At 57.7% G+C, this 139822-nt stretch overlaps 2 protein-coding genes across 7 annotated transcripts in view; both read left to right on the plus strand.

Moving 5' to 3' along the window:
* Positions 1-56816: 56816 nt before the first annotated feature.
* On the plus strand, positions 56817-118493 carry DLGAP2 (DLG associated protein 2). Its single transcript, XM_074353498.1, has 11 exons — positions 56817-57886; positions 63841-64037; positions 77686-77833; positions 81998-82214; positions 90977-91326; positions 92297-92338; positions 98033-98118; positions 99627-100042; positions 107876-107967; positions 114010-114162; positions 116460-118493. Exons 1-11 carry the CDS (start codon positions 56885-56887, stop codon positions 116676-116678), a joined length of 2922 nt encoding a protein of 973 aa, XP_074209599.1. The 5' UTR covers positions 56817-56884; the 3' UTR covers positions 116679-118493.
* Positions 118494-135345: 16852 nt separating this feature from the next.
* The window catches only part of CLN8 (CLN8 transmembrane ER and ERGIC protein), a 13026-nt gene continuing 8549 nt past the window's right edge, over positions 135346-139822 (plus strand). For 3 of the 6 annotated variants that reach the window (XM_074353404.1, XM_074353402.1, XM_074353406.1), the window contains exon 1: positions 138874-139093. The gene's annotated coding sequence lies outside the window, so the exon portion shown is untranslated. The other 3 variants (XM_010963960.3, XM_045523319.2, XM_074353405.1) reach the window with 2 other exon arrangements.

A 139822-nucleotide genomic window follows, 5' to 3' on the forward strand; every position in this document is an offset into this window, starting at 1 on the left:
TCCCAGGAGCTGGTGTCATAACTGAGGGTGTCGGTGACGTGGAGTCCTGGCGTCCTGCAGGGCTTCTGCCACCGAGATTCTGGAGAACTGCCCGGTGCACCGAGATGATCAGGATGCAGCTTCGTGACTTTGAAACGCTCCAGCGCTGATGACTGTCCGGCGTGACTGGGTTATAAGCGTCCATGTGAAAATGCAGGCTTTTCTGATGAAACCAAGCCGGGGGATGGTGGTGAACTTCTGCATCTCTAGCGCCTGAAGACCACTCTCCCGTTACTTCCTCTGTGCTGATTACAAGCCCCGAGTGCCGTTTCCACGCTAAGGTTTTAAAGGCGCGGAGAGTGTGGTGCCGACAGCCACGGTGCACGACGCCGATTCCCACAACCCGCTGGGCGCCCGGGACCACGATGTGGAGAAGATGCGCGTTATCTGTGTCCTTCGGTCCTCAGCTAATTCCCTGAAAGGCGAGTCCACTTGTGACAAAGGGGGCCCGTGGTCCTGGTTCCAGAGCTCAGCCTCCCTCCTGAGCACCCCCACCCCTCCCTGTGGTCTCGGGCGGGCACTGTCTCACCTTGGTGGTCATCGTCCTGAGCACAGATTTGTCAGGACAGACTGAGAACCAGAGGAGACGGACTCAGGAAGGATCGATTTCTGAAATTCCCCAGGCGCAAGTTCAGGAAAGGAGATGAGTATGATTACGGTGCTCAAAACCTTCCCCGTCCATGAGCCGATCGCTGCAGACCCTTGGCTGGTAACTAAGAAAGCTGTCTCGTCTGTAAGCCAAACGGCGTTCCCTCCGGGGGCTTGGGCCCTGACACCGAGCGGACAAGGGGACACAGCCCTCCACGTGGCCCTCCAGCTCCCCTCCGGGCCCGTCATTCGGGGGCTGTCGGGGTCTCGCCTGCATCAGGACCGACAGAATCCTTGGACTGGGAGGAGACTGGCAGTGAGAGAGCCCGTAGTGTCCAGGGACCTGCTGTGTTCCCACTGCCCTCGTGGTGAAGGAGGTCACGACGAATATTGGTGAACTTTTATCCCTTTAAATGCGTCCTTTAGGCTCGCCCTTTTTATTTTATGCCCCCTTCCCCTATTTCTGCAAAAATAACTTATTTTACTGTCCTACAGTTTAATAGGGTGCCTGAAGGAGGTCTCCCCCAGGAGCTGACTTGCAGACTCTTCCATTTCACAAGTTGGTCGGGTTCAGATCGGCTCTCTTCCTGGACTGAAGTGTGGCCGAGTCACCACTGTGAACCCCAGGTCGCTCGTCAGTGGGAAGCAGTCGCCGCACTCGCAGCGTCGTGTTGCCCCGATCATCCGTGGGGGCGCCAGACCCTGCTCCTGGGAGAGTGAGCCCGCAGCAGCTGGGCTCCAGGCCCCGTGGTCTCACTCAGGGTCTCCCCAAGTTGCCATCATCCCTCATCCCGAGCCTCTCTGCACACGCTCCATTGCCGGTTCCTTTTTGCTTCCTGTCCTGAGCAGCCTCCTCCTGGAAGGAACAGTCAGTGCTGGCGGAGATGCAAAAGTAGTTATTTTAAGGTGTTCTAGCCGTTACTCTGCTGTACTTCTGCGGTGCTGTGAATCACCTCGACTCGGCAGCTGATTTAGTGTTTCTCTGGCCTTTAGTGACCGAGTTCCAGGATATCAAGCTTTGGCCACATGTGACGCGGGCGTCACCGCAGAGACACCGACGTCCACCGGGGCCCGTGTCCCTTAATGAAAAGCACCTTAGGCTGATTGTTCTGTTTAATCATTAATGTCAACTGTTCAGTCTGAGGATCAGTGCTTGTGTCTGTTTGAATTTATCATGAACTTTAACAGTGTACAGTGAGCAGCCAAGTTACATACTGTTAGACCTGGAAGAAAACAGGCTCACGTAGCATCAAGACACCAAAAAATGTATGTGGTTTGAAAGGAGGGGATTCTGGTGTTAACAGAGATTTTCCACTTCAAACACCAGAAAAGCACAAACAGGCGCCGACCTTGGGGCCGGGGAGCAGGGCTGAGCCCCAGCTGCGATTTCTGAGTCTCTAACTTCAGCCAAGTGGCTCTCACGTCTGGGAGCCTCGGTACCTCTACGGAGGCGGAGCTCAGCCAGTGGGCCCTTGGGAGGACTAGACAGGGTGCCGGGACGCGGTGCCCTGGCCCGGCCTCCCTCCCCTCCTCCCCGACCCACCCCTCCTCCACGTCCCCTCCACCCAGAACCACCTGTCACACCTCAGGCAGCACCTCCTCCCCGCGTCTCACAAGCCCAGAGCTGTTCTACCTTCACTTAAGTACCTTCCGAAATTATTTTCATGAATTTTCCAGAGCTCAGATTTATAGAGAGTGAAGCATCAAGTCCCTGCATCTGAAGAGAGTTTTCTGGTAACGGGCTCTGCCCTTGCCACCCGTTAGCTGTGCCCCTCGACTGTGCCCGCGCACCTGGGGTGTGGTGTGCACGGCCCCACCGTCTCACCCAACTTTCCGCCTCGTGCTCCCACACCCTGAAAGCAAAGTGGGGATCCGGGGGGACGGGAGAAGCAGAGCCGCGGTGGATGGCCGGGCTTCCAGGGCGGGGTCTGAGCAGACGCGCCCAGCAGACACCCGCCTCCCCTCCGTCTGCTTCTCTGACCCTCTCTCTGCCGCGCGCCCCAGCCGAGGACTGGTGGTGACAGCTGGACCTCCCCGTGGGAGTGAGGTTTTAAAAACCTTCCAGGCGGTGATACTGCCTTTCACGTTGTGTGGTTATTCCACTAAGACACAGATGTGTCCGGCCCTCTTGTGAGCCATTTTGTGGGGGGGAGGACGGGGCTCCAATGGTGCCGAGAGATCCCCCAAGGTCACTGGGAGAGAGGCCATGGGAGGCCGTGGTCTCCGCCGCTGGTTCCTTCTGTGAAGATGTCCAGATGGACAGACGCCAAGGCCGTGCAGCAGAGCGCCCACCAGGAGCTCAGCGTGAGAGGGGCGGCAGACGCGGCGGCCTCCCGTGTGCTGTGTGGAAGGGGCGCTCCCCGCGGTTGCGTCCCGCCGAGAACATCCCGCCAGAGCCCTCCTTCTGCCCGTCGTGTTTCTTCAGGTGTTTGTTCCAAAGTGTGAACATAAATTCGTTCTCTGCTTTAAACCTTTTAGCGCAAAGGCTTCCCTAGTTTGTAAGGATGTGCTTCTGCTCCAAGCAATAGGTTTACTTGGTTAGAAAGCCGCCCGTCCTGGTGCTGCAGGCCCGGGGCCCCCTCACCCCCAGAACAAAACCAGGGGCGCAGGGAGACCAGGCCGCCCACCCCGTCACCTGCAGACGCTACTCCCACGGGGACTTGCCAGGTCGTCTCTACGAAGCCACGGAGCCCACGTACCATCACAGCCTCGTGCTGATAAAGAAAACTGAGGTCCAGGACATGCTTCTCTCTGACTCATGTCAGTTTCCCCTCCTGCTCTGAAGGTCTGGGGCATGAAGGTGGTCCTCGCCAGGTCAGTGTCGTGGACAAATACAGATGGGAACAGCGAAATGAGACACTGGGAGGCAAGAGGGAAGTGAGTGGGGGGTGGTGCTGGGACGGGGGACAGCCGTGACCTCAGTGTCCCCCCAACTCGCCCAGTGTGGGGCAGCCCCTGCCGGCCCCTGGGCAGGGTCCGTGCAGAGAAGCCATGGAGGTCTCTGAACAGACCGCGGAGGGTCCTGGCATGACTTCAGAGAAGTCGAGCTGCGTCTGCGTTTGTGGGGCTGAGTTACGGCCTCCTCTTCGCTGACAGGGTTCGAGGCTCACGGCACAGAAGCTGAGGAGCCCGGGGCCTTCGGCTCTCGGGAGGTATTTTATTTTCAGGACACAGCTGCCACGCACAGTCGTCTGTCGCAAGGAGGAGAACGAAAGGCCTGACACGGCATGTGTGGGGGGCGGAGCTGTGGCTTCAGTCAAGCCCTGAACGCAGGGCGGGGAAGTCCACACGCTCCAGGACCCGAGGCTTCGTTAGCGGGAACGCCCGAGTCCTGCTCCTCCGGCAAATCCCGTGTCTGCACTGCCGCCCCAGGCACTGCATTATTCTTGAGGTTCCCTCTCACAGCGCTGGGTCTCGGCTGCCAGGAAAGGCCGTGTGCAGTGATCCCCACTCCTGAGCAGTGAAGGGTAGGTGCTCATGTGTTGTGGCCGGGTCGGCATTAAGTCGTGTGCTCCAGAAAACCAGGGACCTCACTGTCAGGGGTCTGAAACCTGAAAACCTACGCTTCAGAATATATTCTCAGGCCTTTCAGAAGAATCTAGCAAATGGGTGTGACCCTGGCGTGTTTTGGAAAAGTAATTATTTTTCCGGTCACTTAGCCTGGTTCACAGCCAGAACCCCAGATCCAGTGAGTTAAGTCTGCTTTTACAGTGTTTTAGGTGAATGAACATGAAAAATTCTATTTCTGTCAACATTTTCAAAGTCACCCCTCCCCCCACGACCGTGTCAGCAGCCCCGGTCTCCTCCCTGCCAGGGATTTCTTCCCGTTCTGACTCACCCTCTGTAACATTTCTGAGCTACAACTGCATGCGTGGCACCGTCCTGCGGAAGGTGTTTGACACCCGTGGTGTGTCCTGAATGTGCAAGAGGTTGTGCGTCAGGCCTCGCTAGGTGCCTCGGTCTCTAAACCGAGAAGCCACGCTGTCCCGGCCCAGTCTGTTATTCCAGCGGCGTTCCTTCCGGCCAAAACCACCTTTATTCCACCCAAATCAAGCCTCTTGCTGCTTCCAGAACATCCCATACTCGCCCACTCTGGTTCTGTACGAATTTTGTTAGTGGTGCCCTCCCCTCGTCCTCCTCGACTAAAACCCCGTAGTCGTCCAGGCGTGGACCTGTCGGCACCGCCATCTGCTCCACCCTGTTGGCTCTGTCCACCACCCGGCTCCCTCGGCTCTGGCGGGAATGCTCCTGCCTGGGACCCCAGCAGCTGGAGTGGCTGCTTTGAGGCCTCCCTGCAGGGGAGCTTCCCAAGGAGAGGGCCCTGGCGAGGAGGCGCTTCCAGCTCAGTCTGACTTGCTCGAGAACACTTCCTCCTGCTCTAAAGGCCTGGAGCCGAGGGCTGACGGCCGGGCACACGCAGCCCTGCAGGGACCCAGGACGGGAGGCCGGCTGGCTGGTCGGGGGAGTTGGCCTCTCCCGTTCCGCAGCCCCACATGTGCCTGGTGTGGTGTCCCTTCCACGGGAGGCCACCACCTGAATACCAGCGTGCCCAGGCGGCAGGCTGGCTCTGCTCCTGTATCCGGATGAGGCCTGGTGGGAGAGGATCAGGACCAGTGCCTCCAGGTCCCATGAAGGAGGAACCGTGATGTGGTAAGTGTGGGCTGAGGCAACAGGACCTCGGGCTGTAGACCCAGCGCAGCCCGGACGGCCACAGGTTCAGCGCGGACGAGCGCGAAGGCCAGCTCAGCCCCTGTGCTCCCCTCCCAACGCACGGACTTGGCTCTCACGTCGGCAGCTGTTCCGTGCGGCCCTGTCCTGTTCCAGGAGCTGTGGCTGCTGCCGTGACGGCCGGGGTCGCCCGCAGTGAGCGCCCCGTGAAGATCAGGGTACAGGAGCTGCTGAGGACGTGTCAGTGGAAGGAAGGCTGCACTGACCTATGGATAACGTGCCCTGGAAACCACTCAGTGGTGCGAGGTGTGGCCCTGTGTGAGATGTCCCGACAACGACAAATTACTAAGAAATAGTTCCTGAGGGCGGCCGCCTGTGGCCACGGATGGCGGGGGGTGCTGAGGAAACGCCCCGAGGCATGTGTGTCACTGATGAGAACCCGCCTTCAGTGCAGGACGGCTGGTGTTCAGGAGACAGACCCCTCTAAGTCCATCCACGTGCAGAGGGGCCTCGCTGCCCACTCCCCCAGCATCCTTTGCTCCAAGACAGAAAAGGATGGTTTGGTTTCGTTAAAAAAAAAAAAAAAAGAAGACTTAAACGACACTCATCTCCTCAGCCAAGATAACTGGGCCACCAGTTCTGGACTGAAGAGTGTATGTCTGTCTGTCTATTTATTCTGAAATACATTGGACACACAACGTGCAGATTCATGGTGCATGGCATGTCCTTTCGGTGCGTTTGTGCGCTGCGGTGTGACTGCCAGCGTGGGGATAATTAGCGCCTGTCAGGCTGCACAGCCCCCCCTCGTTGTGGTGGCTGAAACCGTTAGGTCCTGCTCACTCCACGAGTTTGAGGTCATGACCCGACGCTGTGTCTGCGGCCGTGTCCCGAGCGTCAGAGCTCCAGGGCTCACTGCCCGCCGCACCGGATGCACTGTGGGTGCTTCTTGGCCTTCTGCGTAATCCCGGGTGCGCACCAGTGAGTGGGCTTGTGCTGCGGAAGGAGGGCCAGTAGAAGGTGGAGAGAGTGTGTGTGAAAACATAATTCACTTTTAATGAGGCGGGCGGTGGGACCGTGTGATCAGATAAACCCCCCTGAGATGCAATTTGCCTTTGGGATAATTTTATGACTCATTAATCGGTTTCAGTGCACAGTTAAAGATGAGATTGTCTGCAAAAGATTTCAATCCCTCTTCTTCCCCAATGAGCTGCGATTCCTTTGGTTAGATTTTAATTTGGACTTTAAATAAGCATTAGAAATTGTCCTTGCTACAAATAATAAGAAAATAACACAGTTTAAATATTTAAAGGCTTCATGACATTTACACAGAGGAACTGAGGCGTGTCTGTCGAACGTGTGTGTGTTTTCTGCAACACGGGGACGTCGTCTGTGCTGACGTGTTTTGCGGGTGGGGGACGCTTTCAACTAGCGGGAGGCCTCCTGGCCCAAGGAGCCCGGGGTTACGTTCGGAGCACGTGGCTCCTCCTGCCCTGCGGCCGCGGTGCCCTCGGCAAACCCGGAGCAGCTCCGGGCCCAGGGGCTCGGCTTTACGGTGAGGGTCAGACCGCGAGCTCAGTGAGCGGTCGCTGCTGTAAGAGTGAGGGAGGTCTGCGCCCGCCTCCCAGGCTTGGCTGAAGACAGACCGCAGCTGACCGTCTGAAGCGAGCCCTGTCTCGGGAGCCCACTCGGTTTGTTTCCTCTCAGAAGCAGCTTTAAGTGGTAGCGTCCGAGGAAAAAGAAACTTAGTGGTTATTAAATGGCTGTTTGTCTTTAGAAACAAAAGACAACGTTCGACCAAGAACGGAACAGCAGCTTCTTCAACACCAGGCACAAGGAACCAGGACAGGAGGGTGACGAGGGCTCGTTGCCGTCCTGTCCCCGGGCCCCTGCGCCGGGGCGTCAGGACCGCTGTCTGTCTCTGTGCCCACCCCCACCCCGCAGGGAAAGGGCACTGGAAGTGCGTGCACACCAGAACAAGTGACCCTGTAACCGGAGGGCACAGGTGACGAGGCGAGTGCGGCCCCGCTGGACACGTCAGGTCTCGGCGCTCGGGACTTAGGTGCAGGGCGCTAAACGGAGTCGCCTTTGGACATCTTCAGGCCGTTGATAAAAACTGCATCTCCTGTCAGTCTGACGCCTGCTTAGAACCATTGTGTTCAGGCCCCGTTCAAATTCTCAGGACGTTTCCCAAGGCTGGAAATCACTACATTTAACTTTTTAGCCGTGAGCAGAGCATTTATTTGTCCACTCTGACGTGTGTCAGCACCGCCGGCTGGGCCGGTCCTGCCCTGAGCAGAAGCAGCTGGAGTCAGGAGGCGCCGGATAAGAGGAAAGGAAGCGGAAGGAGGGCCCTGGGAGGACGGAGCCCTCGCCCACGCAGGCTGTCCCTCTGGGGCGGAGCACCTCAGGCTGGTCCTCCTCGGCCTGCTTCTCCCCAGAAGGTCCCCCTTCCTTCTTTGCTCTGGTGTTTTCGTCCATAGAGCGGAGAGACCAGCCATCAGCGGATCCCTTTCACGGGCTGTTCCGGTGCTTGAATCAGCTGAGGGCAGTGAAGGCCCCGCTCTGACCGGCCACCGCCCGTGTCACCCCGGCTCCGACGGGGGCTCTGATCACCTGGCGTGGCTTCCACCACACACTCGTGACGGGAGCAGGTGTCTCTCCCCCGCTTCTTCCTTCCTTCTTATTCCACTGGCGTAGACTGTTTGTAAAGGCCAGTTGCCAAGATCAAGATTGTACGCTTAAAAATTCTTCATTGATTTGCTTTGCTTTCCCTACAAAAGCAGCTGCCAGATTTAATCTGAGCAACTGCTCTTACATCCCAGAACTGCTGCAAGACGGAGGCTGGAACATGAAGTTAATTTGAAGGCCTGGGCGTGAAGAGATTAGTCCAGTCAGGGAAAGCACACTTGTGTCTGCACGTTTATTTTTAATTGTCCCGAAAGGATTCGCGTGGCGTCGCCTTCTGAAATTGTTGCCGGGGAGGGGGGAGTGAAGGAATAAAGAATGCTGGGTATGGAATTTATGAAACTTTATCTTTTTATTTTTGTTTCTAGAAAGTCATTTTTTATTAATAGTAAAACACGCTGGCGCTTTTCACATGGAAAGCCCTCACACGAAGCTGCTCTGCGTGTCTGCTGCGTTCCGCGTGCTGTGGAGTTTGGAAGAAGAAGTCCAGGGCAGCAGGGGGCATCCTGGGCCTGTTAGCCTGGAGAACGCGTCTGACTGCCCTTGCGGTGTGTTTGGGTCATGCTGGATTCAGAGGGAGCCGACCACTGCCCCCCGGAGGGTGACCCCTCAGCCCCCTCCCTTCTTGATTCCGGCAAGGTTTAGTCCGGACTCCAGAAGCACACTCTGGGGCTGCCCCGGCTGGACCACGTGTTCCGATGATGCTCTGAGGTGCAGCGAGCTCACGTCTCCTCCGGGAAGTCTGCGGGGCTTGCTTTCCCTCAGCTCCCAAAGGAGTTTGTCTGGAAAATCAGTCGTGTAAGACGCTTCGTGCAATTTGGGCGACAGAACCCACCTCTCAGTTCTGTGCCAGCCGGCTTTCTCCGCGGGTGAAGCACAGTTGGTCACAGAAGCCCATGACCCACAGCGAGGGATAAACCACAGGTGAACGGTCCCGCCAGCCTTCTCCGTGCACAGACGGCCGCGGCCTCGCCTTCAACAGCGTGGTTTGGAAACAAACCTTTGCAAGAGGATTTGCTGAGCTCGTAAGAGGGCTGTGGTCCTTGGAGGGGATGGTGTTTGATGTGCCTCCCAGGACGGACTTCGCGTCTGGGGCTCACTCGTGGCCAGTATGACAGAGCCAGGCAGTGGAACCACAGACCTACTGAAGCGGGAAACTTTTCTGTGCCCAGAAACACACATCCAGCAAACCAGCAGCCTCCCCCGAGGTGCGGGAACCGTGCAGGAAGTGGATGAGAAATTGGATGGGCCGTCTGGCTTCTGAGCGGGGGTTGGGGACCCCAGGAGCACTGCGGGCAAAAAGCAGGTTGTATCTGCAGGAAGGAGAGGTCGTCTAACCCTGCAGACGCCTGCTGATCTGTCACAACCCTTTCTCCACGACGCACGTGGGATCTGGTACAACGCGTGTGCCCTGCAGTCCCTGGGGGGGACTCAAAGCCCTCAAAGAGCAGAGGGCGATGCCCGTCAGAACCACAGGCCGAGGTCGTTGTGTAAGTGTTATTAGAAAAAGGGAAAAGGGTATCACCAAGCCCGCCCGCCGCCCCCAAACAAGCGTGTCTGCAGACAGTCCGCGGAGCAGCCCCGACCAGGAGAGCCCCCCACCCCGCGCTCGGGGAGGGAGGGGCTGCAGCCACGGTGTCTCCACCGTCAGGGGATTAATCGCAGGTGTCGGCAGCCCCGCTCTGTTGGGGAGGTGTCCTCTCGCTCAGCATGGAGCATTCCGGGAGGGACCCTGGGGAAATCACACTTAGCGTCCCTGGCAATTATCAGAGTCCTCGAGACGGGTCGCTGAGCTGCCAGGACGGGTGACGGGAGAAGCCGGCCTGGAAGGCGGGGGGGGGGACACATCCCCCAGGCTCCGTGTTCAGGCTGCCGGAGCGTCCTCGTCCCTAGGGGGGTGGGCCCACTTTCCTGGCATCGACTGCAGGGCTGTGAAAATCCTGCTTGGTGAACTAAAGTGATGCTGCATCGACGTGAGCTGGGGAGCCCCCGTGCGCCGGCGTCCTGGGCGGGGGGGCGCTGCGTGGCGACGGGTGGTCTGTGAGCTGGGAACGGAGCCGTGATGTCATGTGTCTGGATGCACAGACATAGAGAGTTTCTCTTTTTCTTTCTCAAACTTTATTTTGCCAACATTTTAACAGCCACGTCAACCCCTCTTCCTGTTGAGAATGTCTCGGCCGTTTCCGAGATGGAGACCCAGTGCCTTCAAACCTGTCCTCTTAATTAGAGGACGGACATCATTCGAGGTCAGGACATTGCAGTCGAAGCCCGGATTTTCCACCTTAGCTGTGTGACTTCGTCCCGTTGCTCACGTTGGGGACCGTGCGCCTGCCGCGCCCCGGGGGGAAGGGAGCCTCTCTCCTGAGAATCTGTGTCTCAGCCGAGGTGATAAGGATGCGGGTGCCTCACGAGCCCTAGAGCTGGCATGAGCACTGGTTTCTTCTGACTCGGACGCAGGCGTGAGAACACGGTTTCCACGAGGCACCCGTCAGTCGCCCAGTTTCTGCGGGACCTGAGGTGGACCTGAGTTAGCAGGGGCCCTGGGTGCCGGCGGCCCTTTCGGGGTGCTTCCCGCCACCTGCAGGCGCTCCGTCGGAGCTCACGGAACCCGACTTCGGGTGGGGTAGGCGGCGCTGGGTCCTTCCACTGGTCCCTGACTGAGGGGACAGGTTATTCCACCTCCACCAACTTTTTTGGTAAATATGCACCCAGCTTACACAGTAAAAGTAAATATTTTTGCTAAAAGTGGAGAAAATGGAATACTTTGTGCAGAGGATTCACTATATCATGGGCTGTTTTCCACCTTAAAATACTTGTTTTGTCCCCAGAGGCCACTCTGGTCGTCCCCCCGGAACTCTGCAGAGACACAGCTGCTGCCTGTGTGTTTGTATTTCCGACGCTGTGGCCTCTCTCCCTCTTTCCCTGCCGGGGGTTGGGCAGGGGGAGCTGTGTGCTTGAAAACGAGCGGGTCTGGGGGTCAGGCAGGCCTCATGTGCATCACAGCCCAGCGCCGTGGTGGCCACATGGGAGCCCTTCCTGGCCTTCCCTGACCTGCAGTTAGAACCAGGCACAGCCGGCGCCCTGGGTCGTCCCACCAGCACCAGCTGCCCAGCTTAGCTCTGGAGACACTTCCCTGTTGCCAAGGGGATGTTTCCAGAGGATGAAACTGTCGATCTCAGGCACCCACACCAAGACGCAAATCGCCGTGGTTTGGGAGGAAAACCCGCCGCCCGTCTCTAAGTGGGGGCCCACCACTCGCTTTCGACCAAGCAGTTTTTCTTTTTAAAAATAATTAATTGGGTCGAAAATGTTTTAGTGAAACTAACAACAGCAAGGGAAATGAGAAACATTCTGCACGGGGAGCAGAAACGGCAACACGCTCAGATCTGTCCCGAGGGCGGCGTTTGACCTCTCCCGACACGAGCGTCTTCAGGAGTCACTTCGCAGTGCAGACCGTGGAGCCACGGCGGCTCACAGAAGAGACAGCAGCGCCTTCGCTGAACAGCCGTTGCCCGTTGCTATGGGAACTGTAGCTCACAGCCGTCTCCCGCGTGGATCTCGCTGGGATTCAGACGGGTCTAATATCAACATCCTGCCATTAATCGATGTTCTATGTCGGAAGTTGCGTCACTCTCACAACTGTCAAGCACAAACGTGAAAATAGGAGCATCTGTTAAAATGTGGTTGTTGGTTGTACGGAGACCCCAGCCTCGGTCTGGGTTTGGATGGGTGCGGAGGGGAGAAATGGGGGCTGTCTGTGCCAGAAGCGCGCGGCTTCGTCTTCAGCAGCGATTCACTGGGCAGAGCGGGTTAGGAGCTGAGACTTAAAGGACGCATGCCACACAGGCCGTGTGTGGTCAGGGTTTAGTTTGGTGAGGCCCGCCGGGCACCTCGCCCGGTACCAGTCCCAGGGAGCCGTGCCAGGGCTGTGGCCCGCTGTGCGTGTGTGGAGATGGCAGGGAGGGGCAGACAGTGGGCGTCACGGGCTCCCGGACGGACACCGACACCTTCCCACCGTCGGGGTGACGGTGCACCATGGGAGACCCCAGCCGCTGCCTTCCCTGCCCTGGGTTTAAGCCCTTTGGCACCCAGGCAGGTGGGTACAGTGTCTCCTTCACTGACTTCAGGGACCTGGGCTTAGAGAGGCTCAGCCACTTTTTCAACGTCACACAGTCGTTCCGCTGCAGAGCTGGGATTCAGGGTGGGGCTCCTCCACTCCAGGACCTTCGTGTTTGCAGGTACCTCGTGCTGCTCTCTTTCCTAGACAAATACTGTGGCCATTGCAGCAGCAGACTGGTGTGAGCCCAGGAGGAGAGCGTGGAAATAGAACAGCGACAGAGGCGGCGTTGCCCGCATCCCCAGCTCCGTGTGTCCCCTGGGCTCCGCCGAACGTGTGCTGGGCCAGTCGGCCAGGGGAGGGCTCCGGGAGGGCGGGTGTTAAGGGGAAGCTGGAGGGACTTCTGAGGCTGTGGCCGGTCTCCTGTGTCCACTGCTGGCCGTGAGCCTGAATCCGGCTTTTTTAAGGTGGCAGAATATTTTGGTATCGAGTGTCTGCTGTGTGCAAGGAATGCTTTAGAGAGCTTAACTCATTCAACGCCCGTGACGCCTCGTGACCCTGGTCTCAGTTCAGACGGGGAATCGGAGGTTTGTCAGGTCTGGGGCCCCGTGACCAACAGGGCAGGGCGGAGACCCGCCACCTGGCCCCACCCTCTGCCTCAGCCTCTCCCATCTCATCCTCGCAGGAAGGGAGGTGTTGGATCTTACCTTTCTTAATTTAAAGAAGAAAAAAGAAGTTTGTTAGAGTGAGAGGGAAAAGGATCCTAATACAGCTTCCACCCAACGTGTGAGTCACAGGCCTGGTCCCAGCTGCGCTATGAGCTAGTTGGGTGGCTGGTTTTCGTTCAGTCTTCATGGTGACCTGCCGTGAAGTTCTGTGCTGCAGGGTCTGTTGGATCTAACTTTGAAAAGGACTCACACGAGGGACTGTCTTCTGCGCTGAATGTTGTGTCAAAGCTGCCTTTTCCCAGGAGCGTCATGGGTGCCCTCCTCGCCCGAGGGTGGGCGGACTGGGAGCTCCTCACCCACGGGGAGGAAAGGAGAGGAGGTGGAGGAGGCCTGTTGCTGGGAAACGCGACACAGGTGCATTTGCCATGAGAATCACTGAAGGTGGGAGGGGACGTCGGCAGGAATTCGGAGAGACTGTGGGCCATTCTGATGGGAACGTGGCTGGTTCAGTGCAAGCTTGGCCAGCGACGCTGGTTCTGCTCCGAAGGCAGGTCCTGGGTGGAGCTCCGAGATCTTGACGTCAGTTCATTGGGTCCCACAGTCACCCCATTCCTCAGTTGCCCCCTCCAGCGGTCACCCCGTCCTGCAGTCACCCCATCTGGCAGTCACCCCATCCCATTGTCACCCCGTCCTGTTGTCACCCTGTCCCGTTGTTGCCCCATCCTGCTGTTGTTGCCCCCTCCAGCAGTCACCCTGTCCCGTGGTCGCCCTGTCCCGTGGTCGCCCCATCCGGCGGCAGGAGGAGGCTGATGTCGGCCAGTGAACCAGCTTCTCTAGACGAGGGACCTGGTGCCTCTCCATCCACAGTGACCTCAGCTCCTTCTACGTGTTTGTAGCTCAGGAACTCACTGGCGTGTGCAGTACTGTTTTGTAACACAGATTTTGATGACCTTTCATTTACTCGCACATTTTAAACTGCTGCTTTGATGCCCAGGTCGGAGGAGTAACTCCTGAAGTAGCTTTTGTAGAAAGAACCCAGCATAAAAGAACCGAGCCTCCGCGATGACCGGCCCCACGCTCGGATTTCCGGCCAAACGGCCGGTGCTCAGGCAGAAAAGTGAGCTATTCCGCGGTCACAGTTCCAGGACGTAAGAGCCACTGAAAGGAAGGCCGTTAGGAATGTAGGCCGAGGATAGGCGTCCGCGAGCCGGAAGCAGCGCAGCTCCGAGGGGCGGCGTGTGCGCGGGGCTTGTGCCCGGACGGTCGGCGCGCGGCGTGCACGTCGGGCTGATCTCTTCATTAAGCGCTTTCTGAGGTTTCAGAGATTCCGGAGACTGACTGACGGGCGTGCTGCTTGTCCTTGTGTCACGCGGCTGCATAAAACCACGCCTCCCGCGTCTGTGCTTGCCGAGCAACACGGCGTCTCTCGATAGGCGCCCCTGCTCTCGCCGAAGCTCGTTTCCCACGCTCAAGCGCAAAGTGAAGGAGGGCCTTGCTAGTTCGACCAGTTCCTCTGGGGACGGTGCGCGTGCCCAGCGGGGACTTTCTTCAACTCTGGAGACGCAGAGTGACCTTGGCTTTTCCTCAGCCAGACGACGAGAAGCCTCATCGACCCACCGCTCCCGCGTCGGGGGGCCCGGCCGCCGCGGCTGCGCCCACCGCTCGCGCAGACTACCCCGCCGCGTCTGCTACGTCCGTCGTGCACTGTGATCGAGCCCTTCCCCGTGCTGGGCGCCGTGAAAGCGAGCCCGTGCGTCAGTGGCAGTTAATCTTCCAGCTGCGACTTCAGTTACCTTCACTGATGGCCACGTAGCACGCGGTGCATTTCTGTTTGCTGGACCAACACTGATTGTATTATCACTTTGCCGCTACGCACAGTGGTGGGTCAACACTGGGTAGCTCGATAGATACTTAAACAATACCTTAGACTTTTCTCATGGTGCAAACTTAATTCATAATCATTCTAGAAAATTCAGATGACAGGGATGAACGTGGACAGATAGAGAGCTCCCCCCAGAGACGATCCTGGCTCACGCCTGGGCGTTACGCCCCCGCCCCCTGCCTCCCACGCGTGGACTTAATTATGGTGTCAAATACTATTCTTTATTTCTACTACTTGCACTTAATGTTTTAGCAATATCTTTTCCTGTCACCAAGTCCTTTTCTGCAACACAGACGTGGCGTGACTAAAATGTTCAGGGTCACGTTACTTACAAGTGGAGCAGATTGAAGAATAAAAACCTATCTTGATTTTTTTAAACTGCAATCTTAAGTCCATCACAAAACAGAGAGCTGCGCCTTGAGGGTCATACCTGACCCACTTCTGACAGTCCTGTGGCTCTTCCAACGCTCCTGACCTTCCCGCCCCCGCGGGACTAGTGCTGGAGGGGAGCGCCAGCCCTCTGCCCGCCCTCCGCCCTCCGCCCTCCACCCCGGGGCTCGGCTCTGCCTCGTTGCCAGCAGCGCCACGGCGTCCTTTCCCAGGCCTGGAGAAGCGGGGGTCACGCTCTGGAGTGACTGCAGACGGTACCGGTGCAGCCTCAGGTCGCTTCCCAGACTGCAGCTGCCGGAGATCCGAGTCTGAACTATTTCCACACTTAAGGTCTTCCCTGCCCTGCTGTGTTTGCCCCCGTTCCTCTGGCTCCTTTTCTGCGGTGGGATTCGGTTTTCCCTCTTGGATTAGAAAGACAGACCCCCACAGAACATTCTGAGCGCCCGCCACAGTGTCTCAGTCTCCCACCTTTCAGGGTTAAGATCCTGTAATTTAACTAGTTTATTGGCTGCAGCGTCTTCTCTCCTCACCCCCAGCTGGCCTTTGGGGTCTTTTCACAATCACACCGCCAGCAGCCGGGACTCAGACACCAGGCGTGTGCGCAGCCCACAGGAGCACGACTCAATGAACTCAAATGCGTTCAGAGCAGGCGTCTTGAAGTCTTTGATGTTTCTTTGCCATTCTTTTTAAACCTGCTTTTCACACGGAGACTCAACTGCCTCCTTCAGCACTGCTGTTCCCTCCACGACCTTGACAACCTGGTGCACGGCGTTGACAACCCATGTGGCTGAGAAGCACTGCAGCCACGTCAGCAAACACAGGAGGCTGCCGCCGTCAAGCCACCAGCGGCCCCTGACGCCCCTGACGGCGAGGAGGGGCCCCGGGATTCAGGGAGGCAGGCGGCCTGGCCTCTGCAGCCCCCAGCGGTGCCCCCGAGGGGATGCAGGATGGGAGTGCACAGGACGCCGGCCCCAGGCGGCCCAGGTGCACGTCACAGGCGTGATCTCAGCAAGCCCAGGTTTTGCACCTTCCCACACAGAGAGAAGCACTGAATTCTCTAACTTGGAGTATCTGGTTTTCTGTCATTAACAGTCGTCTCTTGATGCTCCGACTACCTGGTCTTTGTGGCAGAAACTCCTATATATCCTGGCTCCTCCCCTGCCTCTTCTGAGCAGCATCTTAGAGCAACCGGAGGGGCTGTCATCCCGGCTTGAGTCCTCAGAAAGTCCCCCGAATGAAATGTAAACCCCAGCTTTGAGGGTGTGCACTTGGGTCCAGCTGACGCCCTGATGAAGCGCTGGAACGACAGTGAGGAAGTGGCAATCTTGACCCTGACACTCTTGTTTTAGAGTCAGTTTTAACTGTCTTTTACTTTTTAATTGAGACAGAGCTGATTCACAGTGTTGTGTTGACTCCTGGTGTGCAGCACAATGGCTCAGCTCTGCGTGCACATACACGTTCCTTCTCATTAGTTCCAGGCCGTTGCCGGTATTGGGTGCAGGTCCCCTGCTCTGCAGTAGGACCTGCTGGTTATCTGTTTTATGTACAGTAGTTAGTGACTGCAAATCCACAACGCCCACCTTACCCTCCCCACCCCGGTAACCACGGGTTTGTTCTCTGCGTCTGTCAGTCTGTCCCTGTTCTGTAAGGAAGTTCATTGGTGTCATGTTTTTAGGTCCCGCGTGTGATGTCATGTGGTGTTTCTCTTTCTCTTTCTGGCTGACGTCACTCTGTACGATGACCCCTGCTGACCCTGACCCGACCTTTTGTGCACTTTCCAAGCGCCGCTTGAGGGTCAGCTGACATCGGGCATCACGGTGGGTCTGGGTGTTCAGAGCTCCGTAGAACAGGGTCCGTGCCCTGAGGAAGCTGAGGCAGACACCCAGGTCGGCCCAGCCAGCCCCTAAGGCTTGGCACAGACAAGGAGCCACGTGCCCCGGGGATCGGGCTCTGCCTGCATCCGGGCATGACCCTCACCGCTGCCCCGTCCCTCTCCAGACCACCCTGGGTGGGAAGCTGCTCCGCGGTCACCCTGACCTGCAGCACGGAACTCAGCCGGGCTGGGACCAGCATCGCCTGGGGAGTCTCACACCTGCCGGAGCACAGCCCCCCGCCAGCGATGCCCACGCGCTTGTCTGAGCCGGGTCAGGCCCAGAGTGTCCCCAGCCCCGGGCTGATGCTGCTGTGGCCCCAGGGCGGAGAGCCAAGCGTGACCGGTGCTCAGGCAGCCATCAGCTTGGCCGGAGCAGGTCCAAGAAGTCTGCACAGTGTGGACCTGACGCTGGCTTCCGGGGGGGCTCAAGACGGGCAGGGCTGGTGTGGAGCCAGTGTCGGGAGGGGAGCCCGGGGAGGCGGCCGAGCAAGGGCCCCTGTGCCTGGGCCTGGGCCTGGTGCGTCCCCACGGCCACAGCAGCGTGTCTCCCACCGTCTGAGGCTCTTGCCAACTTACGGGATCTGGATCCCAGGCCCTGGGCTGCCCTGAGAGTCTGTAGTCTCACCAGCTCCCAGGACCGCAGGCTGCTGGCCCCGGAGCCACACTTAGAAATGGGGCGAGGGGACCCAGATGTCATCAGAACCAGGCTCCCGCCTCGCCGTGAGGGCTGGACCTTAGGGAGGGAGCGCTGAGCCTGGTCTCATAGGAAGAAGGCCGTCTCCCAGAAAGGAGCACCTCTCAGCACAGCTGACGGTGTGCAGAGGCCCCGAGCCAGGCCCGCTGGGTGGTGGCTGTCCCTTTGGTCCCTCTGTGTTAAGTGAGGCCACCTGCCCCCCCTGCCCCATCCATCCTTCTCACAGCCCTGTCTTCCGTTCCAAACTCCCCTTCCTCCTGAGAGATCTCTCCCACTGTAATTACTGGGCACTGCAGCTCTGAATACTGGGTGGGCCAAGTGTTCCGGGAGGACAGAAATGCTCCAGAACGGAGCTGCGTGAGGATGCCAGCTGTCCCTGCAGCTGGACGGCAGAGAAAAGTCTCTCCTCATCTGATGTCTGTGCCTCCTTTTGCTCCAAAGCCTGAGAGGCAGGAAGATGCTCTTTGGGCAAATGCTTAGAAAAGGGAGAGAGAACTAGTGAAGCACAGAAAACAGTTCCTTGTTTTTGGTTTTCAGAGAAGCACCGTAATGAGCAGTCCTTTAGGAAGTGCCAGCGAAGTGCGTTCTCGCAGCTCCGAAGCTAAAGCTCTGCTGCAGGTTTACACAATTGCCTTCTCTGTTTGAAAACGCGTCGTACCGTCAGACCGCACGGGAACGTCCCGTCGTCAGCCCCTGCACCGTCGCCGTCGGCTGAGACTCAGCCCGCGGCTTTCCCTGCGGGCCTCGCCGCGTCTGGCGCTTTTGCAAAGTCTAGTGTAAGGGACGGAATTACACTTTCCGCGTGATTTTTCTGTCTTTACTTTCATGCTGAACCCGAAGCTGGAGTAACTGCTGGCCAGGCTTCCACTGTGGCCGAAGGGTGGAGCAGAGCCAAGCTGCCCCGGGCAGCGTGGACGGTGACAGTGAAAATACTGCAGCGGTATTTTCCAGGACCAGGCGGCTGTCATCTCCCTGCTGGGACCACCCCGAGGGCTCCTGGGCCTTGAACTCCGGGGTTCCACCCACTCCTCACGCACCCCGACCTCAGTTTCTTATTTGTCAAACGGGTTAGGGCTGCCCGCCTCGTAGGGCTGGGGAGGGGGAGGGGCTCGGGCAGCGTGCAGTGTGCTGGGCCGTCCTGGAAAGTGCGATGGTCCCTCCCAGCTGTCGTGGCTCAGAGGCCTTTGGACACTCCTGTCCTGTTGTGCACTGGCAGTAAGACGACATGCCAGCCCTCGAAGTCCCTAACCTGCAGCCTCGCCCATCAGCCAGACTGCCAGCCACACACCTCCCTGAGCCCTGTGGTTTCCTGGCTCGTCACAGTGTCTGCTCTTCCTCTGACACCCTTCCCCACCGTCCTCGCTGCGGGTTCTTCCTGGCCCCGCCTGCCTGCCCTTCAGGCCTGTCCCCATGTCCCCTCCCCCTGTCCCCTGGGCACACCCCATCCTGGTCATGCCATGGCCAGTGTGCTCCCCGCCCACTGTTTTCTTGCAGGAGCCGGACAGACGAGCTTGGGGGGTGGGGTGTGAGTGCAGGGGCCTCCTGCACCAGGTACCAGGTCCGCGGTTCCGTGTCCATCACAGTGAAAACTAACAGGAACCAGGAGTGGTAGCTGTGGTGTCCAGAAGTGGAGACACAGAGCTTCCAGGAGAAGCAGGGGGAGGCAGGGAGCCCAAGGCCAAGGAAGGCAGGCTCCTTGGGGCTGGACCACTGGGTGGCTGTCCACATGGCCCTCGGGAACTGGGGGTGTCAGCCCGCTGGGGGAGGGGCTGGGGGACCAGAGCGGAGGGTGCCGGCGGGGAGCAGCACTTGTAGAAGGAGGCTGCGCTTGGCCGGAGGCGCTGCTGAGCCGAGGGTGGACGGAGAAGCCTGCCTCATCTTGGGGTGCCTCCTCGCCACAGAGGGTCCTGGAAAAGGCACGTGTCCTCCACGCAGCACCCACCAGACAAAGGAGTTTGTCAGAAACGGGACACAGAGTGGACCCTGAGTGTGCAGGAGGCTCCTCAGCCCCAGCAAGGAGGGAGAGGAGGACAGGTGCTGTGTCCGTCAGGCGCAGGCACAGGGAAGGGCCACACTCACGCAGGTGCGGCATCAGACAGGCGCCGGGGTGGAGGCCGGTCACAGGGCTGAGGCCGGGACCAGGGAGAGCATCTCAGAAGACAATTTCCCGGGCCCTGCTCCACGCGGCCGATCAGACTCCATGAAGACGGGGCCTGGCCGGTTTGGAGAAGCAGGACTTGGGTAACGGGGGGACGTTATCCATGGATGTGCAAACTGTGGAGATTCAAAGTCCGCCAGGCATTGTGCTGGGGTCCAGGCCACAGAGGCAGTGAGGCACAAGGAAGCCGCAGTTCAGATGAGAGACAAGTTGCGAGCACGTACGTGGAGCGTGGGAAGTGGGTCAGGTGCACAGAAGGACATGCGCGGGAGGCAAGGTCTTCTCGGAGGAGGTGAGCCCCGAGCTGAGTCCCCGAGGTGGGTTTGGGCTCCAGTGTTTGCAGTGAGGACCGTCAGGGATTGGAGGGGAGCCCTGCTGAGCTCAGACTCATGGCAGGTGTAGACGGGGTTGTGGGGAGGCTCCCGGAGGGCTGGCCAAGTGTGAGGAAGCCCTCTTCCCCCGTCGTGTGACCTACGAGTACGAGAGGCCCACTCTCTGGGGTGATTTCCCGGATACGTCCGAGAGCAGCTCAGAACGTAATGCGACCTGCTGTTCTGAGTAGGTTATTGTCAGGGTCAACCCAGTTCCTCCACAACACGAGCGACAGAGTGGCGTGTACACCAGGGTGTGCGAGGGAGGGCCTTGAGAGTCATTACGTATTCAAAACCGAAGGCCCTGAAATTAAGTGGATTATTCTGGAGTGCAGTCATTTGCAAACTGAACCTGGTGACATCTTACAAAACCTCCCCTGGGGTCCCTTGAAAGAGGCAGCGTGCTCAGTCTCGCCGGTGGCACTTGTGACCCAGTGTGACACTGCATCCGGGCCTGAGAGGGAACAGAGATGCTCTCTCAGAGCCGGGGATTTTGGAACCGCTGCCTCCCCGTGTAATCAGAGCGTTCGTCAGGGTCGGGGCGGGGCGCCGCAGTGGAGATGAGCTGGCATCAGCAGTTCTCATTAGGATGCGGTATTGCATTTTGACAAAATGTGTTTGGAATAATAACCAGTTCCAAGGCATTTCAACATATTCCCAAAATGTGAAGCACCAGGCTGGAGTTATAAAAAAAAAGGTTTTAAAGCCCTCTCATTAGACGGTTCACTTTGATTTCCGTCTCCATAGAAACTGGATGTTCAGACGCATTAAGATATTTTTGTCTTTGGAGTTTTGTACGCCTTGCAGCTTGGGCATGTGCGCAGACAAAAAGCCAGATGCAGTGCGCAGTGTGTGAGGCGCACGTCGGGCGACGGGGTTCACCCAGAAGACAGGACGGTGCTGTGCTGTCGGGAGGCTGACTCCGGCGCGGACTCTGGGGAGTGACAGAGCCACAGGGCCTTCCGGACACTGGCCGGGGAGGGGCCGGGGCTTCTCAGCAACCAGCTGTCCACACTGGGTGCGACACGTGTGTCAGCAGTGAGGCTCTCTGGGGACGTCACCTCCCGTGTCGCCAACAGCGCTGCTAGTCAGAGAAGGCGTCCCCTCCCGGCCTGCAGTGAGGCTCCTGCTTCCCCTGTAAAGTTTTGATTTTTTTTTTTTTTTTTTGGACTCTACTGAAACCTCCCGTCCTTAAGTGCATTTGAAGGCAAGGCATTTGTTGGTGCAAAGGGAAACAGAGCCCCAGCCTGCTTTCTGGTGGGTGGTAGCGATTTGCTGAGCTGAGTGTGTATTTCGAGGAAAACAGATTTTTCTTACATAAAATGCCTACAGGTTCTCGAGCTCCTCGGCAGGGGCAGGAGACAAGGGAGCAGGTGCAGGCAGGCAACGCACTGCTGTTACCTCGCTTCCCCTCTAACCCACGTGTGTTCCCGTTGGGGCGGGAACTCCAGGTGGGAGCCATGGAGAAGGCAGGGCCGAGCCACCAGGAAGGAGCCCAGGGGAGCAGGCGGAAGTCGACTCCCGCCTGGTTTCTTGTCCACGCGGGTGTCCCAGCCAACCTGTGGCGGCGAAGACAGGAGCTGGCGGGTCTCAGTCCAGGTGTGGCCGTGCCCCGTGTGTGGGCGGAGGTCCAGTCGAGGACCGGCTCGTGGCCAGTCTCCTACAGGACATCCCACTGAAGAAGACCCAAGTCACTATGTGGACTCTCACCCCAACAGTAACCCGTTCCTCTGCCCGGCCTGGCAGCTTCGTGGGTTAAGCTCCCGCGGCCGCTTGGCACTTCATTCGGAATCGACCTCCCGGACGGTTTCCTAAGTGGCAGATTCTGCTTGTTTTGCAAACAGGAAGCAGCGTGCGCGAGGCCCTCCGCTCAGCGGAGGACCCGTCTCCTAATCGCAGCGGCTTCGCCGGCCAGAGAGACGCTCGCTCCGCAGCACCTCCCTTCTTCCGGCTGCCAGCGCTGCGTTTGCTCATCCTGCTCGTCTAAGGAGAACTGCAATCCCGTCAGTCTCACTAAGTGAGTAACACAGAGCGGGCATCACAGCAGAGGGTTCTCAAGGCAGTCACACAGCTGTCCACGCTGGCTTCGGTGTCTGCTCTGCTGCTTGCAAACAAGGGGCTCTTGGGACCATTACAGTGTAGTCTTGGAAGTGGCCGATTTCATGGTGAAAACGGTTTCAGAAAAGCACACCAAGAAGGATCACCTTTGAGCAGCAAACTAAGCTTTTTAATTAAAAAAAAAATAGGGCTGCCAAAGAAACGAAACTGCGTTTATTAAAAAATGAAACGAGACAGACTGTTGGTGAGCTGTCTAGCGCTCGTGCTTGATGATCGCCGAGCAGCGGATGTCTCTGTGGTCGGCCCTCGGCGGGCTTTCGCCGTGAGCCCGCGCCTGCAGCCGGGCCCGGGAGCCCAGGAGGTGCCCGGGTCCGTGCTCAGGCCTGAGGGCCTCCCTGAGCGCCCCGGGCCTGCGGCCCTGGGCTTTGTCCTCTTTGGGCCTCGGGTAACTTCCTAGAAGACCCTTACCTCCGTGGAGTTGCAGGACTTCTCAGGGCTCCCTGCATCCAAGCAGACCACACCCCTTAGAGCCGGCCTCTGTGTGCGCTCTTTTTCACCCCATTTTATTCATCCTGCTTCTTTATGTTTTAAAAGGTCTAAATCCAAAGGGTGGCCCTGGCTGTGAAGCACAAAAACGGTCATCGGTGGTCACCATAAAAACAGCTGCAGAGAGGAAACCAGGCTGTGAGCCCTGCGTTGTCCTGTTGTAAGCGACGCCCCGAGCTCTCACTCAGGCTGCGCACGCCCTAGGACGAGAAAAAGCGTAATGAGAAATGCATTCCATCCTGTTAGTCTGTACCCTGTCTCCTAGAAACATAGGTTTATAGCCTTAATTAGTAGCTTAAAGATCCATTTCGAATACTAATAGGACAAGCTGATGGCACCAAATCAAGGCTTCAGCTCTGATGACAGATGGTTCCTTGCAAACATGGTTTCAACCAGCTTTATTTCCAGAGAAGCCGAGATCCGCTATTTACTAAAAATGGCATCTTTCTTGCTGGTGTTTTTCCTTCGTTCTGGGTTACCTGCCACGCTGCTCTGTCCTTCTGATGCAAAGTGTAGCGTTCTTGGTGAAGAGCCGCAGCCCAGCCCCCCTCAGCACCCCCGCCCCTTCGTCCTGAGACACGTCCTCTCCCTCCGAGGCCGTCCTCGCGAGAGCGGAGCAGAGCTGCTGTCTGCAGGCACGGGCTGCACGCTGCCGCCTTCCTCACACGTCCCGTGTTCGAGGGAACGCACATTTCCATGGCTCACAGTGACGCAGACAGGTGCTAAAAGCAGCCACTCCTGTTTTGTGCCTGTTCTCTGGTCTTCAGCAGACCTATGTGTTCTTCCTGCCGTGTGTTTGGAAATAGCCAACATTTTAAAGTTTTTAGTAATTTAGTCATTCCGTTAGGTTAGTGCTCTGAGTCACTGCGCATTTCCCCACGGGGAGGACAAACCCTTGCTGCGTTTTCTGACTCCAGCCGGAAGTTACTCTCATGTGTATTATCCTCTCCTTTTAGTGCATCGAACAGGAACGGTGACATATTTCATTGATTTTGACCTTTCAAAATGGCATATCCCGTGGTCCACCCGAACGTGTTTAGATGCCGGTGTTGGCTGGCATTGTGCATAATGGCTGGGCTTCAGGAGTTCATGAAACCCTAAAATTTTCTGCAGAATGGTGTGGAGATGTCTGTTACTTTGTGTCAGTCTGAGCAACCTCCGACTCTCCCACGGGTGTCTCCCTGGACCGTCTGGGGTTTGCAGGGGCTAGACATGCAGGTGGTCCTCCCTCAGCCCCGGGACACTGTGACGGCAGGCTTAGCAGGACTTGGGGGGCTTGTCCGGCACCTGGAGGGGCGAAGAGGAATGGGCAAGGGGAGCCGGGAAGGGGATTTCAGGCAGAGGAGGGCCAGGCGTTCAGGGAGCGCTCTGCGGTGCTGGCACACCCCTGGGCACCCTGGCCAGCTCTTGTGCCTGCTTCCCTGACTGACGCCCATCCTGGGCTGGAGGAACATGTCCACGCGAGGGGTCGCCGCACTCTGCTGAGCCTCTGCCGTCTCCAGTGCTGTGGGGTTGGGAACTCACACGCCTCCTCCCCGGGAGCCAGTCTGGAGCCAGCTGCGTCCCGAGAGGGCGTGTTGGCCACTCACTGCTGGGAAACGCTGACCGGACTGGGGTCCATTTTGCCCCCAAATTAGCCGCCATACCAAGCAGGTATTATCTGTAGAATTGAGTGAGTGAGTGAACATGGGAAATACGACCAGGCTGAGCCCAGGGACGGTCTGTTGGCTCCATCTGGACTTGCTCTTCCGGCTTTAAGTCCTGCACTTTCGTCAGGAGGAGCAGACGGTGCAGGGAAGGCTTAGCAGCCCTGCTGGCATTAAATGGAATGAAGTTAGGAAACACTCCTGTCCTGGTTTTGATAGAACGACTCCAGTAGTGACTGGACAACGGGAAAACCTTCTAACACGTTATCTGAAACAGTCCTTAAATTCTGGGTGCCCGTCCCCAGCCATTTAAGAATCGGGTCTGTCCACCTTAAACTATTTTACATTAAGACCACTCACCCGAACACACCGTCATTGCTACCCTGTATCCAGCAGGTTGGCGCTGAACTCGTGTCTTGTAATTAATTGTTTTGGTTAGCTGTGGAGAAACAAATGTTAATGGAGTTTTTGTTTTAATTTTTAAAAATTATTTAAACAAATATTTATCCAGACACTTGCTAGGATAAATACATCTTCTTCATCCTATTTCACATTGTCCTCACAGCCCCTGAGGATTAAGATGATAAGAAAATAAGCTCCTGTGAAGTGAAGTGACCCCCCCAGCCCCGGGCTTGGGGGACAGGGGTTCAGGGCTTCCCGATTCTGCCGCCTCACAGCTGCAGACACAGTGGGTCAAACTGCCGTGACTGATGGTTGTTCCGTTCAGAGATTTCATGGTATGTTTTTAGTTTGTAGGAATGGTGACCTTGAGTCGTCTCTATACATAGATATCGTTACCGAGGCCAAACTCCTCCTGCTTACCGCACGACAGGCCAGTAGACTGGGAGACGAGGTGCTCGGGCAGGAATGACGACTTCATTGGGAAAGCCGGCAGACCGAGAAGATGGGGGACCAGTGTCCCCAAGCAGAATTCAGGCCCCTCTTATACTAGAAAGGGGAGTGGGTGCTTGGTGGTGGCAAACTTCTTGGTGTCGGAATCCTTTGTTCTTGCCGCTTGTCCGCTGTCCGCGTGGGTCAGGTCCTGGCGTCCCTGTAAACCTCCAACAAGACAAGTGTGATTCTCCGTCCTGCAACGTCTTCTCTCTCTGAATGGGAGAGTGTTCTGCCCTTACAGGTCAGAGCCCTGAGAGTGGGCTCTCCTGTGTGTTTCAGGCTCTAGGCGACATTCTGTTACAAAAGGTGCAGAACCAGCAGGACTCAGCCCAGGAGACGGAGCACAGGGTTGGAGCCACAGGAAAAGATCGAACATGGAGTCAGGTGTGTCCTTCCCATTACAGACAGATGCGTGTAGGTAACTCCTTTACGCTGGATTAGGGCAGTATTTCCTGAACTTCGTAGAGATGAAACCACGTGGCCTTTGTGGTGCAGTCCTTTGGAGAACCTGCAGTGGAGCTGAGTACAGAATGATTATTATTTTTTAAGTTGGAATATCCTCTGGATGAAGACTGCAGGACCCACGTGGAAGGAAGCTAGTCATCTGTCCCCTTGTATCGCCTGTGCGTTTTCTTCTTCGGTGTAATTTCCACACAGAAGTCTGGGTTTATAGGGATACAGAAAACACTGTCTAGAACAGCAAGCTAAATTTTAAAAGAACTGAAATTGGGAAACCTAGGCCGGGTTTCCTGGTCCCATAACCAAGCCGTCGCTGCGCGTGGTGAAATGACAGATTGCGGCAACGGAGGAGGAAGAAAGAGGCGCCGGATTCACGCTGACGAGGACGCGGTTCCCGGAGTTCCCGCGGCTGGCGGCTGCAGCGGGCGGATGTGAACTGGTTTAATTCCTCCCGCGCGGAGCTCGGCCTCGGCTCGGGCTGCACCTCCCGGTTGCTTGGCAACAGGTGCTGTGGGCGGGCGGGCGGGCGCGGGGCTGAGCGTCCGGGCGGGGCGCCCGGCCAGCGGCCACTCCGGGAGGCACGACGCCCGGCCCCGCCCGCGGGCACAGCCGCGCGAGGTTGGAGGGTCCGTGGCATTTTCAGTGGGTTGGTTCCAGGAGCAAATGCGACTTTCCAGCAAATGACTGAAACAGACGATGCCCATCTCATTCCGTGAGGAATTTTAAGCAACAATGAAAATCGGTCCGGGCGTGGACTCAGGCAGCGGCCCCCACGAGTTGGTGTCTTCTTGGCGGTAGCGGAGCGCCGAGCGCGAGGCCGTATGTTCTGTAAAGCGCGCGCACCCGCCGAGTGCGCTGGAGACGCTTGAACAAGCTGCGCGCACAGCCCTCCCGCGTCGGCTGCGCTGTCTGTGGCCCCAGGAATCCCCCCGGGGCCACTGTGTTGGTTCCCTGTCCACTCGTAGCGTAGGGACAGTCTCACCTGAGGCTTTGACTTCGTTTCCAGCCAGTGACCCCGGTGGTGTGGGCGTCACACTGAAGGAATCTCAGCCCCTAGTAGCTCCAGTCCCATGAGACGTGACATGGGGAGACCCCAGCCTCGCCCAAGTCCTGCTCGCCAGTGCCTTCCTGGACGGATCTGTGTCCTGTGGCTGCCACAACAGATGAGAACTGGGGGCTTCAACGACAGTGTATCCTCTCACGCCTGGAAGCCACAAGCCCAGCGTCAAGGTGTCGGCAGGGCCGAGCTCCCTCCGAAGGCTCCAAGGAAGGGACCCTCCCTTCCTCTTCCAGCGCCGGGTGTTTGCTCGTGATCCCTGGCAGCCTCAGCTGTGGACGCATTGCTCCAGTCGCTGCCTCTGGGGTCACGTGGTCGTCTTCCTGCGTCTCTGCCAGAAGCTCTCTCTCCTTAAAACACCAGTCATTAGATTCAGGGCCCCCCTCCACCCAGCGTGGCCTCACCTGAACTGGATCCCACCTGTGAAGACCAGGGTCACATGTGCAGGTGCGGGGGCGGGCATGGGGGACACGGTTGTCCTCACGGCAGTTGACATCAGTCTAAGTAAGAAGCACACCCTGCAAACGTCCTGCACGTCAGGCTCCGGGGTGTGAAGACCTGGCAGAGCCCCAGCCCTGGAGCTTCGGGGGAAGACCCGTTGGGTCTAGACCCACGTCCCTCAGTCCAGCTCCTGCACAGAAAAGAGCAGTGGCCGTGGCCGGCTACCCAGCGACAGCCAGCTGCCCCCCAGCTCCAGGGAACGGTCTGCAGCACTGGACTCTGAGACGCTTGATGCGCAGAGAGAACCCTGTCCGAGAAAGAAGGCTGTTTTGTGTTGATTCCTCCAGGAAGACTGCAGGGGCCGCCACCTCCTCCAGGAAGTCCTCCAGCACCGGGCACCACACGCAGCCGACTGTCGCCATTGTGCCTCCCTAGTTCTACTCAGGGGATGATCTTCACCAAGGACGAGGGAAAGTGGCTCAGAGAGAAAGGCCTGCTGCTGAGGCCTTACCCATCCTTCCGTTGTCAAGGCTCACCTTCCTCAGGACATCTCCGACGTCATTTTACTGGAAGTTCTCCAGCAACGCGGCATTGCTCTGCTCTAACCCCAAGATTATTTTCTGTGTCAGAGACGCCTCCTCTGTATTTACCCAGGAATTCGTTATTGTACTGTGTGGTTTGTTGCCGTGAATAAAATTATCCTCCAACATCGGGCCTCGCCGAAGTGTTTCCACGGCATATGGGGAATTAACTGACAGAGATCCGTCTGTGACCCTCCCCCGCCAGCTGGCCCACGTCTCCTCCCCCAGGAGTTGCGTGCGCAGGAACCCTGTAAAACTCAGTCATGGAGGGTCACTCGCGGGCACGAGCTCTGCCGGTGGTGGCTGCTTCCCGCTGCCTGCGGGTCTGTCGGCCGTGAGTGTCTCCTGGTCCCCCCGTGAAGGACTCGGATGCGCCCTCGAGTCCCCGTTTTTCAGCCATTCTGCACCCACCAGACCTCGTTGTCCACCCTCGCAGGAGTGGAATTCATTCTGAGTGGTTGGCGCTGTGACAGAAGAGCTGGTAAATAATTTTATTTCCACCTCTGCAGAAACACAATACTTGGTCGAGCATTCGCTTCTCCATACCCTCGTACAATAGCTTAGATCCGACCAAACCAGTGGGCTGGTGGCAAACAGAAGCACGCTTTGCCCTTCATTCTATCTTCTGTTAAATATTTGCTGCTTGACTAAGTCCTCAAGCAGTGGAGTGGTTTACCAGAATGAAAGTGACAGTGAGCGGCCATCCAGCGCCGTCCTGCCATTCTGTGAGCTTTAGTCCCGAGCTGGTGTCCTGTAATGAAGGGTGTGCCAACCAGCTTTCCCATCCCTGTGATCCCACTGCCCGGTGACTGCTGGCCCCGGACCATCCCCAGGGGGCTCCCCGTCCGGTCACTCTGGCACCACCTCTGACTCCGCGTCCTTTCTCAGCCCCCTCTTCCCCCAGCACTGAATGCACCTCTGTGTGTCTCACCTGTGGGCCCAAACGTAAGTTTAAAGCCCGTGCGTGTGGGCAGACCCAGCTCTCCAAGCCTCGGCTTCGTCCCCTGCCTCCTAGCTGGGGAGGCAGGTGAGCAAGCTCTGCGTGTGGGTGACCTGGCCCCTGCCCGCTGTCTATAAATGATGATGGTTTTAACGACTTCCTTGTCCAGCAGGGCATCACCAATTCATGCATGAACCCTTCACTGAATAAACACAATGTTAGCCCATATTTGCACCAAGTCCGAGTAACCTGGTCGTGTCTGTGAGTTGAGGCAAAATTCTGTCCCCTGTGTGAAGCGACGTGCAGATTTTGTCTGTGATGCCAGCAGCTGGCCCTCATCCCGCCCGGCCCCAACCAGCCCTGCACATCTCGGAGTCACCAGGCCGCTGGTCCCTCTGGCACTGGGTGCCTGTGAGTGCAGTCGGGTCTGCGCACCTGCACGCCTCCTGCACCCTCGTTTGGGTTTGAGTCAGTGGCAGCTTCCTGGTGGAGGAAACGCTTCTCATCTGCTGAGAAATTGAGACAGGAAGACGGCTCCCGCATCTGGTTTTGGAGGAGCCGCACGGGGGCCTCGCTGGGCATTTCAGGGGGAGGCGTGGAGTGGGGACTGACTGCCCTCTGCTCAGAGTCCAGAGCGCTCCCCAGCGTCTGACGGCAGGGCCCAGGCAGCATCCTGCTGGCGTCCGGAGGTCGAGGAAACATTTCCCAAATTGCATTATTTCTCACCAACTACTTGATGATATTTCAAGATCTTTGTGATTCTCGATCTTTTACTAAAATGGAAAGGTTCGATTTTCCGATGTCCCTTTGCTTTCCCTTTGGGACATCTCAGGGGCGCCTTCTGTTCGTCGCAGACGAAACTGTTCTGCCGTTACTCTCCCCAAGGTTGACCTTGCAGTGGACGGGGCGGTGATGTTCCTTCAGCGCCAGGAAAGGCGGGGCCCGCGAGCAACCTTCGAGGGGTGGCACCTCCGGCAGGACTGGAAGAGACCGTGCCGCAGCGCCCCCTGTGGGGTGGGGTTCAGGGCACCTGGGGGCCCCCTCTGACCTCAGGACGGAGGGTGCCCTTGAAAGCGTGGGCGACTTGGTGAGCCTCTCGGCCTGAGGTGCTCGCGCTCAGAGCCGGTGAGTTCCTGAAGAGGCGTTGAGGAGCTTTTCTAACATCCTCCTGAAGTCTTACTACACATACATCCATGGGTGATAACGTAACCCTGTGACGTTCCTACACCGCATCTGAAGCCACGTTAAGAAGTAGATCTGCTCCTGTGATGCTGATCTCCTGCCTCCTCCCTCCGGGCTCCTGGGTATCCCTGGACCCACTCTCCCGGGCGGGGCCTCTTCGTTTCTCGGCTCAGCACAGCGTGCGTGTTCTCAGCTGAGTCAAGCGAACTTCCACTGAGACCAGCTCGGCTGTTTCGATCCAGGCTTCCCCGTGGTGCCTCCCTCAGACAAGTGTCAGAGTCACTGAAATCAGAGCGACACTCTAAAGACGCCGGGCTTCCCTCGGTGCCTCGCCTTGGGTCAGGCTGCGCGTGACCCCGTGCCCCTGTCCGATTTCTTACCCGCTTTTGCTGAGTCACACTACGCCTCGCCGTCTGCGAGCGTCACCGACTTCTGGAGTCTAAGTGCACGTGAGGGCAGGCTTAGTCTGAGGTGAGCCGGGCAGAGTGGAGCACCGACCGTCTACAGCACTTCCCCTTTAACCCCTGCCTGCCCCGGGGGGACAGCCCCCTGTTCCGGGAGGGGCCAGGTCGTCCCCCGGGAGAGCCGCAGGGCCGCGGCGCTGGGGGCGCACTGCGGGCCCTGGGGCTCCCCGTGCTCAGGATGGGAAGGGCGCCCGGCTGCGCCTCGGACCCCGCCCTCCCTGCCTCACTCAGGGCTCTGGCTAAGGGCTGGAAGGGACGGACCATCACGTGGAATCAGAGACGCGTAGTAGGAGTCTCTCTCCCCGAACCGTGTTTGTGGTCAGTGCTGGGAGGAGGGCGGGAATGAGCACAGCTGGCCGCCACCCCCGGCCCTGCTGCATCCACGCACACTGCCCCCCCCCCAGGCCTGTGACTCCCCTGCTGCTCCCTCTCACCGTCCCCCGTGGCCGGCTCGCGTGGACTCGCTCCGCCGGGGCTCCACTCCGGGGAGTCACACTCCTTTACTGAAACGCGGCTGAGCCCGGGGCCACGTCTGTCAACCATCGCTGAGCATCTCTCTGATCCAGAGTCGAATTTCTCAGCAGCCACCTGTCGGGGCCAATGACAAGCGGCACTCTCCCACCTGTGGGGAGGAACGTGGACCCAAAATAGCTTACTTACTTCCCCGACGTTTATTTTCTCAGGTTTAAACATGCGGATTATTAGGGGCTCACAGACTCGGAGCGACCAGGAAGTAGATCATGTGGCCCAGAGTCACGTGAAAAGTGGGAAACTAAAAATGAGGCCGATGGCCTTCAACCCACAGCGGGAGAGCAGGCCTGGTTCAGGCAGCAGCCGCCCACAGGAAGAGAGCCCCTGCTCCCTCTCTGGTGGACCGAGCGGGGGTGGGAGGCGTGGGGTCCACTTCTGTTTATGTTTGGTCCGTCTCCTCTGCCGCTGTGCTTCATCCTTCTCACTCTTCACACACGAGGGGACAGCGGGACCTTTGGAGATCACCCACCTTCCTTGTCCCTGACTGTCATCTTTCACTGCGATCACCGAGTCTTTTAAACCGCCGAGGCCGTCTGAAGTTGACCCGAGTTGACGGCGGTGGGGCCATCCCCATCTGACAGCTGGGGGGCCGTGGGCTGAGGGTCCTGCCCGCTTTCCGACTGGATACGCGCAGGTTAGTGTGCAAATCTGGCCAAGTAGGCAGCTGTGGCCGTTGACATCCAGCGCGAAGTTTTCAAGAAACAATTTTTGTTGACAGTATCTGAGCTGTCACGTGTGTGACCTTAAGTGCTGGTAATGGAAGAGCTCCTGCTCAGCCTCAGCTCCTGTTTGTTTCCTCGCATTTCTCTCACAAAAGAGCCTGTTTGCTGTCTTTGTTATTTCTTCTTCTTCCTGAGACGTCAGGTGACATCCTGCGGCCCGTTGCAGGCTGCAGGCTGCCCTCCCTGTGTGCTGAGAATGTGTCCCTAGAGGACACGAGAGCCCAGGGAGTCGTTATGAAACCCTCTGGGCTCAGGCAAAGCGGGCTGTGTGGAGACATCACCTGTTTTCTCAGAAAGTCCGTCTCAGGTTCCCGTGAGGCTTTCGTAAGACTCCCCACAACGTCAAGGCCGCAGCTTTGACTCCTGGCTCTCCTGGGGGAGCCCGTGGGTTTCCTGAATTCCGGGTGAGGCTTGTCCTGATGGCATTAACCTCTCCACTGACGCCGTCTCCTCGGGGTCAGAGCTGCGCACGGCTGTGCTTGGTAACCCAGGAGGCCTTCCTGACGGAGGGGCTACTGTTCCGTCTCACTCCTTAATGCAGACGAGTCATCAGCCAGGCGCCAAGGAAGGTGGGGATGGACTAAGGAAGGTTGTGAGACTGAGGGAGAAGTCGAAGGTCGGACAGCGTCAGCCAAGTATGATTCACAGAACAGAAACTCGCAAAAGTATTATGAACATTCCCTAAACCACACTAAAACAATCAGCAGCCTCGTCAGACCCCAGAACACATGAGGCAGCACCACAGCTCCGAGGTGGCTGGCCCGGTGGTCCTCCCAGTGATGGGGGCAAGCGGCCTGAAACGATGTCCCCTCTCCGATCACGGAAGGCACTTCCTGAACTGCACTCGGCCACCGAAGGACGCAGACAGGACTTGTAAGTACGCACAGAAGAAGGAGTCGAGCAGCGTGACCGTTTGCAGCTGCTCAGGGCAGAAGTGGCCTCGGTGTCTTTGCACGAGGAGGCTCTGCCCTGAGCGGTTCTTGCGCCTGCTGTCTGGGTGCTGAATCATCTCTCTTACAGTTGTAGATGGGAGTCTGGAAATCCGGCCCATCGCTGAAGGGGTGGGGACAGAGTTTGCTCAGCCGAGAATCTGATTAATTTGGTTTAGAAGCAGAGAAGGGAACATGCCGTCCACTCCCCTTGGGATTGATTCTGGGGGCAGTAAACCGCATCCTTCTGTTTCCTGCTGGTGAGTCATCGATTTCTGTCTCCCTCGTCCCTCCTGTTACGCAGAGGGATTGTCAGCCCTGAGTTGGAGAAAGTAGCCGGTTAAGCCGGAGTCTTTTCCTTGGGCCTCATGCGAAGCCCCCGAGGTCCAAGCTGGCTCCTAGTCTCACGTTGCCTCTGCTGCATCTTGTTTGCAGCAAAGTAATGTGAATGGCCAAGGGAGTTTGCCATGGAAACGCACGTCTGGATGGAAGACCGGGTAGGACTCGGTGTGCAGGGTTTACCGGGAGGCACCTCAGTTGCGCGTCTAACTGGGTTGTGCTGTGTGACTTCTTTTTTTCAGTAAAAGCCCCAGTCCACGTTCTAAATGTTTTCCATATGTTAGTGTATCTAGTCCTTACAAGACCCTGCAGGACAGGACGATGATTCTCTCCAGGTCCCAGAAAGAAGGATGGTTTCCAAGGACAGCCTGCAGTTGGGCAGCCCATCTGCACGCCTGGTCATCACCACAGTGAGCCTCCCCTCTCCGCCTCCTGACTGTTGATGATTCAAGGCCGCGAGGGTTTCCGAGTCTCCAGGGTGAGGTTTGGTTTTTACGGCTCTTCGAGGCCCACACACGACATCCATGAATTTGTCTCCGCATTTTCCTGGAAGACGGGGGAGTGGGAGATGGGACTGGTCCAGGACGGCCTGTCTTTCTTCATGATGTTCAGGGTCACGGCGTCACCAGGCAGCGCTCCATGCATGGGATGGGCCTGCACACACACACACACACACACACACACACACACACACACACACACACACTTTTTGCTTTAAAATAGCTTAAACCAAGAAAGAAAGAAAGAGTTACTTGAAGCAAACATGCTGGACAGCTGACCTGTTGACTGGCCCGCTGGATCATTTATAAGTAATTTGCCAAAGCGGAGAGTTGGTGTTGACAAAATCAAATCAGAAAACCACAGAAATGAAAGACAATGGATCAGCGTGTCTGGAAGGTCTCTGGGTGTGGGTTTCACATGCTTCTGCGTGGTTGCCAAGTGAGGCCACGTGACCACGAGACCACTGACCAGGCCACGAGCCCACACCGGCCTGAGCTGAGGAGGAAATGCACTTTTCCCTCCCATGGCAAAGCTTTTAACAGAAGAGTCTCAGGAGGAAGAGTCAGGGTTAGGTGAGTTAGCTGGATTTCATTCTCTGAGGCACTAAATTCTCAGAAAATGGATTTTAAGAACCTCTGACTCCTTGGCCAGGCCAGAAATTAAACTCATCTCGGGCGCCTCCTCTGACCCCAGCTTCTGTCCTCCTGGACAGACCAGCCGCGGTCACCTGGCCACGTCTCTGGGTGACTCTGGGGGATCTCAGAAGCTTTTCATGAGGAAGTGATCGAATCCAGCTTTATGAATCATCACTGCAGGGTCTGCCCCACCCGCGGGGCTCCATGGATTTCCGGATAAACTGTCAACGAGCTTATCACAGCTCGGACTGTTGTCACTTTGGAAGTGCTGGTTTTCCGCAGCCAGACCCTGGTTCGCGGGTGAAAAGACGAGGAGGTCCAGAATTCAACAGAATTCAGAAAAGAAGCTTGAAGGGTGATTCTGTTAAGAGGCCAAAATGAGTTCCGTAGATCCTTGTTGGCCAGAAACACTTGAAAAGAAAGAAAACTCTAAACCTGGTGGCTCAGACCTGCAGTGGGAGTCTCTGTCCCCAAGAGCCCGAGGACCCCGAGTGTCCTTCCTGGGGCATCGACTCTTTGTCGTTGGTGGAACTCCGCTCTGGGAACTCAGAGAGGGTCAGACGGGCTTGGAACCATCGGGGTCCCTGCTCACTCCACCGGGGAAGCTCGCAGACCCAGGGCTAAGCAGCAGGACTTTCTGTTCAAAGTGGCCGAAGCATGTGATGTAAACATGCATATCGCCAGCTCAGAACCTCCTACGGAAGCTCCGTGAAAATCAAAGCCTCCCTGACCTCCCGTAAGCATTTGAGGGGCGGGGGTGGTGATGGGTCATCGCGTGTGCCGAGATTTCCCAGGCCCACACTCGGAGTCACCAGGCCATCAAGATTCTGGCAACAGAAAGGTGATTGCCCCTTTAACGGCTCATCGAGTTTCCCTCCCTGACCGCCCCGCCGTTTTCCTCGCCAGCGTCTGCCCTGTTGGAGCTTTGTTTGCCGCCGTGGCTACAGTGTCAATAAGGAGGCGTTGTCTTAAATTTTGATGAGAATGAATAACTCGAGGGTGAAAATGACCCGTTATGTCAGGCGTTTCCACGGTGTCTTTCACGGAGCCGCAGAGAACCGGGTGGGCACTCGATACGCCCTGACAGGAGGCTGCAGGAATGAGCCAGGAAATGGGGATGGTTTTAATGCAGCCACCCTGTCATTTTTCTGTTTAAAAAAGATGGTTTCTGTCTTCCTTTCCTCTTGTCTTGCCAGGTAATTATGACACACTTTTGAGTGTAATTTAGAGTGGGTTGACTGGCCAGACCTGCTCTGCACTGTAAACACGGTTGATGAGTTGCAGGCTTTTGTCTAGCTTTCCCACCCAGAGCACAGGCAGGACTTGGCCATCACTCAGATGCCGTGCGTTCTGCGGGCTCGTGGGAAGCCATTTAGAATGGAACGGCCGCGGCACTCCGTGCGGGACCGGGAAGTGGAACAGGCTTGTTTCCAGCAGGACGTTCAGGCCGTGAACGTTTCTGCAGTAGAGACGACTGATGAGGTTGGGAGGAGGCCGCGCCCCTGGGTCAGTGCGTGGGAAGATGGTTCCGTGGGGCCGGTGCCTCCTGGTCCTCCTGGGGACGCCCGAGCCCAGCTGCCCAAGGGTGGGTGTGGCCTCCGGCCCAGACGGAGGACAAGGTCAGGTGGGCCACAGGAGATCAGTAAGCAGACGGCACCCGTCTTCAAGATCGCGGCTGTTTTGTGTTCTTCCGGACTCCCTCCCGCTGTGGGCCCTCGTTGCCAGGCCCCCTGCTCAGGCCAGGCCTCCTCCTGTGGCTCGGCCTCACGCTGGAAGGGAGGTGACAGAGGAGTGGCATCTTCCAAGAGCCGTTTGGGTTTTTGTGGAGAAGTCGGCATCCAGGGAGGAAACCGAGGATGAGGATGTGTTGGTGCCAGATGCTTCGCTGAGGGGCGTCCTGTGGGCTTTCCTCACCTCGTCTGTGAAATGACCCTGGGACTTCCTGCTGTCGGCCTCATTTGGGGGCTGTGGGGGGCCCGTCAGGCTTAAGTTACTTGCCCCAAGCATACAGCTAGGAGTGCTTCCGCCTGGATCTGAGCAGGCCAGCCCTCAAGGGAGGGCAGAGGAGCCGTGGTCCGCGTGCTCCCGGAAGGGTGTCTGCAGAAGGTAGGGAGCTGAGGCAGGTGGAGCCAGGAAGTGTGCGCGGGACCAGGTGGGGACGCTCAGTTCAGAGCTGGGGAAGTCTGGTTCCTGTGATTCAAAAAGACGCGGCGCTGTGACATGGGTGGAGTCCATCGTGTCCCAGCAGTTCTGAGAGTGGTCACCTGGAGAGGGGAAGGTCCTCAGGGGGTGAGGTGTCTGCTCACCGTCTCCCAGGCCAGCCGGGTGCTGTCCTCAGGAACAGGGGCCCCTACGCCCCTCAGCCCCTGGCCCCAGCGCTGCTCATCGGTCCCCGCCATCCAGCACTGTGGCTCTTCCAACTCAAAAGAGTGAAGGGCTTCCTGCCAAATGGGATAAAGCTGCCAGGGTTTTCGTGACAGAAAACACAAATTGCTGAAGGCAAGATCACTGCCAGCAAGCCAAGTGGCTGAGAGTCATGCATTTGTGTCACAAACAGGGCATTAAAATGCACACGTTCCTGCAGCTGCTGGTCTCCTGAAGCACTACCAGGTGCGACAGTCAGCGTCCCCTGTCCCCGAAGGTCACCAGGTGGCCCGGGAGACCAGCTGTTTTGGGGCGGCCAAGCTGCTGCAGCCTGGCCTGGCCGCTGCTGGCTGGGGTTCAGGGCAAGGACTACATGATTCGTTAAACCAGAATCGGCCTGCGATCCGAGCGCTTTAAAATGAATTGCAGTCCAGGAGCCGCCGTGAATCCTTGTGCTTGTTTGGTTTCCTGGGGGCAAACCTGACGTGGGAGGTGTCTGAAAGAAGCAGGGTGATGCCAGGGTGTGGTCTGTCCACGCACAGTGGTCACCCCATCATCGTTTCTGACAAGTGCGATTCGCTTTTGCTAATATATGGGGCGGGGGGCGGGGTAGTGAGCGATGGCCAGGCCTGGGGCAGGCAGCGAGTTCAGCTTCGTGGCCACGGGGCACCGACGGTGGGTCTGGAACGAGACGCAGGCTCTGAGACAGTCCAGCACAAGCCAAATCCCGCTTCCTTCTGTTAGAAAACAGGAGCGGACGTGACACTTTGGCCATGAAATGTTTTAAGACAGAGGTTTGTGTCGTGAATTGTGTACAGTAACTGGATTTTTTCAAGTCTGGGTAAAAACTGAACATAACACATTTTCACTCCAGAGTTAAGCGTACCTTTAGACTGCCTGTCCTACAGCGTCGCTGTGCCAGCGTCCCACAGAGCCACACGGAGGGCGCCGGTCCTGCAAACGCCTGTGACCGGACTCCCCTCCAGGCCCCACGGTTGCTGCTTCCTGTCACTTTCCTGCTGGACTGTGGCCCTTCGAGGGCCTGGATCCCTCAGGGTCCCAGGCCGGCCCCAGCGCCCCGTCGGCAGGTGTGGGTTGGACGTGCGAGGGGGGTGGGGTTTCGGGGCTGAGTGTGGACGGCTGTGTGACTGCATCCTTGACGCACAGCCAGCAGGCTGGCCAGCGGGACCTGTCCCCGGGTCCTCCCCCTCAAGTCCCTTCCCAGGAAGCACTAGGTTTGGTGACATAGCAAAGGTGAACATCGCACCTTCTGAAAGATGCTTTTCATAGGGAATCTCAGTCGTTGTAGGCGAGTCCGTGACGAGGCAGGTTCCAGCGCAGGATGTCCTGCAGGGCTCTCGGCTCGGCCGCCCAGAGGGGCTGCTGGGTGGCTCAGACCCTCCACGCTGTGCTCCGCGGTGCCCACAGGAAGCCTGTCCCCTGGGTGCGGAGAGTCCCCAGACGTGGCCACAGGGGGACAGGCTCCGACGCTGACGGGGAGAGGCTGACAGCCTCTGTTTGCACTTGAGTGGGAGTGAATTTAGCGCATTTATTTTCTGAGCCCAGATTTCCGTGCAGGAAAAGGAGTTTTAAAGAGGAACTGGGATCGTGGACAGTGAAAGTGGCATTTCCTCCCCATTTTCCCAAAGACGGATCCTAGCCCTCGCGGCCACCTAAGCCCAGGTCAGTTGCACCGTTTCAGCAAACGGAAGAGCAGTGAAAGCCGCATGCAGAACAGGGACGGAGCCGCTCCCGCCCCCGGCCGTCTAGTCCTGACAGGGAAGCAAACGCCGATCCTGGCCCTGCTGGACCGAGTATTTCTGCCGTCTCTTTGGTGCTTATAAAGCGCACGCTGGCTGGTTGAAGCCAACCTGGGAAGCGCAGAAAGAGGAAAATCAAACGTGGCCGTAATTCCTCCAGTGGAGTCAGTCACCGTTGGCATCTGGGTAACCTGCCCCCAGTCTTTTTTTCCAGAGCGAACGAGGACTGTAACGTAGCCAGAGTCTGCGTGTTGCTCTCTCACTCAGCATCACGTTGGGGATTTCTATAATGGTTAAAAACTCTCTAACATTCTGTGTTGTGATTGTTCCGTAATTTATTTAACCATTCTGCTTTAATTGGATATTTGAAAACCAACGCTTGCCAATTTTTAAAAGGGAAAGAAAAACGGGACGTCACTCCTTACCCTCAAGTCATTTGCACAAAATCCAGGAAAAGGCACAGAATAATTGGAGCTCCCACCCCTCCTGCCTCGTCAGCCCCCTCCCCCGGGTGGGAGGCGTCCCTCTGCAGGGCGCAGGAGGGAGGCGCCACCAGAAACTCCCCGAGTGCAGAAAATGAAGACAAGATGGCAAACAAAGGATTTTCGGGTTTTTACAAGTGAACGTTGAAGCTTTTTATTATATCGGTATGCCTGAAGATCTCCCCTCAGAAAGCAGCTGGCATCACAAAGAAAGTGGGACAGAGTTCTTCCCGGTGGAGAATCCCACTCCTCGTCCTGGGACGAGGTCGCAGCCCCCGGGGGCCGCGTGGGGTGCCCTGCAGGGGGCGCTGGCGGGCCGCGCGGGCTCCGTGGGCGCTGGAGGGTCAGGTCTCCTGCTCTTAGTCGGGGGAGGGGAGGGTGGGATGGGGCCTTTAACACACTGTTCTTGTTCATTCCGTGAAGTCGGCCGTTCTCAGCCCAGCGCGCAGGAGTCGCCTCCGGAGTGAGGTGAACTGACCCTGGGCCGCCCACAAACTCAGGGAGTGAGGCGGGAGCCCCCACGTCCTTCTCAAAGGATGCCCCCAGGGTACTGAGGCAGATTTAGCAAATCAAGGCACAGAATGCCGTGTGTAAGTTTGGATGTTAGATGCACAGCTGGGGGCAGACTGCAGGACTGCTCTCTGTTTATCTGAAATTCGGATCTGACTGGCGTCCAGGACCTCACGTGGCCGCCCCACCCAGGCACGTCTGACGCACCAGCAGCAAACCCCGCCGGAGACAAAGGGTGCGTCTGGTTTCTTCATCGTTCCAGCCCATCTCTCATCTCCGAGACGATCACATAGCAGAGGGACCAGGCAGCAGTAACTTCTGCTGCAAAGGCCAGCTCTTCCTAAGCTGCATAAAATGCCTTTGTTCCATCTTTAAAATTACATTTGAAACATGGTGGACGTGTCTTCCGGCAAACTTCGGTGTAAAACCTCATTAAATACCGATGGTCCTGCAAAACATTTGACCCTACATTCATTTGGAATTTAGATTTCAGACACGTTATATAGAAAGTAATTAATGTCACTTTGGAAGTGAATCGTGTTCAGGTTGAACAGCAGACAGATACAGTTTCATCTTGAAGCTTTCAGATATTTAAATGAGAACGCCTGCCTTTTACTTCCACATTTTTAGATTTTTTTACCCCGAGTCTAGAGAAATGCAGAGTTAAGTGCGTGTTGCTCTTTGTTATAAGTGGGTGTCTGTGGAAGATGATTTTGTGGTTTGCTCGAATGCAGGGTGGTGGCTGACTTCACTTGGTAAGGTCCTCAAAGCTGGCAGACCAGGGATGGGGGCGCCTCCCCTGCTTCAGGTGAGCAGGGGAGGATGCCGACACCCGAGGTCGGGGCTTCTGCTGCCACCTGCTCGGGGAGCCTGCGTCCCCAGCCTGCGTCCCCACCCTGCGTCCCCACTCTGCGTCCAGGGGGCTACCTCCCATGACTCCTCTCAGCCTGACTTAGGTGACATTCAACAGAGTGGAAATTCTGCAGACTTCAGGGCAGCGTCTGCTGAGACTTGATCCTGGGTCCAAAATAAAATTATGAGCATTTTTACAAGTTTCAAAGAAAAGCCATTAGTAACAGTTCCGGCCGTGCCTGGCTGCCGGCTGGAGGCGCAGCTGTGCCTGGAACGGAGGAGGAGGGAACCCTGCAGCTAATCAGTGTCTTTGTCCTCGTGGAGCAGAGATGAATCCTTAATTTAAGCAGCTTCAGATCCTGTCATTAGGGGAACGGCTGAAATATATCGCTTTTTGCCGAAGTAAACTTTTAAAGAGCAAGAAAAAGCTAGAAACTGGGCAAACTGTCAGGTCGTCAAACTTTGTGGATTGCTCCTTCCGCGAACTGAATTCACAGATTATCTCCAGGGTGCGTCCAGAAATGTCACGCCTGGAGCCAGGACGCCACGCACCCTGGAGATGCCCGTGGTCACTGCCCTGCGGTCACCCTGCCCGAGGTCATCACAGGTCACTCTGTGAGCTCTGTGTCCTGCGTCCCTTGTGCCCACAGGGAGCGTCCTGTCTGCAGGCACACGGTCCGGAAGCATTTCCACAAGCAGAGGTTCTAACTTGACCCCACCCCCATCTCGTCCTTTAGATAGACGGCTGAAAGGAGAGCTCCCCGGGGAGACTGACACAGGACGTTCTCCCCAGACGAGAGGAGACGCCAGGCCTGAGGCACGTGCTGGGATGTGGCAGGCTCGGCCCTGAGGGAGGGCTGGCAGGTGTCTCCTGGGAAGGACGTGCAATGTGAGCGCAGAGTTCAGTTGTCCGGGGGACGGACCGAGGACGCAGCCCGGCAGACGCCCCCTCAGCGGCTCTGAGGGGCTGCTTGGAGCAGGCGGCGGGGAGGGCCACGTGTACGACGAGGTTTTGGCAAAGGGAGCGTGCAGCCAAGCACGCGTCATCACCAGGAGGGAGCGTCTCAGTTAATGGTTTTAGTGCTTTTGTAAGTATGGGAAGATACAAGAGTTTGGGTTCAAACACTTTTCTCCTGAAAGTGTCTGACCACCCGAAGGCCTGCTCTGCGGCTTCCCCAGAGCGCAGAGCACCCCGTTCCTGGCCTCCGCCCTGAGCTCCTTCCGGGGGGGTTGCAGGTCCGCAGCTGCAGCGGCTCGTGACTCCACCTTTGAAGAGCCGATGGCAAGCGACATTCTTCAGTTGGAGGATGGGTCAGAGGTGGGAGGGAGCGCCAAGTGAGCAGGTAGACCAGGCGGCTCAGATGATGCAGGGCCAGGAAGAGGCCCCGAGGGTGGAGCCTGGGGTGGGGGCGGGAGAGCCAGGCTGACCCCTGGGGAAAAGGGACAGAGGGGAAGTGGCCATCAGAGGCACTGTCCCCCGGCAGGACCCAGCGGCCCGGCTGCTCGGGGTGGCACTGATGGAGGGTCTTGGGGACCCAGATCCAATAGCAGAAGCCTCGCTTTCTGCCCCGTCAGCCCCAGCGTGAGCGCCGCTCCTCTCCTGTGGTCCCCGGGCGGCCGCATGTCCTGGGGGCCCGGGTCTGCGGGGAAGCCTCGAGGGCTGCGGGACGGCGGGGGAGCGGACGCCGCAGCACGTCCCCGCCTTGATGCCAGCTCTCCCGGATCAGCCAGTAGCGTCCTGTGTCACGTTTGGAGCTCTGTGTGCGTTTCATTTGAAGACTGGGACCGCACAACTAAACAGCACCGTCGGAAATCACGGTGTGGTGGGGGCGGTGGGCGAGTCGCCCACCCGCCCTGGCCCGTGGCCGCTGGTCAGGGAGGGCTGCCGGCAGGGAGCAGGGGTGGGGGGCAGGAGGGGGTGGTTCGGTGCGTGAAGGGAAGCGCCGTCCGGAGCCGCCCGCGGGTGGAGGCACGGCTTCCGCTTTCCCTCTCGCGGGCTGTGAGGTGATGGGGCGCTGTGTGCCTGCACGCCAGGAAGTCCGGTGTTTCCCCGTAGCCGTCCCCTTCCCTGTGTCAACTTTGCTTTCCCTTCTGGCCCGACCATCACTGTCTTGTTGTTGCTTCCAAGTGGGCGCGGCTCAGAGGCAGCTCCTCCTCAAAAGGTGCAGTTTGTGCTTGTGCGGCAGAGGGTGTGAACCCCAGGGCTGCGCGCGTGTTTCCCCAGCGTCTCCTCCGAGCCTTGCGGTGGGCGTCCACAGGTCAGCGCTTGACAGAGCAAGCATTGTTCAGTGCCGGTGCCGCCAGACAACTGAGAGCCCGGGGCGTCCGTCAGGGCAGGCTCGGCCCCGGGAGTCTGCCGCCGTGGGACAGGCTCGGCCCCGGGAATCTGCCGCCGTGGGACAGGCTCGGCCCCGGAATCTGCCCCCGTGGGGCAGGCTCGGCCCCGGAATCTGCCGCCGTGGGACAGGCTCGGCCCCGGGAATCTGCCGCCGTGGGACAGGCTCGGCCCCGGGAATCTGCCGCCGTGGGACAGGCTCGGCCCCGGGAATCTGCCGCCGTGGGACAGGCTCGGCCTTGGGAATCTGCCCCCGTGGGGCAGGCTCGGCCCCGGGAGTCTGCCCCCGTGGGGCTTGGGGAAGCCACTGCCTCCCAAGACCTTGATTTCTGCTTCCACCAGGCTGGGGGCTGAGTCCTCGTAACTGCGGAGGGTCGGGCGTGAAGTGAGGTCAGCTGTGCACACAAAGCACCCTGGACGGTGCGGATGGGGCTCGGCCACCACGGCCCGACCTCGGGCTGCCTGACAAGCAGGAAGCTGGATTCTTCCTGGCAGGTGGGCCCGCCTGGAGCTCAGCTGCCCCCGATGACTTCTCTCATGAACTCTGCCTCTATATTTGGGGGATTTTAATTCATTCCATTGTCAGTCCAAGGAAACCCTGTTGAGGAAGTTCAGTGCAGTGTTTCCTCTAAATCAGACCCTTTGGTCGCAGTGGAAGCATCTCACAAACTCTGGGGGAAAAGGGAGCCAGCAGGTGTGCTGTGACTGGGAGTCCCCCAGTGACACAGTGGCCTCTCTGGTCCTCACCCCTGACTGAGTCCCCTGGTGACACAGTGGCCTCTCTGGCCCTCAGTGTGCTCACTGCACAATGTTGGTGCCACAGCCACCTGCACGTGTGTGTGGGGACTGACCCGACTGACCGTGAGGAACCCCAGTGCTGGCCCTGTCCCCCAGGATGTGAGTGGTGCGCACACCCGTGACCGGTGGAGGCAGAACCGCCATCCCCGAGTGATGGCCGTGCCTGTGTTCTGTTCCCCATTCTCACCAGTTCGCTCAGGTAGCTTCACAAGCTCCCAGGTGCGGCGTGCAGGGCGGCCGTCTGTCTGGGGTGTGCAGGTGATTTCAGGGACGTGCCCCCCGTTCCCTTGGTGGCGGATCAGCTCCCTCTCGGCTCCACCAGCTGCCTTTGACCCTCTGCATGCGGATTTTCCGGCTGCAGCCACATTTGGGAGGAGCAGGGGGCCCACGCAGAGTGAGAGGCAGACCCTCTTTACACACGATTCACCCAGAGGTGGTTACCGTATGGCTGGGTCAAGACAGTTTTGACATATAAAAAAATTAACCATGAAGTGAATTCATCTGGAGAGGACTGTAACCCCTGTGTGCAGTCAGGGGTCCCATGGGGGTCGTGGCAGCGAAAGGCTGTCTCCCTGGTGAAGACCAGGGCTCACTAGGTGCGTGCAGAGGGGTCAGTGGGTGGTTTCCAGACGTCTTCAGTCAGTGGCAGGTGTCAGTTTGGGGAAGAAACTGCGGCGGGAACTTGAATGTGGTGTCAGATGCAGGCGCTCTTGGTCCTACGGCGTGGCTTGTCACACGTGTCCGCCGCACACTGGCTGCCCCAGCCCTCCGGCTGTGCTGGGTCCGTGGGGATGGAGGCCAGTGAGGACGGGGCTCACAGTGCCCAGGTCCACGCGCGGCACTGAACTGCCACCTCGCGCCCCAGCCAGGCTGCTCCCGGCACCCTGCTCGCCTGTCAGCGCTGGCGGGCAGCCACTCCTCTCCTTAGTCCGAGCTGAGGCAGAGAGACCAGGAGAGTGAGTGCCCTGAGTCTGGGGGCTGGCGGTGGGGCCGCCTGCGCTGAGCGGCGTTGCTCTGAGAGCTGTCAGAGCAGGATGCGCTCGTGCGCCCCGCCCGCCTCCTCCCCGGGCCCACGGCTCAGACACTGAGGGCGTCGGGCCTGCCTGTGCGCGCTCTGTGCCGTGGCAGGAATAGGGCAGAAACAGAAACTCTGAGCTGAAGAGACAAAGCTGTCGGATGCGGGAGGATCGCAGCCACTAATGACACTGACATGCGCTTCGAATGGCACCCGATCAGGGAAAACCAGACACGGAAGCGTGGGGGTCGCTGACCCTCGACCCGTGCTCAGGGTGCTCGGCTGACAGGTTCTGCCAGACTGAAGCCCCTCCCGGGCCCACTTCACCCCGACCTGATGAAGGGCAGAGCCGAGGTGGGACGGCAGGGATCACGTCCTCCCTTCAAGTTCAGGGCCAACCCTCGCACGGCCGCGCATCTCCGTCGGAGTGTTGTTCTCCGTGTCCTGAGGCCCTGCCTCTCGTGAAGGGCAGGGTGCTCGCTCTGGGCTCTGTCCGTCCGTCCGTCCGTCCACCTGTCCGCGTCTTCCTGTGCTGGGTGTCTGTGTCAGCTGCGCACCGTCCTTGTGGTCCAACACTGTGACGTCAGCTCACCGTCACGTTCCCGCCGCCAGCCTCGTCCTTTCTCCCGTGTCTGCGTGTTTGAGGAGAGCGAGTGGGAGCTGACATCCCAGAGGCCTTGGGCGTCTCCTGGTTCTGTTCCAGGCCACCTCGTGCGGACTGGCTTCAAGCGAACAACACGGGCCACGTGAACGCCGTCTCCGTGGCAACCGTGTTTAATTAGCACCGAGTGTCACATTGCATTATGTTCTTCTCAGTGTGGCCGTCTGGCCGGCCAGCTTTGTGGTGGACAGCTCGTGAGCACGAAAGCACGACTTCAAACGTGCAGAGGGGGCTCTTAATCACCGGCACGGGGGCACAGCTGAATTAGGCGGAATGGTTCAAATCAGCTCATCCGTGAACTATCCCAGTCCAGACAGACACTTACGGCGTACAGATGTGTGACATGTGTTTTTAAAGCAGTAACTGGGAGATCCCAAAAGATGAAATTCTACCACAAATTTGCCTGAGAAGTGAGCGTGCCTCCCCAGGCCCTTTCACTGCCAAACCGTCCACCTCCCTTTCTTAACATCCTGTAAACTTACCGAGGGTGGACAAGGCCTATTTGCTGAGTTGAAGATGTTGCAAATGTAAGCAGGCCGGCCACACTGCCCTGAAGCAAATCCTTCTGCAGACTGTAACATGGCTAACTGTATTCACTGTTGCCAGAAGGATGTGATTACTGGAGTGTTTGCCCAAAGCCTGTCTGAGAATGTTGGAAGCCGTATAAGGGCACGGGAGTCTGCATGTGCTGCTATATGTAGGATTATGTTCACAGGATGCGTGCCCAGACGATGCCACACGTATCTGAAACTGACCTGAAACTTGCCGTCTCCGCATGGAGACCCGCTGTCTGCACCTCCCACTTTCCACTCAGCGTGGGGCAGACACTCCCTGGGCATCCAGTGGGTCTAAACGGCCCAGCAGTGCCCCTGGGACCCCGAGCAGCCTGCAGAGAAAGGTGCCCGGTTTGCCGAGCCCAGCCCAGGACGGAAGGCTTCTAGATGTCTCTGTGTCCAGCTCCAGCTGGACTTACAGCGCAGGCCTCTGTCTCTTTGGCGTCCTTGCCCCATCTGGGAAGGGAGGGCCGGTGCGAGGTGACCCCCAGACCTAAGAAAGCGGTATCAGGGTTTGCAGGCATCACAGAGCGAGCAACTGAAAATCAATGCCAGTGACCTAGAATGTTCTCCCGGCAGAAGGAGAAGGGCCCAGACAAAAGCGACCTAAGATGAGCTCGTGCTAAGATTAGAGCAGCCACTGCAGACTTCAGATGTTGCTGCCTGAGTCCTCAGAGAGCGTAAGACGTTCCAGACACGAGAGGAAGTCCCGGGGCAGCGCTGGGCCCACGCGGGGTTCAGCTGGACAGCAGGAGTGGGGCCAAGTGTGCAGAGTCCTGTTTGAACGCAGACCACGTCTAATAAATCTGAAGCAAACTGAGGAGCCGCCGAGACCGGCGTACACGCGCTGCCTGGGTGGGGCAGAGGTGCCCTGCAGCCGCAGGAATGTTCTCAGACAAGGTGCTTCCTGAGGTTTCTGCCCAGAACGCCAGCTCCCAGCAGGGGCGTTCAGGCCACAGGGAAAGCACCTCGCACGTCTGCATGACTGTGGTGGGGAGTGTGGGGGGTGCACTGTGAGACTGAGCCACACCAAAAACACAGTGAAGAGTGACGTTTTTCTCTCTTTGCAGAGGAAGAGGGCGGGGACCTGGCCCAGTCGGGCATCAGCTTTCCGGGGCCGGCAGAGGAGGACCTAGGTAGGGTGCACGCCTCCGCCCTGCGCATGTCCAGGTTAGACGTAACCGGACGCTCCCGGCTGGAGTGACCACCTGCCCGTCTGTATCGGTGACCCTTCCCACAAAAATGTTTTAAGCATATGTTTGACTTCAGAGTGTCCTCATAAGAACTAAAGAAGATGTGGTGAATTAAAAAAAAATAGTTGTTTGTCAACATTATGGGAGCTCTAGGTGGGAGCACAATTGTTCCAGATCATCATGGATTAATTATTTAGGACGTTATTAACATAATTATCATTCTTAATTATTAAGGCTGGTGTTAACATGATGGAGACGTGTCTACGAATGTGAAATGACGCCTCTCCTTTTCTCCTTTGTGACAAAAACTCTAAATCTAAGGAAAGGAAAAGCGTTTTAATTTGCATTTCTTTCACGTCCCTCCATTGCTTGACATGACACAGCCGACTTCTCTGGGCAGGCCCAGCTCTCAGTGGTTTGGCAGCTGAGGACAATTACGCGCTTTCTTCCAGGGGAGCTCGAATCGCTGTCACAGTCGATTTTCCCCAGTGCGAGGTGAAGTCACGTGGAAATTGTATTGTTCTGCTGCCACAGACACCGTGAGGCTGGTGCCGTGTTTGGCCATCATGGTTTGACACGGAGTCATGCTTACGTGGAACAGGGCAAACGCTTCTGTTAGAAACGGAAAGCGTTGGGTAAATCCAACGTCAAACGGCGAAGTGACATCAACAGGAATCTGTCACTGAGAAAATTCTCCCTCCGGGGGGCTGTGGGCCCTTGGCCAGCCCGAGGGATGTGCTGCTCCCTCGTCAGCTTGCTGCTGGCCGTGTGACCATAAGTTTGATTTCTATTTCCTTTTGAATTTTTCTTAATTTACAGATCTTCAGCCAGTGAATCTGGGGCTCATCTGATTGGCTTAAAGAATAATTCTGAAAGTCACAGGAGTCCATTTGCGTAAAGCAGTGATTTCTTTTAAAGGAAATGAGAACCAAAAAAGTTTGCTTTTCAATTTAAAAATTACGAAGCCAGGTATCGTCCTGAGAATGGCAGTGTATCACCCACTATGACTGAGTCAGAAACTGATTTCCCACCTGCCAGTCTAAACAAGCCTCTCTCTACTTGGAAACAGGCAAAGGAAATCATCTTCATGCCTGTTTAGAAGGAGTGAAGCCGCACTTGAAGGAGCATGTGCTACTTTTGTTTCACTCTGCGAAGCGCCCAGAGGAACGGCCAGCTCACGTGGCTTGGTCTCTGCGCACGGCGTGCTCGCTCACAGACTCTCAGCGTCACGTTGGGTCTGTGGTGACAGCTCTCTTCTGGGGCAGCTCCAGGGCAAGGGGGGCCTGCTCCCTGCAGCCGCGCTTCTCTAGGGGCAGGGGTTTGAGGCTGACTCAGGAGGCTGCTGTCCGCCCGGGGAGGTGACTTTCCGGCACCTGGCCCGGCACAGCCCGAGAGCACGGAGGGCCCTGCTTTTAATTCTTGGGGTGTAAACCTAGAGGAATTGCTGGGTCCCGTGATAATTCTATTTTTAATTTTTTTGAGAGGTCACCATACTGTTTGGGGATGGAAAGTACTTAGTGGCTGTTTTTACAGTCTGTCCGCGGGGTGATGGTTGGTGACAAGAATGAAACAGGTTTTAAGGGACTTGGAAGGAAACTGACAGGAAGACCTGGTGGCCGCTGGCTGCGAAGGGGCTCTCGAAACGTTGGCTGGTTGTCCCCCTCGTGTGGCAGTCAGTGTGGGTGGTGGGGGAAGGGGACACATGTGGGCCATCGGGGCTGCAGGACCCAGCGGGGAGCCAGGGGGCCGCCTGGCGGGACTGTGTGCAGAGGTGGCCCTGCCAGGGGAGGGCGCCCCGGGTCCTGTGACCTGATCAGACTTTGAAACACTGGGGCTCAACCCTGGTTCTCGCTGGCCACTGTCACCCGGGGGCATTTAAAGTCCTGACCCCCGGTCCCCAGCCCGGACATTCTGTTTGTGTGAAGCAAGACTTGGCCTGACTGCCTGTACAGGTTCCCCGCGGGGTCTGACGTGTAGCAGGTCAAGGACGCTGATGTAAAGTGTGTGAGAGGGTAGTTCGTAGACAGGTTTGAGAAAAGGATGGAGGGAGGAAGGGGCAGTGGGAGGGAGGGGACAAGGTCTGATTTGTGTTCCCAACGTTATTGCAATAACCAATTTGGAGCAAACGCCATAATTTGAGACATTTTATTTTACAAACTAGGTTTTCCCGTTTCCTCATCTCTAAATCGAGGGGGTTGAACTGGACGGATTTTCTGAGGCTCTGTCAGGTCTCCGGTTTATGGCTCTCTGGCTCTGCTGTGCCGCATTGAAATTAAAGCCACTGCACGATGATGATAGTGCTGTTGCAGTGAAATGAGCATTATCATTTCCAGAAAACGTAGGGACATTTTACAGCATAAAACAAGGAACATTTGCCCCCTGGTCCCATTCAAAATACCAATCTTTTTTTTTTTTTCAACTGGCCTCAGCCTCTAAAAACTCCAAGGAAAGGTAAGTGACATTTACTGAAAACCCTAAAATCTTCCTCAGTGACGGACCAAGTAGTAACATCGTCTTTTAGAAATAAGCGCGTCACAGCCCACGACCCGCTCCCGGCTAGGGCACACGCACCTCTGACGCCCCCCGGTGTCAGGTACGGAGAGCGATTTTCTGATGAGGAAAGTGGCTGTGGACTGAGGAAGGTGAAGGTTTCTATAAAATGAACCTAAGTTCTGACAAAAGTGGGTTCACGCAGCACATTGAAGATGAGCACAGCGGAAGAGGAAACCCACCTTCTCCAGAAGATGCGTTTTGAGGGACGACCTGCAGACACATTGAAGTGGGATTGCCCTGCCGGGGACTTCTGTGGCGTTGGCTCGCTCTGAGAGACGTGGCTTCTGACGGCGGCTACTCTGCTCCCCCGCCGACGTCACGGTTAAGTCAGCCGTAAGGACTTTGCGATTTATAAGCCTTTATGAGGACTTCTGCATTGAACCAAACTGCAATGGCAAGTCAGCTGCAAACTGACATGAAAAAGAGGCAGATTAAATGATCCATCAAAGAATATTAGGCAGATAGCAATGGAGACACAACACTGAGAAAACGGACACACTGTGCAGCTTTACAAACACCTGAATGTAGAATGATAACCTCCTGACGCTTAGAGCTCCTCGGGACGGGCACGTGTGCTGTGAGACATCTTTCTGTGAAGGGCACTCCGCGGCTTTGGGTTAAGGTCTGCACACCGCTCAGCTGCATGAGTGTCTCACGGTGATGGCGACACATCACTAATTTTAAAAGAACTCCCCTTTTAGGCGTTTGTTTTTGTGTCATTTTATAAACACCCCAGGCGCACGTGGGGAGGTGTAGCTCTGCAACTTGATGGGTGTCCCTGCTCATTTCCTCCAGAGAAACTTCTAGAAGTTTCTAGAATTAGTGAGCACAGTGCTGGGTCACGTTTCCGTCTGCACAGTCACCATGTATCCGTTCACTGCCCCCGTCCTCCCTCCCTCAGGGCCCTCTCCTTGCCCTCCTCCTCCTCTGAGGCCCCTCAGGACCCTCAGTGCCCGCCTCCCCACCTGCTCAAAGGATTCCAGACACCAGCCAGTGTCACACGCAGGAAAGGGGGCCGTCAGGCTGTAGGGAAGGTTTGGATGCTGGCTAGTCCAGGGGACATGCCAGAAGATGGGTTTTACTTGACAGTTTCTCCACAAACCAAGCAACAACTTGGCCCTGAGGCTATTAATAATTAAACAACATAGCGCTCGGGCGAGTCAGGCAGTTCCTTGCTGAAAATTCTGCAGACTGGTGCTCACTGCAGCTGTCTGTGCTCGCCGCCAGATCCATGAAGCAGAACCAGCAAACTCTGGTATCTCTCGGTTATTAACCTGAAGGCCAAGTAGACCAGCTGTGTGTGTGTGGCTAGAGAAGCGTCGCCGTCCAGGCTTCTAATCTGGCTTCCCAGCGGCCCTGATGCCGGCCTGGGGTGTGAATCTGCAGCCCTGAGGTTCTGAGTGGAGACACTGACCTCCTGGGGGCAGAGCGGCGGGGACCACGTGGCCCAGCTATGAGCAGGCATTGCTAAGACGGGTCCCTGCGTCTCCGGCCTAATCGCTGCGGAAAAGAGAGAGGAATAAAGGTGTGGTGGCCTCACAGGGACACCTGCCGCCGCCGCCTCCGGCAGTCTGCGTACGCATGGGATGCGCCAGCCTCCAGGAGATGGACGCGGGCCGGAAGCTGACAAGATGGTCCCCTCTCCCCTCCCCGTCTTCCTTCTCTTCACGGTTTCCCTGCTGTTCTGCTGGATTCTCTGTTTTCATCTCCATCAAAATCCACCCAAAATATACTTCTTAACTCACAAAAATCTGCGTAGTACGTTCAAACTGCTTTATGTCTGCCATCCCCTCCAGGCCCCGGTCTGTCCCTCCCCGGATTCGGTTGTGCCTCCTAAAGGCTGTGCCCTCTTTTCCCCCCGAATGTGCTCCCTCCACAGACACGACCTTCCTCGGAAACCGGCCAGAATTGAACCCAGGGGAGTTCTTGTAGAACCCCCGGCCGATCCCCTAGGGCTCAGCGCACCAGCTCGGGGAACACTTGTAAGAGGAGCAGTGCCCTTCCCGGCGGCCTCGCGGGGCAGGTGCCGCGGACCGTGGAGGTGACCCCCCGGCGTGTGGGCTCCACCTCCTCCTCTACTGAGATGCGGCAGGTGCTGGGCCCCTCGTCCCGGAACTGGGTTTGACCCTCCTAGTGCAAAGCCCTGTGGGACGGCTTTGAGGGTCAAACCGCGCCCGAGTAGAAGGCATTTTCTGCATTCATGGGCGTCGCTCCCACCACAACTAACGCCACAGGCCGGTGCTAGAACCAGAGAACTCACCATCTCCTGCTCTGGAGGCTGGGAGTGCAAGGTCAGGTGCTGGGAGGCCCCCCTGGCTGTGTCCTCACCGGGAGAGAGAGAGCCTGGTGTCCCTTCCTCTTCCTGTGGGGACACCAGTCCTGGGGGGTCAGGGCCCCACCCACGACCTCACTGAACCTTCAGCTCCTCCTCACAGGGCCCATGTCCAAACTCAGTCACGCTGGGGTCAGGGCTGAGACCGTGAACGGGGCAACACGGGGCCTGGCCCTGCCTGTCGCTGACCCCTCGGCTGGGGCGTGGAGGAGGCTTGAGGGTCACCTGCTGAAGACACTTGCTATTCTCTGAGTCCCCAGCCCTGGCCACCGCCCCAGGCCCTGGCTGCCCTTGGAGACACAGAGCCCCGCAGCCTCGAGGCTCTTCTGGCCGCCTCCCTCCAGGAGTGAGGCCACGTCCTCGCAGCTGCCCGCCTCTCCTCACATCCCCTGCCGGCCGCCCCTCCCCGAGCCCTGACGAGGCCCCCACCAGTCTGCGAGCTCTGCCTGAGCCCCCGGGACCTGGCAGGAGGGGAGAGGCCCCCCACGCCGGCCAGCCCCTCCCCGGCTCATGGTTCTGGACGGTCTCACCCGCCACCTGTTGCCGCCTGCGTCCTGAAGGTCCTGGGAGTGCTGTGCGGACGGACGGCGGCCGAACCACGCGGTAAAGGCGGGGAGGCAGGAGAGGAGGGAGGAAGACGGAGGCTCACGTCGGGGGTGCCCTGCCTGGGCCATCCCAGCGCCCGCCCCGCCTGGCGTCTGTGACCCCGTGAGGGAGAGAAAGACACCTGACCCCAACCAAGACGGACCTCCTCCTGGCCAGCCGAGGCCAGGGAGCAGCTGACGGCGTCGCCCCACGGGCGGTGCGTCCAGGCTCCGGGGAGGGTCCCAGGCTCCGGGGAGGGTCCCGGGCCCCGGCTGCCCCCGCCGCCCTCGCAAGTGGGAACTGCGGCCACGTCAGCACCCCAGGGAAGACACGGCTGTGACTCTGAAAACGGGTGGAGACCACACCGACTTTGAGGATTTTGTCCATTGAGGGCCGTGATTTTATAACAGCAGGAAAAAAAATTAAAGAGAAAGCAGAGAGGAGAGGCTGAAAATCACAGCAGCAGCAGACGCGTTTCAGCTGGGCCCCCAGTGCTTCAGGGCCTGGAGACCTGCCAGGGCTCTGTGCAGGACCCCTCGGCAGGGCTCCCGGCGCCTGAAGGTGTGACTCCGCCCCTCCCGCAGCCCCAGCCTCGGAAGTCGGCAGAGTCGCTCCGCGTTGCCTGGGAGCCCCGCGGTGTCTGCAGGCCGGCCTGCCCCCAGCGGGGCCCCAGGGCGCAAGCCCTCATTGTTAGTGACCCGCTTGCATCTTTACTCAGCGACAAGCCTGACGGACACGGGGTGGCCGTTCAGGGGAGCCTACCGAGTCCCACGTGACCCAAAGAGAGGAAGGACGCTAGTTGGAGGCGCAAACGCAGACTCGATGTTTACAGGTGGGTGAGCTGCGGCCCCAGGGACCGAGTCCCACCTCGTCTGGGGTAACACCCAGAAGTTGCCGTTGAAATGCTTCCCAAGTGGTTCTGGTGCCTGGGTTTGAAGACCTTTGCACTTTGGGGAAATGAAGGCAAAACCGCGAATGAGCAAGGACAGTCGGGGTGCTGGCGAGCCGTCGCGGAGCCCGCTCCTGGACAACTTGGGTGATGGAGCCCTGGCCCCAGGCAGGCCGGAGTCCAGACCCTGCGCCCAGGGTGGCCGTGCCCGCTCGCGCTTCCACCAGCGGGAATCTGGCCTCTGGGGAAACAGCTGCCGCAGGTCCCTGTGTAACTGGAGCTCATGTTATCAAATCACTTAAAGAGAATTTAGTCGCTAACTCATACCTCAGCGCGTTTGGTAAGCGTCTGAAGCGTGAATGACAAGCACGTGTAAATCACACTGATGGGATACAAACGCAGATGCAAAACCACGACCCGAGCAGCTTCAGCAAGAAGGAAGGACTAGGCTCCCGGTGGCCCCCACATTGGCTCTGGGCTGTGGCGTCAGCTTCGGTCACGCAGGTCCTGCTGTCGAGAAAGAGGACGTGGAGAGGCAGGCAGACTTTACTACACAGACTCTTCACTGAGCTCTGAACACACGAGGAAAAATTTTTTGAAGTGAACTTTGTACGTGTTCAGTTTCCTGGTTGTCTCTGTCTTCTTCCACCACGTGCGTTTGTCCTTCTTGCAAGAGCTTTGTAGGAACGTAATCCACGTACCACACGACTCGCCGTTAAGATACACCATTCAACAGTTTTTAATATTTACAGATGTGTCATTGCTCATGAGCAGAAACACAACTGATTTTTGTCTTTGATCTTGTTACCTGCAACTGAGCTGCAGCTCAGCGCTGTGCGCAGGGCCCTCTGGGCGGCGTCTGAACCAGGCTCGGGTTGTGCTGGAGCCGAGTCTCGGAGGACAAATCCTGGAAACGCGTTCCAGCTTGGGGAGCAGAACGTGAGCAGAACCTGTGGGTAACTTTTAGGAGTAGCAGTAGTTCGATGTGATCCAAACACAGGACCCTTCGCGGATGGTTGAGAGGTGAACGAGAACGGGGCCCAGCAGCTCATCGGGCACCACGCGGCCGGAGCACCTACTCCGTGCCCGGCCCCGGGCTGAAGCCGGCCGGGAGCCACACGAGCCTGCCCAGGGGTGGCTTGGGTCACAGGAGGAGGAGACAGATGACGTGGTGGAGCAGGGCATGGTGGTTGTAGGGCCTGGGGAGCGTGGCATACAGAGATGTTTCCACGGATGAGGGGGAATGTGAACCAGGACTCAGGGCCTGGCTCAGGGCGGGGCCTCCCCACATGTGCAGGAGGTGGGCCGGGAGTGACAGGTGAGCTGAGGACCAGGGCCGGGCAGGGAGGAGAGAGGGTGAGGAGACAGATGAAGAGAGCTGGCAGGTCCTCCGTGGCCCGGCGACACCGAGAGAGGACCACGCCAGCCAGCCTGTGTCACGGGGGCCGGAGGCAGGCCCTGCAGTTCAGAGCACACTTGCCCGACAGTCAGCTGACAGCAGGAGGAGCCCAGCCTTGTCCTTGTGCAGGAGGAGATGTGGGGTGGAGAGCGGGGGCAGCCCTGCCGGCAGCCAGCAGGCCCCCACTGTCCCAGGGACCCGAGCACCCCAGGGGGACGACGCAGGCCGGGCCACCAGACCCCGCCCAGAACCCGCGAGCGGCGCAGCCGCAGCCCACAGGCTACCTTCCCACTTGCTCTCCTGTTGGAGTCCACTTCCTGAGTCTGTGTTTCCTGCGTGTGTTACAGTACACGCAGATTACATAGGAATGTGCGTTGTGTGTGCACGTTGCGCACTATAGCAGTCTCGTTTCCTGTGCGTGGTGTGTGTGCTGTTTACCACCCGTGCGTGCTGTGTGGACACGTATGCACTTGGTGTGTGTAGTGCACGTTACATACCATGTGTGCGTATTATGTGAACATGTGCATTACACGCACACGTGCACGTTACATAACAGACCCTATTCCTGCGCATATTACATCACGTTATGTGCATGTACGCGTGCCGTCTGTGGGGTGTGTGTTATGTATAAGCCACAGGTGCATGTTACACGAGTGCATTTCCCGCAAGTATCACAACATACGCATATTATATGTTATCTATCCATATTGCCTATGTGTACGTGCATTTTCTATGCCTGCTGTACGTGCACATCACACACTAATAGACTCTGTTTACTGTATATGCATGTTGTGTGCCGTAAGTGCGCGTTATGTGTGAACACGTCGTTGTATTCACAGGCCGTATGTGCACATTATACACTGCAGTAGGCTGCTTTCTACGTATAGTATGTGCATATCATATACTATCCATGCATATTACATGTGGACATGTATGTGTTTTATATATAAACTATATGTGCATATTATATACCATACGTACATGTTATGTGCACACTGCACACCGTAATAGACGCTATTTCCTGTGTGTATTACATGCAAGTCACACTGCACATGCATATTACATATGGGTGTATGTGTGCTTTATAAACCACGTACATGCATATTGTACACTGTGAGCCTGTATTTCCTGCATGCGTCATAATACATGTATGTTACGTGTGTTATGCATTACATGTGCATTGTACATAGACGTTTACGTGCATGTTGCATGCTCCAGTAGGATCTGTTTCCTGTACATGTGACATTACGTGGCGTGCATGCGTGTTATGTGTTACACGTGTACGCGGTCGTCTGTAACAGTCTCATTTCCTGTGTGTATTATGTGGACACCATGCACTGTGCATGCGCGTCATGTATGGACACGTGCGTCGTGTGTACCTACCACGGGTGCGTGTCCTGTGCCAGGATGCAGCCTGTATTTTCTGCGTCTGTTCGGTGACCAGTTGGAAGCAACAGAAACAGAAGCACAAGCAGAAGCCCTGGGACAACAGAAAGCAGAGTGACGGAAGGAGCGTCCCCAGCTGGTCCTGGAGTCCAGTGAGCCCTGAACTTCACCGGCGCTGGCCCGGGAGAAGTTAGGGTGGCAGCGACCACAGTCACAGTCAGGCAGCTCAATGAGTGACACGGAGCGTGCCCTCCTCCTGGAACCTGCTCGCGGCTCTGCCAGCACACAGTCAAGGGGACGGGAGCCCCCAGGGCCACACGCCAGTGGTGGCAGCACTGGGACCCTAACCCTAACTAGTCAATGTCCGGAGGCCACCGTTCCAGCCACTGGACTCGGCCGCCTTCCTACCAGGAAGCGCAGCTGGGGTCCGCATCCAGCAGCAGCAAAGCCAGCACCCTCCCCGAGCTGGCACCTGCAATCTGAGGGTCTGTGTGTGACGCTGCAGCTTACAAAATAAGCTTTTTTATCCTGTTTCTTCTGAGTAGAACCTTACAGATGGAAATCAAAACTCTGAAATAGGATGTCAGGACAGCCTGGTTTAGTCCTCGTGTTGATACAGACAGTGGCCTTGAGAAGCAGTGGCCACCTCCGCTCCTGACTTGCTTGGGGAGAACATGGCATTGACAGTTCGTGGCCAACAGCTCAGCTTGACACGCAGCAGCCTGCCAGGCGGTATTACTGATTAAACAGCAGGTGGTGACTTTTAGCTTCTTAAACTGAACCACAATGCTCACTTCTAGTTGAAACGTAACTCGTTTTTCCCCGCAGATTGTTCGTTGTTTAATACTTCAAAATCTTGCTGTCAGGGTACCTGGTGAATCTGCTGGACATTAAATACTTGTGGTTGCTAGAACCACACCTGGGAGCATCAGTTTTTAACATTCTCGTACTTTGGAGCCATCAATGTGGTGCTCTTTTAAAAAACGATTGTTCACAAATGAATGCTCAGACCAGGAGTGGCCACTGGTCTGAGATGAAAGCGGCCCACGTGTGGAGGGGCGGGGTCTCAGGTGGCTCACCTCTCCACACGGGCGGCCGCCCGCCCGCTTTCGCACAAGCCTCACTTGGCGTTTCTGTGCTCTCTCCGCAGACCAGCAGTGCTCATGGTCCCCGACTCTGCACTTCGATGAGGAGAGGCGCTCGCCTGCGCCCAGGACTATGAAAGGGCTACCCGGAAGTCGGAACCCGCCGCAGCTGTGCTCCGGCCACACGTGGGGCTTGGCGCCCCCCGAGGACTGCGAGCTCGGCCACGGCCACCTCCACCACGGGCAGGAGGGGCGGCAGCCCTACCTGCTCCGCCCGGCAGAGAGCTGCCCCGTGGACCACCACCGCTGCTCCCCCCGGGCCTCCGTCCACTCGGACTGCGTGGTGATGCCCGTGGCTCTGGGCGACCACGTGTCCAGCAGCACCTTTCCCCGGATGCACTACAGCTCCCACTACGACCCCCGGGATGACTGCGCTGCGTCCCACGCCAGCGCCAAGATCAACCGGATCCCGGCCAACCTCCTGGACCAGTTCGAGAAGCAGCTCCCGCTGCACCGGGACGGGTTCCACACGCTGCAGTACCAGCGGACGTCCGCGGGCGCCGAGCCGCGCGGCGAGAGCCCGGGGCGCATCCGGCACCTCGTCCACTCCGTGCAGAAGCTCTTCACCAAGTCCCACTCTCTGGAGGGCTCGGCCAAGAGCAGCGTGAACGGGACCAAGGGGGACGGCCGGCCGGACGACCAGCACCACGGCCAGCACGCCAGGCACGGCAAGCGGAGCAAGAGCAGGGAGCGCCGGCCGGAGCCCAGGCTCAGGTCGGGGCTGAGCAGCCGGTGGGGCTCGGACGACAGCCTGGATGGCGACGGCGCCTACCGGGCGCCCGGCGCCATCGGCAGGCCGCACGTGGGCCCCCTCGCCCGCTGCTACCCCGACGCGCTCCCGGGCCCCTTCGGGGACCTGTCGCTGCGCACCTCCAAGAGCAACAGCGACGTCAAGTGCTCGGCCTGCGAGGGCGTGGCCATGACGCCGGACACCAGGTACATGAAGCGGAGCTCCTGGTCCACCCTGACGGTGAGCCAGGCCAAGGAGGCCTACCGCAAGAGCTCGCTGCACCTGGACAAGCCGCTGGTGCGCCCGGAGACCAAGCCGCCGCTGCGGCCCTGCCACTACCTGCAGGTAAGGTCTCCCGGCAGCGGCGGGCGGGCGGGCGGGGGCCTGGGGGAGCCCCCTCCTCTAGCCCGCAGCCGCCTTTGCGCCTCGAAGGCCGAGGGCTTGGCAGCAACTGTGCAGTGCCTCAGCCCGCGTCCTTTTTCTCGTTGGAGAGTGGCGGGTTTGGCCAGAGGGGATTCGCTGGCTTCCCTGACAGGAGCATCTTTAAACCTTCAGGACACCGAGGCGCATGGTTGTGGAGAATGCACCTGTTCCTCTGGGGTGCGGATGAAACACATTCACCAAAGGCAAAAACAGACTAAACACGGTGGGTGGGTGGCTGGAGGAGGCGCACCGTGGAACTCCGTTTTGTATAATTTCCTTCCCATCTCAGCGCCTCATCACGCTGTGGCTGAGTGTGCTGGGGGCGCCCCGAGAGGCACCCACCTCTTTTAAGGAGCTCCTGCCCTGACTTCTGTCAGTGCAACAGTGCTGTCAGCAAAGACTGAAGGTCTGAAGTTTCCCTTTAGAACATGTGCAGTCGGATTCCAGTTCAGCCACTTCGCCTCTCCCGACAGCAGCTGCTGAGGGCTGCGCACCGGGTTAGAGATCTTCCCAGAGCAACGGGTAACGGTGCTGAGTGCCGGCTGAGTCACCAGGCGGGCAATTAATGGGACTATAGACAACCGGGAGTCTTTCCAGGCATCAGGTGGCTGCAGATCATTTTAGCAGCTCCGACTGCCATCTGGTACCTTGTCCAAAACCCAGTGGTTCTGTTTTAAACGGAAATGTTAACCAAATTGCTTTTGCGGGCTGATTTATTCAAGGAGACAAATTGGTAGTCGGATAAAATATTATTTTTATAGCAATGGAAGGGACAAGTCCTGCTTGTAGTGAGCGAGCTCTGGTAAGACATAAACATGGCGGCTTTGCCTGGACACGTCTAAAGGGACCTGATGAGGGCGTCCAGGGCCCCGTGCACTCATTCTTAGAGAAGCAGACCTCTCTCGTCTTTCTCTGTTTGTACCTGGGAACTCTCTAACGCGGTGTCCCCTCAGTACTTCAGAGTGGATCTCCAGCTGTGGTGCTGGGTCCCTCGGAGCCAGACCCGCCACCCAGCTTCTGGAACCATCCATTCCTGGCTCGTCTTGTCTCACCCACGCCCCACCCTCCTTCCCATCCAGGACACGTTGAAATAAACCCACACGGCCCACCGCGGACAGAGACCGGCACACGGCGAGCTGGACCCCCTCCAGTGCTTCGTCTGTGGTTCCCAGTGTGGCTTGTGCCTGTGACGGGCGGTCCAGAATGTCACTGAAACGAATTCCTCACTGAGTGATGGTGGGGTTCTGAGTATTTGCCAGCTGTGAGTCTGGTGAATCCTTCTGCCTCGTTAATCTCATGTACATCAGACTTTGTGGTCAGATTCAGCAGCGGGTGAGAAAGGCACTCTGAAAATCATTGGCATCGCCTAGCCCTCTGATGCCGTGTGGGTGGACGTAACCCACGCTCACCGGTTACAGATGGCGCGGCCTGTGTGTGACGAAGGACGGTGAGGAGTGTCTGTGGTAGGAAATCAGAGACAGGAGGACACGTGGCCGGGCCTGTCTCCCGTGGGGACTGTCTTGAGCCTCTAGCGGCCGGTAAGCGGCACCCCCACTGTGGAGACGTTGCCCGCTGTCCCCGGGAAAGGAGTGCCCCCGGCTGGGAGCCACAGGGTCGTCCACAGAGCACGAGGTTCGCCGCTAGTTGGACTTGGGTTCGTCAGAAGCCAGCGCTCCCCTGGGCCGGGGAGCAAGCGCCACCCCCACCGCGCCTCCCACCCCCGCTGCGTCCCCGCCCCCGCCGCCCTGCCTAGCACCCCTGCCTCCCTGGGGAGCGGGATCGGCTGGGAAGACTTTTTTACGAGACACCTTCCCAGGCCCCCCGAGGCTTGCTGACCGCCTGACCACGTGCTCTCCGAACCCCGGCCCGTCAAGCAACTGTCTCGACAGCTTTCCTGCCACAACAGTGGCTCCCAAACTGACCAGCCAAGGCTCCTGCTTGTAACAAATACCTCACAGTGCCGCCTTGACTGCTCTAAAATGAAATTCCTGTGTAACCAACCTACACGCATGTTCTGAGTATGCAGCTGACCCTGGAGCGACGCGGGTTTGAGCTGCGTGGGTCCACGCACGGGCAGACTCCTTCTCAGCAGCAGACGCGCCTGTGCTGGGCGGGGTGGCCCGCGGCTGGGGAAACCCGGGGGCTGCACCGTGCGTGCACAGGGCTGACGGTGCGTGGCACTCGGACTTCCCTCTGCAGGGAGGTCCGGCCCCCCAACCCCCTTAATTATATAATGTGCCCGGACTCTAATAAAACAGAGAAACTAAAGGCAGGTGAAGATGAACGGCGAGGTCCCGCTGCGCAGCACAGGGAGCTGTATCCACTCCCTTGCAATGGCCTGGAATGGGAAGGAACATGAAAAGGAACATGTGTACATAAACCTGAATCACTGTGCTGCAGGCCAGACACCAACACAACACTGTAAACTGGCTCTGCTTCAAGCAAAAAAATAAGCTGTCTTCTTTTTCTAAAAAAGGGAGTAACTTTTATCCAAGAACATGAATTTTAGCATAAAAGCGTCTTGGCACGCGACAAACATGTACTGAAGGGGGTGATCGGAAGCTCGTCTCTGGCCGAAGACTGACCTCACTGAGACGCCCGGAGGGGCCCTGATGACCAGCCACACCGCGGATGCACCAGCCTGAAGGGGTTTTTGGAAACGGTAAACGGTTCTCAGGGAAGCATCACACCGAACCGAGTTCTCTTTCCCTTGATTTACATGGTAAGTTGCATACCTGAAAAAGTCACTGTTCATTAAAACCATGCAGAAGAAAAGGCAAAAACCCAGCAAGCTTTGGTTAGCGTGCAAAGAAGGGTCAGCTCCCAGGCTCAGGTCATGACAGACGGAAGAGCCGCCAGCAGCGTCAGACAGGCACGCGCCAGGCGCTCTTGGGGCGGGACTGCTTCCTGCTTTCCTGAGAGCGAGCATCTCTGGTCCCGGGATGCGGGCCGCGCTCCCCGGGGGGTGCAGAAGTCACGGCTGCCCTAGATGGAGATCGGGGTGGCCCCGGCGGGCGCCCCCGCTTGGAACCGCTGTCCTTTCGAAAACCTGGAACCGAAGAGCCCAGCCGTACTGCTCTCAGTTATATCCCCAGAGGCGGGTGTACCTGGCATGCATTTAAAACAAGCAAGCAAGTCATGGAGTGAGCGGAGAAGACATTCCCTGTGGGGACTCACAGCGTTTGGGGCGTTTTTCCTTGATTTCCACCCCTGAAAGAGAGTATTGTTACCAAGCCCTGGCCCTTGTCACCTGGGCCCTGCTGCCTGATAGGCTAATACGCCGCATTCAAGCCTGCTTGATGCCAGAAACAGGAGATTCCAAAATGCACGCTAAACTCGACCTCCGGGGAATGCTTTTCAGAAGTTACAGATCTCACTCAGCACTCTGTGCAGACAGGAAATTAGGGTAATTAATTGTCACTCACTGCAGCAGAGGCCACACGGGGTCCGCAGGTCAGGGCTCCTGTGGGCGCAGGTTCACCCCTGCGTTCCCCCAGGTCGGCCCCCCGGACGTCTCCTGCCGCAGGTGTTTGACACGGGCGTGTGCCCAGCAGTCACTCACTGAGGCACAGTGCGTGCCAGCGTCGCCCCTCGTCCTCTCGACGGTCCTGAGGTGCCTGCAGGGAAGCGGCCTTCGTGCCCTGCGCCTTGGTCTGCTCTCCCTCCTCTGGTGTTGAAACCTCTTCTGTCAACGGCTGCGACACTGGCTGCTTAAATCAGAAACAAAAAATACAAGCTGGTCTCATTTGTTAGCTAATTCACAGGCTGCTGGGGAAAAAAAAAATCTTTACTTTGTTATTTTTATGGAAACATGTTTTTAATTCACAAAAATTCCCTAAAGCTGCCAACGGGAACGCATTTTCATCGCGAACGAGTTCTCTCCATCTGTCCCGGCCCAGCCTCCAGCCTCCCTCCCCAGAACGCCCGCCCCATGGCTGAGCCACTCCTCCCCACTAAGCGGGGACACTGGGAGCCTGTGCCTTTGGGTGCCTCTTTCTTCCACCTTCATGTCAAGTCCCAGTTAGTTAGAACCCTGACCTCACCTCCAGGAAGTCCTCCCAGGTCTCCACCTCTCTGTGGATGGCTTGGTTCCATCCCTGATCCCCTCTGCACCTGCCTCTTTGGTCCTAATTAAACTATAATTTACTGTATTTTATGCCAGTCTCCTCTGCTGAAAGATATTGTCATTCAGGACTGAATTTTCTTAAATTAAAAAAAATTTTACTTTTAATTATAATAGCAATATATATGGTCCATGTAGAAAACTGAGAAAATAGAAGCTTAAAGAAAAAACTACTGGGAAGCCCACAGTCACTGTCTCCCAGTGATGGTTCCACATCCTTCCGGCTGTTTCTCTGCAAAATGCAGGCACGCCTGTCTTTAAAGTGTAAGAACACGGAGGGCCTACTCTGCTCTAAATATTGACCCCGCCACGTGGACATCTTTCCACGGCTAAGTGTGTCTTCTGAGCCGGATCCGTGATTCGGTTGTAGTAAATATTTCACACCGCCCCGATCAGATATTAGAGTGTCTCCTCCCTTTACCCAAGCGAAGAATTCACAGTCCCTGGCATGAGCCCTGTTGTCTGGGGACACCTTCATGGCAGCGACATTGCCGGGTCAGAGGGCATGGATAGACGGAAGTTCTGACACGTTTCCATGAAGACTGGGCCCCCGTTCCCGCCTGGCGTGAGATGGTGCCACATCTTTCTCCATCCTGGCGATTTGTTCTGATTGCTGAGAACTGACTTTCCCGTCGTGGGCTGTAACGTGGGAGGTGTCTGACCACGTGTTCTGAGGAAAGGGGTTTCAGCTGAGAATGCTGCCTTTCCAGCCAGGCTGCAATTCCCCGGTGGGGATGGTGGCAGTCGGCTCATCGGCAACATCGAAACTGGGAGGACGGCAGGACCCGGTTTCAGATGAACTGATGTGGGTACAGAAGTCCCTCGGTGTTTGCACCAGGAAGAGCCCCACCCCGGGAGACTCTGAATGTGGCATCGCTTCCTCCTCTGTCTCTGTGAAGCGCATGTGGGAGATCCCCTCCCCCAGCATGACCGGCGCACGGAACCCCGTGAGTTGTGGGTGCGTCCATGGAATTGTGCGACCTCCACGCGCTGCAGACCACTGCCTGGTGTGGGTTTGCTTTTGTAAACGTGCACGGCAGGGGAGTGTGGGACGGGACGCTGAGCTGCGCAGAACAGGGGTGGATGGTGGGGACACCGGATCAGACAAGGTCCGTGACTTGGGTGTGTCAGGGGAGGTGGACACCGAAAGATGGGCCGGCTTTATCCTGTCTGTGGCTTAGCCAGCACTCAGGCCGGAAGCTTGATGCAGCAGCACGGAGGGGTGTCCCCCGTGGGTGTCTGCTGGGACGCGGGACGGGGGCAGTGGTCAGCTCTGTGGGGTAAGCTGGCCCAGCGCGCCTCCCCCGGGATGCCGGGCCCTGGCTCGATGTGGTGGTGCAGCCCGTGGCACGCAGCAGGCCCTCCTCCGTCCCTCCTTCCGTTTTTCCTTCTCCTTCCTCCTCTCTTTCCTCCTCCTCCTCCTACACGCCGGAGACCTCTTTCTTTCCAGTTTTCTCAAGTTTCAGCGACTTTTGTACCAGAAGGAAATAAATCTGAATGTTGGTGTTCCTTCCTAGGTGCTGAGACGGCAGGTGGGATGTCTCCCCGTCCTGCTTTGCCGGCACGGACTCCCTCTCACCGTTACAGTGCGGGGAAAGGCAGTAACTGGCTCTGGTGTCCCTGGGGACCCGCACGCAGCGCTCTGAGGACATCTGCCCTCACCTGCCTCGAGAGGAGACGCCAGGGGCCCTTCCGGGCTGAGTCTCCCGGGCGCGGGGTCGGCGCCAGGCTGACCGTGTCTGCTCTCTCCTAGGTGCCTCAGGACGAGTGGGGCGGGTGCCCCACGGGGGGCCGAGACGACGAGATCCCCTGCCGGAGGATGCGGAGCGGGAGCTACATCAAAGCCATGGGCGATGAGGAGAGCGGGGAGTCGGACTCCAGCCCCAAGACGCCCCCCCCAGGGCCCCTGCTCCAGCCCCTCGGACAGAGGCCGCTGGGAGACCTCCAAACGTAAGCCCCAGCACGCTGCCCCCCACCCCGGCCCCAGTGTCCTCTCCGCACGGCTGACCACTGCCAGCTGTCCCTAAAAAGTCCTGGGTTGAAAATGTTAGACTGCACATAAAACAATCAGACTCTGCGCTGTTACTGCAGAGTAATTACGGAGGTACACCTGGGCCATGTCTGTGTCAAGTATTAATTTTAAAGCAGCTCTCCTTGCCGGTGGCGCACCGGCGCCTCCTCAGAGCACCCCGGTGGTTGACCAGGGGCACGTCTGTGTGAGTGTGAGTGAGTGTGTGAGTATGAGCGAGTGTGAGTGAGTGTGAGTGAGCGAAAATCACAGCAGAGTATTTCTTGTTTACTGTAACGTTACACGTGCCTGTGGAGGCCGCACGCCGTCCGCAGGGGAGGGGCAGGATATGGGTCCACTTCACAGCTAGAACAGCACACGCTTTGTATGTTTGTCCAGAAATACACAGTCCACGTGTGCAACTTGTTTCACAAAATACAAACCAGGGAAACGAGGAACTCGATTACTCCTCTGTGAACTGTGAACATACGACTGACCCTTAACTGTCACCGTGCTGTGTGTATCTGGCCCGATTGGCTAAGTCTGGATATAAATGCAAAAACTGCCTGCTTTTCCCACCGCGAGCTGTCTGTCATCCCGTGGGAAGGTCCGAGGAGATTTGCCGGTGCTGTGTCCAGAGCGGCTGCAGCCTGGACAGAGGATGAGGCTGTGACCGGGGTGTTACCTTGGTGTCGGTCCACCCCCACCCCCGCCATGCACACGGCAGCACGTGGAACCAGGTGTGATTTCTTCTCCCAGTAAATCCCCCGACCTGTTAGTCTCCTTGCAGGATGGGAACTAAAACCCTGCAGACGTGAACCACACCTTTGTGGCCTGCCTCCCTTAAGTGCCACAGCAGTTGCGTTGGGGACGCCAGGCAGGAAGGGGTGACTGTCAGTGCCGTCTGCCGCCTCCCTCATTTGTCCGCTGAGGCCCTGCCTCACGGAGAAGATGGTCGGTGGAGGGGGTTGTGAGGGCGTGGCCGGGAGCCCAGCCAGAGCCTCGCCCTTTGGAGCTCACAGAGGGAACTGGGGGAGGGAGGCACGGGTCACAGAGAAACCCAGGCTTGGAAGAGGTTCTCACTGGGAAGTTGTGCTGGGGGGAGCCAGAGGCATCACTGACCCTGCCCCCCGCATCAAGGGCTGCACCAGACCTCAGTCTCCCCGCCTTGATGTGGGGGGGCTGGGGAACACCTGAGAACGTGGGGTCCCTGAAACCCTCCCTGGGCGCCAGCTGTGCTGAGCAGGCCGTGGGGTTTGAACCCCTGGGTAGGGGGCTGCCAACATAACTTCTCGTGTTAAAAGTGTGTCATTCATTTCGTGATCTTGCACATTAAAAGAAAACCATGAGAAAGAAAAGAAAAAAAAAAGCAAGCAGTCTAGTGACCGCGAGCAGGCATCAGGCCTCCTTAAGGATTATGCACTTTACTTTCCTGTTGACGAGGTACCCCTCCTGGCCTGCGGACCCCCTGGCCCGCGCTCGCACGTCCTGTCCCCACGCCTGACCTCTCCCCCGGGCACTTCAGTCCCCTCCCTCGGGCACTTCAGTCCCCTCCCTCCTCAGCACCTGCAGCCCGTCCCTCTCCTCGTCTCAGGGGCTGGCCCGCGGCCTCGTACCAGGCGCCCACGCTGACAGTGCTCAGAGGACAGGTTAGGAGTCTGCATTTGTAAGACCCACTTCGTTACCCAATACAGTAAAAGTTCCCCCAAAACCCAAGGGAGCGATGGAGAGGCAGGGCTGCTGGACCACACTTTGAACAACGTGTCCCCTGGACAGACCTGCACCTGTAAGTAGTAACATGTTATTCGTGGCAACGTGGCCAGGAATAGCAAAAGCTGAAAATAACCCCAAGTTCGCCATTACAGTCCTGACTGAATAGCAGATATACACGTGTTCAAACAGTAGAATGTTACTAATGGAACATGGTAGAACGTTAGGCGGCTGTGAGAAATGGGGAAGACTTCTGTGTGCCGACACGGAGCGATCAGAGCGCGTTCAACAGCCAAGTGCAGAGCGTTACTAAATAACGTGCCGCCTTTCACATAATGGGAAAATAAGACGACAGCTCTTGTCCGTTTCTATGACGTAGTGAAACCACGAGAATAAGTAAGAAACTAATAAAACATGCTTACCTCTAAGGAGTGAGGAGGAGGCAGGCGCAGCAGGGAAGGCCCAGGACGTCTCAGTATGTGCCTTTTATATATCATGCCGACCTTCGTTTGTGCAAACGTGCCGTCTACTCAGAAATACCAGGACTTCGAAGACACAGTGAAAGACGGTAAAGCCACTCTCAGGAGACAGAGCGGCCACGGGATGGACAGGTGACACTGGTGACAGGACTGCCAATAAACTTTGAAATAACAGATTATTGCAGTAAAGGGTCTAAGGGGACGCGTGGACTCCACAGACAGGAAAATTACAGGACGGGGGCAGCGAGAAGTGCTGTAAAGGAAGGTCACGTGTAGGAACGACGAGCTTTGCTGACCGGCTCGTCGGTAGACGTGACTGAGCGGTAAGCAGTGAACTCGAAGGCAGGTGCACGGACACCACCGCACTGAAACGCGAAGGAGAAAACGTAGGGCGCGAGAAGCAGAGGAGCGCGTTTAAGAGCTGCGGGGAGGCGTCAAGCTGTCCAGCACGGAGGAGCCCCGGAGGGAAGAGACGTCAGAAGACGTAACGTCCAAGAATTCCTGAACGTCATGAGACGTTAAGTCAGAGACTGAAGAGCGCGGAACTCTCGAGAAAGATGAACACCCAAACGACGAAACAAACAAAAGGCCTCACCCCGTCTCCCCATCACGTTCCCGCCACCAGAAGCCAAGGGTAAAGGGGACTCTTACCGAACAAGACGCTACCTACAGAGGAACAGACAGTTTCAGCTTCTCAGCATGAACTCTCCAAGCCAGAAACAACGAAGGGAGATGCTTAAAGTATGAGAAGAGAAGCTGATTCACCCAGAATTCTAGACTTAGAGGAAGTACCGTTCAAAAATGAAAATGAAATAGAGACCTTTTCACAAAAACAGAAGTTGAGAAAAGCATTGTCAGCAGACCTGGTACCGTGAGAAAAATTACAGGAAGTCCTTCGAGTGTGGCTGTTAAACAGCGCGGTGCCAGACGGACTCCTGGGGCCGTGCGGGGCTCCGAGGGCCCGCGTCCGCGCTGTGACAGCCCACGCGCGTCTCCGTCCGGTCCCCGGAGCTGTGCAGGCGGCGAGGGACACGGACGGCCAGCAGCTGGGCCCCACCTGGCGAAACTGAGGACAGAGGGCGGTGACAGTGCACGCAGTCCCTTTGGGGTGAGAAGCAGACGCTGGCCTGGGGCTGAAAGGGGGCCGCACTTCTCCCCGGCTGCCCTCGTCTGCTGTGTTCCCGGGGACCGCGCTGAGTAAAGAGTTCAGAGAGAAGAGGCCGTAAAATCTGAGGGCGAAGTCACATAACACCAAGCCCGGCAGTGGCTGTTCTAAGTGCCTTGTGTGCGGTTCTCCCAAATGCAGTAAAATGATTTCTTCTCCTGAAACCGCTGTCTTCCTTGGTAAACGATGCTTCACGTATGAATTCACATGCTTAGTCATCCAAGAAATAAGTGTGTGTTATGAACTAAGTATATAAATAAGACAACATTAATAAATAAATAAATGTACCAAAAATAGAAAATAGAAATAAAAAATGTAAGAATTAAAAAAAATGAGCATACAGATTGCCAGGATATTAACGAGGCACCAAAAACCAGTCAACTGAAAATGACAGAATTCTTTTTCACAGTTAAAAAAATAAGGGTTTGATGACCTGAATTGCTTTTGCAATAACCACTTTATTAGGATAAATGTTGTTTAAATCTCGTTTACTGTGAAATGTATCAATATGTATGTATGAAAAATACTTACGTTATTTCTTCCCAGAGCCTCCAAAGAGAACTCAGTCTGGCTGGCGCCTTGCTGTCCGTGTGTGGGGCCGCGGCCAGAGAACCGGTCCCACCGCGCCAGACTGTGACCTACGGTTCTAACGTGACCTAGCACAGGAGGGCTGCGCTGAGCCACTGAGTTCATGGTAACGTGGCGTTAGTCAGGGTTCTCCTGAGACACGGGGCCTGTGAGGAGCTGGCTCCCATGCCTGTGGAGGGCAGACTGGCAGGCTGATGGCCCAGGGGAGATGCTGCTGCAGCTCAAGTTGAAGGCGTCTGGACGCCTCCTCTTCCTCAAGGAGGTTGATCTTTTCTCTTAAGACCTTCAACTGGTTGGGCAAGGCCCACCCGCATCCTGAGGGCAGTCTACTTACTCAGTCTACCAGTTTAAATGTTAATCACATCTTCAAAAAAACCCCTTCACAGTACTGTCTAGACTACTACTTGAGCAGGTATCTGGGTCCCGCATTCTCGCCAAGTTGATGCATAAGATTAACCGCCACACACAGCAGTGGAAAACTAATACACGGAAGCACCAACGTGTTAGGAATGGTCATCTCTGGGTGGTGGAGTTGCAGCTGAGTTTTACCTTTTTTCAAATATTTCCTAAAAATTTTCCAAAAGCGTATATTAGTGTTAAAAGATACTGAAAATCGGCTTCTCTGTCTTCTAAGCCCCCTCGTAACCGGTAAGTGCTGTTTTCCCAGTAATAACACTGCATTTAAAGCAAACAATCCTTGTGTTGCAAAGTTACCAGAGTAATACCTTTATGCTCGGTGACTTTATTACACTTCTCTGCTACAAGTGGAAGTATGGTTTTATGTGTGTTCTAAAGCCATAAAGTGAAACTTATTCCCGGGAGTATGCCCACGTGTTGTGTCTCCAAGGTCATTTTACGTGAGATGTAGTAAAAGAAGACTTGCAGAGACACGTCCCCAAGCTGTCACCAGGGAACCCCTCTTCCTTGATGGAGTGAAAGGAGTGGGCGCTGAGCATTACTGGTCCCGAGAATCGCCTCCAGCTCTAGCACCACGACGTGCACGGGGGGGGCAGGGGCCTTCAGCATCCCTGGTCCAGAGAGCCCAGGGCTTTTCCAGCACAGTCTCCCCTCCCAGGGCTGCCCCCGTCTGCTACCGGTGACTTCTGACTCCCGGGATGTCCCCGTACTGAGAGGTTCCCATTAGCCATCTTCCTGCACATTTGGTGCCCTCGTTCTTCTTCATCTTCTGTGTTTGTCTCTAGTTCCTGATTAAATTACGGCTCCCTCGAATGGCAGTGAACACTCATTTCTTTTTATTACCCCAATAACTGCCGTGCAGTCCCCCAGACATTGTCAGCTGACTGGGGCACCACGTCGGATCGCTTCCATGACGGGTTACACTGCTCTTTTCATTTCAGATGGATGCGCATTTAGTGATTCTCTCCAATCACAATAGGATGCTCGATCTTACTGCCTGTAGGGTCTTATATGTATATGGTGGCGTATTCAAATAGTCACTAAATTCAGCATTTATCATTAAACATTGCAACGGCGAAAGAACTCTTTCTTTCTCCTTAAGCAGCATGTACCTCGCATTTTACAGGGTGGTAGATAATCAAATATTTAACCTATAAAATCAGCAGTCAGAAAATACAATGGAGTGAGGAGAATGGAAACGCGTATTTAACTGCCGCAGTGATATTTAATTTCAAGCGCTAACGGGAGAAATTCTGGAACAAAGGCAGCGGTGGCAGCGTGGAACAGAATGTCTTCTCTGCACACACCACCTGACGGGGAACCGATCCAGTTTTCTGTTTGTCTCACTGGCCAGACTTTGCTCCAGGTCCCTCGAGAGCAGAGACCGTGGCTGAGCTATCCTGACGCAGAGCAGGTACTCAGTGGTGTCTGACGCCCTGAACTGCTCGTCAGGAAGTGGTCACTGGGGCTGATCAGGTGGGTGTTAGTGGTGATTTTTACTGCAGCTTCGTGTTCCAGTCGCCTCGTTTGTTAGGCTAATAAATGCCCTAAAATTGCTCCTGAAGGTCTTGGGGAACCCCTGAAGGGGTTCAGTAGCCTAGACGGTTTCTGTCTTAGGAAGATGGATCTGACTGGGGGACACGGTCATGTGTCTGTCAGGAAATCCCGGTGGGGGAGAGCAGACTGTGCTGGCAATGGCAGGGGGACCGAGAAAATGGGTCGGGAAGTGGACCTGATAGGGGATGGTGCTGAACAAAAGGAGCAGGGACGGAAGACGCCCCCGCCCAGGACTCTGACATGGGCGGCAGAGGGGCTGGAAGGAGGCGCAGAGGTCGGGGGTGGCTGAGTCCAGCCTCGGGCATGTTGCGTTTAATGTGGCCCCCAAGGCCCGATGCCCAGGTGAGAGCCGCAGCCGGACGTCGTCTCTGCCCAGGTGATCCTGACCCCCCAGGTCCCGAATGCTCGCTCCCTCTGCCTTCTGGGCGGGGGACCTGACGGGGCAGGTCCGAGAGACAGACTCCAGCCTGCTGCCCCGGAAGCTCCTGAGAGCAAGGGCGAGGTTCAGCCATCTCATTCCTGTTCTGGGCGCCCAGTGAGTGTGTGTTAGGTGAATGGCTCACTTGCCGGGTAAACACACCTGGGGAGAGCGTTTTCACCCCAAGGAAGTCCCTTTAGAGCAGCCCTGCCTTGGTCCCGGCCGATGGCTGGTCCCCGGGCCCCCGCTTCCTCTGTGTCGCAGCTCACGCACACTGGCCTCCACTCGTGTCTCTTTGGAAAAATAAATTACAGGGAGAGATGTCAGCAAACTGAATTTCAGAAAAATAAACCTCAAACGCTCTGAATGTCGGCGGGTCAACAGCAGACCCCCTGCAGCAGGCACGCCCGCAAGTCCTGGCGCACGCGTCGGTGTTGAGCCAGTCTCTGTGATGTGTGACTTGCAAGGTCTTGAGATCAACAGTGTTTTTAAGAAAATGGACCCAAGGGGCCTTTCGGTGGCACCAGGTGGACCTCGGGGACCCTGTTTGCGGTAAGTCCGGGCGTGGCTTCAGCTGCCACTTCGAGTACCTGGATCCAGGAAACGGCTGCGTCGTCACACAGGGGGCAGGGAGGCTCAAACGCAGACTCGCTCTGGATGCTTAAATAAGCACGAAAAACAGGCTCTGTAACTAAGCAGAAAGAAAATGCATGAAACAATAAGGGCGTCTCTGAGAATCTCCAGCAGGGACAGAAGCAGGCAGAGTGAAGGCTCTGCAGCCGGGAACAGCCCCCCTCAGATCTGCCTGCTTTGGTGAAGCCCGCCATCCCAGCCACGCTGGGCACACGCCTCGCGGGCGACACCCAGGCCGAGCTCTGCCCGCGACCTTGTACGCCAGATGCGGCGGCTGCAGCTGCTCTTGGTGGGATTCTCCTCTGTGCCCTGAGCTTGCACCCCGAGTCTGGGGGAGACGCACCGTATCTGAGGGGTGGCGGTCATGTGCCCATACCCTCGCTCCAAGAGGGTCTGGAAGGGAAACCGCCACCGTGTCGCCCTGTAATAGGTGTCCGTCTCCGCCTCTCGCAGCGGACACCACCATCCGAGGCCCCGAGGTGTCAGTGAGCCAAGCAGATGACAGAGGCACCATCACAACACAACGTGAAAATGAGACATCCTGGGGCGGCACGTTCTGGAGAACAGTTAACACGCATGTGCTAGTCACCTGTCTGCCAGAAATCTGCCTGAGGTGCACACGTCTGGGGATTCACTGCACACACCTGAGACGTACACGCATACCTGTAGACTCTGCACCGAGGGCCAAGACCCTGCTCCAAGGAATGAAAGGAGAGCGACGTAAATGGAGAGACACCGTGATGGAGCCTCGGCACGGTCAGGCTGCTAGTTCTCCCCAGGTTAGGGTGTAGTTTCAGCGCAACCTCAGCCAAAACCAACGCAATTCAAAGCAACCTCTGTTTTTAGAGAAACTGACAGGAGGATTCCAAAACGTGTGTGAAGATGCAAAGGACCTTAGGAGAGCCAGGACACCCTTGACAAAGAAGAACCAAGTCGGACGCCTCTCGCCATCTGATTTTCCCAGCCCCAGACCCAGCCGTCTCTGCAAGGCTCCCTGCTTCATTTTAGGAGAACGGCATTCAGAATCCTGGGTGGGGCACCGGGTGTGCTCACGGCCAGCTCCTCAGCGGGCAGAGCCGGCGTACGTGCAGGTGTTCATCGTACCTTCCCGTCCGCGTCTGTTAAGCTAAGCATGAATCCATACCGATGTCTCTGACTGTAATTTGACACGACGTGGTTCACTCTGGCTTTTCTCCCTCCCCCTGGTTATCTGAACAAGACATTTTGCAATTTCCCTTGAGACCTCCTCTTTGAACCGCGGCTTGTTTAGAAGCCTGCTGTTTAACTTTCAGATTCCTGGGGATTTTCCAGAAATCTTCCTGTTGCTGATTTCTAGTTTAACTGATTATGGTCCAAGAACGTATTGTGTATGATTTCTATTCTTTCAAATTTCTTAAGGTTTATGTCCCAGAACATAGTCTGTCTTGGTGGATGTGCAAGGGGCCCTCGCCTGGGGAAAGCGGATTATGTTCTTGCGGGTGGGAGGCCCTCTGTCCTTAAGACAGAGTGAGGGTGGCGTCGGGGGACCAGGGCTTCTCAGCCTGCGTGCGGCTGGCGTCTGGGGCCAGGTGGCTCTTCTGAGTTGACGGCTCTCTGTGCACGACTTTCAGCAGCATGTCCGGCCTCTACCCACCAGGTGACAGCAACTGTGACGACGGAGCGTCTCCAGGCGTTGCCTCATATCCCCTGGGAGGTGAAACCTCTCGGACTAAGGGCCACGCAGATCGACAGAATAAATCAGCGTGCGGGAGAGAGGCTCTCGCCATCAACAGGTAGAACTTCTGCTCGTTAAAGGACTAAGAAGATGAAAAGGCAGACTGCAGAGTGAAGGGAAATATTTGAAATGTGTATCTGACAAAGGATTTCATGCAAAATATATACAGAACACCCACAAAATAAAACTATGAAGACAAACTGATGGGAAAAAATGGGGAAAAGTTAGGGAAGCCACTCCACAAAAGAAGACACACGAGTAACCAACCACCACGGCATCAGCCCTTAGCAAGCGGGAGGTGACCTGAGCGAGGCTTCCGCGGCTCGCGCTGCGGCGGGCGAGCATGACGACAACGCAGAGGGCTGGTGAGGCCGAGGGCGCAGCCGCGGAGGAGAGGCGTCTGTCCAGAGGCCGCGCCTGAGGTCTGCGCAGCCCACACACTGCAGCTCTGGCTCGGTTAGTTAACGGGGTGTAATGGGGTTAATTTTTCTGTTCCATGATTTCTATTTTAGAAAAAAAATTAAGTTCTTTCTGACGACTTCACCAGTGTTTGTTCTTTTCAAAAAAAAAAAAAAAAAAGAAAGTAAACACTTGAAATGTTTTGTTCAGGCAGAATCTGACGTGGAAAAATGGGGTCCCTCCGAGAAGCCCTGACCCCCGTCAGCTCCCCTAGGAGTGTCCCAAGAAGTCCTACCAAACTCCTCAGACTGACCTGGGAGCCAGGTCCCCGACCCCGTCCAGGCCTCTGCGGGCAAGTCGACTACAATGCTTATTAACATTAACCAGATGCCCGCGGCGCGCCAGGCTCCACCCTCCACGCATTGTGTAGAATGTTCTTAATTAACATCCGCGGACTCTGTGAGTTAAGTCCTGTGACGTCCGCGTTTTGCAGGTGCTCACAGAAGTGGCATAGTTTGTCCAACGTGACACATGAGCCGGGAGCTCAGCCGGGACCTGAACGCAGCCGCCTTCACGGCCGTGCCCGCGCCAGCCCAGGCTGCGCTGGGCGCTGCGATGTGTCCCCCGATGGCTCTGCTGGCCACTGCACTGGCCCTCGCTCTCTACAAATGAACATTCAGGTCGCCTCACCACCCAGCAAACTCACAGCCTTTCCAAATTACCCCGCATCCCCTCCTCTCTGACAGATTCGGAAAATTGTTCAAAACCGTCCCATCCACCACCCTTTTCTCACCTGCCCTTCCTGCAGTCGGGCCCAAGTCCTCCAGGTCGGTTTCCCCACTGCCTCCCACGGCCCCAAACCCCCCCGCCCCCGGACCACCAGGACTTCCTGGCGCGGGGCCTCTGTTCCTGCTCCAGAAAGTCTGCAGGGTTTAATGAGCCCCTTCCCTGCAGGGGCTGCTGGTCAGTAAAGGAATAAACGTAGAAAGGAGGGCACAGCTCAGAGGTGGGCGCGTGCTTGGCTTGCACGAGGCCCTGGGTTCAATCCCCGGGACCTCCCTAAAAAAAAAATACTTTAAGATTTAAAAAATAAGAATAATAAACGTGAGGAGCAGAGGAACAGGTGGTGGGAGGAGGCGCCAGGGTTGTGAGGGCGGCCCCGTCTGTCCGTCTGTCCGTCCGTCCCCAGAAAACTCACAGGCTCCTGGCAGCTGCTCCTCCAACACCTGTGGACGCCGGCCGCCTCCTCTCCGGGATGCGTTTCATCTCCGGGAAGCGAGGCCCCTCTTCCAAGAGCCCTCCTGGCCTTAGAGGACGAGGGAAGAGCCTGACGCTGTGTCTGTTCCGCCTTCGGAGCCTCTGCAGAGGCGGGAAGGGTCCAGTCTCCCCGGAGAGGGTTACGCTGGGCCCCGTTCTCCACGTGGCGCAGGGAAGACGCCACGCTCCTGCCAGTTCCGTCAGCTCCACGTGTGAAAACAGAGGGACGCCCTCTGCATCTGGAACAAACACGCTGAGTTAGAAAAAAAAAAGTTTTCCCCTATTTGTCCTTCATACACGCTGCCCAGCGTCCTCGCTGCTCGGGTGACGGGAACGCAGGGGCGGCGTGTTTTGTCTCAGGGCTCGGGTGTGTTTACACGGGTCCGGCAGCTGAACGCAGAGGCCTGGTGAGGTGTGGGTTTGGTTACGTGGATTTGTTTTCACCATGACCTGAAGTCACAGAAGAGGGCTGTGGCCTCGGTCCAGCCGCCGACTCTCACAGCTCGCAGGCGGGAAGGGGAGAGCTGGAAGCCAGGAGCCCTCCCGACGCGCCTCCTTCCTCGCTCGGCTCCCGGAGCAGGTTCCCGCCTCGTGTGCACGTGTGACTGTCGGACGTGGGCACCACTCAAAGGGGAAAAAACTAGAAACCATGTGTTTGCGTTACTCTGGAAGGCTCTTTGTGGTTTCCTCTCAGGAACGTCTGCGCCACCGGAAAGTCTGCACATGAAGGTCTGCGCTGTGCCTGGCACCCGGGTCTGCAGTAGGAATCACCATTTTGAAGAAATAACTGAGGGGCCTGAAGGGAGTTTCAGATGGTGCTGGTGCCCGAGGACCGGCTGCTGGGGAGGAGCGGGGGCCCCGGGGCCCGGCCCTGTCCCACGTGGGACCCCTGGTCTCTCTGGCACCTCCGGCCTCCCTGCTGGTTGTCAGTGTCCAGGCCGCGGCCATGAGGACCGTGGGCCTCCTCGGGGGGGGGGGGGGGGCGGCGCTGAGCCGTTGTCATAACAACAGGTGTTTTCTATTAAGCGTAATAGGCTGAAGTTGGGGCTTTTTTTAGTTTAAAATGCGTGGTACTGGAGGACCAGCCTCTTGAGGTCGCCGATCCCGTGTCTCGGCAGTGCACTCTTGGGGCTGGAGGTGTGTGTCCCGGGGCCAGACCGCCGGGCCGCTGCGCGCTCCTTGCTCACCTGGGGGACCTGGGCGGTGCGGGTGTCGGTCGTCCTGTTTGCACAGCGAGGCCACGAACCGGGTGGGACTCCTGCGAGCACTGGGTGGGTTAGCACGTTGCCAGATGCTCCCAGAGTGCCCAGCGTCGCCGCGTGTAGCAGACGTTAACTGCTGGGAGTCTGTGTTTAAAAGAAAACAGCGTGACTAGCTTCCTGCAGAGGCGAGTCTGCTTGCAGTGGCTGCCCTGCGTTAGAAGGAGAGCAGCGGGGATCAGAGGCGTGTTTGAACCACAGAATCACACACACACGAAACCTCGGGCTTGCCCAGCGCCACCCGGGGGCACTCGCTGGCGCTCTGGGGCTCCAGGCTCGGCGCTGGGACCTGCGCACAGATGTAAAGGTGACGGAGCCACTTTGAAAGACTCCCAGACGTTGAAGAGGGTACAACGGTGAGAAGGCAGATTCCTCCGAGGGGAAGCGTTACGTCAGAAGGAAACGAGACTCCGTGCTGGCTGGTAAACTCGCCGTGTGAAGTCAGCGGTTTCAAGGAAACACAGAGGAGAGGGAGTTTCTGTTTTTGCAAAAGCAAACGTGGAGCCAAGAGCCCCAGAGCCCGGGCAGCCCCCGGGGGTGCGACGCGCACGCCCGCACGTGCCGTGGAGCTGGGCCAAACACGCGTGCAGACGGGGCAGGCGATGGTCACGGCCTACCAGCCCGGGCCCACATGCCATGGTCTCGGGCGCTGGGGGTGGCCACACACCTGTCTGTCTCCAGCCCCGGGGCCACGGAGGAGCCAAGGGACCCGCTGCTGGGCCAGCCCCCGGCCCGGACCCCCACCGGGACCTCCTGCCCGCAGCAGCGGGAGTGACGGGGCGTCAGGCAGAGACTTACATGTCTTCACACGCAAGATCAGAACCCGCTCCAAGCTCACTTCTCCCCCATTTCCTTTCCTTTCTCTCTCTCTCTTTTTTTTTTTTTTTGGTCTGTTTTGAGTGGAGAGGAGGGAAGAGCTGAAATAAACCTACACTCGGTTTTAAAACAAAGATCATTATTATATTAATTTATAACGTGAATTGTATTCTATTAATAGCTAAAAATAATTATTATTACTTTTATCCGAAACATTGACTTTATAACAAATGAGCTTCACTTAATCAGAACTTGTAATCAAGCCCCAATTTTTTCTCTGCTGCCCATTTTTAAAGAAGTAAGTCAGAGAGGAAACGGTTTGCATCAAGAGTTCACTCTGAAGAGCCAGGAACGTACTTTGGCCAAATACGAGTCAGAGTGAGCAATCCCGTGTTCACACACGTGTGTGCACAGGCCTGTGCCGTGATCCTGTTTAATGGTCCCGTTGTGATCCAAACTAGGAAAGAAGAGTAAATTAATTGTTTCTGTCCACATTCTGTCTGGGTCAGATAACATGAGTTCTTACTGTTCTGTGGAAACACTGTCATCAGAACTTGAAAGGAGCTCAGTCAGCCAGAAGTGTGAGCTCAGCTGAACCTGCGGTCTGACCGGCGTCCTCGAGGTTTTCCCGTACGTTTAACGTTTTGCAAAATAACGAGAAGGGAGACCAGAGGACTTTGACTTTAAGGCTATTTGGGGGGAGAAAAAGATCATTTTGATAACAAAATGGATTTGGTTTCTCAGTCTGCTCTGCCTGGATTGTGTAATCTGGTCAACTTCACGTAAGTTGGAACTGGAGGCAAGGCTTGTTTTCACCTTTTGTTTTCCTGCGTGTGTGAAGCTGTCAGAAGCCGACGTGATTTTCATGAGACTCGGGTTTTGAGCCGAGCCCACTGTTGCGCTGGGTGAGTTCCCCGTGCCTTCAGCTCTTTTTTTTTCCGGTGTGGAAAGGTCCCGATTTCACTACCTGGTCGTAAGAAGTCAGGCTTGAAAGCAGGTTCAGAACAGCCTCTCTCGCTGCTTCTGATGCGACGCACGTTTATGAGCGTGTCTGTCAGGAATACTTACAGGGGGCAAAGGTACCGTCACAGGACGAGGTTCTGCACTGGCCTCTGGGCGCTGGGTCACACGGTCCCTGCAGAGATGCTCACGGACGCCTCTCCTCTCCTTTCTTGCAGCCAGAGCTACCTGCCAGCGGCCAGCGACGGGCCAGCCGGCCACAGCCTGGACCCCTCTGCCAACTACAACTCCCCGAAGTTCCGCTCCCGGAACCAGAGCTACATGAGAGCCGTTAGCACGCTCAGCCAGGCCAGCTGTGTGAGCCAGGTCGGGGTCCCTCCCTCCCCCGCCTGGGTCCATCCCCTGGCCGGGACACTGGGTCCGGCCGTGAGCAGAGGCGAATTTCCAGCTAGAGCTGTCTTGGGGGACCACAAACCCAGAAACTTTACTAGATCAGTGGGGCATCTCTGCCTGTCTCATTCCTGCACCCTCTCCTCTGCGTCCCTCCTGGCAGAGCAACCTCCTTTCCTGCACCTCGTCCCCCTCCCCACGTGGAGGGTCTGCGTCCCACCCCAGGGGACACCCAGAGCCGCCCGGCACCCACTGCTGAAGTTCACAGGGGTTTCTGGGGTCTAGCAGCTCCGGGCAGCCAGCAGGATCACCTCCCGGGTCCTTTAGGGTACGTGGGGGCGGGGCTAGTTTTGCTCGTCCCCAAACCTTCCCCTTGGCTTCTTCCTGCTCCAGGAGAGGGAGGCCCAGCGGGAGGGACCTCAGTGTGTTCCTGGACCTTCTCCCCTCCTCCCCGCCAGAGCGTGCTCTCGACCCATTCAAATCCTCGTCACCCTCCGTCCCCTCCCGTGCCTGGTCCCCAGTGCTTCCGTGACCCAGTGCACCTCGAGTGTGCCGGGGATTTCAGTCTCACACTGGGGCCCCAGTGTGGCCGTTTTCGCGGGAGTGGGTGGGCCCTGGTGTCGGGGCAGCTACGCCCGCTCCCTGGGAGTGAGGCGCCCGGTTCTCAGCCCGAGGCCACCGCGGAGCTCTGCTCTTGGCCCTGGCTGCTTTCTTCCCGGGCTGGCATCTTCCTGAGGTCGCCGGCCCGCAACAGTCTCCACGTTTCCTTTGTTTCTCTTCCTCCATTCGGATGATTCTGACAACTGCCCCACTTTCCCAGGAACCAGGGGAGCTCAGGGATGTGGGCGCGGGGCCGGCACCTCTGTGCAGAGGGGGCCTCCCTGCACCCTCCCTGCAGGAAAGACGTCCCCTCCTCAGTCTGGACCAGGCCCTTGTCTCCTTGTCTCTAAAAGCTGTTTCAGTGTGATCGCAGCCCCTCTCTGCGACATGCGCACTTTTTCTAGTTGTGGTAAAATGACCTTTCTAAGCGCACCAGCCAGTAGCACTGAGCACATCCACTTTGCTGTGCAGCCGTCCCCACTGCCTCTCCAGAACTGTCTCGTCTTCCCAGACTGACGCTGTTCCCGTCAGACCCCGACTCCCCCCGCCCCCGCCCTTGCCCCCACCGTCTGCCTCCTCCTGTCTGTGAGTCTGGCCCCGCTGGGGCCCTCCTGCGAGTGGGCTCACACAGTGCTCGTCCTTACGTGTCTGGCTTACTTCATTTCCTACCAGGTCCATCCATGCCGCCCAGGGGTCAGAATTTGCGCCCTTTTTAAGGCTGAAAATTAGATCGCTGTGTGGATGGACCACATTTTGTTTATCCCTCGTCCGTCAGCAGACACTTGTGCTGCCTCCAGCCCTTGGCTGCTGTGAATAACACTGCCTTGAACACAGTGTGCAGACACCCGTCCGTGTCCTGTTGTCAACTCTTGTGTAGCACACCCAGGGCCGGCGTTGCTGGTGACAGTGGTTCTAACAGCGGCTGCACCTCACTGCCCCGCGTGCCCTGTGGTGGTGTCCGTCTGACCCCCGGTTAGCCCGCAGCCCTGTGCCCCACCAGGACCGTCACCTTCTCGCTGCTGTCCTAGTCTTCCCCTTGGCTTCTCTCGAAGCAGTTTTTGGTGCTTTTCTGAGTTTAAGGTTCACAGAAGAAGTCAGGTGCTTCAGACCACACCAAGTGCTCACGCCGCTGGCTTAACGCCTCCTGGGACACCTCCAGTGGGCTGAGCCGTGGCTTGAATTGCAGAGCAAAATACCCGCTTTTCCAAATCTCCCTCGAGCAAGTGAACACACCCACTCTCGGAGAACAGGTCACTTCAGTGCCTATCTAGGCCAATCTGAAGTCCTTCTCAGCAACTTGTTAGTTTGGGGGAACGAGTCACCCTCGTTTCTAGACCCTCCCTGATCAGCCTTGTAGCTGGGGGCGCTGGCCGAACGGGCCTTCCTGGAACGTCCATCTCTTGCTTGTGAAAGGCCAGCTGGAGGGCTCTCTTCCCGACGGAGGCACCCCCGGCACCACTGGGACCCTGTGTCCGGGGGCCGGTGGCACGTCACTCACGCTCCGGCCAACCTCCGTCGTCCCACGTGGCTCCTTGACGTAAGTGGCGTGAGGCAGCCTGAGACCCCTGGATGCAATTCCACAGACAGGAGAACTCACCGAAAGGCACCCACACTCCAGAAAATGTCAGGTTTCGAGCCAGGACGCGTGCCGGGCATGTCTCCCTCACTAGGTACCCAAGGCTGTCAGGACAGGGTGCCATCACTTGTCTGCCCTGAATCCCTGCGTCTCTGTCTAGCGCCAGACACTCTCGAACCATTTGGATGAACACAGCTGCCGTTCGCTTTCCTGTGGTCCTTTCTGCCCGACCGAAGGCCCTCCCTCTCACGCTGGGCTCCGGGCAGGCAGTCCTGCTTTCAGTCCCCTCTGCACCTTCCGCTGGGCTCCGCTCACGCAGGCCTTGTCCAGCGAAAGGGAGGGAGCTGTTGTTCCAGCGCATGAACATCTCAGGGAGGAGCCGAGTCCACGCGTAGGTCTGCGGTTAGAGGTGGGCAGGCGGTGTCTTATCCCTACGGGGGGGAAATCTGACTTTTTAAACCTGCTTTTACTCTGAGAACAGTTAGGGGGAAAGAGTTACTCTGCCGATGAGAGCAGCAGCTCTCTGTCTGCCTGTCACCGTGCCCCGAGTGTTCAGGGGGGCGGGGTGGGGGGGGGACGTTTAAGCAGTGGGAGGAATGACGCCAGTGGGTAGCTTGGCTGCAATGGGACCGGGTGGCAGCAGCCATGAGGACCGGCAGGAGGAGGGACTGGGACGCGGGCGAGCAGAGGCACTCCAGCGGGAAGAAGCCACCTGCAGGTGGACACGTGCCCCAGGTTTCCGGCTCCCGGGCAGGGGGCATTGGAGGCCTGGCAGGCCGTCTGGGGCTGTCCTGGGGCCTCTGTCCAGGCTCCGAGTCTGTGTCACCTCCGGGGCCTCCCACGAGCCTCGGCCCCGCGTGTCAGCACCCCCACCTGCACCCCACACCCGCTTACGCCTTAACCTAGAAGGTGCCCCCAAGGGATGTGCCCTCCGCACAGTGCAGGGGGTGGGGCCTTTATCTGTATCCCGTCCCCCCACTGGCGAAAACCACCCCCAACCCCACCCCTCAGGCCTGGGAGTGGCCGCACATCTCCAGCCCAACTGGGGCTTCCATTCTTAAATTCCCGTTCCGTCCCCGCCCCGCGGGCCGCAGCCTTGTTTCAGCCCTATAGGTCGCTGTGTCAGGTTCCCATCTGGAACCTCCAGACTTCACTCTGCGAAACGGACGCGCATCACCACCTAGAAACCCGGAGAGCATGTCCGCCCCCACCCCCACCCCTGCAGACGGCCAGGCCCCTGCGTGCACGTCTCTTAGGACCCCTCCAGTCTCCAAAGCCTGATCGTTTCTTTTTAAATACAGTTGGAACTTTTAGGTTCCCAGGGTGACTGTCCCTGGAAATAAGTTTCAGGGCTTGAAAATAATTCCTTCACCGACTGAGCTACCGGGTGGGGCAGGGATGCGTGTGCCCCAGACCTGGAAGCGACGCCAGAGCGGGAGCTCCTGTCTGCGCCAGCCATTGCTCTCCCGCCTGCGCGGGTCCTCTCCCGGGACGGGGGCTCGAGCTGGCTGCCGGGCTGTGCTCAGTTTCCACGCCGTGAGCAGGAGCAGAGCAGAAGCAGCTTGTGCCCCTGCCCGTGGTTTGCAAGCACAGCCTCGCTGCCTAGAGCCGTCTGTGCCGTCAACACAGGGGAGATGAAGGTGCCGTGTGGGAAACAGAGAGGAAGGGATAGACTAGTATTTTGAACCACGTGCTACACATTTAAACAACCGTCTCCCTTAAACATGGTGACGACGGCCCGCCATCCTTTACAGCTCTGCCCCGGGGTTGGGGGGCCCTAGAGTCCAGCGACGTCTTGGCATTGGCGTTCACCTTAGTGTTTCCCCAAGTGTAACGATCCCCAGTGTGGATTTCAGGTGAACTAGGCTGGAAACGAAGACGGTAAGTGAAGACGGGGTGGGTTTCAGTCTCTCTGGTCCTTCTGCGGCTGGACCTGGCCGTCAACCTGCTGTCGCTCGTTTCAGATGAGTGAGGCGGAGCTCAACGGGCAGTTCGAATCCGTGTGCGAGTCCGTCTTCAGCGAAGTGGAGTCTCAGGCCATGGACGCCCTCGACCTCCCTGGATGCTTCCGGACGCGGAGTCACAGTTACCTCCGAGCCATTCAGGCTGGTTACTCCCAAGATGATGAATGTATCCCCGTGATGGCCTCCGACATCGCCTCAACCGTCAGGCCCACCACAGGTAACCTCCTGGGGGTCAGCGCCCTCCTTCACCCACGGCGGCGACTCCGTCCTCGAGGCTGGGAGCCTCCCTGGGGGCCGGCGATGCCGCCGTCCTGTCTGCAGCGGAAACATCTCTCATAGATAACCTTTCTTTTTCTTAGAATGAAATCGATTGATTATCAAGGTTCTTTAAAATAGTCAAGTAGATTTTTCATAAGATCTTATCCAAGAAAAAAAATGAAGTGCTGACATTTGGAAGGTGGTCATTTTAAGGACCAAATTTTACTAATTGCAGTAAACTTCGGCCAACCTGCGATGACTCCTAGGGTCCTTGAGCCTGGTGTCTGGCCTGGGTCTCTGCGGCTTGGTCCGCAGACCCCATCTGTAAGTGCGATTCAGCGCTGCAGAGCGAATCGACCGTGGATGTACATTCACGGATCACCTCAGGCCGGGTCGGTTCAGGGGCACAGTTCCCATCGGCTCTTAGGGAAAACCACGTCCACCCCTTGCAAAACGTCCCACCCGAACTAAGCATCACTGCCTGGTATCTCGCCGCACGGCCACCGTTTATGTAACATGATGACTAAACGTGGCTGGAGGCGCCCTCAGGACAGCAGGGCCACGGAGCGCGCACAGCCAGCGAGCAGTGGGGTAAGTGGGGCTGCAGGGCGGTGACCTGAGACAGGTCACCGGGTGTGGGGGGGACCAGGGACAGTTCCAGGGGGCCTGGGGAGGACCTCGCTCATGATGAAGACATGGGGCCCAGTGTGGGGAAGAGACAAGGCCCCATCAGTTGTCACCACGCCAGGAACAGAGCAGGTAGGACTGATGCCAAGACAGTGAGCAGGACTTCGGGGTGCTCATCAGTGGTCACAAGTTGCAGGACTCATGCCGCTTCGGTTAAAACCGTCACTACAGCGCATGGAGCCTGTAGACGGGAGAGGGGAAACCGGATTCAAACCTGGTTCCATCAGTCCCTCTGAGACCGTGGGTGGGTTAACGTTTCAGATTCTCGGTTCTCAGTGGCACCCAGGAAGAGTAATTGACCAGGTCGGCCCAGGGTCAGTGTTCAAAGCGAGCAGTGAGCCCTCTGGGCTCGTTTCATGTCACCTGGCAGCTGTGAGCGCAGGTCTGCGATGCTCCGTCCCCCCGACAGCTGAGCCCCCACCTTCTGAAGAAACGAGGGGCCCTGGTGGGCGCCGTGGTCACAGCCCAGCCCCGGGGTCGGGGAGGCCAGCGCCCAGGACCGCGGTGGGCGGCGGGGCAGCCGAGGGGTGATGTGGGCGGCGGGGCTGAGCCACCGGTGTCCTGTTTCCCCTGCTCCATCCCCTCGTGAAGTCAGGGACCACCCCTCCTGCTCGGCCCTTTGTGGGGAAAGAAACATGGAAAATGAGCAAATTAGAAACTTAGGGAAGTAATGAGCCTTAGAATCACTGCACTTTAAACACACACACACTGTAAGAGAGTCACTGATACATTCACCAATACTTGCTGAATGTCTCTCAGGAGCAAGTGAAGTTAAGCACTCCCGTGGTCTTCAGAAACACTCTGAAACAATAATTACCTGGTGGGAAATGCCTTCATTGTTCATAGAGCTGTCGTTAGGCGGAGAATTAAAGTAGAACAGATGGCAGGGAGATCGCACAAGAACCAGTGCAGATCAGACGAACACCCTAATTTATGTACAGCTCATCTTCCCAAAATGCATGTGCCAAGTAAGTTACCCTGCAAATGCTTCTGTTCAAAGTTTCTCCCGTAACTTGGCCTAGTTACGGAGTCCAAGCTTCCTCTAGACTGTGGCGGGGGGGGGGGGAGGGCAGACGTGCCTTCCAGCGTTAGGGGCTGTTCTGGAAAACGAGAGAGGAAACGGGAACAGCAGTAGGAGAACTGCGGGGCTGCGGGGCTGCGGGGCTGCGAGCTGCCTTTCTGAAGACCTGTAGGTGCAAACGCCTCGTTAGGTCCTTGTGTGCCCTGCTTTACCCTAAGCGTTGTGAGCGGAGTACTTGCAACATTTCCTCCCTAAATAGAGCTGAGGTGTCACACGACAGTAGTCTACTTAGTAAGGCTGTGAAAACCTCCAAAGGAAGGAAGCGCCCTTGTCCCGAGAGGCAGGAAACCCGAAGCGTCCCGCGGAGCCGACGCAGACGCGCACTTTCTGTCGGAGCTGAGCTTCCCGCGGGGTTCAGAGCCTCCTGTCCGTGAGGCAAGTCAGGACTTCAGTGATTTTGTGTCAAAACACTGCATGGAAGGTCACACAGCACCCAGCAGCCACCCGTGATGGGCATGTGTGTGGAGAGAAAGGTTATTTTGACAGATTGGTTTTCTTTCATGCTTCGGAAACTTGCTTTTGAAAACAGTTCCCTAAAAAGTTCTGTTCAAAGCCACTCCCAGCGATTGTTTTGAAGAAGGAGGTTGATTTAAGTGTTTCTTTCTGAGCGTGAAACATGGACGCGGGCGGTCTTCGGTGGCCTCGCCTGCGTAAGAGCGAGCGCGTGATGCCGGTCCGCACCGCGATGGCCGGACGCCGAGCAGGCCCCAGAGCGTGTCCCGGGCGCTGCTTTGCACACGGGCTGGCCGCTGCGCGGGAGCGCTCTGCTCGTCTGCGGCGGGCGGAGGCCGCCTGTGTTCGCTCTCGCCCCTCGGTGAGGCAGCAATTCCGCTGAAACAGACGCTTTCCATCCAGCCTCCGGGGAGCCTGGCAGCGGGGCCCGCCCGCCGTGATCCGTCCTCGGCTGTGAAACACGCCGCTCGCCGGTTAGTGCCTGCTCGCTCTGTGAAGCAGTTTTGAGAACATCTGCCGTTCGTGTCGCACACAGCTCTTCTCAGCTGTGAAGCCATTCATCAGATAGTTACTCCTCTAAATACACACCTGCCCCGACTTCTCTCGGGAGGCGAGGGCACGGCCATGGAACCTATGAAATTAGGTTATAGTGGTTTTTCTCTGGGTCGCAAATTTTCTCAGCCTGTGTCAGAGCTGGTTCCAGAAGCCATTACAACAGAGGGACAGTCCACACAAAGCGTGGCAGGGGAGCCGGCCGCAGCCAGGCTTTACTTCGCTGTGCGTGCTTCTGTCGTGGCACGCCCCTCAGGGGCACGGCACCCTGGCCACTTTCCAAGCCCGCCTCCAGCCGGGGGCGTCTGCCGGCTTCCTCAGCTCCGGCCGGTGACCCTGCCTGTTCCCTCCTGACATGTCCGCTGACTCCCACCCTGTGGTGTCCCCCTGTGAAGATCCTGGTGATGGCATCAGGCCACTGCGATCGGGGGCAGGTGGATCCGTGACTTTGAGAAACAGTCGTTTGCCTATGGAGAAGTGAACCTTCCAGATTCGCCGTGTGGCCCCCTAGCGCTAGTCCTCAGTGATTAAACAAGTCAGTGGATTCGTGCACGAGCAGACGGGTGGACGAGTGAGTCGCGCAGTTGATCTTGGGACCCGTCTCATCTGCCTCTCAGCCACACCCCGACCCCGGCAGCCTGCCCCTCCCCCTGCGCCTCCGCCGCAGGCTGGCCCTGCTCACCTGGAGGGCTGCTCAGCCCTGCAGCTGGTCCCTGGTGGCCTCCCTCCCCTCCACCTGCCTCTGACCCTCCTTCTGACAGCACAGCCCGGCCCCACTCTGCCCTCCTGGCGCCCACCATGCTCTCCTGTCCTAGTGAGTCAGAGCCACGGTGTCCGCGGTCAGTGAGCCACCTGGATGACCCGGCCTGGCCCGGCCCCCGCCACCTCCTTCCCCGTGGGCACAGACCCTTCCAAACAGTCTCTCACTTCTGTGCTTCTGTATATGCTATTTGCTGAGCCCAGAATTTGCATTTTGGGGATTTTTTTTTTTTTTTTTTTTGGCCTAATTCCTAGCTATGCTTTCAGAGTCAACTCGGGAATCACTTCTTCCAGGAAGCCTTCACTGATTTGCTCTTCATCTGATTAGTGTAGGTGCCAGTGTAAGTTCCTCCCCTCCCAGCCCCTGATCAGGTGAGTTCAAACAAAAGTGCGTATTTATTAAAACAAAAACCCTAATTTTCATATATTTTTCAAATGGACTCCCCTTTTAAAGATGGAGAGATACTAGACGCCCAAGAATTCAGGCCGTGGCAGTGAGTTCTATTTCCTGTTTGTTTGTACTCGCATCGTCTCATCCATATGTTCAGGAAACGTTGGTACCATGGCTTTTATTCCTTACGTTAGTTTAAAAAACATTAAATGAAAACCAGTTACTAAAATTCACAAAGTTATAAAGTATTCTAAGAACCCTGAAAACAAAATAATTTTGTTCTCTCAGGAACAAAGAAATATTGCAGCGAAGCTTTTGAACCGAATCGCTCAGTGTTGTATTTAGTTTCTTGTTCTTGTGCTGAAGCAGAAGGTGCGTGAGCACTGGAAATGGGAGGAATGCGACCGTGTCGTCCCGCGTGTGCCGCTGCGTTTACTGGTCGTCAGGACTTCGTAACTTTACATACGCTCTCTTTAAAACGCGCTGAAGACCGGAATTCACTGTTCATCCTTCTCTCTGCGGCCTGGCCCTTCGAACACTCCGAGTTCTGTGCGTAGGAACTTAGGTGGCTCGTCACATCATTAAAAGTTGGTCCATTTTCAGTTTCTCTTCCCAAACTGCAGGTCTTTATTGTGTAAAGTGGATTTTTTAATATTTAAACATAGGGAACAGGAAGTGTACCAAGCCGGGACGCAGCTGCCGTCGCTCCACCGTGCGCGAGCTGTTAAGAGCCGGCTAATTAACACCTCTGAGGTGGACGCCCTGCGTCGGCCCCTCGCTGCTGCCCCAGAACTTGGGTGGCCCACACAGGGTTTGTAACTTTAGGGAAGCCACCGTGTGCACACTGGTGGAACGTGATTTCTGAGTCCTGCTTAATTTGCACTTACGTTTTGAGACTAACATTAATTAAGGTATCAAAATAGCTTTCATCTTTTATGGGGACCCTTTGCCTCTGGTTTGGTTTCTCCAACACCCAGGCTCATCTAGACACTCCTGGGCTGATGACTGTGATTCCTTTCATGCTGTTATCTCTAAAGTTGTAATTAAGAGAGTGCGGTGAGTTCAAGTGTGGCTGCGACGTTCACATAGAATGTCGATCTCTGCTTTTTGGAATATCTTTTGTCTTGATTGCGTGCTTGTGCTTTATACGATAGAATGCTAATTTTTAAATTTTCTGTTTGGCTTGCAAATGACTTGTGAGGATTGAATTCAGGGATGATGTCCAGAATTCCAGGTGTAATTAGGTATGCTTTTAAAGTAACGATGTGTTCATGTTTGAGATTCGCATTCGAAGTCCTGTGAAAGTGCAGGCTGGGCGGCCGTCATTTCCTCCCATTCAGGTTAGTTTATCTCGAATAAAATGTGTTTCTCCAAACTCTCCTTCAGTAGATTCGCTAACCCAACACTTTGAAGCCCAGGAGGAAAGTCCTTCTGATCGACTTCCTTTGCTTCATGTCATCTGTTGAACAGATGGGTGGGTCGGTGCTGGTTTGCCTTTGCCTGGAGAAAACCTCCAGACCAGCTCGCTCCAGGGGTGCGAGGGTCTGGGGACCGCCAACCAGTACTGTCACCCTGAGGTCTCCACGACTGTGGAGCACGTGAAATGCAGCTCAAGTGCAGAGGAGCTGGTTTTCAATTGTCATGCAGATGTTTAGATGTTTTAGAAGCGCAGATCATTTAAATTTGGCCACTGGCACTGTGGCTATTGGTCGGTGCCGTCTGGGATCTCGTGATCAGGGCAGATCTACGGGGTTTCAGGAGCAGCTGTTGTCCTGGTGGGGTAAGTCCCCCTGCTTCCCCGGGTCAGTCGTGTCAGCAGCCCAGTGCCCCTCCCCCGTCTTCCTGGTCGTGAGTCAGGGCTTTGAGCCGTTTCTTCAGAAAGGGTCCAAGGAGATTAACTCAACCCGCGCATACCTGGGAAAGCAGAGTTCCCACGTGCCTCCTCAGTGCTTCGTTCATTCAGCTCTGACAGAGAAGAACCAACACGACTTCTCTGAAGCATCGCTGCTTTGGGTTTCACGCAATTTTCATAGAAATCTTCCTAAAATCTATTACACGCACGGCTTCCTCCATCTCAAACAGCGCAATTAACCTTTCCTTGGTGGCACAGACGCTGTGCTTGGTGCCGACAGACTCGGGAGAGGAGGCGTTCTATAGAGCGGCCACTTTGCCTTACCCCGGTTACTCGCGGGGTGAGTCTCGCCAGCACCTCTGCTCCCTGAGACGGGAGCGGAATCCAGAGTCAGGAAGGGGGTTAGAAGGTGAGTGCTCTTCCCCTCGCTCCCCGGAATCAGGGAGCCGCTCGGAAGCCTCCAGGGACTGCTCAGCGTTACGCTCGTGGTGAAGTGACTGATGACAGCTTTTAAACCCAAACGGACATGCGTGCCTGGACTCAACAGAAAAAAAACAGGGTAGTTAGGTCTTCAGATACCTAAAGGTATCAGGTAGTCATTGCATTTTTTTACTTCAAAATTTATATGAGACTGGTTTTATTTAATTAAATCTTGAGATTGTCCAGAAATTTCTCTGTTGATTAATCTGCATTTGGAAGCTGTCAAACTTCAATAGAATGATGTTGCTAAATTAAATTTAAGCTTTTCATCCATATATGTTTGTCTGAACATCAGCCCGATCATTGTCACCCAAAATTTCAACTGAACAAGTGAGCATTTTTCTTGAAAGTGTAAAATGATGTCTTTGTTTATTTCACTCCATGGCAGCAGATTAATAAGATCAAATGAGCATTTTTAGTTCTTTCTTTACTCTATTTCCCAGCTTCTAATTCTAAGGAGCCATTTAAGAGTAAACAGTTCTATCCAAGGCACTTAGAAGGAGGGCAGTAGGCTGAGTCCCCAGAAAAGTCAAGTCACTCGCAGCTCCGCCCCGAGTGAGAGCCTCTGACCTCCAGGGGAAAATCAAATGAAAGGTTGGAGAATCTTTCTGATGAGAGAAGTCTTCATCGGTAACACCGACCGCCTGCCTGACTGTGGAGCCCTCTCCACCCGTGTGGCACCCCAGCATCCCGCCATGTGCGCCCACGCCGAGCTGCAGCAACCCCAGGGGGGGACGCGCCGTGGCTCCTGCGGGACCACCCACCGCCCGTCCTCTCCCGCGTGGCCGCTACGTCCACCCCCCAGCCTCTGCCCAGCCCGCCTCCTCCTGGAGGCCCCCTTGCTCCTGGGTCACCGCTTCCCCGCTTGTCCTGGACGCGGCTGCCGCCCCGTTCTTCTCACACTGCCTGCCCCTCTGGTCTGACTGTGGCCACCAGAGGCCTGTTTACTGAACCCAGGGAGCCCCACAGAATTGTAGCAGCGGCAACGTTGGTGCCCACGGGAGGGGCTGCAGCCCCGGGCGCCCAGTCACAGCGCCTGCAGTGACAGCTCAGGCGGACGCCGTGTCTGCAGAGCATCCGCCAGCGGTTTGACGGTGGAGAGCAGTGAGCGTGTGGTCTCGGTGCCAGTAAGTGGTGTGTTATTTTTTGAAGTTGAGTCAGTTTACAGTGTTGTGTCAGTTTGTGGTGCGCAGGGCAATGATTCAGTTACACATATACATAAATGCACTTCCTTCCATAGTCTTTCTCATTATAGGCTAGGTTGCTACAAGGTACTGAGTGTAGTACCCTGTGCTGCACAGTAGGACCTTGTTGTTCATCTGTTCTGTATATAGCAGTCAGCATCTGCAGATCTTGGACTCCCAATTCATCCCTACCCGCTACCCCCCGCCGGTAACCGTAAGTGTGTTTTCTACGTCGGTGAGTCTATTTCTTTTTTTATAAATGAGCTCATTCTTGTCACTTTTTAATATTCCACACATAAGTGATATCATGTGGTATTTTTCTTTCTCTTTCTCACTTACTTCACTTAGAATGAGGATCTCCAATCCAGGTCCATCCATGTTGCTGCAAATGGCGTTGTTTTACTTTTTATGGCTGAGTAGTATTCCATTGCGTAAATACACCACAGCTTCTCTCTCCAGCCGTCCGCTGATGGACATTTAGGTGCTTCTGTGTCTTGGCTGTTGTGAATAGTGCTGCTGTGAACATTGGGGTGCAGGTGTCTTTTCAAATTAGAGTTCCTTCCAGATACATGCCCAGGAGTGGGACTGCGGGATCGTAGGGTGACTCTGGTTTTAGTTTCTTAGGGAGTATCCGTCCTGTTTTCCATAGCGGCTGCGAGCTGATGTTTTTAAGCAGCAGGAACGTGTATGTGGATGCACTTCTGGAGTGTTTTTCAGGAGAACCCTGAGTAGACTTGACGTCCAGGCTTTGCAGGCATAGAAGAGAATAGTACTCTTCCAGGAAAGTTCTAGCTGTACTTCTGCCAAAACCAGTCAGGAATAATCTCTCTGTGCGGCTGCAGAATTGGCTCCGTCGGTCCTGCCCGTACCTGCTGCTCTGGATGGACACGCAGCAATGGCCTCAAACCGTACGTCCGCTCTGGTGGTCCGAAGGAAGAGCAGCCTGGGTGGCACCTGGATACACGGTTGAAAACAGCATCAACTCCCAGTCTTTTTTAACGTAGTTTAGCTGGAGAGTATTTCCCTCGGTGCCGAGACCTGGTGGGAGATGCCGCCTTCTGTCCTGCTGAGTCACAGCTTACCTAGTCTGTCGCCATGGCTGGGTTTTTTGCTGTTACCAGCATATCCGTGTAGACCGTCTCCGAGTGTAACGCGGTTCCCCCCACATCCTGCACCGTCTTTTTAGGCTGGACGTCAGGACGGACATGCCTGGTGCTGGCGGGGAGGGACGGGTGTGACCAGGTTCCCGTGCGGTGCTGACCAGCCTCTGTCTCTCTTACAGCCATCTCCTACACAAACTACAAAAAAACCCCGCCGCCCGTCCCACCCCGCACCACCTCCAAGCCTCTGATCTCGGTGACGGCGCAGAGCAGCACCGAGTCCACCCAGGACGCCTACCAGGACAGCCGTGCCCAGAGGATGTCCCCGTGGCCCCAGGACGGCCGCAGCCTCTACGACTCCACGGACAGTCTGGACAGCACCAAGGCCATGAGCCTCGCCCTGGAGTCGGCCGCGGCCCAGCGCCACGCCTCCGAGGGCCAGGGAGGCTCGGGGCGGACCAGCGACAAGGCCATCTTGGCGTCCAAGGCCGAGGAGGTCCTCAAGAGCCGGCGCTCCTCCATCGGGGTCCAGGTACCACCCGTGCGCGTCCCACCGTGACACAGACCGAGCACAGCCGGCCTCGGCCCAGGGGCCTCACTGGGTCCCTGCAGGGGCCGAGGCTCCACAGGGGAGGCCTCCAGTGGAGGCCCCTGCACGTCTTGGGGCCCCCCCGCCACCTGGAGGGCCCCCACGGGGCCATCTCCGGGGCTGCCAGCTGCAGAGTATGGAAATAGGTTATTCAGATGCTAAAGAGGAAAGTGTTTTTCATTGAAGCCTGAGGTTTTGAAAGCTTCACAGCCTTGCAGCCAGAGAGGCGAGTGGGGAGGAAAGGCAGTGGGAACCGAGGCAAAGGCAAGAGGGGCCCTTGTACAATGCAGGGGCTCACAGCCACGCAAGGCGGCCCCAACAGTCCCCACGCCGGCCCCAGCCTGCCTGTGCAGGCTGCATCCCGACCACTGAGGGCCAACCCAGCTCCACTCAGGCCCCAGAGTCTGCCCGAGACCCGGCCATGTGGCCCTGCCCCGTGGCCCTGCTCCGACCCCATCTCTGCATCCACTGGAGTGAGCGCAGGGGTGGGGAAGGCGCCAGGCTAGGCAGCAGGGCCGTCCGGCCCCCACCCCATCCCGGGACTGCACAGGACAGTCCTCAACACGGACATTTCCCGTGGTTTATGCTGTGGATGCCCCCCACAGTGAGATGGCACGGCCCAGCGACCCAGGGTTCCCATGGTATCCTCGGCCAGCATGGCCCCCTCCCACCTCCTGTCACCCTTCTGTCCAGCCTGTGTCCAGCCGGAAGCTTTAAAAATCCCGGGGCTTCGCTGGCGCCCGGGAGGAGGGTGAGCAGTGCTCTGACCGAGAGGCGGCAGGCTTGGCTCGGTGTGAGTGGGAGCAATGCCCTGGGCATCCCGGGGACAGGGGACAGCAGGCTGGGGAGACTGCCCACTTGCCTAGGTCCTCTGAACCTGGTCTCCACACTGTGGCTTCGTTGTTTTGTTTAGGACTCTGAATTCCCAGAGCATCAGTCCTACCCAAGGTCAGATGTAAGTACCAAAATGTACTCCCAATGCCAAGTACGCATGAATTTTATTTTCTCTCCCTTTCTGGGTTGTTCACACGACTGCTCTTGTCACCGTCCTCTGTCCTGACTCTATATGCCAGGCCCTCTGCTAGGTGCCCGAGTTTCTGCAGGGAACCCTCGCACCCCCCGGGGTGACAGCAGAGGTAAGGATCAGAACCAGCAAGCAACTTGCTGCGGCCCAGGCCCTGTGGGGCCGTGAATCCCACGGCCACCGTCGCTCTCACGCAGACCTGTCTGCCTCTGACGCCACACCCCAGAGGAGACTCGTGAGGGCCCCAGACCGACGAGGCCGCGGTCGCACTCCCGGTCACCTATGCTGCCTGGCTTGCTCGCCTGCCGCCTGCCACGCCCCAGGCAAGGCTGGCATGGTCCACTTCTGAGCAGGTGGAGTCGCTGACTTTACCTGAAAGTAGTGGGAATATTCTGCATAATTTCGGATAATTCCAGAAACCAGTAAAACTGGTTGCCCCAGCTGGTAAAGAAAGGACGCTTTACCATCAGGATGCCCCACTTCCTGCCTCCACTTGACCCCAAGAGCCCCCAGCGCCTCTGCTCGCCTGGCACCCCATCCCGCTCCGGGCATCGTGCCTCCCTGGAGGGGACCCCCACCCTGTCTGCCCTCCCGGACCCACCCCAGCCGCCCCTGCCACCCTCGAACCCAGCGCCTAGCAGAGCGCCTGGCACATAGCAAGCGTGCGCGGTTAATGTCGGCAGTGCGAGTGGTGGGGCACATGGGGGGGCGCGTGGCTGGCGGGCATGTGGATGTGGGAGCAACTGGGTGCCCAGACGCCACTGTCTTCTACGGGCTGCAAAGAGTGCAGAGCACGGTGTGAGCTTTTAACCCCACCTCCGCCAGACTGAAGTGAGCGGGAAAGCCAGACCTTGAGGGCCAGGATGAGTGCAAGACAGATGGGCTCAAGGGTACAGGAGGGAGGGAGGGACAGACAGACCCCCGTAGATACAAAGACGGTCTAGGAAAGTGTCCCAGGATGGCAGATGGGCCATGGCGCAGAGTGGCAGGGATGCTGATGGTCACCCCGCGGGCCGGGGGCCGCCCCCCGTAGGGACAGGGAGACCGAGGCTGGGGGTGAGTGACTTGCCTGCAGGTTCACAGCCGCAGGGCGAGGGGGACCCCAAGACGGGGGTGAAACGCGAGCCGTGCGGGCTCCCCCCAAGCCCCTGAGGTTCTCCCCCACCATCCCACGTAAGGGAAGCCAGCCCGCCCTGACCCGCGCTCCGTCGTTGGCTCGTGGGGAAGGGCCGCTGGCATTCTCAGTGCTGCTCCCACGCTGGAGGGACTGGTTCCCGCCCCGCCGCTGACTGATCCCCCAGAACCACAGCCAACCTGCGAAACGGGCGGAGTTTCATCCAGATGCAGACGGTGGAGGGTTTCCCTTCTCAAACACTGTTCTCACGCTGAGCAGAGGGCTGCCTTCTGCCTCCACTGTCCGTGGTGCCCAGGCCTGGGCTGACCCGCTGACTGTAGGGTCCTCAGCCACTCAGCTCCGGGCACCTGCCAGGACCCGCTGCCACCAGGCTGTGCAGATCTGGGCTGCACCTGCGTGCGGGGCCTCCTGATGACACAGCCCGGCCAGCACCCTTGTCGTCTCACCTGGAACCCCTGTCTGGCCCGACCTCACTTTTCCTCATGACGATGGTGACCTTTAACAATTTTCTTTGTGTTCATTTTTTTGTTTGGTTTTCTCTGTGATTTGTCTGTTATTGCAGAGTTCCTGCTGTGTGTGTGTGTGTGTGTGTGTGTGTGTGTGTGTGTCTATTGAAACGTCTCCTGTTTCCAGATGCTGTGTTTGCTTTTCTGTTCAGGGACCCTTCAGTCCCCTCGACCTCAGTCGCCCCATCTCTAAAGTGGAAGCAGTTCCCACTCTGGGAGGTCACCAGGTGGTGGCCCACAAAAGCCTGGTCATCACTGGTTTAAATGTGCTCTGTGGGGTCCCGCGGGTTCACCCTGACCCCCCTGATCCGCATCGGCTGACACGGGGCCCTCAGCACCCACAACAGCAGGGCCAGCCTTAACGACAGTTCCTGAGGGAGGTGCGGCGCCTCTGTGTTGGAAGAGGCACACCTGCCCTGCTGGGTGCAAGGCTTTGAGGGCAGATCCTCAGATGAGCGCAGCTGAGAGCAGACACTTGAGATTGGGGCTCCAGCAAGTAGTGCTGGTCACGGCCCCGGTCGGCTTCCTTCTCCCTGATCCCTCCCACTGCGGCCGTCAGCCCTGACTGCCCACAAAGCCGGACCCACACACACGTGCACACTCACGTGTGCATGCACTCACACGCACACACGTGTGCACACGTGTGTGCCCATACAGTGCATGGGCACATGCACGTGTATGTTCATACATGTGCGTGCACATGAGTGCACTCACCTGTACATGCTTGCACACGTGCACTCTGACATGCACACATGCTCATGCATGTGTGTGCACACTCACACATGTGCACAGTACACAATGCTCTCGCGTATGCACACATGCACATACAGGCACACTCACACGTGTGCATGCACTAAAGTACCGCACATGTGCGTGCACACACACAAACCCTCCAGTCACACCAAACTCCTCGTTTCTTAGACGGAGCACGTTTAGGACCGTCCCTCCCCCCTCCTCACGCGGCAGCTCGGGGTCAGTCCCTCTGTGAGTGAGGCAGGGCTTCTGGATGCGGGCACTGAACGCTCCCCTGGGAAGGAGCCGCCGCTGCCCCGGGTGACGTCCTGTCCACCTGGGTCCCTGAGCACAGCATTTGCTCCGCATGGAGTTCGCTTCACAGACAGCGGTTTTGCTGACTTCACCTCTCTTCTCAGTGCCTGGGGCGCCGTGGTTCCTGTAAAAGTGAATATATGCATATATTTCGCGAAACTTTGACAATCTACTTACACTTCTGGCCAGAATTTTCTGGGAAAAGACTCCTTGGATTTCCCTTCCGCAGTGCAAAATAGTAATTCCTTTCCGTGGTCCTAAATTTGCTTTTTTCCCCACATCTCTAAAGCTCTCCCCAGATTTCTGAAGTTGATAAATATCTACTCTTCCTGGACTTACAGGGTTTTCTCGTGTCCCCTCCACCGTTACCTTCTGAGAAACAGAAGGTTTCATTTTTCCACGACAACCACTGTAACATCTATAAAATTCATTAAATGTACATTCCTCGAATTTAACATCACTGTTACTGCATCTAATGGTCGTAGAAGTGGAGGTGGGAGCGGAGCGTGATACTGGCTGCGGAGAAACGCGCCTGAATCCGGCCTCACACGGAGAGTTTTGCATCAGTCAAACCAGCTGTTCGACGTTGCCTCACTTCTGAGATGAGGAAGAAGACGTTCGAGGCGCAGCCGCGTGCCACGCGGCCGGCGGGGGCAGCGCCCGGCTGGCTCCAGGAGCTCGTTCTCTCGTTCGCTGTGTTTGGGTTGTGCTTTCAGTGCCTTTGGGGTGTGCTTCTGGATCTGTGTGGACGCGTGCGTTCTGCGTGTGTTCGGTCACTGCGCCAGCTGCTCGTGCGCGTATCGTGAGCATCTCCGTGGTGGAATGCTGTAGCCATCGTCTGCACAACTGCACAGCGATTCCGTGTCGTGACTAAATCAGAACCTACTGTACACCCTCCTCTTCTCCCCGTTTCACCTTATACTTTGTCAGAATCTAAGGTAACCTCTTCCGACTGGAGCCCTAAAAGTGGAGTAAGTGAAGCAAATATTCTGAACATTCTTAGGAGGAAAAAATCTCTCTAAAACTATACAAATGAGTTGATTTCACCCGTATTGTGTATCTGCCAAATCTGACAACGTCTCCCAGACCTGCGAAGTGGAGCGCCTTTGACCCAGCGACCTCGTGGGCTGGGGGGCGTCTCGGAGGCACGTGCCTGTGCAGACACCCACGTCTGGCAGCGCCGCTGACAAGGACAGCGGACCAGCCGTGTCCGAACTGTCCCTCCGCTGAAGGCTGACCGAACAGGTCAGGTTTGATCCATCAGGTGGAGGGCGGCTCCACCCGCACTGGCGTGGGACATTTTTAACTTTATTATTATAATTTTAATTGTGCTAATTTTACTAGTAGTAATAAAACAGTGTTAATTTTTATCACAACCCTGTAACAGCAGCAGTCCCCACGTCCAGCCGGGCGGTCTGTGCAAGCCACGGCCGCTTGAGACAAGGCAGTGGTGGTTAACAGCAGAGCTGGGAATTGTGTTCAGGCGTCCTTCTGCCTGGAGCCACCCTGTTTCCTCTTCCAGCTGCCACACTAGGCTTCTGTCCATGTTTTCAGAATTACCCCAGCGAACAGCAGGCGCCCCCGGCCACTGCCCACAGTTCAGCAGCTAATGGGCAGCTTTAGTCTCCACGTGGCCGCACTGACTCTGGTCACCGGGTCGGGGCAGAGCAGGGCTCTGTGGTCACAGAGAACCGGACATGAGTCCTGGCTCCGCCCCCAACGAGCTGTGCACCCCTGGGCAACTTAGTCACCTTGTCTGATTCCTCGAGTGTTCGATGTGGCTGGAAAGGACAGCAGGGGGGTCGTGTGCACCAGGAGCAGAAGTATTTGTTCTGTTAGCATCGCGCCCGGGGCGTGGTGAGCGGAAAATAGATACCAGTGCTTAGTGTGGAGACTTCTACTCCGCACAAAGCGAGCCAGCCCCCAGCGACAGAGGCTCGGCCGTGGGGCAGCCCAGATCACAGTCACGTCTGCCCTTTTCTCTCACGGCTCGCAGGGGCAGTGTCGCAATTATTCGTGCAGTGGTTTGTGTCTTACCCGTGTAGCGCTCACGCCTAAGAAAAGCTGTGTCTTACAGCTTAGTTCTGGCATTTTCGGACTGGGGTCCCAAGTCCTTCTGATGCAGCAGGAAAGGGCCAGTCAAGTAGCCGGGCTAACGTCTGTGACGAAAGTAGCCTTTGGTTTTGCAGACTCTCACACTGAGAGTTTTTGTTTTGGCTTTAGTAGTTTCTGTGGGTTTTTTAGAAAGCGCATGCTGCTGGCATTCTCTCGTGCATTAACTTTGCACCACTGATGGTCGTCACAGTGCTCCCGGGGTTTGTAGAGGCTCGTCGGCAGACAGCCGCAGTGAGGGTTCCGTGTAGGATGCGTGGCCCCTGCTCTGCTCTGACGTCCCCCTGCCCAGGGCAGCGTCCCGTCAGCAGACGGGAGTCAGCTCTGGGTGCAGCAGGTGGAGAGGCTGCCTCGGCGTTCCTGGTCAACGCTTAGCGCCTTCCGTGTGTTCCTGTGCGTGGACGCAGCCGTCAGCACACGTCCAGCAGAGCGCTTCCGCGCTGTCGTCAGCTGTATCTGGTTCCCGCTGCGCCTGCCTTCCTTCCCGTGCGATGTGACAGGAACTTTCCCGTCCTCTAACAACGCGATCCAGCAGAGCCTCTGTCTGCCCCGGCTGAACTAAGCCATCTTACTTGCACACATTTGAAAGACTGAAGTGCGGTTGAGTTCAAGTAGTGATGCAGAATCCGACCAGACACGGTGCTAACGTAATTGCATCGGTGTGAATGCACCTCCCTCCCTGTGATTTTACTGGGCCCAGTGCATCTCTGTGTTAATCAAACAAATGCATAATTAATTACAGCAAATGAACTCACACACACCGAACAGTCCCTGGCCCAGGCCCCATGTCTCAGGTCTAAAATAAGATGTTCTGTGTTGAACCAGGTGGAAACAGCCACGGACTCTGACACGGAGAGCCGAGGTCTGCGGGAGTACCACTCCATCGGCGTGCAGGTGGAGGACGAGAAACGGTGAGAGTCCAGCCCCTCGAAGTACCCGGCGTCTCCCCAGCACAGCCGTGGGCTAAAAACCCACGGCAAGTGTCTGGACCGCACCGGCCACCTGCAGTCGTGCCGCTGGCGGAAGCAGGGCCATGTGTTTACACTGTGCCATGTCTGCCGTGCGGTATGAGTTAGCATCCTTCTGCGCCTTGTTTTTGCAAACGGCGTGGGGACCGTGTTCTCTGAAGTAATTTGCCACCTATGAGAGCACCGTGGTTGACAGCTCGGAGGGTCACAGTCCTTGTTTCTCAGCGTATAATGTTAGAAGTGGAAAGAAAGACAGACAGACAGACCAGGAGGTTGAAAGAAGGGTAAACCTTAGCTGTGCTGGGACGGCTACACTTCAGAAGAACCCCTCCAGCTGCAGAGCACAGGGAGGTCCACGCCAGAGCGTTGTTTTGTGACAGGAGCGGGTGCTCACTTTATTTTATATTTAAAATAGCGTATCTTGTAAATTTCATAAAAACACTTTGATGAGCGCATTGCATCTGGATCTCCAGTTAGCGTCTGATTGGTGACACCCCAGCAATTTGCTCTCAGTGGAAGGTTTCAGGACCAACCCCCAAAGATTTTCATTGCACAGGAATCCAGGACACAACCCAGTGGCATCCCCAGGGCGTGGCCCTCTGAGCACCCAGTGTCTCCTGAACCTGGGGGTCTGGGCTTTTGCTGCCCGCCGTCCCCCCGGTGCTGGGGCAGGGGATTCTCGTCTCCTTTGCTCCCGCGACGGAGATCGTGGCAGACCCTCTACCAGCTGCACTCACAGCTGGGTGCCAGCCGGGGCCCAGCTGGTGAGGGGCTGGGGGTGCAGACACACACGCACACACGGTTCTCACCCTGCTAGACCTGGACGCCAATCCAGGCTCGTCCCTGCCAGCAGCGCAGTAACTGGCTGTGTGGATGGGTGACTGCTGGGTGACGTTCAAACACGTGTGATGAGAGTGTCTGTGAGACACCGGCTGAAGCTGGAGTTTGGATGCATTATTCTGCGTAAAAGACGTAATCAGGATGGTAGCACATTGTTCAGACGGGAGGAAGCCATGTCCTGAAAGGTGAGTGACAGGTCACCCAGACTCGGAGAGACCGATGCCGTTGCGTTAAGGAATGGCATCTGTGAAAGATGAACGGTGGTTTTACACACACGCGGCCACAGAAGTACGTGAGCTTGTGGCGCGTTTCTGAGAGGCGGATGGTGGTTTCCTGGGCCACGTTAGCCTTCACTGTGTCCTGCAGGAAACTCCAGCCTCACGTGGGCGTTGTTCCGACACTGACAGGCAGGTGTCAGAGGCTGGTTGTCTGCAAAACCAGGTGGCCCTTCACAGGCGAGACCACAGAACGTTGGTAACACAGCCGCGTGCGGCATCTCCCCTCGAGCTGGTGGCCGGCGGTCCGGGCGGCTCCTCGCCTGTGTGCTCGGGTTCCATCCCGAGAGGGCAGCACGGAGAGGCTCCCATCTGTCTCCCTTCCCTCCTTTGCAGACACGGACGTTTCAAGCGCTCCAACAGCGTGACGGCCGGCGTGCAGGCGGACCTGGAGCTGGAGGGCTTCCCGGGACACGTCGCCACGGAGGACAAAGGCCTGCAGTTCGGGTCCTCCTTCCAGAGGCACTCGGAGCCCAGCACCCCCACCCAGTACGGGGCGGTCCGGACCGTCCGGACCCAGGGCCTCTTCAGTTACCGGGAGGACTACAGGGCCCCGGTGGACGCGGCGAGCCTGCCCCCCGCCGACCCCTGGCTGGAGGCTTCCCTCGAGTCGGTGGACAGCGGCCGCATGTCGCCGTGCCGCAGGGACGGCTCGTGGTTTCTGAAGCTGCTGCACACGGAGACGAAGCGGATGGAGGGCTGGTGCAAGGAGATGGAGCGGGAGGCCGAAGAAAACGACCTCTCGGAGGAAAGTAAGGCCCCAGGGCCCCTGTGCCGGGCAGGCGCCAGCGGTGTCTCGGTAGAGCGGGCGCACGACCAGGCCGCCGGACAGGCCCCTTGATCCTCGAGTCCCTTAAGTGAGTGTGTGTCCGGCCACGCCCCACCAGGTCCAGGAAGGACGGCAGCCGCTCCGCTGTCGCGGGCTCCTCCTGTGCTTTGCTTTGCTTTGCTTTGCTGACAGTGGGCTCGGCTGTGGGAACGGTGTTCTTGGTGGGATGGGCTGTCTCCTGTTCCGTGTGCCAGTTCTCTTCAGTTCTGGCAATGACTTGACTTGGAGCATTTCAGCCATTTCCTAGACTCACTGCCAACCGTGTTCGTAAGACGTTGCTCTGGCTTTATGCCAAAGAGAAGCCGGAGCCCCTGACGGCCGGCCCTTCAGGGGCTGGGGTGCTCCCAGCTCCCGGTCCCCGGGCTGCATGGGGGCCGTGGCTTCCCCACCGAGCTTCCCCTTTATGGCCGGGGGTCTCGGCCCCTCTGGAAAGGCACCGCCTCCAGGTCCCTGGAGAAACTTGCCGTCAGGATGGCCCAGAGCAGCGCCCTTTATGAATTGCTGCCAACCAAGACGGCCATGAGGGTGACTGCCGCACACTCAGAGCTAACGCTGGTCTTCACCGGTAGTGTCGCAGAGGCAGTTCCGACCGTCTCCCCTGACAGAGCATGCTCTCTTGAGTTGCTTTCTTTTCCCACGAAGTCCTTGGTGCGTTTGCTGGACCGCTGTGAGCTGTGGAGCTCAGGAGGGCAGCCCGTGTCCTTGGGCATTTCCGCATGTCTGCACACGGCTGTGACAGAACGTGCCGATGACCCTCGGACAGGAAGCTCAGGGTGAAGTGAAAAAGACCAAAACTCACAGAGCGCAGGGGCCCTGGGACCCGGGGAGGCTGAGAAAGTGATCGGTGCATCTGTCTTTGGAGGTGGGAACTCAGGGTGTTAATGTGGAAGAGGAGAGGTGGCCTTTAAGTCCCCAACTCTGCCCCCCGCCTTGTCCTCTTGGTCATCAGCTGCCACATCTGCTTCACCCGAATTGACATTAGACACTGAGGACCTGGGGCCGTGCAGCCGGGGCAAGGCCTTCGGCTGTGCCCGCATCGCTGTGTGAGGCCGGCACGCAGCAGGTGGCAGGAGCAGGCTGCTCACAGGCGTCAGTCCGCGAGCGTCATGTCCGTCCAGGGCACGGCAAGCTGGCACTGCTCACATTCAGACCTTTGAAACCCACTTGTCTCCCACAGCGTTTTTTCACTGGTCAGCAGGGCTTCAGGTTGTCAGCACCGCTCGTGTTGCAACAGGGACGTATCGTCCTGATCACACGGTGAAACACAGCACACCAAGCACCCCAAGCTGACACGGAAGGTGAACTACACGTCCCCTCCCGGGCCACGCGGCCTGGGGCAGCCAGTCGGGTCGCGTTCCCTCCGCCCCATGGCCCCTCTCTGAGCTGCCTTTAAAGGGGAGGCGGTGGGGAAAGTCCAGCAAGAGCTCGAAGTGTCAGGTCGTGGCCCCACAGCACGCCGCCGGCCTTTTATCCTGCCTTCACTTGAACGTGCGCCGTTCAGGACACGTCCGGAGGTTCCGCTCTCCCGCTGTGTGTGGACGAGGTGGGGGCATCGTGCCTGCGGTGTTGGTGACACAGCGCAGAGCACAGCCTGCCTCCCGTGATTTTCCATATTTGTTGTGTACCTTTAATTCAGGTTTTATTTTTTCAAGGATTATTGTCAAGATTTTTTAAAGAAGTCTTCGAGCCAGCACCTACTGGACGCTTGCCCTGTGCCACACGCTGTGCTCAGGGCACTACTTTCCCCTTCGACAGCGCCTCATAATGTGATCCCTAGAAAGTGTTGTCACCATTGTAGGGAAGAAGAGACGGAGGGTCAGAGAGGGTGAAACCTTGCCCCACGTCCTGCAGAGGTAGCGGTGGAATCAGGGCTCAGAGTCAGAGCTGTCTTTTGCCGAAAGCTGTGCTGACGTTACTAAGTCAAACGTTCCCTCTCTGGGGACGTTTTCCCCACACGGCCCCTCCTCTCGTGCCCTGTGCACTGTTGCCGCGGCTGCTTCAGGAAACGCTGAGGCCCACCCCTAGCCCTTCGCCTCACCCTGATGCCCGCTTGGGGTTCAGAGCGGAGCCCTCAGAGGAGGAAGGCCTGCCTGGGTGACCACGCCGCCGCCGCTGGGAGTTCCGAGGTGCCGAAGCTCTGTCGTGACAAGTCGTGGTTTTCTCGTCACTGGGGGCATTCAAGAAAATGCGAGGGAGACGCTGTAAATGTGCTGTGCACGAAATTGGATTTGACGATCTGCAACGACCCAAACCAGCGAGCTTCCGCTGTCTCAGGACGTAGTGTCTAAATTGCAGGCGCCCTATTGGTAGGCATCTGGAGAGCACAGTTTTCCTTCTGCGAGGCAGAGCGGAAAGTGAACTCCTCCTGTCCCTCCCTTGTAGTCCCTAAGCTAGTTTCTAAGGTCCTTTCTGAGCCTCTGGGATCTTCCTCTGGACTCCTTCTGTCCCGTAAACACCCAGCAGCATTTGCTGAACACGCACCCCGAGCCCTGCCGCAGGCTGCTGGCTGCTGCAGGAGGGGACAAGTGAGCGACAGAAGCCGCGGCAGCGTGCGGCGGGTGAAGCAAGCCCGGGGCAAAGCCATTCACAGTGAGGGAGAGACGTTACCTGTGATGAGAGCAGCGCAGGGAAAAGCCTCCAGCCCCCGAGGTCTGGGGGAGGCTTTCGAGGGGGACCTGAGGGGCTTCATGGCGGTGGTGGGGTCTGTGCCGGACCTTGGAGGGGAGGTGGACTAGGTCCCGCAGGCGGGCGAGGAGGGAGGGAAGGTGAGGAGGGAGGAGCGTCGAGGGCACGGGCAGAGGCAGGGAGCTGGGCGGGGGGCCCACCGGGACCCTCCCTCGGTGTCCTTCACGCGGCACGGACCGTGCGCCTGCCGTGGGAGGGGCCGGGCTCCGACCTCTCGGCGTCGCCTGGCTCTGTCCTCCCCTGAACTCCCCGCGGTCGCCCTCGTCAGGCTGGGGGCCCTGCGGTCCCCGCCCCACAGACTCCAGCTGAGTCTTCCCCAGCGCTGCTTAGTCAGTCCGGGTCCCTGCACCTCTGGGCCCCTCGGGCACAGAGAGCCGAGGACACAGCTGCTTGCCCCTTTTGTGGTTTCCTTAATTTTTTTTTTAATGGCGGGACTGGAGATTATTTTAACGGAGGGTCCCCAGGACCTGGCGCATGCTAAGCACACACTCTGCCACTGAGCTCTGCCCCCACCTTAATTTCTTTCCTTAATTGCCCAGTTGTATCTTTTTTGGAGTCAAAGGTGACGGAGCACGCGTTACGTGTCTCAGCCGTATGCTCGGCGCGTGAAACTGGCTCCTTGTTGTTCGGGTTTAGTGTTTCGCTGGTGGTGTTCGCGAGGGAGGCTGACCTTCAGTTCTAGCCCCAGATTAAAGGGCAGGCACAGGGTCACTGGCTGCGGCCGTTTTAAAGTGAAGATTAAACTCAGTGGCTGTTGGAGCAAACCCTGAGCCGGGAACGTGGGCGCTTCCATTACGTGAGGGGACTTGTCTCCCACGCTGTAATTTTATAAGCACGGGTCACTGAGTTGATTGAACGGATTTAGATTCTCTCTGCCCTCTGCGGCTGATGAGCTCAGGGAACACTGGTGCGAGTCCTGAAAAGCGGGCGTCCTCTTGCTGACACACAGACACGTGGATTCTGGAGCTGGAGGGACTGTCGGCCACCCTAGACTGGTGCTGGGGGGTTTGTATTAATTTTGTTAAACCAAGTGTGTAAGTGACACAAAGTCAAACCAAAACAAAGTATGTGTTTTCTGAAGGAAAACACATTGTTCCAGAGCCACAAAGAGCTCATCCAAGTTCATCGAAGCATGAGCGCCGTGAGGACTCGGCAGTGGGGTCTCTGAGAGGAGCTGGGAGGGCCTCTCGCCCCCGACACAGCCCTGCCCACGGAGCTAATGATGCGAGCGTCACCTGGTCAGGTGGGTGCGCAGAGCGGGGGGCTTGGTGACGCCCTCGTCTCAGGGCCTCCTCTGACTGACGAGTGAGTGAGGGCCCCGCTTCACAGTCGTATTCATGTAAGAGTTGGGGTGAGAGGTCGGCCTCCTTCCGTGCGGAGGTGCAGTGGCCTCTGGATGGAGAAGCATCCGCTCGGTCAGCTGTGCGGTGAAGTGACCCTGAGGATTCGTGGACCACATCAAAACGCAGGGGACAGGCGGACCCAGGCCACAGGGAAACTGCCCCGTGTCTGCACTTTGCCCAGGAGTCTCCCGTCCGCAGAGCAGACGCCGCGTTCAAGAACAGACTCGCGGTCGTTCCGAGCACAGCAGACGCCCTGTGCACAGCGGTGTGACCAGCCGTCGGGACTCTGACCTGTCCTACAGCTCCTGGACGGCCACCGCGTCCAGACCTCCGACGGGACCCACGAGCCAGCCGTGGTGTCGGGCTCCGGCGGTGCGCGTCCGAGGGAGGCCCCACGCGTCCCAGCCGCCCAGTGGCCACAGGAAAGCCGGAGCATGAAAAGGAACGTGGCTCAAGAGAAAATGAACGTGATCAGGCTTAAGACCTCGAGGGACGAGGTTTGTGGAAACAGCCGTTTCCCCGCGGGCAGCCTGCACCACAGAGTCGGGGAGGCGGTCCCAGGAGGCCCGAGGGGTTGCGTCTCTGCAGACCACCTGCGGAGTCTCCAAAAACCCTCCTCCAAGTCGGAAGAAAAAGAGTCGTGCACAGGTCGGCCTGGCCTGCGTAGCGAATTTACATAGTGCTGGGAACCGCGGAGGATGCGGGAAAGATAAACTGAAGGGGCAAGAAAGTTAATCAAATTCCTTTGTCCATCAGTGGCGAGGGGTGTCTCAGGTTCTTAGTAAACTTGCTTCTGACGAGCTGGAGTCCTCGTCTGCAGCTCCTGAAAGGAAGTATCTAAACTCTGACAAAGTCAGGGGAGCAGGGTGGAAAAGAATAAACTGAATCTTCACTTCAAATTCTTTGCGATTATAGGAAGCTGTTTACGTTATAGGGATCGGAGAGAATCACGCCCCACGGTGGCTCCCGCCGCGAGCAGCCACGTCACCAGCTGCACCTGCCGTTCATTCTGTCTCTGGCGATAATCAGTTTACACCCCTGACAACAACGCTCCGCTGCATGAAATCAGCACCACGGTGCCGCCCACCTACCCACGTTGTGCTGAAGACTATACACTGAAGAACTGTGTATTAATACTTCTGTCGAAGCCCGTTTTAAAAAGAAGATTAAAATTAGAGATTAGAACTTCCAGTGGGTAAAACGCAATTGACTTTTCAGTTGCCCTTCGAGAGCAAAGGTTCAGCACGAGTCACTTCTGTACCTGCCTGCAGTGACACCTTGATTAAAGCGTGTCTCCTTAAAGGTTTTCATCAGTCATGCAGGTTATGGGGCTTGACAAGCGGAAATTCGACGTTTCAAAAGCAAAGATAATGTTTCCACTCAGCAGCCGTGGGACCAGAGCTGCAGAGACGTGTTCCACTTGGAGATGGAACTGTGAACAAGGAGGGAGGGGTTTCGGTCCTTCCAGGATGCCTCTGCCCCCACTGCCCCCTCCCCACCCGCCCCTCCTCTCTGTGTTCTTGCACACCCACCCTCTCCTCCTCCGGGACCCTCCCCTCCCTCCCCACCGCCAGGCTGGCACACACATCCAGGGAGGCGGTGAGCAGGACCGGGAGGGCCCCGGGGACGCGAGCCCCTCTTGAAGTGGGTTGACGGCAGACACCAGGGCCCAGGGGTCAAGACGCACAATGTTCTTTTTCCCCTGAGTCTGAAAGGATGCTGAGTGTTATCCAGTTAATTCTCTTGGATTAAAAGTTGCATATGACAGGGGGGAGGGTGTGGCTCAGTGGTAGAGCGCGTGCGTAGCAGGCATGCAGTCCTGGGTTCCATCCCCAGCACCTCCATTAAAGATAAGTAAATTTTTTTTTAAATCTAATGATCTTCCCCCCAGAATCTTTAATTTCTGTTTTTAAAAAATTGTATATTTGTAACTCCTTAATATTTTAGAGGTGACCCAGAATTAGGTGCTAATGGGGACTCACTCATTTCTCAGAGCTACAAGGGCACGTGGTTGCCCAGGGTGACGGCAGGTGAGGCGCTGGCTGCCCCACGTTCGCAAGGGGGTCAGGAAGCCCAGTGCAGAGCGCTGACCCCCAGCAATGGGGGGATGGTGCTACTGACACTCCTTGCAAATTCTCTGTGTGTGAGATGTGTCATCATAAAACTGGAGAACAAGACCCTGGGTCCGCTGCAGGCGGGTGAGACCACAGGCAGCTGAGGACGTGCTGCGTCCACTGCCTGACGCGGGAGGAAGCCGTGCCGGAGCTGTGTGTGCCGCGCCACCTCCTGGCTCGTGGTCGCCTTCTGTCACATTGGGACGCCCCCCGCCCCCTTCATGGCAGCAGGTCTGTTTCTGGGACATCAGTTTGAGCACATGGACACCTGGTCACTGTCTGGTCTGTGACTGTCTGCCACTCCCACGCCCTTGGAGGGAGGTCGTGGGCGGGTCCCGGCAGCAGCGTGGCTGGGCTGTCGGGACCCAGAGGCTCTGGTGCGTGCGTGTGACTCCAGCGCGTGTGGCAGGAGCCGCGAGCCGTTGTTTTGGAAGGCGCCCGCTGCAGTGACGGGTGTTTGGGGAAATGTGGGAGGACGCTAGCGGAACTGAGTTTGCTTCTCTGGACGTGCACTCAGGCCTGTGGACACGCTCAGGCCGCCGTGGTCCAGTGCAACGCCTCCCCTGGGTGCTTGTGAGAAGTCCAGTCTCAGGCCCCACCGCAGACCCCCTCAGGTGGAACCTGCCCGGAACCAGGCCCCCAGGCGACCCAGGTGCTTATGGGTCCAGTCCCTTTGGGCTCCACTCTAGACCAGCCCTCCAGGACGCAGACGGGCTGCCCCGGCGTAGACCACCCGTGAGCTCGTGGGTGTCCTGGGAGTGACGCTGAGTGTCTGTCTCTGCCCCGTGACGGACAACCTGCGACTTCCCCCCGGGTGTGGGAGGCAGGCTTGCCCGGCTCTTTGTGGGGGAGCCTGAGGGGGTGGGCCAGACTAGTCAACGGGCCCCGCCTTGGGTTTCAGGGTGTCCGTGTGGCCAGGTGTTAGCTGTGTCCTGCGAGCAGTCTCGAGGAGGCCCCCAGGGAGAGAGGAAATTGAGCGGGTGGGAGTGACCTGCTCTGCCCACACAGGTGGAGGCTCTGACTCGGCAGAATGGCTTCTGAGCTGTCGTTGAGGCAAGTAAAGCCTCAGAGATAAACGGGCCCTGGGCCGAGTGGCAAGAAAAGCTTTCCCACAGACTCCTGAGTGCTCTCGGGAGCTGGGATCCACCGAAGCCATTCTCTCTGAAATAACGGCGGTGCTCACGCTGGCCAGGGGCCCGGGCAGGGCGATGGGCGTGCGGGGCGCCCGGAGGTGGCAGGTGTGCTTCCCCCATACTCCGCGCTTTGGTGTCTCCTAGCTCACCTGAATGTCAGCACTAAAATCACCTTGACGCCTCAAACGAGAACTTCCTGCAGTGTAGACAGTTTCCAGGCTGAACGTCCCCAACACGGCAGTGGCCTGAGAGTTGGCATCTGGTCGTCTTTGACCTCCTTCCGTGCATTGGGAACAGGGCAGATGGGAGGAAACCTGAGTCAGTGGCCACGCTCCCCAAAGTAAACTCCCCGTTTCGGCCTCCGGTGACGGCACGACAGAGCCACGGCCTCTGCCTGCCGTCTGGGGCCCACCCCTTATGTGACGCTTTTGCTTTTGTGTTTTGGTGGACCCAGTTTTGAACCTGTGTTTTTTTTAAACAGTTCTCGGTAAAATCAGGAGTGCTGTCGGGAGTGCCCAGCTTCTGATGTCCCAGAAGTTCCAGCAGTTTTACTGGCTTTGCCAGCAGAACATGGTGAGTGGACCCTCAGATCCCCTCGGCCCCTTGCAGCCACGCCGAGTGCTCACCCCTCCACCCTCACTGCTTTCCTGCCCGTGAGAAGCACCTGTCCGTGTGCAGCCTGCAGTGGACAGAGGGGGCGACCTAGCTTTGGGGACGATCCAAATGTGCAGCCAAAGCCAAGAGGCTGCAGGGTTCGGGGACAAGGGCAGAGGGTGGGCAGGACGACAGGTCTCCCTGGTGCCATGTGAGGTGCCCCTTAGCCACTGGACCGTCCCCCGGGGGCCCTGAGAAGGAGGTGGAGGGGAAACCCTGTCCCAGCAGACATGACACATGGAAATGGTGATGGGGGCCAGGAAAAGAAACCCATGAACAGCTGCAGCACAGAGACTAGGATGAGATTTTAGAAATACTTCGGGCTTTGTATTTTACTGTCAGGACTGAACTGAAATACCAGGGACTGAAGTAGGTAATACGGCTGGCGTCAGGCCTGGCTCCGATCTTCCTGAAAATCAAAGTGAGAGAATATATATGTTACATATTATTCTTTATAGATATTCTTTATATATTATACAATTATGCATTATACATGTATTATATGTAAAGAATAATATATAATATAATAAAAATTACATAATGTAACATACCTACTGTTCCGTGTACGTATGTTTACATGTACTATGTATTGTGCACACGTGCGTATACACACGTGTACATTATGTGTGCGTGTACTTACATATATACTGTATCTACGTAAAAATGTACGTAAGTGTCTGTAGTTACACACTTTTCCTTAGCGACTAAAGAAAGTGTTCACTTCACATTAGTTGGAGGAATAACTAAACAGAGTTCACGTCACTTCACGTGCTCTTTATCACCTGTACGTTGACGCCTTTCAGGCCAAACAGCGTCATGAAAACACACGTGGGTCTCTGCTAGGCCGCCTGTGAGCGGTGGCTCGAGGCGATTTGATTGTGTTTTGATCCGTTGTTAATTTCCAAGGAGGCAAGTGAATCTGCAGACTGTTCTTCCACGTCAGAGGCACCGGAGTTGCCACTTTTATCCCTTTAAATCGGGGTCATTGAAAAGTATGTTTTCTCGCATATTTTTCAGTGAGTCCCATGAACGTTCATCACGAAGTGCAGGGCGTCCCCCTCTTGCTGCCTGTGATGTGAGGCTGGAATCGACGTCCACAGGGGGCTCGGGCGGCTGTGGGACCACAGAGCCGCAGGGACGCTCAGCTGTCAGGTCGCCAGCCGTGCTTGGGCTCCTTGGTCACGTCTGTTTAACTCTTATCTTTAGGGAGTTGATTCAGGCCATTCAAGAGCGGGGTGCCCGCTGCCCTGAGTCGGGCGGAGGGTGGGCAGGCAGAAACCCACTATCCAGAGCCCCCGGCCCGTCGCGCGAGCCCCTGCCAGGAGCGGCTGGTGTTCGCCTCGAACCTGCCCACCCTGCAACCTCAGTGCCTTTTGCACACGTCAGGCTGCAGTTTGTGGAAAACTCAGAAAGTCTGGCGCGGCAGCTTCCTTGTCTTTTGACCTCTTTCTGGGGTTAGACAAAAGCCTCCGAGGCATCTGGTGGAGAGTTGAGGGCAGGCTGTGAGCCGCCTGGCAGCGGGGAGGCTGAAGTGTGGCCCAGCGCCTTGCTCGCCAGAGCCAGGCCGTCCACAGCTGGACGCTTCCGGTAGGGAACTAGGCTTAAGCCAAAGGGGTGACCCTTGCTGGTAAGTCAGAGCCCCTGTGTGTTTGGGATGGACGGCCTGCGACTCGTCCAGACCACACGGGGAAGGACCTGCCCTCGAGGCTGGCGGGGCGACACGTGTGCCTCTTGGTCCAGCGGTTCAGCCTCCCCCGCGAGCTGGGAGAAACGGAATCACGTTCAGACCCGCTGGTCGGACACTGCGTCTGAACAAGGCCTACGGCCCCTTCTCAGCCCTTCCCAGAGCAACACGGGCATGCGCAGAAGGCTCCAGATCACAGAGCGTCAGAGCGCACGTCATGGGACCCCCGACGTCAGGGCCGGGGAGCCGCATGCGTCCACCGGCCTGCACGCTAGTGGAGATCGGTGGCTCCGCACCCTTGCCGTGGAGCCTGGCAGACACCACACTGACACCAACAATAAGATTCATAAACAGATCGGGCGGCTGACTGTCCAGTGGACGCAGATGCAGCCACCTCCCCCGAGAAGGGACAGAGGACGCGGGACACGAGCTTGGCTGCACCCATTCCAGCAGCTGGATGTGGCCTCCACACCGTGGGAGCCCAGAGGACAGAGGTTTCACCAGCCTAGAGGAGGTCAAGTGATGACAGTGTCTGCCCTGGGCGACGTAGCCCTGGCCGCAGCCTCTGGACAGGACGGGGCGCAGGCCGGCTCTGGGGCCTGCCCGGAGCCGCCGTCCCGACTCCCCACACAGCCAGGCACCGTCACGCGGCACCTGTGGGAGAAGCTGGCTGCACGGCCAGGTCACCCGGAGAGGGCGCTCCGCAGGGGACCTGCCTGTGGGGGAGAAGCCCCCTCCGCCGCCCAGCCCTGGCCGTCTGCTTCTCTCCTCCACGCCCGGAACACGGCCCCGCAGGCCAGACCCCGGCGCTGCTTCTTCACGCGCAGCGGCTGAGTTCAGGCTCAGGCAAGTACATGGAAGATCCAGGCCTGGCTGATGCCCCAGCCCGGGTGACCCCGCTGTGCTGTCTGCGTCCCCGACCCCGCCCTGCCCCCGTCCTGCCCCTGCCGGTCCTGTCCCGTCCCTGCCCCGTCCCTGCCCCCGTCCCTGTCCCGTCCCTGCCCTGCCCCTGTCCCTACACCTGCACCTGCCCCTGTCCCTACACCTGCACCTGCACCTGCACGGCGGGCTCCTGGGACGCGCACACCCAGCTCGCCCCCTGGTGGTCCAACAGAAGAACAGGCCCCAAAATGCAGAAAATGGCTCTGGACTGCAGTCCCCACTGCTGACGAGGAGAAAACGAGAGCGTTCTGTGCAAGTGGCTTGGACGTGGTTCTCACTCCACCTCTGTGTCAGCACAAGCCGCCGTCTGGCTCCGCCCAGCTGGAGGGACGGGCTCAAAAAGGGACCATGTGGACTGGATGTCAAACCAGCACTGAGCGTCTGTGCACCCAGAATTCATCTGTGGAGCCCTAACCCCCACGAGGCGGTGTCAGGAGGGGCCTTTGGGCGGCGATGAGGTCGTGAGGGTGGGGCCCCCGGGAGTGGATGAGAGCCCGATAGCAGGCCCCTGGGAAGCCCCCAGCCCGCCCCCACGTGAGGATGCAGGGACCGTCTGTGCGCCGGGACGGGCCTCCCCGGCCGCTGCATCTGCCGGCACCTTGACCTCGGACGTCCAGCCCCAGAACTGGGAGAGGCAGCCCCGTCGGTGGTGTTCACGTCTCAGCAGCCAAGTGGCCAGTACCAAGGGTGAAGGGCGTTCAGACCAAACCAGAGAGCAGGGCCTGCTGTGCTGAGTGCGAAGGGCCCCATCGGCCGGAAGCTGCACCTTGTAGGCAAAGTTAGATTAGCGTGCACCCACCAGAAAGCTGCTGCTTACTCAGATAGCCCCCCCTCCCCACTGAATCCAGGGAACCACACCTGGAAAAATGCACCCTGGTAACCAGGGGGCTGCAAACTGAGGGGCCCACCAGCAGGGGAAGTGGCCAACGCAGCGGGAGAGGCCAGGCTGCCAGCCGTCTGATCTTGGGCGGTCACCCGGTCTGCAGTGTAGGCGACTCATGGAAACCACCAGACATCAGGTTCCATGTGCAGAAACAAAACCCACCTACCAGGGCCAGCAGTCGCCCTGGGCTGCCGCGGGGGCTCTGTCGCACGGCCTGCACCTCCAAGGGTGGGAACCGTCCCGAGACGGCTCTGTCCCCTCGGGAGATGCACTTGTCTCCGAGCAAAGCAGAGGAATCCGTGGTTCATCCGTAGGGTGTCGCCGACCATCAGACAAACACATAGCCCCAGCTCCGAGCGCCGTCTCATCGCCACCCGGCACCGCCAGCCCCCGCAGACCTGTGCAGCGTCCCCTGAGGACCCCGCAGGCCACCCCGACACGGGCCGGGGCTGCTGTCACAGTCAAGCCTTCAGAACTATTGCTCGTGCCACCAGCCCAGGGCCAAGGGAAGCAAGTCCCGAGTGGAGCAGTGTGTGTTCTTAACAGACTGTGTCTTTCTTCTCTGTATTTTCTTCCAGCTGTGCTGAGATTTAGTTAACACAGAGCACGGTGCAGATTTAAGGAGTGCAGCTTAAGGCTCTGACTTACCTACACCATGAAATAATCACCACGATAAGTTTAGTGAACATCCAAAATTAAGGGAGTTGAAAAATGTGTTTTTCCTTGTGATAGAAGCCTAGGGTCTGCTCCCGACCTTCACGCGTGGCTGGTACGGTTACCACGCTGCGCACGCCGCCCCCGCTACTCGTCTGCCTGCCACTGGAAGTGTGCGCCTCCGGGCCGCCTCTCCCGCCCACCCTGCGAGGTTTCTCGCTCGTTTCTGAGGTGCAGCTGGCCTCCAGCCCAGGCCGGTTCCCAGTGCACGACCCGGTCGTGCAGCGCTTCTGCGCGTCTCAGGGAAGTCCAGCTCCCACCTGTCACCACACACACGTCGCGGGATTGTCGCCTGCACTCCCCACACTGCACACTTCATACCCGGGACTCGTCCGTTTCGCAGCTGGAAGTGCGTTCGTCTACACCTCCCTCGCCTCCTCCCCCCGGCCCCTCCCCTCGGGCAAGCGCCTGTGTGCCCTCTGCATCTGTGACCCTGTTTCTGTTTGGTTATGTTTGTTTGTTTGCTCTGATTTTTAGATTCCACATATAAGCAAAATCATACATTATTGTTTTTCCTGTCTGACATATTTTTATCGAACTATAGTTGATTTACGTCTTACTCGTTCACGTATCGAATATCCATATGTGTTCCTTTCCGTGTCCTTTCTCGTTCTAGGTTATTACAAGTATTGGACACAGCTCCCTGTGCTGCAGTGGACCTTGCTGTTCTGTCTGACTTACACATTGTTGCACATGTCATTATTTCATTCTTTTTTTTTTTCGGCTGAGCAGCATTCCACTGTACAAATGCCGCACCTCTTGACCCGGCCCCGTCGGCGGGCACTCGGGTGCTTCCCTGTCTGGGCTGCTGTGAATGCCGGGGCGCGTGCCTTTCTGAGTCGGTGTCCTTGTTTTCCCAGATGACGCCCTGGGGAGCAGCTGCTGGGCTGTGCGCTGGCTCTGTTTTCAATTTTTTGAGGAACCCGCATACTGTTCTCCTCAGCGGCTGCACCGACTTCCATTCTCACCAGCACTGGGCGAGGGTCCCCTGCTCTCCACACCTTTGGCGACACTCGTAGTTCGTGGTCTTTTTGAGGCCAGTCTAACAGGTGTGAGGGGTACCTCTCTGTGGTTTGGTTGAGTTTCCCTGATGATCAGGGATGCTGGGCCCCATTTCCTGTGATGTTGGCATCGGTGCGTCTTCTTTGGGAAAATGTCTGTTCAGATCCTGTGGCTGGTTTTTAGTTGGGCTAATAGACATTTTTAGAGTGGTTTTAGGTTCACAGAAAAATTGAGTGAAAAACACAGAGAAACACAGAAGATGCCCAGGTGCTCCTTGCTCCCTCTCACTCAGAGCCTCCCCTTCGCCAGCACGCCCACCAGGGGGTGCGTTTGTTACCATCAGTGACCCCCGTGGACGCACCACCACCCAGAGCCCACGGCTGACATTCGGGGTCACACTCAGTGTCATGCAGCCTGGGGGTTTGGACAGATGTGTAACGTGTCCACATGACAGCGTCCCCAAGATCCCCTGTGTGCCACCTGTTCATCCATCCTGTCCCCAAGCCCTGACAACCCCCAACTCCTTCCTGGCTCCATAGTTTTGTCTTTTCCAGAACATCACAGAGTTGGAGTCATACAGGGTGTGGCCTTTTCAGATTCTTCAGCTGTCAGCAAATTCTTGTGTAAACAGTTACTGCATCATCGTGGGCCCTGGGGAATATTCGCACTGGATTTTGAATTGGTGGTGCTTCTCTCCCCTGGGATGTCGCAGCCCTAACGGCCCGTGTGTCCGCAGGACCCGAGCGCCATGCCCAGACCCACGTCGCAGGACCTGGCGGGCTACTGGGACATGCTGCAGCTCTCGGTGCAGGACGTCAGCATGAAGTTCGACGAGCTGCACCAGCTGAAGCTCAGCGACTGGAAGGCGGTGGAGTCCCCGGAGAGAGAGGTGAGGGCCCGCCCCGCCGGTACCGCGTCCCCGCCGGCCACTTCGGTGTCCAGCCCGCCTGCTCCACATGCCGCGTTGCAACGTGCGTCTCAGTCTCTGGTTAGCGAGACGGGCCCCCGTGTCCACGTATAGACCTGTGTGCGCGTGGGGGTGGAGGCACCGCCACCAGCTCGCAGTCAGCCTCTTTCTTGCCCAGACAGTTCCGAGAAGGCGCTCACAGAGACCCCATGCAAACCTGCAGCCTCGTTTCCTGTAGGGACCTGGCCTCGGAATTATTTTCGTCAAAACTCTGTTTGGATTGTACTGAGATGACTTCCTGCGGGGAAGGTTTCGTGTCGCTTGCAGTGACCCCCCCCCTTTCTAGTTGCGTATCTGCAGTGAAAGGGGGAAGCGCTTTAAACATGACTGGACGGTTTGAGGGTGTAAGCTTCCTCTTCATCTGGCAGCCTCGGCCCTGAAAGTGTCCATGAAGTTTAAAGCCGGGTTTCCCTTCTTCCTTTAGAGACGCCTCTGCAGTGGGGCCATTAGTAGGTCTGAGTTAACAGCAGGGATACTGGCTTCCTAGCGCGTTGTAGGGAAGTCCTCAGTAATTGCAGACGTTATCAATTAAAATAAAATGATGAAGAAAATTCACCCAGCCCGCTCTGGGGCAGTGGTGTGCCACACGCGGCTGAGGGTGTGCGTCTGGATGATTAGAATGAAACATCGTCACGATCACCTATTTCCCTTAAAAGGTGGGATTCCAGGCTGGACGCCAGAGCCGCCCTTGCTGGTGGCTGGAAAGTCCTTCTCGCCACAGGTGATGGGCAGGGGCCACGCCAGGGGCCAGGCTGTGCGTGAGCCGTGGAAGGACCGTTAGCAAGCCCGGCAAATCTGGTTTGCTCTTGACGTGAAAGAGGTCCTGGGTAATGGTTCCAAATGATGAAGTGCTGGTTCCGCTAAAGCGCTGAGAGCACAGCTCCCTGAACCAGCCTGGAGGCGAGCAATGATCCTCCAGTTCTCCATCCTTTGTCATCGACAGCCAACGCCACCCCTCCTACCTAAACAACGCACAGGGAATCGCCCTCAGAACGAAACCGCAGTCCTGCCGAGGGTGTGCGCCCGTCCAGGAGAGGCACAGCCTTTAACACGGCCGAGCCTCCACGCCGGCCCCGGGCGCTGAGCTGCGGCTCCGTGGGCCTGCAGGCCCCCCTGCCCTGCGCCTGTAAACGGAGACTCTCCTTCCTCACAGCCCCGTATTTCAGCCCAAAAGAAGAGCAAAGAGCTAGAGAAGCAGGGCCACACCCATGATGCAGGAATTAAATCCCAAAATAGCTGAAAGTGTTCACAAATCAATTACCCCTGGTGGGAGCCCTGCCCCAGGGTCAGGAAGGACCCTTGCTTCTGGCCCAAGTCACCTTCAGATAAGCCACAGGAATGAAGTTTCAGAGACCAAAACGCTCTTCCTGCCAAACACGACGTGATGTCACTGGGGTTCCGCCTCGTGCACTCGCCTGAATGTGCACCGATGTCCAAGCTCAGACGCACCTGGTGCCCCTCCCACCAGCCAGGTATCTGCTCAGAAAAGGAAGCTTCCGGCCCCTCATGGTGCGCCCCTTCCCGACAGGGGGCGAGGCTGCAGGTTTGCGTCATCCCACCACCAGGAACGTCCGCCCTGGTCAGCGAGGCCAGCGCACCACAGCACGACGGCAGGCCACAGGCCTCCCGGCAGAAGGGTGCAGCACAGCTGTGGGCTCTATCTTCTAGAAAGGGTACACACGTGTCTGGGTGCGGCTTACTTGAGGATGTGAGCTAAGGGTCAGAAATAATTACCTGCCTCCTTTCAGCCAGCGAGGGACAAGTCTGTATCCACACGGAGTTAGTGTCGTAGGGCTTAAGGCCCCTGGTAGAGACTGAGGCCAGTGGTCCCCGGGACACCCCCGTGAGATGGTGTCCGTGAACGTCCCTGGAGATTGGGGTCTGCTGAAAAGACGGTCGTGTGGGACAGAGATGTCAAGCGGCATCTCCCGGGAGCCCTGGGCGGCTCCAGACCTCGGGAGCGCGGGCGCTTGCCGGGGCTCAGGTGACAGGGGAGTGTCCGCTTGGCGACACGGGCAGAGCAGCGCTGAGACCAAGGAAGGGTCCGTGGTCGCGTCCTGATTTGTAAGCACTTCACCAGACCCTCCCCCACCCAGGGGACCGAGGGAAGGGACAGAGGAGCCCAGCTGCCATCTCGGAGGGGTCGGAGGGCAGAGGGGAGCGGTGGGGAAGGCAGGTCTCCTCCAACACCCCCAATTCTTATTTGTGATGCTTTTCAGGAAGAAAGAAAGGTCCCCCCTCCAATACCAAAGAAGCCCCCCAAGGGGAAACTCCCCATCACGAGAGAGAAGTCTCTGGACCTGCCGGACAGACAGCGCCAGGAGGCCCGGAGGCGGCTGGCGGCCGCCAAGAGGGCAGCGTCCTTCCGACAGAGCTCGGCCAGCGAGCGCGCCGACAGCATCGAGATCTACATCCCTGAGGCCCAGACGCGGCTCTAGGGCCCCGCAACCCCCGCCCCGACCGCACCCCGCGCAGTGTCACCCACCTGTACTCTGTCTCCTTCCTCCGCCGCGTCCGCCCTGCTGTTGTGTTCTGTGCTGTCAACACACGGGAACGCTGTGCTGTCCGCGGCTGGCAAGCTCACGGCCAGGAGGACCTCCTGGGGACCAGATGGCCGGCTCTGGCCAGCCGTGACGGGAGGCGTGGGGACACCTGACTCGCCCACTCTGTTCTCGGGGGGCACGGAGCACCTCTTGAGACGGAACCCGATCGCACTTTGTTATTTATATTTTTATAAATTGTGTGATCACCCGAGGCAAGCCTAGCGAATAACTGGCCGGGCGCGCCTCCCCGCCCCGCGAGGCTTTAGGGACCCCAGGAGGAAGGTGCTACAGCTTCAGCGCAGGAAGGAAGGACCCCCGCCCCGCTACCGGGGCCCCGTGCCCCGCCCCAGCCACGCCATCACTGAGGTTCCTGGCGAGGAAGTCGCCTCTCCAGCCACCAAGCTCCGCCGTGTGGTCTCCAGACGCCCGGGGGTGGAAGGCCGCCCCCCGCAGGCCCCAGCGCAGCTCTCCACAGGCCGAGGGCAGCGGACGCGCGCTCGCCCCGGGAGGGGCGGAGGGAAGCAGCGAGTCTGACAAGCCTGGCTCTTCGGTGGCAGGAGTCCAAAGGGAAGGACACTGTCCTTGCTCGGATGAAACAGCGTTTTATTTTTTATTCCTTTGTAACTCGCAGTGTCACACACGGTTCTGTTTTTAAGTTTCACCCTCTATGCGTCTCGTGATTTTTTTGACAGCTGTGTACATACTCTCCAGCGCTCTCTCAGTTAACTTCCCAGGGTATCCTCAAAAACAAAAAACAAACAAAAAAAAGTTTGCTCGTTTAAAATGACAGTTGTGATGCCGTAAAAAGTCTGACTGTGAATGTGAGTGGTAAGTATATCTCAGTTTAAATGGTCAAGGAGAAGCGTCGTTTACATTTGCATTTTTCCACAGTTCTTTTGCCCTATGCAGTACTGCTGAAGTCCACAGTGTGTCTCTTGCCTGTTTTAGGCAGGACGAAAAACAAAACACAAAAGCAAAAAGATCACGTGTGATTTCCAGCCGGGGACTTCAAGAAAAGAAATTCATTTTCGTGATTCTGATTGACACCAGAGAAAAAGACAGGGCTCTCGTGGAAGATTTCCATCTGTGTCATTAAACGCAGACCATGTGACCATTGCTGCAATTCGAGGGTGTCTGTCTGCTCAGACACGTCTTCAGAGGAAGCGCCCACCAGCTTATCTGTTTGGCCCCACGCCGGAGTCCTCGCCGCGACTCCAGGTAAAAGCCGGGCTGCGGTGCCCCGCGTTTCCGCCCGGCGCCTGGTCCCCTGCGGCCCAGGAGGGCTGTGCCCCAGGCAGACGCCCTCCCTCAGCACTTTGTTTTCCTCCCGACTCGCACTTTAAGTCGCGCCCAGCTCTCCCTGCGGGCCGGGGCCCCATCGTCGAGAGCCTCCGGAGAGGTCCTCGCGGGGCGGGGGTGGCAGGGACCCCCCCAGTCCCACCTCCTCCTCATTGTCCCCTCCCACTGAGCACGGGGTTCGTGGGAGCACAGGTGACGCTAACGCACGTTTAGCTTCACAGCTCTACTTTTTTAAAGCCGAGTAGTTAAGAGCTCCCTGTAAGAACAAAACCCTGTCAGCTGAACCTCGTATCTGGTATATAGTTTACCAAACAGCCTTAAAATATATTTGGAAGCAAAAATCAGTACGAATGTATATCCTTTAAAAATGCAAAAAAAAAAATTCCCTGAAATACTCTTCTATAAATGAACCCCATGTCCCCCAGAGTGTTTCAGCATTTTTTTCTCCCTAAATAAACACCTAGACCCTGAGTGTAGCCAGTAATGATGCTGCTTCCGGGATCCGCCTGGATTCGCAGGCGCTGGCGTTCTGGACGTGAGGAATGACGCGTTACGTAGACGAACAGGTCTTTAGAAATAACCACAGGAAAGTCGGTGTTTATGGGAAGACGCACACGGCGCGCACGCCCGTCAGCCCGCTCGCGTGTGCGCCGCCCCGGAGCTGACGGACTCGAGCTCATGTCCTCGAGCTGGCCCAGAACCAACAACTCGTGAAGCTGGACGGGGACTGTTTGTTCTAGAGCCCAGGGTCTCTGATCCTGACTTGAACAAAGGTACTCACTGGATTTGGGTTAATTTTTTTACGTTTTGTACACTCACTTTTATCTTAAAATCTCCAGAAGTCTTGGCCTGAACCATCCCTAGGTGAGCTAATTAACCTACACCTGGATTTGACACTGGCCCTTGATTTGGCCAGGAGTGGGTCCAAACCCCCTGTCTGTCCAAAGAAGGGTGTGTGATGGCGGAGCAGGTGCGTGCTGCCAGGTCTGAGGGAGTGTCACCTGTTCACCTGACACGGCCGAGCGACGCGTACCCGTTGTCATGGTGACACCCCATCATGAAGCGCAGAAGACAAGCCATGTTTACGTCCTGTACCTGTAAAGACAGTAAACTTGTTCACCGTATTGTGTCGTCGAACTCACTCACTGCAGCCCCTCCCCTCAGGGGTGACACCTCGGATCTAACTTTACCAAAAGACGATGCGGAAATCTGGGGATGCTGCTGAAAATGATCATGACGGTGCTCTGCAGACATTCCGACGGAAAGCAAGTCACAGACGCTGCCCGGATTCCCTGCAGACACGGCGACAGCCCTTACCACACGAGGCCCCCTTGGGAGTCCCCTTCCTCCCAGCCTGCAAGCAGGTGCCGGCCGAGGGCTCTGGTGAAGTCAGAAGACAAGTGCAATCAACAGGATCTCAAGGTCAGCAAAGCCCAGAGGAGGCGAGCATCCTGGCTCACAGGTGCGCTTGCAGTGGGGTCCCCTCCGTCTCCGTCTGTCACCGCTCTGTTCAACGGGAAAGTAGCTGTTAACGGTGGAGGCTGTCCACGTTTTTCCCTCAGCCGCTTTGCGTGACCGTCCCAGAACGGGCGTGAAGAGTCGGACTGCTGCATGATGCCAGAAACGTGCGTTTTTGTTTAAAAGGAAATGTTGGTATTTTTCACCTTGAGAGCGATGCTCAAGACTTCCAGCTTTAACCAGAAAAGTATATGATTAGGAAAAATAGATTACATTTAAGATTCCCTCTTTAAAAAAAATAACCACCAAGTCAGTGACCCTGAAGGCTGAGGGGCTCCCCTGCGGGCTCCCGCGGACGGGGCCAAGCTCGCGACCGGATGGCAGTGCAACATCAGCGCCCACCCACGCGCGGGGGGTGCTCACTCTGGGGTCTGCGCCCTGTTTGCCTTCCCGAGCACCGCACCCAGCTGCCATTCCATCACTTCAGTGCCAGGACCCCGCACTGCACAGCCACCCGTGCTGACGTCAGGCACTCCACCCCAGTCCTGGGTGGCCTCTTCTGGAAGCCCCACCGCAGACGTTTGGGCAGAGTGCCCGGAGTGACTCTTGAACGTGGGCCCTGCGAAGCAGCCCTCGGGTTTGGGCCAAGCCTCTCGGGGGCGAGGGGGGTGGTGGGAGAGAGGGATAGCGTCCCCACAAGGAAGCCTGTCCTGCTGGCCGCAAGCGGGTCAGGTCAGAGCCACCTCGAGGCCACTGCAGCGTCTCCAGGGAGGCACGCCAAGGTCCGAGCTGCCTTTTCAGCCCTGTTCAGAGTTCTGTCAGGTTCCAGAACCTTCGATGGCACAGGGCCCACATGCCACGTGGGCATCAGCTCAAGAACACGTACGTCCGCTGCGGACCACAGTCACCAGCGCCGGGTCCAGGGGACCCTCAGCCGGGCAGGCAGGATCGCATCCACCGCAGATGTCCACACGCTGCCCAAACCGCTCCGGCCCGGGGAGGGCGCCAGGACCCCGCGTCTCCTCCCCTTCTGAAAGGTCTCCCCATACCCGGCCAGATGGCTCAGTTCTGCACTTTCTCCCGTGGTCCCGTCCCAGCTGTCTTCCTTCTTAAGGCCTGAAACCCCGATTTTTTTCTTTTTAGTGCAAATCTAACCTACAGTCAGGTAGCTGCAGACGGCAGTTCTCAAACAGTGGCCCCATAGAGCCCCCCGAGGATTCCCTTTCGTTTTTAATCTGCCTGTTTGTCTCCTCTTGTGGGAATGTTTTGGTCGAATACCGGGTCCAAAATGGGAAAATACACCAGAAAGCCTCAGGCTGCTGGGAACCCGGCTGCCGGCTGGTAGGGGTGCTTGACCACCAGTGGAAGGGGCTCGCTCAGCACCCCTGCACCGCGTGTCATAGACCCACCAAGATCACGTCACGGCCCTGTGCCTTCATAGCCGCGTCACTCTAACTGCGTGGGTAGCGGCAATAAAGGTGGGCGGCGGACAGGACGCCGGAGGGGCGGTGCCCCTCGGCGCAGCGCGGCTGTGGAGGGTCTTGGACTCGGGAGAGGCCCAGGGCGCCCCGCCTCTGTTCGGACATCGCCCACCTCGTGTCTCAAGTCCGTGTCCCGGCTTCCTCCCGTCTGTCGCCCTCACGGACGCTCTGCAGTGACTGATGACCCTGAAGTCCTCTGAGCTCCCTGGAGTCTGGGGTGCAAGTGTCCGTTCAGTGAGAGCTGACGCCCGCGGCCCCTCCCGTGTGTGATGCTGTGAAAATAAGTAGGATGATGCGCGTCTCCGACACCAGCAGGACCCCCGGACGCGGGACCCTCTCTTGGGAAGACTGTCTGGGCTGGGCTCCTGCCCACCAGCTGCTCGACGGCTTGGGAAAGGAGCGGGGCTCCCGGGGGCACCCGTCCGTTCCTTCTGACGTCAACATCCAGTGTTTCTAGATGTTTCCGTGAGCAGGAACCCGGCACCAGCCAGGATGAGGCGGTGTTTCCACCATTGCTTAAGCTCGGCTGCCTCTTAGATGAAATGAGGAGATGTTATGCTAAACCTTGAAGTGATAAAGAGAAAATCATCTGGAAGCAGAGCGCTAAGCAAGTGGAGCCACGCCAAGAACGGAGTCAAGTTGCCGAAGGTTGGTCAGGCGGGCCCCGGAGCTCTGGCTTTGTGCAACGACCCCATTGCACACTCCACGGGGTGCGGCAGGGGTCCGCGGGGACGGCCCAAGACCCAGCCGTCTCATCCTCGCCACACCGCGAGACCTGCCTGGTGCGATGCATTGCTGTCCTCCCCCCCGGCGTCTTTGTCCAGCGTTAGAAGTGATTCCAAGTTTCAGTCCAAACCCTTGACAGGTGACCTCTTTGCAGAGGAAATGTTAGTTACCTGCGGCAACACTGCTTTTTAAAGATTTTGTATCTACGCACACCGAGGTAGCAGAGGCTCGCCTCCCTGCCTTCTGAGGTTTTATGTGACTCTTCACCATGGGTGCTTTTTCCGAACCCGCAAGCCTTGGGGCCCGGCTTCCCCGGGCCCGGTGGAGGAGCGCGGTGGCCGGGGGAGGGTCGTGGCAGGTTCCCCGCGCTCGCGCGTCTGCTTCAGGTAGACTAGGGAGGATGCTGGTTGGCGCTGGCTCACGTGCAGGAAGGAGCCCCAGGTCCGATCATGGTACCTAACCGACGCCACTCGCCGTTCTCTGCCCCCCCCGCCCCCCACCGGCCAGCCCCAGTCCCGCTCTGAGGTCACATCGCTCTGAAAGGGCTCAGCATGTTCGCCCCCCTCCCTGCACTTTGTAACTGTCCTGCCGAATTCGAAAAGGCGCCCCCCCACCCCGGAGGGACGCGGAGGCGACTTCTGGCTCTTCTTTCCGGACGCTAAGTCCCCCCCACCACAGGCCTTCCCTGTTCAGGAACATCCACTCACCTGCCTCCCACGTCACCTGCCAGAGTACCCAGGTGTGGCCTAAGGACTAGTAAATGCCTCTCACAGAAATTCAAAGAATGTTAGTGTCAGGAAACTAGCTGTTTAGTTAACGTTTAAAAAAGACGTATATAAAAATATATATATATGAATATATATACATACGAAACCATGTCAGCAGCGAGATGCACAGAGTGCCAAACATCCACCCTCTGTACAGAGTTTCTCTTCACTGGGACTGAGCTATTTTATGTAACCCTCTTTCTCATGCTTTTACGGTTCTTTTGGTAACTTCTACCTAGTAGCATGCAGGATGCCTTCTCTGAATGTCCGGGCGCCGCTCGCACCCGTTCCTCCTCGTCGACCGCGTCTCGTCCAGGTGCCGCACGTCACATGCGGCATCTGAGGATTGTGTCGTTGGGTTCCTCTCCCCCGACTTCTGTTCCACCCTCGGCTGATTCCAAGGAAGACGCGCTCACCGCTGCCCGCGCCTCCGTGACGAAGCCGCTCTCGGCTGGTGTCTGTTCTGCTGACCTTCACCTCCTGTAAATAGTTCTGCAATTAAATTTTTTGAGAAAAGCAACGTTTACTTTTTATTGGCATGAATTCTCGTGTTATTTTAAACTCAGGGACGTTATAGAGACCAAAGAGTTTTATCCGGAGGCAGCGGCACGCGTCCTCCGGTGGTCTACTTCATTGTTGACATAGCCCCAAGCTCACTCTCTGCTAAGAAGAGTGGACACTTCTGACGGCTCCAGGTTCCATGTGCAAAATGGCACAGAGTCAAACGAGTTTAAAACCAGTAAAAGCCACGGTATTGAGTTAATGCTCGTTCTAGGTTCTCCTGAGTGGTGGCAGGCAGGGGGTGTCAGGTGGTGTGCCCGTGGGGCCAGGCAGGTGGCATGCCGGGTCTGCACGGCGGCTCCGTGGGGGAGGGGTGCTGTCGTCCGGCCCGGGGAGGGGGGCTGCTCCACTCAGGGAGCTGCCCCCCACCAGCCCAGCAGCCCAGCAGCCACCAAGCTGACCGGGGCACCTGGGCGTCCTTCTCACCCTGGGGCTCCTTAGTCTCGACGCCCCCCTGGGAGGGCATCCCTGCAGGCGGCTCCCTGCCCTCCCCCCTCCCAGGGACCGTGGACACAGGTCCTCACAATGGACGCTGGGCCGCAGCACCTGCCCCGGGCGTGTCCCGACTCTGCTCCCTGCATCTTCTCCACTGTCTCCCTCCCTCCTCCGGCTGCGGCCTCTGTGAGGCCTGGAGGTGTCTCTCCGACCAGGGTCAGGACACGCGGGGCCATGGCCCCTCAGGGCGCCGTGTGCAGCCGGCTGGGAAGTCCTGCCGAAGTGCACCAGTCCCAGGTGAGAGGGCTGCTCGGGAGACTGGGCCCACTCCCCGGTCCCTTCCAGTCAACCCGCTTTAGAACAAGCGTGACTTACAAGCTGCCAGTTTGAGGAAACCATTTCTACCCAGACCGAGGGCACGTACCCAGCCTCCCCACCTTCATCCTCCCTGTTTCTTTCTGTAACACCCCAGGCCCAGAACCCTTCCTCTGGTTGGGCATTTCACCGACAGCTTTGTGCTTCTGTCCACCCACGTGCAGCTTAAGGCTTTCCCAGGGGCCCGGGAACACGCCCAGGAGGTACCTGACACTCACTTTAACTCCGTGGGTGTCGGTTCGCCGGCTGTCACACGCGTAGCCCAGGGTGAGGACGCCGGCAGCAGGGGGGCTGGAGGAGGGTGGCGGTGCAGCTCGTCCTGGCTACTCCGTCGTCCCGCCAACCAAAGCGCTCCCCCAAAACAGCCTGTTCACCAGAACCGCCACCACCCAAGCAAGCAGCCGTGACTAGAAAAGGCAGGTGCAACGACTGTCGTGTTTTCAGCTGGTGTTCATTCCTCGAAGCTTTAAGAGCTGCCTTGTGGAAAGCAGGACGCGGGAAAGGCGGCCGCACCTCATTTGTTCCGTTTTGCCTCGTGAGCTCTGATGTCATCGTCTCCTAATGAGCTTGGAGAAGTGTCGTCGCCTCTTAATTAAGGTGAAGAACGAGTCTCAGATGTTTCGGGAAAAAAGCGAAGATTTTAGAAGACACGGGTTCGAGCTTTGGCGTCCAGACAAATCGCACTGCCTGGAATTCTTGGGGACGTTCCATACAACTTTTGTGGTTTAAAATTGACTAGATGGATTCCCCCCAAACCATCTGAAGAAAACTCATCTGCAAGCTATCTCATTATGCTGTGATGGTCGTCTACCATTCAGAGTGTGAAAAAATCAATTTTATACCCACAACAGGCTTTGCAAACCGAGATTCAGGGACAATGCAGACCCGCTCAAAACACAGGGACCATCGTGTGCGTCCCTCGGCCCCGCCTGCCCCGCTCCCAGCCTCTGGGCAGACACCCCGTGCTCAAAGGCCTGAGGGGACGCCTCGTCTCCGAGGCCCCAGGGCCCCCTGCCCTCTCTCCAGCCCCAGCCAGTGCGGCCGCCCCTGCCCTCTGCACACGCGGGTCCTGCCGGACACTGAGCCATGGCGGCACCAAGAGGGCACCTGCGCCCTGGCGTGTTTGTCTCCCTGATCATGACAGTCATGCAGTCCCCGGGACCCCCTCTCGTGTCACAAACCATCGATCTTTCCTTGGGCTCGCCCTGCCCCATCCAAAAGCCATTCCTGACATTCGGATCCCCCTGTGGTGGCTCCTGATTGGACGTTCAGTGGCTCCTCATCACACAAGACTCTTCATCATCTGAACCCCTTCCCACGGCCCGCTGTGCACGGCTTCCCCGCTGTCACAAGGCACCAGCAGTTCGCGGTGCACACGTCATCCACACCTGCCTCCCATCTCCTCGGAGCGCCTCCTGCTTCCCAGAGAACCTGCCACCTTCTCCTTTCTCCTCCCAAGATGGCGCTTGGCCTGTATCTCAGTGTCGTCACACTGGGCAGGGTGCGTTTGTTTACTGGCTTGGGGTCAGATGTGAGCCTCTGAGCAAGGAATACATGAACTTCTCTTTCTGTCTCTGGCTCCCCATGGTGCTGAGTCTCCATTTGCAATATTCCGACATTCCCTCGTGGGCGACTGGCTGGATGAGCGATGGGCCCCTCCCCCTGCGTCTCCGGGGGCCACTTGCTGATTCAGTAAATATTTATGAAACCACATTCACGTCCTGGGAGCCACCCTGCAGATGAGCTAGTGTCACCCACCTGGCACTTATGTTCACGCGCCAGGCAGACTTTCTCCAAAACAGCGCTGGGTCTGTGTGGGGCACAGGTTTCCCTCTGCTTTGCTTCCAAGCTAGTGATTAGCCGGTTACTGGTTCATCAGAGGTGGTCAAAGCTGCGAACCTTCTGCACCAGAAAGTCCGGTTTCTCCCCACACGGGACGTCTGCCCTGACTGCTGAGGGGCCGTGCGAGGTGGCGGGTGGAGGCCGTGAGTAGGACGGGGAACTTGGGGGCCCCTTTCTCATGGGCGACCCTAAGGAGGGCTGCTCTGGGTCCCCGCGGGGGACGCTGCCTCACCCCCAAGGTTGCAGGCAGTGAGCTCGGACTGAGAGATGGCCCTGGAAGCAGCAGGGGGGTGTGCCCCTCTCGGCACAGCCGGGGAGGACGCGCAGGTGTGGGGACGGCCCTGGAGGACACCTCCCCGGGGGAAGCTTCTGTTCTGAAGCAGCCAAGGTATCAGGTGCCCGTCCTGAGTGGGGTCATCGGGGGACGGGTTCTTCCACCTCTGTCTCGTCATCGCCTTTTCTCTGTTTCTGTGCCCCATGATTTCCTTCCCGCGGTCACTGCCAAGGTCGAGTCTGCTGGGCCACTGCGACCTGGGCTACAGAGGGAGGCCAGCCCCACACTGGCGAGCCCCCACACCACGCGGGCGAGAGCAGGTCCTTGGACGGGGTGCCTGGGACTCACAGGTGACTTTCCTTCACTAACTGCATCTCATCTTGGCGCATCTTTGACCGTCTCCAGCCGCCCCCCAAGGGCCCCACGCCCAGCCTTTCTGGGTGACCTTATACTCGCGAAGGACACGGACCTGCAATTTTGTAAAAACTTAGGAAATGCTTAAAATGCTTAGCTCTGTGCGAACTTGTTTTAACTGTATTCAAAGACGATGGTTCTGCAGATGTTCCAAACCCAGGAGATTCTGGAGCTCCTCACACCCCCGTCTCGACAGCAGTGGCCCTGGGAAGGAGCGTCAGGTCCTCGCTGTGTGAGTGGGATGAATCAAGGTGAGGCTGGCGCGGGCTTCTGAGCTGAGCAACTCCCTGCACACACGTGACGCCAAGGCACCTGCTTCCTCCGAGCCACATGAAGACCATGCAGGCCGGACAGGCCGCCTTCACCTGAATTACGTAAGTGACACCTAGCAAGTCTGATTTGCACCATAAGGAGCTGCACATGGCCGACGACGTTTCTTAAGAGACACAGTTGGTTACAGCTGCCTGGGGGGACTGGGGCGACGGAATCCGACTTGCCAGACAGCAGGTGGATGGCGCTGCAGCGCCAGGACCCGCCACCAGAGGGCAGCAGCCTCCCCGGGCTCCTGGAAACTGCCTTCAAACTCTGATTTTTAACAGATAAAGTCAATGGGACGTTTATGTCGACTTTTGATCCAGGATGCTCACCAAACCCGGACTCGAAAAGCCACTGCACTTCAGAAGATGAGCAGTCCGATCCACGCTGTCACAAATCTGCCGTTGCCTGGTAAACATGAAGTGTCACATTCTGTTACCACAGCAGAGGACCCAGCGAGCGGACCCTGTGTTGGATTAATAAGAAAATCAACATGGGACGCACAGCAGGAGATGACGAGTCTTTTATTTTAACCCTTAGTCAAAAGCAGCCAATCACTGTGCCTCTGACCAGCTATTCCTCGTGTGCAAAACACCAGCGGACGGAGCGCGCCCACCCCAGCCTCTCACTCCCGCTGCAGACGGGGCGTGTCTGGGGAAGGCAGTGTAGACCGCAGAGGTGAGCCCGGCACACGCGCTGTGCAAACCCTGCTGGGGAGTTTCCACGGCAGCTTGTGGTTCTAGCGATTGGAGATTTAATCCCTGTTTTAAGTCATAAAGCTTTTCATTACGTTTAGGCCACGTTCATGTTTCCAGCATTTTAATCACGCTGCACGTCAGGGAAGAAAGGACGGGGGGTGGGGGGGTGCCCTGGCCCAGGCTCAAGGCTGGAGGTGAGCACAAAGCTCCTTCCCCGCTTTAATGTGGTTGCTTTGTTCTTTAAAAAAGAAGAAAAATAAGGAATGTGCTGGGCCTTAAGATAACGTTGGTGACAAAGCTCAGTGAGCTCCCCCATCCTGCAGCTGGTCCTCCAGCCTCGCTGACCGCTGCCCCCCACCTCCTTCCCCCCAGGCCCTGCTCACCCCACTCTGACCTCTGACCTCTGAACTGGGGGCTTTCTCTCTGCCTTTACTTCCTGCCACAGTTTGAGAATGTTAAGCTTTGAGCTCACATTTTTCTAATCACTTTGAACCCACCCCCCCATACAGAGTAATTTCTAATTCATGATTCTAAACACAAAACAAAGACACTATTCAGTCTCTAACAAAAAGAAAAAAGAAAAAGAAAAAGAAAAACCCTGAAACCCAGCCCCCAGCAGCTCAGGCCCGACTGGACTGAACAATTCGCCCACTCACAGGCCGGCGAGAGCCCCAGGCCCCAGAGGAGAGCACGCCCGAGCCTCAGGTCGTCGGCACAGGGTCTTCACGTGCAAAGTCGACACTTAGTCAAAACTACTTGGCAGAGAAGGTGCAAGAAAAAATCATGAAAAGCCAAGAGAGGAGAGCAGAGATTAGAGGGGGCAGGTACAGCTCAAGCGGCAGAGCGTGTGCTTAGCCGGCGTGAGGTCCTGTGTTCAATCCCCAGGGCTTCCTCTGAAAATAAATAAATAAGTAAACCTAATTACCTCTCCCCCCCCAAAAGAAATTTCTTTTAACTTTTAAAAAGTTAGAAAAAAAAGAATAGAAACAGTTTCTCGGGAATTCCAGGGTTGTGAGATACGCTCCTTGAAAATACACATGCCTGATGGAGGGTTCACTGGAGAAGTGAGCATTGTGTGTGTATACATGTATGCATGTATATGTTCTAGAAAGAAAGATTGTGCAAAGCAAAGGAGGGATGAGGAACAGGGCCTGTAGCTCAGAAGAATTTGTGGGATGGAGACAGGCGGAGAAATAGGGTGTGGATCAGGGGATAGGGCAGAGCATCAGAGGCACAGGGCATGGGGCAGCAAGCAGGTCAAACATGCAGGGAGTCAGGGTCCCTTGAGAAGAGGAGGAAGTGGGTGGGGCCAAAGAAATACTGCAGAGAAAATGGCCAAGGACGCTCTTAAAACCAGCCAAAGTCAGGAAGCACCTGGACAGAGAGGACGGGTGGGTGGAGAGAGCCGTACCTCGGGCCCTCGGTCAGATGGCTGGAGACGCAGAGAAAAGCCGCAGGCGCACAGAGAGCAGGACGCGAGGGCGCAGATCTCCCTGCAGCAGCCATGGAAGCAGAGGAACCGGGGTGGGGGGTGGGGGCAGGGGTCGCAGGCAGACCTGGGGATGTAGGAGTTGGGGACGCAGGCAGGAGGGGGTCCCCATCGCCCCGGCTGTCCCCCGCCCAGGTGGGGAGAGCTGGGAAGAGATGCTTGTCCCTGGGCTGGGGCTGGGGCTTCAGCGGGGAGCTGGTGCTGGAGCAGAGCTGGGGGGGGCCCAGCGGCCGGGGGTGGGTGCACATCTCCAAGTGGCATTTTCTGAAAAAATGGGCCTTTTTCCCTCCTGTTTGCTGCTCCTTCCTCTTCCTCCTGCCTGGCACCCCACCCCCACCACCGCAATAGGTCCTTCCGGCTGAGAGCATGGAGAGTAGGGGTTGCATGGTGACAGTTTGGTCACAAAAGAGGAACCGAGTGAGAACCCTCGAAGGTTGTGTGGGCACAGGGGGCCGGGCAAGGGGGGTGGGAGCCGTGTTTCCTGGGGACAGAGTGTCAGTATGGGGAGATGGATGCTGGTGATGCATGTGCAACAGTGTCCTTATCGCCCCTGAACTGGCACTGAAAATGGTCAAGATGCACAACCACAAACTGACACTTGGATCCGCCTCCACACGGCCTGAACCGTGAGCCACTGCAGCCGCCGACCTTCCACGCGGCCTGGAAGGAGGTCAAGCTGAGACGGGCTTGAGGCGCTCCATGCTCTGGGAAAACTGGCAGCGCAGGCCTCGAGACAGACACTTGCAGGAGAAGACTTAGGAGCTGAAATTCTTGCATCTCCTCATACCTAGACGCGCACCAGCATCGTTAATGGTGATGTCCGCCCCTCGTGACCAGCAGCAGCCTCCCAAGTGTGTGCTTGACCACAGGTTCCCCAGCACTAACATCGCACGTAATAGTGACCGCCCCCCGCCTCGCGGGAGCAGCTCCTCGAGCTCTCTGAGACGCTGCCCGCCCTCGGCCCCAGATGAAACGTAACTCACTGCTCTCAGGTTCTGCATTTTTTTTCAGTCCACAGATCGTAAACTATACGTGCATTTTACCACAATGAGGAGAAATACACTGAGGTCAGCGTGAGTCAGGTTCGTCCATGTGGAAGGAGGGAATTACAGGCCAGAATAAAACCTGCAGTGCCGGGTGGAAACAGGAGAAATCAGGGTGAACTCCTGGATGATGGTGAAGATGGATGGACAGACGGATACACAGACAGACGGAGCAGACACGTTGATGGGTAGGTAGGCGCGCAGGTGGGCAGGTGGGTAGACAGACAGGCACAGACGGAGTGGTTCTGATCACCAACCCTGACCTGCCGTGTGTGCACCAGCGCCCAGGACCTGGAGGCCCTTCTGAACCCACAGCAGAGAAGATGGCTCCTCCGGAGAGGCAGGTGGTCCCATGGTGGGAGCCTGGCTTGTGCATCCCAGCCTGGTCTGGCTTCTGCTGCAGACCCTGTCACCCCCTCCTATTTTCTACTATTTTCCGGGCTTCTTTCTCTGCTCTGAACTGCTGGGCATCCTAAGAATGGACCCTGCGAAGCTCCTGCAGAAAAGACTCCGGGCTGTGGTGGGGAGTCAGGGCTGCCGATGGAAGGACGCGGGTGAGCCTGACTTCGTGCTTCTCAGGGAAAGTGATGATTACAGAGTATCCAACATAGTTGCTTTCTGGTTTCTGCCTCCCCCGAGTTCCACGGACTTCCCTCCAACGGGAACCTGGAGCAGCTGGGCCCGGTGGGCACAGCAGTCACCCGGAGAGAGCCCCCAGGGCTGCGGGCGGGGATGCGAGCCGGAGGGCGGGGTTGGGGGGCGAGGACAGCTCACAGGCTGGGCCCTGATGGCGCGCAGGGGTCCTGGGGCAGCCGGGGGTGGGGGTGGGGAGGTCGGGGAAACAGGCGACCTGGCATGCGGGAGGGGACACTTCACGGCAGAAGGTGCAGAGACGGGGCGGGGCCACGGGGGCCAAGGATGTGGGGCCAGAAACACTGAGCATTAAGTGGGAGGCCGAGCGCCGACCCGCCACCGCCCTGGGCCTCGGCTCAGCGGCACAGGGGGCGCACGGGGCAGGCGCGACCGTGGGCGGGGGTGCTCCCCTCGCGCAGCAGCAGGAAAAGGCTCGAGGAAAGGCACACGGGCCAGGAAGCGCGGGTCACGTGCGTGACGCGCTGGTGACCTAGGACACGCAGTGCGCCGTCCGCCCGGGGACGGACTGTCCTCCCTGCAGACTCGCTGCGTGCGGGGCAGGAGGTGCGGGAATCACGTTCACGCGCTGATTCCGAGCTCGCGGCGGGGACGCGGCGGGGACGCGGCGGGACACAAGGTCACGAAGAACGAGCGCTCCGGTGGTGGCTCTCCGGAGGCCCCAGGCGGTGTCCTCCCCCCGCTGCACGGTGCTGGGGGCGCACCCCGAGGCGAAGGCCCGCGGCGGGGCGGCGGCGGCCCATCCCGCTTGGCCGCGGCTGCGCTGGTGCTGGGGGTGCTTGGGTCTGAGGGCCCCTCTGCTGTGGGCTCGGCCAGGCGCTCAAGCGCGTGCCTTCTGCGGAACAAGTCCGAGGTTCGCCGCACCCAACGCCAGGGCTCCAGACATTCTTCCAGGGTGACAGCGACCGTGGCCGCGACCTGGCCGTCCCCCGCGCCCCGGGGTGAGCGTCCCGCGCGCGGCCGCGGCTGCGCCCGAGCTCTCCGTGCGGGGCGTCCTGCCCCCACCCCACCCCCCCCCGCCTCCACCCGAGTCGCGAGTCCCAGGGGTCACTGCAGAGGCGACACTGTTCTCAGACAGTCCCGTCCCCGCACTTTCTCTTCCCATTTTCGCTCCGGCCCACGCCCAACATTCTCTGGTTCTGCCTAAACGAGGAACCTAGAAAGGAAGGCGGCCGAGGCCCGCGCAGGAAAGGGGGGCCCGCGGGGCTCTCTCTGGGCTCCCCGGGATGCGCACCTCCCTCCCCGGACTGACTGACCACAAAGCGCTTCCTGCCTGGACCTGCAGGAGTCCGGCGCCCTCTTGGGGCCCAGCAGGGTCTCCCCGCCCCCCACCCCCGGGTTTGTGCCCGAGTCGCCCTCTCCGCTGACTCGGCAGTGCCAGCCGGAGGAGGGCACGGCCGCTCGCGGCCCGGCTGTGGGACTTGTGTGAGAGCCTGGTGTTCTGGGAGAACACAGGCCCTGGTACCGACAGCAACCCTCCGCACAGCGTCCGTCTGTGAAACAGTTCAGATAGAGCCTAAGTTCTGAGGATATTTGGTTTGATTTAGGTTTATACACATTCTGTATGTTCCAAGGACACGGTGCAGGAGTGAAACGACTTGGAGGTGAACTCGTGAAGCTGGAACAGTCACGATGCTCCTGAAGTGTGCCAAATGCACGGAACTACAGAAATTCGGGAGAGCTGTTCTCCCGGGTGAGAAAACCTGCCTCCCGGCATCACCCAGTGAGGCGCCGGGGCTCAGGCGTCAGGGGACGGGTGTGGACTCGTGCGAGCACTGGCGTTCAGTGAAGGAGCCTCTCACAGGCCCAACGTCCCCTCCCCGCAAAGTAGGGTCCTGACCCCCCGCACCTAGAATGTGACTACTGGGAAATGGGGTCTTTGCAGAGGTGGCAAAGTGGAAGTGAGGTCACCAGGTGGGTCCAGGGGAACAGGACAGGCACTCTCACAGAAGGAGGGTGTGCACACAGCAGAGGGAGGGCACATGGGACATGACATGGGGACACGGAGGTCAGCTGTCAGCCGCCAGGAGCCGGGGGGGAGCCCCGCACAGACCCTCCCCGGCACCTGCAGGGGCCCGGCCCTGCCCACCCCTCCATCTCAGTGCTTGGCCTCCGGAACTGTGGGAATGAGACTGGTGTTGGCTGAGCCACCCAGCTGGGGACACGGGCGCAGACCCTAGAGCGAGAGGAACGGTGTCCTGATGCCGGCAGCTCTGGGTCCGAACACAGGCCAGCCCCCCGAGCGAGCACTGCAGCCCCCACGCTTGTCGCCGGTGAACACGGGGCTTCTCCGTGCTCATCTCCTGGCTGTGTGTGCACACTACACACGCACACTGTGAACAGCATCACAGACCCGGATCCAGGCGCACACGCGGGGGCTGGACTGCCACACCCAGGCTCGGCTCCAGCTGCTGCCACAGGCCACCAGCGGCTGGGGGCCAGGACAGCAGACACTGACGTCTCACATCCTGGAGGCTGGACGTCAGACCCCGCATCTGGTGAGCCCCTCCTCCAGGTTCATGGACGCCGTCTCCTCACTGTGTCCCCACGGGGCGGTGGGGTAGAGCTGGCGTGCCTTCTTACCAGGGCACCGAGTCCCACCACCAGGGCCCACCCTCGTGACCTCACCACCCCCGGGGCCCCTCCCAGCACCATCACATGGGGGTTAGGCGTCAACGTATAGGTTCTTGGGGACACTCACCCAGTGCACAGCCGAGGCCGTGGGACAATGCGGGAAGATGCCTCCTCTTTTTCTCCTGGATGAGGAGACCCTGGGGGGGCAGCAGGGGAGATGCTGTATCATCGCTTCCTGTTTCCTCCCAGCGGCGGCCTAACTGGCACGTGGTGGACACGGATGAGGGCCTGTCCCAAGGCTCCCGAGGCCCAGGGCCACTGCACTCACACCTGAAGACTCAGGCCGGGCCCTGTGACCTGGGCAGGCCCCCCGGGTGAATGGGGTGCAGAGCCCACCGGGACACCACCTCCACTGCGGCAGGGCTCCAGCCCCAAGAAGCTTAACGCACAGAATTTACAACTTCACATTTAAATTCTTCGGTGCCCTTCATGACTGAGTTCAGACTGATTCTCCTAAACCAGGAGTCTTTCCATGGGGTCTAGGCAGTGCCCCACCTTCCCTGACGGGCCAGGTCCCCGGAGCCACCCAGATTTGTCCTGTTGCCCCCGCCCCTCCCAGCTGTACCCCAATTCCAGGTCAGCCTCTTGCGCCCCACATACCTGCTTCCCGAGTCGTGCCCTCAATGATGTGAAGTCTGCTACCAGCATGGTCACAAGGAAGCCACGCTGAAGGCCTGGATGTGACGTGGGCAGGGACAGCTTCTGGGCAGCGCCCCCGTCCGAGACTCACAGAGTAACCTGCGGCTCCTTTGCACACAGGCATTGAGTCTTAACGGGAACTTTCAAGGTGGCTCGACTTGAACTTACAAGTGACATTTCAGCAGGAGGCTTGGGGACAGACGCGCCCACAGACCTTATCTGTTCCTCTTTCCAATTAGTTTTAATTATACACTTCAGTTAGGAACCTCATTGCTTCAACATAAACCCTCAGTCGAGGATTTTAACAGAAAACAGAAACTGGGTGTCGGGCCTTCTGCAAAGTGAAAGGACCTACTAACCACAGCAGACACCACAGGTCGGGGGCTGAGAGCATCAGTCACGCACAGACCCACCTGCGGCCCCGCAGGAACTGGGAGGTAAGCGGGCATCGCTGAGCGTGCTTGGCAGCCAGGTGAGTGCGACCTCAGTTCCTGGACCTCGGGGCCACCAGAGGGGTCGCGGGGACGAGCTCTTCACCAGCTGGTCTGGAGGTATTTCAAGGCCCTGGAGAGCCAGGCTGGTGTGCAGCTCCGTGCTTGACCGGGTGGCACTGTCACCCCGCTTCTCAGCTGAGGACACATCCTATCTGAGAGCAGTGTCTCTTCTCATTTTGGAAAGGACCAGGCTGAACTGCATTGGCCACATTTACTTATGTAGTTAATATTCTTGGAGCACATGCTCAAATAAAATGTTATGAAACACGCTTTATAAACCAAAGCATTATCTACGTGGGTATTATTTCCCACCATATAGTAAAAGCCCGTGTCTTCTTTCTCCTGATATTTGTAAACATGGGCGCAAACCTTTCTGTTAGTGTCTTAAGGGAACTACTGAGAAGTTCGTGCTCAGACACCTTGAGATCAGAAGCCGATTGGTTCTTGTGGGTGATATTTATTGGCAGAAAAGAACAAAAGCCCTGTGGGCAGTGTGCAGAAGTAAACTGGCCCTGTCTGCACGGTTGTTTCAGTGGCTCTCAGGTCAGCCTAAGGGTAGCATCACCACCCTCACCATGCAAGTCTCACCCGGTGAAGAAAGACGTCGTGTGTCGAGCCCACTGACGCCCTGTCCTGTCGTGCTCCCTCACTTTACCTTGAAACGACTTACACAAAACAGGTTTGCCAACTGGCTCTGGTTTGGCTGTGGCACCAGGCCACCCCGCCCCACACCAGGGGGCGCGTGGGCGTCCCATGACCCTCGCGCTGAGTGACTCAGAGCTCCTTTGTAAGATGCCCCACGCCTACCAGGTAATTATTAAGACCCGGGTGGCTCTGCCCTGGTCTCCGTGAGCAGAGTGCGTCATGAGAAGGTGGTACCACCGGCTGACCGGCGGCCCGCAGGCTGCAGCGCCAGGGAGCACTGGCGTCCGGCTCCTTCTTGACGACTTTGGGCTACTGACTTTCAGCAGAGGAAAGACGTGAGGATCGGCAGCGTGTTTCCGAGTTGCTGTTTGTGGTTTCTGGTCAGCTGAGCCTGAGCCTCACACCCTGTCTCTCCCTCTGACTGTGCAGTTGCGGGGAGGAAAACTGGGAAGAAAGCTCTTGGGTAAGTTTCTGTCATTTGGCAATTTCGCAAATGCACCAGCTCAGTGGGTTAGTTTTTGGATTCGCCCACCTTCCAGCTTTCTACCTGGCATCTTGGAAAGACGAAACTCCACTTCTTCCCTGTACACGCCTGTGTGTGTGATTTGTGTGTTACATCATGCTTTGTCGGGGGGGGGCGAGTTTTGAGTTTCTAAAATAGTACGCGAAGTGGAAGGGCAAGGGCACTGACGTCTCTGTGAGGGAACCAGGCATTTCCCAAAGTCGCACTCGGCCCCCCCGGGTCGCCGGAACACCATCTGGTACCAACCCCAGAGATGCGACTGGGCAGACCGGTTTAGGGGTGGGGGAGGTGCCTCTGCAGCGTCTCCCTTTGTAGCTGGGGCACTGCCTTCCCAGCACCAGCCCTGCTGACCTTGCTCTGCTGTGACCTCTGTCCTGGGCATCACTGTAGGATCCAGCCCCACCCCAACTAGCTGCGAAAACCACAATTGTCCAGACTTGGCTCAACGTCCTGAGGGGGTGGGTCTAGTGGACGAGGCACTTTGGTGGACCCCACAAGCACAGCCTTGGCTCTGTAGCCCTTGAACCAACGTAATCTGAGCAAGGCTTTTAAAAAACAAAACACAACACTGGTTGTTATGGTGATGAGCTTGGCCAGCAGAGACATAAGGATTCTGTGTGTGCCAAGAAGGGTGCAGCCTTTAGCTTCAAGAACATCATTTGCAACAGAGTGAGCCCTGCCCTGGCCTGGCCGACACTCACGCCGCAGAAGCCTAGGTGCGGAAGAGACTTTAGACCAATCTTGTCCCTTCATGTTTGTGGCTTGGAGGTTATTCGACCCTTCCAAGGTCACAAAGCCGGCAGGAGTAAAGTCTGGCAGGAAAGCAGGCCGAGACCCTAGCCCCAGCCTTTAGCACCTTCCAGGACGCTTGCATTCAAGCCATGGTCACCAGGTTTTGTGGTTCAAACTATGCTTTTCAGAAAAAGAAATAGACACAATGAATACTTGCAGAATGACTCTGAGAAGACATGCTTTTTTACGATAAACGTTTTTCTTTCCAAGAAGCTTTCATTTTGCCACAGTTGTTAAGGAGAACAGTGTCCGTGATAGCCCTCATTCAGGGGACTACGGAGACAGGTGCAGGGCCCAGCGCCACGGGGGCTCGCAGTGGGGAGGGGAGACTGGGCTCACCCCCGAATACCCCAGGGACAAGCAGGGACGATGGTGCAGGGTGTGTGTGGGGAGGGCGTGGGCAGGAAATTCCTACGAGGAAACCCCAAGGCCGGCATTCTCGCCAGACAGCCTCGGCAGGATTCTTGCTGAACAGGCCATGGAGGGTGGGGGACGCGGAAGCTGATCAAATCCCGCCGGGGGGTTTTTGCTAAATCTGAACTGAATGTGCAGGGACAGACCTAGGGTCAGGCCTGGAGAGCCAAGAGGAGCCCGGTGCGTGGGAGGCAGTCTTGGTCACAGACTGGGCTGAGAGCCTGCTCCAGGACTTGCAGGAGTCCGGGGAGTGCTGTCCTGCTTTGGCCCGCTGTCCATGGAGGCTCCCGCGCTGTAAGCTGCCCTTTGGAAGCAGAGTGTGAGGCACTCCTCCTCCAGAGCCAGCCGTGCTGTCTTGGGGGGGGTGGAGCTGCGCCCGAGTTAAAGCTGGGGGAGTCCTCCGGACGCAGTCACAGCCCTTAGAGCGAAATGGGCAGTGAAATCTTACCACCCCTCTGCTACCATCTTTTAAAAATCTTTTTCTTCGTTAAACAAACGATGTGCATGTATTGCTTATGTGATCAGAGAAAGAGATGACGTCCCTGGCCACCTCCTCTAAAAAGTGCATTCCTACCCTGGGCTGTAGAATTCCACAGTCAGCCTCACCTTCAGCAGTCTGGGAAGCAGGACAGGTCACTTCACCTCCCCTGCATGAAAATCCGAAAACCAGCCGAACTCCACTGTGAATGGAAACCTTCTTCCCAGTGTGCGGAAGAGACACAGCGACTGTTGCTGCTTTATTTTCAAAGGGCGTTAGTCATTTAAACATCTTATTTCACCCTCAGAAGAGCCCTGAGCGTAGGTAAGGCGTGGTGGTCTTCACCACTACCTGGAAGTGGAAAGAAAACAACGAAGTGTGTCTTGGGGTCTGTCGGACTTTTATTTCAATGCAGTAAAATTACTGGGTCTCTCACACAGTCGGCCGGCGGTGGACGCGGGCGGGGGCACAGAGGCGAGTTTCTGTTTGTCTGTTCTCCCAGCAGCTGTGTTGGTAACCAATGACCCAAGTGCTGGGCACAAGAGTGGCAAAACCGCGTCCTCCCCCACGCGGCCAGAGTCTGAGTCAGAGGACACAGAAAACGAGTCCAGGGTGAGAGTCTGGGGAGGGCGGGCAGCAGGAGGACATGTGAGCGTCACGGCCAGCTGTGCCGTCCACATTCACACCTGAGACCGGGGCTGCAGGCTACGCAGGGCCTCTGGGACCTGTCTCGGCTGGTGGATCAGCCCAGGACTGCCTGACTCCAAAGCCACGTTTCTTATGCCAGGGAGGCTGCTCCTGGCTCTCCAAGGCCTGGCGCCCTACACCCAGGGGTGAACCCCCAATCCTAGGCCCCGAGCTGCGTCTTCCGGGGGCGACCTGGGGCAGGAGGCTGCGCTGGAGAGGCAGGCGGGGCCGAGGAGACTCGCCCCTTGCGCAGAACGCCCGCCTCCCTGGGAGGTGGTGGCAACACCGGTCCAATTCCTAAAGCGGTTTCGTGAGCGAGTCTCACAGTTAAGGCCACTTGCGAGGCAGCTGCGGCTCCGGGCATCACGTGGACCCTCCGGGCGGATGGTTCTCATTTCACACAGTTCTGAGCCCAGGGTCGGGGGTGGGGGTGGGGGTGGGGGGAGCCGGCCCGCGGAGCCAGACCACCTGCCCGCGACCGCAGGGCTGTGGGGAAGCGAAACTGCCCTCGACGGCTCCTTCGCAGACGCTGGGGCCTTGGGTGGCTCGGCCCAGGGACGCGGGCTGGGGCTGGACAGACGCATCACCGCCGCGGGCAGGGCGGCCTCCGCGGGCCCTCCAGGGGCCGGGCTGCGGGGGGCGCCGCGGGGTCCCATGGGGCCTCAAAGGGGTGCGTCCGCGCCGGGGCGGTGGGCACAGAGGCTCTGCCGGGCTGCGCTCCCCTCTCCCAGGCCGACACAGTCCCCGCGGGGTGAACCTGGGGTGTGAGGGGGGCGCCCGGGCGGGCTCACTGGGAAGGCCGCAGAGGCGCCCCCCTCGGCCGGCGCCCGTGGCTCGGCCCGCGCGCCCCCGCCAGCCCGCGCCAGTGGTAGCGCCGGCCGCCCTAGGCCCCGCCCCCGGGCGCGCATGCGCGGCGGCGGGGGCGCGGGTCGCAGCACATCCGCGCGCAGGTGGGCGGGCGCTCGGCGGCGTTCGCGTCCGCGTCCGCCAGTCTCCTCGGCGTTTCCTCTTGTCCGAGAGTCCCCTGTCCCCGCGCAGGGGAGCCGCACACCCACCGGGTCCGGCCCGCGGTGCTTGGCGGCCCGGCCTGGACTGCGGGCCGCGTGGGCCGGACAGGGGTAGCGTCGCCCGGTCTTAGGGTGGTATGAGCAGGGGTCAAGGTCGCCCAATCCGCAGGTGAGCCTGGGGTGGGGGGCGGGTCCAGCAGCTCTGTCCGCAGGTGAGCCGGGCGGGGGTCTTGCAGCTCTGTCTGCAGGTGAGCCGTGCGGGGGTCCTGCAGCTCTGTCCCCAGGTGAGCCCGGGGTGGGCGGGTCCAGCAGCTCTGTCCCCAGGTGAGCCGGCCGGGGGTCCTGCAGCTCTGTCCCCAGGTGAGCCGGGGGTGGGGGGAGAGGGTCCAGCAGCTCTGTCCGCAGGTGAGCCCGGGGTGGGCGGGGGTCTTGCAGCTCTGTCTGCAGGTGAGCCGGCCGGGGGTCCTGCAGCTCTGTCCCCAGGTGAGCCGGGCGGGGGTCCTGCAGCTCTGTCTGCAGGTGAGCCGGCCGGGGGCCCGGCCGGGCCGCGGCGGGAGCAGGGCAGCGCCTTCCGAGGGGCACTGGTCGACCGGTGGAGACCGAGACCGTCCAAGCCGTGCTCGCCGGGGGTCGTGTCGCCCAGCACCTTATACGTGAAAATTAGAGCTGGAGCAGTAACCGCTCCAGGTAGCACCAGAGGTGTTCAGTGCAGGATGGTTTGTAAGGGCGGCTCTGAGGGGTCTCTGCCGCAAAGAATCTCTCAGAGAAGAGGGTCTGCAAGGGAAACGTGAACTTTATGGTAAGAGGAAAGAATTAGGCAGAAAGGCGGCGTGTAAACATTGACCCCTTTTCATGAAAAAAGTAAAAGTTCACACTTAGCAAAAGGATTGACCCAGCT

Source organism: Camelus bactrianus, chromosome 26 (assembly GCF_048773025.1).
Source record: "Camelus bactrianus isolate YW-2024 breed Bactrian camel chromosome 26, ASM4877302v1, whole genome shotgun sequence".
Classification (NCBI taxonomy): domain Eukaryota; kingdom Metazoa; phylum Chordata; class Mammalia; order Artiodactyla; family Camelidae; genus Camelus; species Camelus bactrianus.

Excerpts from the sequence above, each read along its gene's own strand:
- DLGAP2 (XM_074353498.1), top strand. The coding sequence starts at position 56,885 with ATGAAAGGGCTACCCGGAAGTCGGAACCCGCCGCAGCTGTGCTCCGGC. Across the intron at positions 77,834-81,997 it reads AGGCCAGCTGTGTGAGCCAG|ATGAGTGAGGCGGAGCTCAA; the intron begins GTCGGGGTCCCT and ends CGCTCGTTTCAG. Across the intron at positions 92,339-98,032 it reads AGTCCTACCCAAGGTCAGAT|GTGGAAACAGCCACGGACTC; the intron begins GTAAGTACCAAA and ends GTGTTGAACCAG.